This window comes from Amphiprion ocellaris, chromosome 14, assembly GCF_022539595.1.
Source record: "Amphiprion ocellaris isolate individual 3 ecotype Okinawa chromosome 14, ASM2253959v1, whole genome shotgun sequence".
In the NCBI taxonomy this organism is placed as follows: Eukaryota; Metazoa; Chordata; class Actinopteri; family Pomacentridae; genus Amphiprion; species Amphiprion ocellaris.
The window spans coordinates 18,639,510-18,757,273 of record NC_072779.1 but is presented as its reverse complement, the minus strand read 5'-3'; the positions used below and the strand labels follow the sequence as shown (position 1 = coordinate 18,757,273).

The window sequence follows — 117,764 nt, the reverse complement described above, 5'->3', positions numbered from 1 at the left end:
CTGGATAGCAGAGATGTTGTCAGGATCATGAAACACTGGGGGCTTGGCCTCAAACCTTTAGGTTTTCACTCGATAGTAAATATAAGGCGTGAGCCACCTTACGCAGGTACATGAGCTGGATTTCACAGCATGAAATCAATAACACGATGAACATATTATTTGCAGTTGGTATTATTCTTTTTCAGCAGAAATAGCAAGAACAAATAAGAACTGTGACCTTGCATGGATGTATGCTTTTTACATAGGCTTCAGAGGAAATGAAGACTTATCGACTGGATTCTACAAAGGCAGATGAAGGTCATCCTACTTTCTCTTTGTGCTTAACCTGTGTCCCACATTAATATCACAGATAGAAAGCAGGCAAGCTGGACGAGTGGTTCTCAAACAGTGTGCTGCCACACACTGGTCCGCCAAGTGAGGTGGCCAGGTGTGCATTGGAATGAGTTTTATTTATGATGATTTACATCTAGATGAGCTACAGTGCACTCGTCTTCACCAACCTGAGCTTGTAGATGAAGCAGCGGCACTCTCACATCCTGACTCATCTGCTGCTGCAGCAACAGGAGATAACTCTTCCTCCACCTCAGTTAGCCTTTTTGTGACATCCAGGGCTATTCATAAAACATTTGGGGCAGTGGCCTCAGATGTCCAGGTCTAAAGATGCTGCTGCTGCTGCTGCTGGGTTGTCCAGTTTCAAGCCATATATTTGAAGGGACACTGACAACGCTTCTATGAAAAAAAAATCACATCAGTCTTGACGATGGTATATAGTATTGACAAAATATATGACTGAACTGTATAAAATAGCTTGTATGTAATAGATACAGATGAAGGGTTTTTTTTTATGGTATATTTGGAGAGAGAGAGCACAGGATTGACAGGATGTTGTTCAGCTTCACACGTGGACAAAATTGTTGGTATCCCTCGGTTAACGAAAGAAAAACCCACAATGGTCACAGAAATAATTTGAATCTGACAAAAGTAATAATAAATAAAAATTCTATGAAAATTAACCAATGAAAATCAGACATTGCTTTTGAACTGTGGTTTAACAGAATTATTTTAAAAAACAAACTCATGAAACAGGCCTGGACAAAAATGATGTTACCCCTAGAAAAGACTGAAAATAATCTGACCATAAGGACATGTTCAATCAAGGTGTGTCCTCTAATTAGCATCACAGGTGTCTACAAACTTGTAATCAATCAGTCAGCCTATTTATAGGGTTACAGTAGTCACTGTGCTGTTTGGTGACATGGTGTGTACCACACTAAACATGGACCAGAGGAAGCAAAGGAGAGAGTTGTCTCAGGAGATTAGAAAGAAAATTATAGACAAGCATGTTAAAGGTAAAGGCTATAAGACCATCTCCAAGCAGCTTGATGTTCCTGTGACTACAGTTGCACATATTATTCAGAAATTTAAGATCCATGGGACTGTAGCCAACCTCCCTGGACGTGGCCACAGGAGGAAAACTGATGACAAATGGAAGAGATGGATAATACGAATGGTAACAGAAGAGTCCAGAACAACCTCTAAAGACATTAAAGGTGAACTCCAAGGTCAAGGTACATCAGTGTCAGATCGCACCATCCATCGTTGTTTGAGCCAAAGTGGACTTCATGGGAGACAACCAAGGAGGACACCATTGTTGAAAACAAATCATAAAAAGCCAGACTGGAATTTGCCAAACTGCATGTTGACAAGCCACAAAGCTTCTATGAGAATGTCCTATGGACAGACGAGACAAAACTGGAACTTTTTGGCAAGGCACATCAGCTCTATGTTCACAGACGCAGAAATGAAGCATATCAAGAAAAGAACACTGTCCCTACTGTGAAACATGGAGGAGGCTCTGTTATGTTCTGGGGCTGCTTTGCTGCATCTGGTACAGGGTGTCTGGAATCTGTGCAGGTTACAATGAAATCTCATGACTATCAAGGTATTCTAGAGAGAAATGTGCTGCCCAGTATCAGAAAGCTTGGTCTCAGTCGCAGGTCATGGGTCTTGCAACAGGATAATGAGTCAAAACATACAACTAAAAACAGCCAAGAATGGCTAAGAGGAACACATTGGACTATTCTGAAGTGGCCTTCTATGAGCCCTAATCTAAATCCTATTGAACATCTGTGGAAGGAGCTGAAACATGCCGTCTGGAGAAGGAACCCTCAAAAATGGACAAACGGATTTGGATGAAATTTTCAGGGAAGGTCAGAAATGGCACAAAGACCAAGATTAGATTTTGGCAGTGATGCGGCTTATAGTCTGGATCCATGGATTTGTTAAAAATTTCTGTACCATTGCGAGATAGCAGGGCTTCACTGTAACTATGACAACAAGTGAACACTACGTCAGCTGCCTGCTGATGATCACATGATTCTTGATGACTACTGCACTCTCTGACTGCTTTTCTTGTTGTATATTTTGTACAGATTATATCACTGGTAAGAAGTGCAGGCTACACTGTAATCCAACTCAGACACGGATACACTGTTCTCTCTCTAGACAATTAAAGGTTATTTCACTTGTCTGTATGCCAAGTGGTTGAGAGTCACTGTCAAGCCATGCAGAACTTTATTGTTGCAGGGGACCTATAAGAGACTAAATTATTGAAAATGCTGATATACAAACAAGAGTGGAACAATTAGTGAAAAAAATCATCGGAATGGTTATGAGAGAGCTGACCTCAGTCGATGGCTGGAGTGAATAAAGTTGACACTGAAGATAAACTGCTCCCAAGGCTTCACTTTAGCAAGGCAGCACACTCACTCATGAGCATTAAAGATAATAATACAGCCTTCCATGTGGCTGTCAGAGACATCAGTGTGAACAAAGGTCAAGCTTTTAGAAGCTGAAAGACGGTGGAGATGACTGACTCATTAAATGTCAGCCTACATTGATGTGAAGCTTGTGGTATCTTATTCACAGCCTCACAAGCATTTCTAAAGCACCTCAAAACCACCTAGACAGCTTCTTTCTCATGGAGATATTTGTACTGTCATAGGTTAGTCGTGTTAAAAAACTATTTTATATATATTTATGTAGAGTACATTTGCTGCAGTGACAGATTTTGGTCAGGGGTAGCTCATGCCATGGTAAGAAACATGTTATGGATTTTTATTACATTTGCCTGGAGATAAAATTGTGTTATTGAGTCTGATTCTTAGACTCTCGAACATTTTCCTTCATTGGACTACTATGGCTTATGGCAGACAATTGTTAAATAATAAATATTTTGAGAGAAATTCAACCACTGTGTGGACTAATGTGCTTCTGGTCATATTTGAAATTGACAAATGCAATTACGTGCTGTACAATGGGACAGTTAAATCAGTCATATTAGACTGTGGTAAATACCTTAAAAAGCAAAATATTTGGAGAAGATTTGTATATGATTTGCTGCAAAGACACTAGTTTGCCAGTTTTGCCAACTAGTGGCAAACTTCCAGGAACATTCTAACGATAAAGAATAGTTTAACACTACTGCAAACATGGCCATCATAGTTTGTCAGTAGTGCTAACCTTCTTCATGAGCAAATTAGATCTGTGGCAAATATCCAGAAGACTTCTAGGTCACTTTGTGGAGAAGTTATAGCAGGTTTGCTGTAAACTGACAATCGTTGTAGTTTTAATAATCTTTCCCAACGCCCAAAGACATTACATTAAATATTGGTGCGACTGTGAGCATGAGTGGTTGTCTGTTGCCCACGTTGTATCCTGCTTCTCACCCATTGTCAGGTGGGATAGAGTCCAGTCCTCCCTGTGACCCTCTAAAAGATACAGGGGGCATAACTAATGGAAACATTTCCCACAAAGTTAGCTTCAACTCCACCATGACCTTGTAACAAATCAAATTTGCATATGAAAATATGACATTTCCTCAAATTTGTAGCAACATCGGCAACAGTTAACTACAAACTTAAATCTTTGTAAGGGTAGTTGGAAATGGAATTAAAGATGAGCTTTTGTCTAACTTAACCAGTGCTGGAATAAATATTCACAGAAGCAATTCAAATTCCTGCAAAATCAATCAAAAATTTTACTAAAATATATTTCAGTAAGGCTTATCAGCTGTTTTCACAAGATAATTCATCTGTAATCATAAAAAATTAAAGCATTTGATGGAGATAAAAGATAACTAAATAATGTTAAGTTAATGGGATTAAGAATGAGTGTAAGCACGACCACTGTGGCTTCCGTAACTGTCAAATAAATGAATTAGAGAAAAAGAGGAAGCTATTTCTATCTGAAACGCTAAAATGATACAGCACTTGAGTAACAATGGGAGTACATTTGCAGGAAAAAGCACAGGGATGAATATGGATGTTAATAATATCTATATTCCATTAGCTGTGCCTTACTGGTGTGTTGCTGTGGTAACATTGTCGAAACCACCCAAATGTTTAAATCAGAAATAAGAGAGCTGCCACAGTAGATGTCCATGACGCTTGAGAGTCTCGCAATTCGCATAGACTCCACATAGAATTTATCAATAGATAAATTCCATCTATCCATTGTCTATACACCACTGACTTGGAGCGAAGGCAGGGGACACCCTGGACAGGCCACCAGTCTATTTCAGGACTACATATAGAGACAAACAATCACACTCATATTCACACCTTCAGACAATTTAGAGTCACCAATTAACCTCAGCATGTCTTTGGACTGTGGGAGGAAGCCGGAGAACCTGGAGAAAATCCACACAAGCACAGGGAGAACATGCACTCTCCATGTAGAAAGATCCCAGGCCCGGAGGCAAACTGGAGATCTTCTAGTTGCAAGGCGACACTGCTAACCACCAAGCCACTGTACAACCATTCACAAAAACAAACAAAAAAAATTTACAATATTCATATAACACACTGTGTTGGGATGAGTGTGAACAGCTAGTGTTACCAGACATATTTTAGGCTGACATTAGCTTGCTTAAAGATCACACTACTGTTGTTCATTTTAATGCTTTAAATTTTTATTTTTTAACTGTCTTGTTAAACTTGTATAGTAGACAAGAGCAATCACACCCTGGTGTTCACTGATATATTCAGAGGGAAGGGAAGGAAAGGAAGGGATGCTCTTCAGATTCATTTTCTACACACAATTTGTTGTGGTTTCAGTAATCCCATGGTAATTTGGTGCCTAAGTAATCTTAATGATTTGCAGATAAATGCAATCTTAATGACTTCCAGATAGAACAGAAGAGGACCGACAGCTGTCACTGGATCAATGGACCGGTGGCAGTAGGATGATGAATGTGTTGTCTCAGGAAATTCTGTGCAAATAAGTGGAGTTAAATTCATTTCGGTGTTGTCAATTGCTATGCACCTCTGCTCTTATTACTAAGAAAACATGTTCTCCATTTGTTGTGCTGCATGAGGCCTTCATGGTCACTCTGAGAAAGTAGTATAATCTATTATTTTGCCACTGACAGAGAGGAGAAATAATGTTGGCTGAAGTCTGCAAAATAAATCTTACAGCGGCTAAAGAGGACAACAACAATAAAAACGTGTGGTAATCCTATTTGAACAATTCATCTTGCTATTTTCATAAACACAAACCACATCATGTGGAAGGTTAATTTTTAGTTTATTAAAAATAAGGATTAAGGAAACGTCCTAAGTCTCCATTGAACTCCCCTGTGGTTCTCATTTAGGCCTCCATTAACACCTGTGCTGCCAACATGTCAAATCAATTATTCAATTCAATTCAATTTTATTTATATAGCGCCAATTACAGTCAAATTGTCTCGAGACGCTTTACAGAACCCATATGCCTGACCCCCAGAGCAAGCCAAAAGGCGACAGTGGCAAGGAAAACACCCTTTTAACAGGGAAAAAAACCTCGAGCAGAACCCGGCTCTAATGTGGGGGGACCCATCTGCCTGCTGGCCGGGCGGGTTGAGAGGGACAGAAGAGGTAGAAAGGTAGAGATAGAGGGGTAGAGATAGAGGGATAGAGGTAGAGGGGTAGAGATAGAGAGGTGGGGGGGTGGGACACAAGGACCATAAAGCAGATAAATTATCTGCTGTGTAGAGGACCGACAGACGGCGTGTACTGGTAACTCTAACAAACGTACCCCTCAAGAGAAGGCGGTCTGTTTAAATGTATAATACCGGCCCACTTTTTTCTCCCCCGTCGGCCTTTATCACTGTTCTAGCGCCAATTAGCTACTGAGCTTGTGACACCTGCTGTTAATTAGCAAGCTTACCTGTAACCGACCTTAGCTCCAGGATGGTTGGTGGAAGACGCACTGCGTTTGGCTGCTCCAAGCTGAATTCAGACGGCTCATCCTGCTTCTTCTGTCACCCGCAAACCTCCAACACAAAGATGAAGCTGAAAGTTTCAACCTGGACGACGAAGACCGACTACTGCTGCTGACACACCAAGCACAACCACTCAACTCCTACAACCTAGGTAAGCTGTTTGCTACCTGTAGCATGTGTGTGTGTATATAGGTGCAGATTTAGTGAGGTGGTGATGGGGAGGATATAAACTGAATTTCCTGGCTTCTGGTGAGTTTTTATTTTTTTTTGTGAACCACTTTGTTCCTATGTGCCTAATTGTTTTATTTTTATTTTTTTTTGTGGAAATGTCTTCATTTATGTGAAGGAAAACACCAAATTCATTCACCAGGTCACAAAATATAAAGCAATATAATGCAGTAAAGGTCTTTCCTCTTTCATTACTATCCCTGGTGAATCAACACACAGGATTTAATCTTTTGTCCACTTTTCGATCTTTTCTTTGTATCATGAAACCTCTGTTAATGTTAATTTTCATGATAAATTGATTCATTTTAGTAAATTTATAAACCTCTGGCCCTTGATAGCTCAGGTGTTGAAAACTTTCTGAACATTCAGAACATGATTAACTGAAGGAAAAAGACCAGTTCCTGTGAGATGTAGTGTTGTCTATATGCCTTCATTCAGATGAATGCGACTTTTCTGTTAATGTTCCCCATGGCTTTATTCAGTCATACTGATGGACAGAGACACGGTACACGGTCATGCACGTGAGATTGGACGGTACATTTGGTGATGTTAATCACAATGCACTAATATACAAAAGACTGAATCTAAACAGCAAGCTTATCAAACTGTCCAAATTACTTAATTGTCTAATCTATTTAGGATTTCCTACTCAGTGAATATTCTGTCCATCTGTGATGATAATCTATCTTCTGCTTTACCAACTGCAAAATAAAAATACCCCTACAGCTGTGATAGTGCTCAGTCAAGACCCATATGATACAGCTTTTCTGTTATTGTCTCATTTTGCTATTTGTGGTTTTTGACTTATCTTGCCTCTTGTGTTTCCTCATAGCATTTATTTATTTATTTATTTATTTATTTATTATAGCGTTTCCTCACTTCTTCAGTCCCAGTTTTCATTGAGACCTTCATTTTATTGAGTCCTTGAGTGGGAGGTGGCAGTTTGGGGAATATTGTTTTTTATTGTTTTCTTGTGTCTTTTTGTCCTGTAAAGCGCTTTGTGTTACATTCTATTTGTATGAAAAGTGCTGTACAAATAATGTGATTTATATAGAGGTCCCCATTTTGACAGAAATATTAGAGTAATATAGGAGCTGAATTGGTTTTGTGGCTATTTTCTTCCCTGCTTATTGTTGCTGTTTGGAGAGTAGTATTTGTCTTCTGACTGTATGGATGTAAATGTGATGGTCGTTCTGCAGAGTTCACTTGCATGATTGTTTCCCTGAATGACTTCATGGGAAACTGAAGGCTTTTGTGACACAAAACTAGGCCTGAACAATATATTGTTCCAGCATTGACATTGCAATGTGCTCATGTGCAGTAGTCACACCAAAAGAAGTGACATTTTTTGCTGCTTGACACACGAAGAAAACGTTTCTCATTTTACATGAGTTATCTAAAAGAGAAGCCTGTCTGATGGGACACCATTTACTCTGATTAGAGAGGTCTTGGCTACACTGACTTTTTAGTTTGTTTGCTTTGTTTACAAAACATTGAGTTTGTTTGCTAAAGGCTCAACAAGTGCACAGCAAAATCAGTGAGGAAAAGGAGAGAAACTCTGAAACAGAAGGTATGGTTGCTAAAAGGAACTTAATGTCAATTGTTTGTCCGTGTAAATAAACATCACAGAGTTCTGTGTGACGGGTGCAAAGGTGGACCTGAATACCGTCCAAAGAGAAAACACTGTTTTTGCTTTAAAAATTAAAAAATGCACACTACCAGTCACAAGTATGGACACACCTTCTCATTTGATGTATTTTGTTTAATTATTTTCCTCATTGTAGATTAATACTGCAGACATAAAAACTATAAAAGAATACATATGAAATTATGTTGTAAACAAAAAAGTGTTAATCTGCAGTATTAATCTACCAAGTAGAAAATAATACAAATAAATTAAAACCATTGAATGAGAAGGTGTGTCCAAACTTTTGACTGGTAGTATATGCCGATACAGTCTTACAATATTCAAGGCATTTTATGAAAGTCTCTGTATTTTTTCAGTTCAAGTGATGGTTTAATGTCACTCCTTCACTCATTGTAATTACACCTAAAGCACTGAGTGTTCAACAGTTTATGCTGCTGTCACACTTAACTGCACTTGTTCTCATCTTTCACTCACTTGTACTTTTACTTCCAATCATCTGCCGCTCAACAACATGCCGTAACATCAGTGGAGATATTGCCTGGCTAAAATAATTTAGCTAATAATTATCTGTTGCATACAGTAACTGATGTGTTTGCCAGTTGCTGCGTATCAACTGGATTGCTGCGGTTGGGGATGAGATGGTTTATTATTCCCTGCTGTTTGGAGGTGCTTTGTTCGATAGTGGTCACATGGCAGCTGGTGTCATCCCTGTCTTTGAGGATTTTACATAATCTGGTCCTTGGTTGTCTAATGTGATTTTAGTAGAGTTCATTGTTGTCACTCTATCTTGCTGTGCTGAGCTTGGTGCATGTTTGCTGGCAGGCGATGACGGGGCCGGGGCTTACACAGGGCATATCAACCTTGTGCATTCTGCATTCATATAAATCTGTTTCATGTGAGTTGGCTGGCTGAAGTCTTAAGATGTGTTTCTGCACCTTTGAACTACATCACATGTCACCCCCAGCTCGCTGCATTGTAATGGTATCATCCCCTGTGCAGAGCTGTATGTCCGTGAGATTGAAGATTCCTCTGAATGCCTGTCGGTGGACCAGACTATTACTGGCAGCCTCAGTGGCCTATTCTTTGTAATGTTTTTCATTAACTGAAAGCAGACCTATATTTTACCAAACACTCAGGCACACTAACAGACGCATGAAAGCACTTTAACTTTATTCACTGTAAAGACCAGCAATTCCTGGACATAAGAATGGAGACAGTTTGTCGGCAGCCCCAGAAATACACCTCAGTAATAGAAAGATGGACACTTTTAAAATGGCGGTTAACAAACGTTAAAACAAAGGGGAAACATCTTTTTTGCCTGACAGGATGGCTCCACATGTCCCTCATAAGTTAGCGGAGATCAGATATCGGCTTCCTCTTTTAGCACAGTCTCCAGTTTTAACATCAGTGAGAGGGTCAGTGTAAACGTGCATGAATGACTTGTGTAACTCTTAACTTGGCATTTTCTTAAAATAAAAGCTTTCATCCTGTGATATCAGGTTACTGCTTTTATGAAAACAATGTTTATTCATGGGCATTATTTGTTGGGCGTTTTGTGACTGATTGACTGGTTTCTTTCAGCTCATCCAGGTAGAAACCGATCGGCATAACATTATGACCCCCTGCTTAATATTGTGTTGTTCCCCCTTTTGCTGCCAAAACAGCCCTGACCTGTTGAGGCATGGAATCAACCCACTAAACCCCTGAAGGTGTGCTGTGGTGAGTGGCACCAAGATGTTAGCATCAGATCCTTAAAGTCCTTAAAGTTGCGAGGTGGGACCTCCATGGATCAGACTTATTTGTCCAGCACATCCCACAGATGCTTGATTGGATTGAGATCTGGGGAATTTAGAGGTCGAGTCAACACCTCAGACTCATTGTTGTGCTCCTCAAACCATTCCTGAACCATTTTTGCTTTCTGGCACAGTGCATTAACCTGCTGAAAGAGGCCACAGACATCAGGGAATACCGTTTCCATGAAAGGGTGTACATGGTCTGCAGCAATGCTTAGGTAGGTGGTACGTGTTAAAATAACATCCACATGAATGGCAGCATGCAAAGTTTCCCAGCAGAACATTGGCCAAAGTATCACACTGCCTCTGCTGGCTTGACTTCTTCCCATAGTGCATCCTTTTGCCACGTGTTCCCCAGGTATGCAATGCACATGCACCCAGCCATGCATGTGATGTAAAAGAAAATGTGATTCATCAGACCTTCTTCCATAGCTCTGTGGTCCAGCGCTGATGCTCATGCCCCCATTGTTGGTTCTTTTGGCAGTGCAAAGGGGTCAGCATGGGCACCCTGAAGGGTGTGTGGCTATGCAGCCCCATATGCAACAAACTGCAATGCACTCTGTATTCTAATACCTTTCTATTAGAACCAGCATGAACTTCTTCACTAATCTGAGCACCAGTAGCTCATCTGTTGGATCAGACCACACAGGCCAGACTTCACTCCCCATGTGCATCAGTGAGCCTTGGCTGCCCATGACCCTGTCGCCGGTTCACTACTGTTCCTTCCTTGGACCACTTTTGTTGGATACCGACTACTGTACACTGGGAACAGGAGCTGCAGTTTAGGAGATGCTTTGGCCCTGTCGTCTATCCATCACAATTTGGCCCTTGTCAAACTCTTTGAAATCCTTAAGATTGCTCTTTTTTCCTGCTTCTAACACATCAACTTTGAGGACAAAATGTTCACTTACTGCCTAATATATCCATCCTACTTACAGGTGCCATGATGAAAAGATAATCAGTGTTATTCACTTCATCTGTCAGAGGTCATGATGTTATGCCTGATTGGTATATATTGATATTCCTTTCATTATTTGTGTGACACTCTGTCAGGTACTGTACAAGGAAATACTTTTTTGTGTGATGTGGTAGATCTTAATCACTATTTTTAATCATTTAAGCAAGACCATAGTGTTGTTATTTATCATCCCAGTAGAAGACGGCCTTCACCCTGACAGTATACAGGCCTTAATGTGATCAAATTTCCTGAAGTGTCTTCTATTGCTGTGTTTGAGATCAGGGACATGGCCATAACAGTGTTGTAGTTCACAAAAAACGAAGCACTATATGCTATGAACAAGGGCCACTAAGTGCATAATAGGTAATTTCATTTGTCATGGCAAGCACAAGCAACAAAACAACCTTATATGTCTACGTGGGGGGCTTTAAAGCTCATTTTCCCCAGCGTGCTGAGAAAAATGAGGTGCTTTAGTTTTCAACATAATAGTGTTCCTGTGCAGTTGAAAGCACCTACAGGGCAGTGAGGACTGGACGGCAGCCAGAGAGCAACAGTAACCTTCAAAATCTGTAGAATACAGTCCTGTCGTGTTCGTGCAAATTGAAACCCTTCTGCTTTGTTTATTGACCTGTACAGATTTTAGTACAATTCATTTAATAATGCTTTTATTAATATATTTTTGTCGGTTCCATTGATCTTTGGGAATCAGGGTTAGATGCTATGTTGATACTAGTGAAGCCCAAAAAACACAAACCTTTGTTGGGATTTTTTTTTGGCAATTTCCTCCAAGAGAAAGGCCTTGCAGAATTCCTTTTTTAAATGTTGAATCATTCTTGAAGTCAAATTGAATAGTTGCTGCATTTTCTGCATAAACTTCACCAGTGCAGCTTCAACTCTGCAAAAGCATAATGCAACACTCCCAGCTTTGTACTGTGCATCCACTAGGGCTGCCGTGATCATAATCAAAGATGTAAATGCAGGAAATGTGTCTACATAAACCTTTTAAATTGACATTAAATAGATTTTTAAAAAATATTTGTTTAGAAAAATCTTTTAAAATAAAATGCTACTGTGTAATTGTTGTTTCATGTCAGTAGTTTTCTGCTCTAATTATTGGTCAGGTGTATTCAGTGCTTCGGTTTTAGAAACTAGAGGCTGCACCAGAGTCTGACCACCAAAGGCTTCAAAAGTTTGAAGGTACTTCAAATGATCACAGCACAGAAATGTATTTTGTAAACTGCAAAGCAAAATTGTATCCTTGTAGCGGCTAGAGACACTGGTACAACTGAAAACTCAAAAATAAGATGAACTTGAATGAAACTGTTAATTAGGCTTGTCTTTTGGGAGGAAAGTTAATCGTTTAATCAGCTAATCAGTAAAATACTAGATAAATCAATTGAAAATTGTCTTTAGTGGCAGCTAGTGTATCCCTGCAGACTTCCTTGTTAGATGTAATTTTTAGAATTTTTGACCATAAATATGCTTTGATTTAAATAATAATGTAGCTTTCCATTCAGAATCCTATTTGGACAATAAATACCAACAGGCAAGAATGAGGCACAACATTAAATATCCAGTAAAAATAGTGAAATGTACAGTGTAGACCTTAAGCTATAGGTTCTGCCTTGGATATTTTACCTGTTTTGTATATAATGTACAGTAGTCATAGGTATTGTGAGTTGTTTATCTGCAGAAGTCACAGAAATATCAGAGCGATTTTAGATGGCTGTACTTCGATTTGAATGTGTGCAGTGTGTTTGCTCCCTGCAGGATGTCCTCATATTGTACTGCTTGATTTTTTCCCCCTAATAAATCACAGTGTAAACAGCACAAACAAAAGGACTTGCATGCACAGCACCGACAAAGACACAAAGAGTCCGACAGAAATACGTGTCAAATGAGCATCGTAGGGAACATCAAACGAGTCCACTGTGTTCAATGTGTGCACCTTTTTCAGGCTTGAATGTGACTAAGAAGGGCCTTATAACTCCGAGACAAAATACGTTGTCCTTTTAATCCCCATTTCCATTTGCTACATGTCATACAGTAAGCACATGAACAAGAGAGGGCAACATACAGAGTCCAGTCACTGAGCATATAGAGAGCACTTCCCAACAAAAACACAAAGTCCACAAAGTTCCTGGAGCTGTCTTTGTGGAGGAAGTCTTTGATCTCTCAATGCGTAGGGACATGCAGTGAAATTGCTGGAGAGAGAACACAGTGTGTACAACTCTGCTTGCAGACAGCTGCTAATTCACAGTTAGGTTTGAAAAGTGCACACAAGGTACTGATCCTGTAAATAGCTTGATGAATATAATCTCTACTGTACGTCTTTATAATACCATAACACGTAGTGTTACAGAGCTTGATGTAAGACAGCGGTACTTATTAAATGTAAAAATAAATGACGTGACATATCAATATTCACAAAAACTATTGAAATTGATTTCACAATATCTACAAATTCACAAGTTAGTTACACTAATCTGAGCAATTAGAATTGTTGCCATTTAGTTTAATAATTTGTTTAGTTTATCTATTTGCCTACGGCTTTCTACGCATTAGGGGATTTGCATCAATGCTGTAGAGGTTATGTTGTAAAAAACATAGAATATTTAATGCTGTACTGAATAGCATAAATATATTAATATAGTCTTAATATACTGTATTTTATAGGATGACATGTTTCTGCTGAAGTTAACTCTGGCCCTGTGAGGAAAAAACTCACCACATGAATAGCACAGTCATAACCAAACCTAAATGGCAACACAGTAGAGTCCTGTTTATCAAAACCCCTCAGGAATGTTAAAAAATATCTGAATTCCCAGAAACCTTTGTCCTAATATGGCAGGTGTCCATGCATACTCTTCAAAAAACTGTTTTACTACAATTCCATCAATCAGTCATCTATTATTTTTGCACCAGTGCATGTTTTGCTTGACATGGCCATTTAGTTATTAGTCTGAGCTGTTTGAATGACAGTGATTTTACTGTACTTCAGCTGCAGGGGTTGTGGCTTTGCAGCTCTGGAAGTGTTTTCTCTTATTGGCTAACCACAGACTTTCAAGAAGTGTGAACAAAAATGACAATCTGCATATAGTACAGCTATTTTTAACAATTTCTTCCAGTTGGTACATGTGTCGTCCAATGCACAGACATGAATATTACCATACAGAATAAGGGAAGAAATTCATGAAATATTCCAGTGTCACATCCACAGTAGAATACTCCAACATCTAAATATAACTTCTGATGACTTACTTCAGATGGAAAGATGCTGACAAAATTCACTGCCTCAAAGAAGATGCTTCTATAAATATTTTGTTTATATTCATGGCTTCTCTGAGGAACATTTGTTATCCTAATATGGCTAATTGGACAATTTAAGATGCAGAATTTAACAAACATTCACAAATGTATAGATTTTTTTCTTTTTTTTTGACAGACTCACAAAACAACTTTTACATTGTTAATGAGGTTTAATTGCATCTGTTTTTACTACAGAATACCCATGAGGCTACCACATGAATTTATCTTTGGTTACCACATTATACGAGATACTGACATGACAGGAGCCTGTGGGCATTTTGGTAATATTTAGAACCAAGAGAGTTGTGTCACTTAGAGAATAACCGTCTTAAATGCAAGTTATTTTACAAATGCGTTTGAAATATTCAGTGACTGCTGCTCAGATCTATTTACCTACACTCTCTCTATCGCATTACTCAGAGGAATCATACATAAACATTAGTGCTGTGTGTCATCAGATCCCGAATTAGCTGCAGCCAGCAGCCTTAATACACCCTCAGCAGATGTGTATGATAAATCGGTTTGTTTGAGACAAAATGACAAAAATTGAGTCTGAAAAAGGGACAGGGTGCTTCACAGGAACAGTGCATCACTTCATGAAATATATTTGATTCAAAAATCCATACTGTCTGCAGCAGGATGTTGGGCATTTGCCTGCGGTGTTCAGAACTATGTGGAGGTAATAAATATTGCTAATAAACTGGATTTGTAATTATAAATGTCATTTGTCTGTAAAAATTTGATTGGATAATTTAAGTTCCTCGCAATTATATCAGGGAGTTTATAATGTCATGCTTTATTATGTCAGTCCATTCGTTGTTGGTGTTCAACAGAAAATGGTTTTCCAGGAGATGCTCATTCTGCTCCATTTGTGTTGAAAATGGAAGCAGTTTGTCTGCTAAGTCCACGTGCACGAGATGAAGAGTAAACTAAACCTGATTACTAGTTTTACGGCCTGAATGTCGTCTCCATGGTCAGAATTAAAAGAATATTTAGAGTTGTTGTGGTCATGTATCTCCATAGATATATCAACACTGCCTCCCCTTTGCTTCATTTTGTAGTTTTATGTTAACTGAAATGGATGTTGTGCTAGCTAAGTGCACATGAATACTGCGTGAAATGTGGAGTCTGTGTTATACCAAATGAGGGAACACTTTCAGAACTCTGTGCCAGCTGTAAAATACAAGCATCACATCAATATGCACAAATAATTTGAGTTTATGTGTGTTTATACAGATGTTGCTGAGATTATGACTGGGATGAACTATAGAAACACTGATACTAAGCCCTATGTCAGAGTGTCAAACACCATTGGGGGTTCCAGACATAGAAATGTACAGATTGTCATGCATAAACTTATGACTATTACATTGTACATGGTTTGTGCAAGTAACAAACCTTTTACAGAGGCCACAAGTTCACTCCTTCTCCTAGGCGTACCGCTGAAGATGCAGTTTGAGGAGATTGACTGCATTGTGGCTTCTCAAGTACAGTGGTCATCAGAGAGTCTATATTTAAGATAATGAAAAGAAATATCCAGTATGTCTGGCAATGAAGCAGCGGAGAATGATTTGGAATTACATAACATCTGTATAAACACAGACCGAATTCAGCACAAAAATACAGAAAGTCACACAAAAATACAGATGTCACTTAACAGATGGAAACAAAAGTTGGAGACACTTAGTGCAACTGGAGACAAACCTGATGTGCAACTCAGATCATCACTTAGTTTGCGTTGACCAATATTTTCTCATAGCAATTAAGCTAATTAATTTATTGTTGGAGAAATCAGGCAATCCTTTTTTATTATCGGTTTGACCGAATTTTGCAGTATGTTCTTCTCCATTAACTATAGTGCCTCTGAAATTTGTTTAGAAATACTGTGTGATTGTGACGTATTGGCCTTTGTTGTCTACAACAAAACACTAAAACAGTACAGCATATGTAGACAATCAAATCAACAACAACATACTTTACACAACAAAATATTAAAGGGGAAGGTGTACAGCATGGCACAAGATCTTGCTTACGACGAGGCAGAAATGCAGAAAAATTGTAATGAAACCAAATGACTACAGTGACCGATGCAGAGAAAACAAGGAAGTAAAGGCTCCAGGAGCCTCCCACAGTATGCCTTATAAACATAAAGACTGTCTGCTATGATTTAATATGTAATTCATCTAGTGCTGCATTTCCAAAGAAAACATACAAAAAGCTGCAATCCAGAATTTGACTTCAGTCTGAGGTAATGGTGGTACTTTGTCATGACTGCTCAGCTCACGGAGATACCGCACCAGGAGTCAAAACGTAAATGCACATAATTGTTATGGACTACATTGGATCCTTTAATCTCTTTGCTTCATCTTCTCACAGGCAAAGGTCTGCTAACCTTCCACACTAATGGGCAATTTTACACTTGGTGACCATGCCCATGGGCTGATGGTCGGTGGGGCACAGCTGTATACTGCAGTGCGCGGAGCCTGTGGACACCAGTAAATGTTGGCATGTAACATACACATAAACCTTTGTGCATACGTGTGTTGTAAATGCAAGTGTAAGCATGTAAAAGCCTTTTTGTTTATGATGTGTGTATTTACCAAGGCACATAGCTTCTGTCATTGAACATACTCAGCCAGTTAAAACAATAAGAGCTACTGGACTAGAAAATGTACAGGCAGTCCCGTTAGACACGAAAGCAATTCCAGATGATACTGCATCGGGACTGTTGCGATTCAGCGCGAGCTGAATGCTAGACACTGACGATTATTAATGATGTTCCTATGGAACTATACAGGCCTCCCCCAGCTATCAGAGCACAGTAAAGCGACCAGCCAATGGCTCTGCTGGCGTTTTCTGATGCATCGCTGTGTGTCTGTGTGTGCATGCATGTTGTCAAATCGATGGACGTGTCAAAGTCTTATCATTGGTAATGTGCTACAATGAAAACTTCGAATGCATGCTTGCTCTAACTTATTATAAGCAAAGCGCAAACATGTCAAAACATGGTGGAAACACAATTTGACTACTCTACGAAACAGCAAGCAATCAAGATACAGCAAAGAAACGGTTACTCACAACAAGGAACAGGGCCAGAGCTAAGTGTGGAGGGGAGAAAAGAAATGCTACACAAACACAGACTGATGTGAGAATGTGCTTCCTCCGAGGTCCAATACTATATGTGAATCTACTGTATGTTTAAATTTGCCTTCCATCTATACAGACGTGCAAAATATCAAACGCTTAAGAAAAAACAGACACACAAAACATGCGCGCGCACACATACATACAATAAGATGTGACGGACTTGGCCTCCTGCAAAGCTGTCTACCTTCCAAACAAAACCAGATCAAGCCTAGCATTTGGTCAAATTCAGTTTAGGTTGTTTGCCTTCATGATAGCGGGCTTTCTGTTGACATATGTGGCCCAATAGCCTAAGTTGAAGATGAAGAACAGAACTGGAAAAATGATGCGCGATATCTTGTCCACTTTGCTGACACGGTTGTAGGATTTCTTGGCCTCTGTGTAGGGATCATCCATTTTATGCAGATAGGAGTGTTTGGCTGATGCTCCAGTGGCGCTCTTGGAAATGGTTGTTAAACCTTGGTCTTTAGCTACGTTGATGGAATACGTAGTTCCAACAATGTTGAAGGTGTTGTTTGCCTTTTTGGACAAAGTCGCAGATTCTCTTCTCTGAAAAGGAAAAAGGCAGTAAAGTAAAGGTTGTCAGGAGAGAAGCAACAGACTCAACAATACTTCCATTTGAACTCATAAAGAGGAAATAGAAGCAACACCACGAGACACGACACACACAAGAACAAAACAAAAGCCTAACCATATCTTTAATCCTGGCCATGTTAGCCTGAAACGGTTCCTGAAAAGAAAAGTAGAAAAGAAAAAAAGTTTACCAATTATATTAAAATTACCCAACTTACAAACTCTATTCATCAGTATCTAGCTGGAAGTACTTTTTTTTTTTTTTTTTTTTTTTTTAAACATTTTACACTATTAATATTGTCAAATAAAATCTGCATCATACAAATCTGGATTGCAGAAAGAAAAGGTCATGATAAAAAAAAAAAATCATGACAAAACGATCAGGCTGGTAAAATTAAGAGTGTAGAAAATAGGAACAGTTGGATTTTGCACCATTGCAGAACCAGGCTGGACTGGCATCTGATACTGCTAACAGTAGCAGCAGCAGCACAGAGCAGGATTACAAACAAAGCAAAATAAAAGTGCCTGAAAACATGTCTGACAACTTGTATCAATGAGAGCAGCCAGGCCTCTTCAGGCAAACAGCTTGCGATAAAACAAACACGACAAAGGCTGCGTGTAACAAAGCCGGCTGGCGAAACTGCCGTCTTCTTAGTACTAGACAGAAATCATTAGACTGTCTTTCATATTGAAATCGCACTGGGAGACAGAGTTTTATTTGCTAAATTGGTTCTCTCAGATAGCTAAACTTGCATCACTGGAGGATCCTGTCAGCCTAACGGAGTACAGTGCAGTGCACACGGTAGATGTGGGAGAACAAGTAGGGCACTAAGATTGATTACCAGGCAGAGTTTTAGTTTCCTGTGTGGCATGCAGTGTGTGTGTGTCTGTGTTTTGGTAATTTCCTTCACACCATCCATCCCTACTGTGGCCACTTTAAGGTCTGCAGCGAAACTAAAGCAGTGCGTGTCAAGTAACAGTTTCACTTTTAGTGCTCCCTGTTTTCACTTTTGCTTTGAGCCCAGCTTTAATTTTTGCTCCACTTTTTCAGCTTCATTTAATTTTCCTTCCTTTTCCCTCCACTCCATCTTTTTAATTAGCATAACTAATGTCCCCTTCTCCTCTCTTCCAAAATGCTTCACGGTGGATCTCTTTCAGCACACAGCTCATCACTGAATGTTTTGTTGGCCCTTTATCCTCAATATTCACAAAGACACAGAAATGGAGGCAGAAAAATGGTTTTTAATGCGACGTCATGAATTGTGTTTGTGCAGTGTCACTGGTATGCATAAAACTCACCATGAGACCACTTTTTTATGCCGAATGTGACAAGCAGTGGAGTAATGTTGGCAGTAGGTATCGCAAAGATGTTATTAACTTTCTCTTAAGTTTCAGACTATTGGTCCAAGGTGATGGAAGAAATATGTTTATCGTGATAAGTGTGTTTTCTCCTGAAGTGAGCAGGACAACGGGATTAGTACCATCATTCAAGCTCCTCTGCAACGGCAGCAAGGCATGCGTAGAATGAACAAAGCTCGCAGACAGTTGATTGCTTTAAACTGAAGAATGGCGAACCACAGCCTCCAGGGTCTACTATCCTAAGTCAATTTGAGCAGAGAGAGACAAAGAGTCGCACTGATGCCCCCTGATAACCAGATGGTCCTCCGTGATATTGATTCTTCCACATCTAACACTACTACGAGCCTCCTCCATCACAGCGATGGCTTACGTCAGCAGGAAAAGGGGAATGACTACTTGAACATGTCATATGACCTTAATCATAGCCCCCTAAGCTCTGCAGTCTTTGGCATTATGGATGTTCTTTGCACGGCAACCTGACAAATGAGCTATACAAAGTAATTTTCTGTTGCTATTTAGCTGGGCTGTAATGGGCAGTAATTTATATGGTCTAATTATCGGGGAAACAGTATGTGGCATCAGGCTGTACGCATGTTTTTATGAACCCAATATGACACAGCACATAATTTACTTTTGGCCAAAGATTCTTGTGCACCATTCAAAGTCATTTGGCTAGCTGCAGGCACAAATACCCCCAGAATACAATGCATCTATTGACCTTGTCTTTGCTACTTCTGCAAATTGTTGCATCAGAATTTCTTTATGAGTGTGATTAAGTGTCCTGGGGGTAATTGTGCCTCGCTGTGTCCTGCTGTTTGGAGCTCAGTGTGTGCATGTGTGCGTATAACTGAACCTTGTGACAGTCTGTCCCTCTCTAAGATTGGAGATGAGGTGTTGGCATATTTAATAGCCTCAAGTATGTGAGCATGTGGGTGTATGAGTGTACAGACTGTGTATAGGGGGCCACAATGTCCCAGCTCGTGTCCTCGTGTTTGTCTCTGTGTGTGTTTATTCGAGTGGCACTTGCGCTACCAATTTTTTGCAAATCTGGTAGTTGTAGAGGTGGCCTCAGCTTGATCTCATCACAGCAGGTTGTGTTACAGATTACCTTTCAGACAGTGTTAATTAAACATGCTTTGCAATCCCAAATCGGAGAAAATGCTGGTTTTGCCAAACACTTGTGCTTCCCTTTCATGTGTTCCTGTGTTTTTTGTCTTCTTTCTCCTTTGCCCCCCTATTGGTTCCTTGTTCCTTTACTTCAGACTAAATTCTTAACAAAGCACAACGCTTAAAAACAAGTCTCTGCTTTTCTGGGGGTAATTGTGGTGATTTTCACCACTTGTAGAAAACTACACTGTTATACTGCAGCTTATAGAACTCTGCATCCAGTCATGATGAAACCAACATGCAGTCATATCATGGTTAAGGATGGTTAGTCAGATATTTAGAGAGCATTCACAGATCCTGTGCCGTACTCCCGAACTGCTTGCAGACTCATCAGGGCTGCTTTGATTAATATCAAACATGTTTGATATTTACAAGTTAAAATCTGGTTTGTTATAATTATCATTTCTACTGCCAGAAGCAGCAGCAGCAGCTGTGTGCCAATCAGTGCTAAACAATCTAGCCCTTGAGACTAACGTTAGCCACCCACAGATATTAAAAATGATAGTTAAAATCTCACCCCCAGTTCTCACTTAAGAAGAAATAACCCATGTTGACCACATCTTCCATCTGTTTTCTCATCCAGACTTGTTTAACTTTCTGCTTTACTTTTCACTGTAAAGTATTATTAGTGTTACAGCAAGTTGTTGCACCACATGAGATCACGTGCGGTGGAATATTGCTCCCTGTGGCATGATAATCTTAATATCCTGTAGTGTGTGATGTGCCATTATTTTCAAATCATGTAGCGTGTGCATGTCGGAGATTAGAGAGAAGAATATCTGTGAAGTTCCTCTTCGTGTGTGATGCAACCTGATTTTGAAATCTGTGAGGATTTTAAAACCCCTGTAGTGTGAGCCCGGCATTAGAGGAAGCTTCCCAAGCATAACCACTTCAAACAAAACAGGTGTGAAAATATTCTCATCAAGAAAGGTAACAACAAGATGCCTCCAGAAATGGCAGCTCAGCTTTGTTTTTTTTCTACTTCAGTACATCAGACTTCCAGAATAAAGTTTTGCTTCGCTATCACGCAGCATTGGAAACTTCCCTGTTGTTCAGTAGCTTTGTAATACTGACAAAACATGGAGAGGACTGATGATAGCAGGCTGTGCTTTCTCAGAAATTATTGTCTTAAAATGTCTGTAGATCATTTGGGCTGCAGGTGCAGATACATGTGAAACTATGATCACTCTTTGGCTCCAGCAGAGAAACTCGTACACGATCAGCCAGTACGGCTGCCTCTGCAGATGAAAACAGCACATAATATCTAACACAGTAGTGTCCAATCATGTGTCACGGAGTGCCATGAATACACACGCTTTCATTCCAACCAAACTCCCCACCGGCTAATTTCTGTAATAAGCGCACCTTCAGCCGGCGAGGGGAGAGCTAATTAGATAGATCGCTTGTCAAACACAATGTTAGGCGACAGAAAAGGAAGAAAATGGCAAAGAAGCTCCATAACCAGCAAAGTAAATTAGTGTGCATAGACTTGTCTACAGCTCACCATTTCAGACCAAAAAAAGAAGCAGCCTGGGGGTGATGAAGTCATCGTTTGGTTCCGGTAGAAGGGGTGGCTGAGACCCTACCTCTGATGACAGGAGACTGTATTTTCAAAAAGAAAAGCCTATCTCCCGAACACTCATCTTTAAATTTTTCTCCCCATATGCTTGCTTTTTCCTTAACAAAAGGATAAAGTATATGCAGTATGATGGTCTTGCTTTCCAGTAGCTCATTCTAGCAGGGAGTGTGATGGGAGTGCCATGTCTCCCTCTGTGACCCCATTCTTTTTTATCTATCATGACAACTGCATGCTCAGCACAGCCCCTGAGAATGCAGTCCAGGCTGTTGCCATTAAGACGAGCCATCAAAAGGGGGGAAAAAAGAAAAAGCAAAAACTCTCCACTCTGCAGCAATGTAACTCTGCAAATTATCCCCACCGACTGAAAAGTTCTGTGGCAGCAGTATGCATTTCTGCCAATCACTCCGAGGAGCAAATGTCAAGGTACAAAAAAATTGGGAAGGCTGTTCTGATTGTGTCAAACAGTTTGTACATTAGTAACAGAAAATATATGTTTGTGGCACCGTCTGTCACAGAAGAAATAACTTTTGTCTTATTTCTAATTCTGTGGCTGGTAGAAGTGTTGCTGGCAACAGCATGGCAACAGTGTTTACCTCGACACTATTTACCACTATGATGGCTTCATGTTTCATATGTGATTTTCATGATTTAGAGACATCCCAGACGGCCATCCTTCCACTGCGGTCACTGTTAATGTTGTCAACAATTTGGAATATAAAATGCTGGAATATTTTTTTCTTGCTTTAGTCATTTATTGTTTCTGTCACTGTTTCTGTTGTTGATCATTTGCTTTTAAATATTGTCTTGTGCAGTTCCTAAAGAGTCTGCATTTAGTTTTTTGGATTTTTTCCTTTCCTTTAGTGGTATATAGTATGTAAAACATCTTCAAACTTAAAAAGCCCTTAGTCCATAAAGGGAGTTACTTTCTCCCACTCTCTCTCCCAGAAAACACTGCTCCTTACCTACCTGAAAGCTCTGTTTTGAAGTCCGGGCTTTTCTCTATTACTTATCTACATTACCATGTAACACGTTTCCATAATGTTTGCCTCGCAGCAAGTTTGGCATGCTCTCAAACAAAGAATGAGCAGCTTCTGCCATTATTTCCTCACTACAACCACTACTGCTTGGAGTACATCCCCATACTCGGAGATCTGACATTATGGTACATAGCCAACATTGCCTCGCTTTGGTGACCAGTTGACCAGTCAGGGCAGACTGGGAGTCTCAGAAAGGAGGCCTTAAAGAGACAGAAGCTAAAATGGAGCGTTTCAGACAGTGAGAAAGGGGTGCTGCAGCAATGTACAATATGAGAGCAATGTGTTTTTTGAACATTAAAGCATGTAAACATATTTTAACAGACCTCAAAATTACAAATAGTAACCTGTAAATGTGCATAATGTGGATTCTTTAAAGAGGGCATATCGTGCATCAGGCTTGTACCTTTAATTTGGGGTTCATAGAGACATATCTTTCCATGATTTACAGCCCATAAAAGTTATCCTTACTGAAGTTATTCTAGGTCTTTATGCAGCTTAGCCTGTCTGTTTTAGCTCCTACCCCACTTCCAATGTGTCCCTGTTCTGACTCGCTGGCTTGGAAGTTGCCCCTCGGCAGACTTCCGCAGTCTCCGTCAACAAACAGTTGTGTGATTCCACTTCTTTTCCTTATTGTGTGCTCAAAATGTCCACTTCTTAAACACATCTGAACAAGCTCAAGCCCAAATCCAGTCTGAAATATTTAACTGCACAACACCAACAACCCACTGACCTTAGCAACAACCTTAGCAACAAAGGACAGCTGTTTGTAGACATGCGTGAAAGATTTGGAGTAAATTTAAGACAAATAGAGGAAACGTTCCGAGCAAGGCATTCAGAGCAGGATGAAGCCTGAGCTTCTGAACTGCAGCAGGCTTTCCTCAAAGTTGGAGCTTAAAGTTGGAGTTTTGACCAACATAAGCATGTATGTATAGCATAAGCATCTGACATAACAGTATATAAGTTTTAAAAATAAAATCCAAAACGCACAATTTACACAATATTTAAGCTCAATCGGGCTTATGTGGAAATGAAAGAAGAATATAAAGCAAAGTAATAAAGATATAAATAATTTTTCTGCACAATTTCAGGTTGTCCTTTAATGTACCTCGTTGCTTCTCTGTGCTTGCTCTGATGCTACCCCATGCTGTTAATCTTTATTTATTTGGTGTGAGTTATAAAACGGCACAGAAATTATAGTAAATCTAAACACTAGGGGTTATCATGAGAATCCCAACAGACGTTATTTATGTGAACACATCGGTTACAGAGAAGAGCAACTTGTTTGGACTATTGCAACCATATTTGACTTGTCCTTTCAAATGGGGTGAAGCACAGAAAAATCCTTTGTGCTGAAATGCCGAATACCCATTTGTATTTCTGCTTTCCTACCTTAGTGTATATTTACTCCCCGTTCTGTGCCCTCATAAAAACATACCAACAGCCAACACAAATGACAAATTAAGAGTCTTTAAGTTGTGATTTATCAGCTTCCATGCTCAAAAAACAGAAAAACCCCTCTGTGATTCATTTTAACTAAATAAACAGTATCCCTAAAACGTGTAAATCCAGCCATAAGGATGCAATTTTTTAGTGGGACAATGAGCCACACTGACTTTAGGATGGCAGCTGAACATATGCTGCCATCGTAAATCAGGGCCAATGTCTCTGTTTCTTCTCACTGTTCCACCCCACTGTCTCTGTTCCATTTGGCTGGTAATGAATAAATAAAAGGTCTCTTTATAGTCTTTATGGAGTACTCCGGGCTGCGTTAAAGAGGGAACTTTCTATCAGTGTTTCCAACGTGCAATTTCCCCTCATCACTTTTCCAGTGTAAAATGACGAGTTTCTGAGCCGCTTGAAGCATTTTTGATCAAAAAATGATAATAATCAGCAAGAAAAAGTGTCAAGAGACTTTGTTCAGAAAAAATGCTTTGCATTTATTTTTTTGCGATGACGGTATTTGTGATTGTTAACGCTGATGCGCTGTGATGAATCGCAAGTGCAGGCGAGACGTTTCCATTAATTCTTTTTTAAAATATGAGTCAGTTTTAAACAAGTGTCACTCACCCTTATTTCCATGCCCTCTTTTTTCCCATCCCATGCCCAGCTGCGCTTGGTGAAGTAGTTGACTGTGGCAAACTCAATCAAGGCAGAGAAGACAAAGGCATAGCACACAGCCATGAACCAGTCCATGGCAGTGGCATAGGCCACCTTAGGGAGGGAGTTTCTAGCACTGATGCTCAGGGTGGTCATGGTTAGGACAGTGGTGACCCCTAAGGACAGAATGGAAAGATCAGTAAAGTTCTTCTTCTTTTTAAAGACACACTTATAGGAAAGTTTTTACAACTTGAGTCAGATTTGGCCTTGGGTTTTGCCATCAAAGATTTCAGTAATCATTACTTTTAATGTATCAGTTTCTCTCTAGAGATTTAGGAGAAAAATAAGTTGTGTGAAACTTAAAGAATGTACTATGATTAAAACACTAAAAAACAAACAAACAATAAATCTAATTTAAACTATGTTTTGGGCTTGAGGTTACATTTAGGTAGCAGCTATGAAACTAAAAATTATGATGTGGTCCACTGCATTGCAGAGCTTTACATAATCTACTGTAGGAAATCAGAAAGTTGAGCCTGATACTGCTGACACAATTCAGTGGTGCATAAACATTGCAAGTATAGTGGGTCAGTCTTGTAGGTTAAAACTACGAGGAGCTAGCCTTGTCAGTGCAGTGAACCATTATAAGGAATGTTTCAGGCTGCATTTTTGTCCAAACCATTTAATACATGTGTTTCCGGCATCAATACAGTCCCTTGTAAAACCAAACCAGTCAAATGGAGCTGAAAGGTGCAAACTACCTACAATGAAAAACAATGGATGTAAGTCATTTGAAAACCACTTTGATAAGATCCAAGTTGTAAAACAAATCTTTCCTTTAGCTTATACAGAAACAGACAAACACATACTGTGACCCTGCAAACATTTAGTGCAAGCAGACTGCAGGATTGTGTGCAAAGGTTATCTTTGGTAAAAATGGCAAATTACCCACCATGTTAAAAGTGAACAGCAGACGTCCGTCTGCTAAAATTAATTAATTTGGAAATGAATCCCCTGGCGTATAAATTTCACAGCTCATTTCACATTCCAGCCTTAACAGTCAGTGTTGCTTGGAATGAAATGTGACTCGGACAATGGTTGCCCATCGAACCAGATAAAAACAATCACTTCTCTAGCCTATCTCATCTGATATAGGATGGATACACAGGAGGCTTTAAAAAGGAATATTGTGCTGGAGAGCAGGGAAGTCACAGGTGAGGAATTAGAAATTGTGACATAAAGATTGATCTCAAGGCTAGAAATTGCTAGATTTTTCAGGTGATACATTTTGACTTGATCATGTTCCACCATTTAAACTGTGTGCCATGTTTCACTTTCACTGGCATATTAGTCTGTACAGAAAGTACTCTTTATTAGCTCAGTGATTAATTGCTGTCAGGTAAGATGAGGACGAGGGGGTGCTCAAAGTAACAAGATGTCAAAAATTTAATCCAATTGTGAATCAAGAAGTATTTAGTCATGCCTACAAAATACAGCTTGAAAGCCTACAATGGATCAGAACTGATGAACCAGTACAGTTGCTAATGACTGTTGTAATGCTGAGAACTCAACAGAAAGACTGATTAGTGTGATGGTGAGAACATAAAGTACAACCCTGCTTGGAGCTGTGTCCTCAACAGTTATGTTTCAATCATCCCCTTCAGAAAACAACACTGATTGCAACTACTCTCTGATGTGAAGGAAATTGTGCTCTAAAAATTGAAGTTGAAATTGAGTTTCTTATGTAACTGAAATGATTTTCAGACGACTGTTCCAGGGAACATATTTGGATGTGTGCTTACTCAGAATTCATAGGTACAGTGAGCTGGAACATTTTAATATTCCAAACAGCTCTTTGCTTTGCATGCTCTTCAATACCTATTGTACAATGTATGCTGCTTCATGTACACGTGTGCTTCATTTTCAAATCAAAATGCTAATTATTTAAGAAGCACAGGTTAAAGGGCACTCTTACAGATTATACAACACAATAGCCACAAATAAGGGGAATGGAAAATTAGATTTCATGTTCGAGTGTTGGGTGATCTAAGCAGACACAATGTTCTTCACATGAATTGTCTTGGCCAAATAGAGTCTATTATAATTCATAGCACAACTGGAGAAAACATGATCAAGTGTTACATCAGCGATGAGAATAGTTGCACATTAAATTAGTGTTGACTATAAATAATATCCAGTAACATTGTGAACAATATAAGACTTTCTAACCAAAGACATTTGTTTAAATGTGTTGGTGCCCTCTTGAATAACAGTACCACTGTCACTAAGACTAAATAATGAGGATTTAATCTAATGTTTTCCTTAGAACTTAACTGATCTGTTGTTGCACTGCTGTCAATGTGAGAATCCATGGTAACATAAGTGGGATAATCTTAGTTGTTAAAAATGGATGTTAGATTTTGTCCAGATCACCTAGTACTCTCTCAGTAGAAACACAACCAGTTGGACATCCTCATCAAGAGATGCAGCACCTCGTCTATAAACCGCCACCCTTTTCCTGTGTCATATTTTCCAACTTTGTTTCTACTAATCCTTAATTAATTAGTGTTTGCAGTTACAGAGGTAGGATCAAGTCAATACTGTGATAAAAGCCTTGGGAAAAGTATATTGCTTTCCATGCTCATGTACACCCGAATGCACCAAGCTCTGTTTCATACATTATGTTTAGAATTAGAACTTTTCGTGCAGAACCATTTTTCCCCCCTTAAAAACCCTTCAGTTGTTTTGCAGTTTACTGAATCATCTGATGGTGTGAACAAATGCAGCTCTCCACATTTATTTTGTTCTTACCTTGTACTTCAAAATCCCCCCTCCACAAATTATCTGAATCATTTATTGAATTTATTCGGTTGGATTCAAAACGTAAGATGGCACTCACCAAACACAGTGCGCGCAGGAACCGATTCTCTGTTTAGCCAGAAGGAGACCTGAGACAGTATGACAGTCATGATGCACGGAAGGTAGGTTTGAATCACAAAATAGCCAATTTTCCTTTTCAAATGGAAATATGTTGTCATCACTACATATTCTCCTGAGGGAAAGGAAAGAAACAGAGAGAGAAGGGAAGAGAACACAGGGTCATAATTAGTAGTACAGCTATGCCCATCTGGGAGCAACACAAGTTCAAATATTCCAAGATGGATTTGTTAAGTAAGATCATTAAATGTACACTTGGATCATCAAAGTAGCTCATGAGAATTGTCTCCAGTCCCTTAGATGAGCAATTAAACTGTATGAAAACACAGAAAATGTTGGCTAAACGACACCATGTGCTTAGAAATATTCCACAGAGATTGTGATGTGAATTTTGCATAAAAATGTTACATGACTGACCTCTATTTAAGTCAGTTTACACTAGGACATGTTCATAAAAGTAGAAGTGCCGTTTGAAAGAATGGACATGAATGAAGTGGAAGGTGACATCGCAAACTTCAATGATTTTGATACAAATCAGATGATGCTGAAGTTCTATTGACGGACTGAGAGTTCATGGCAAAGAGGTTCCTGTGCAGAAACCTGGGTACAACTACATCAGTGAACTACGCCATTTTTCTCTATTTTATGGTGAGATGTTTATAAAAAGCTTGATTTAGCTTTTATTTATCACTAGTACAATCAGTTCAAACATTTCTGGTAGGAGACCCCTTTGGATCGGTTTGCTCTTCAGAGTTGCTTGGCTTTGATATGGATATTTTGGTAAATCCAATATTTGTAAATCTGCCATGTCTTTTTTTGACACATCTATGCTGACTAGGCTTGGGAGATGAAACGATAGCTGTCAACAATAGACACTTCATCAAGAGCACTAATTGTTCGACAGAATGTTCAACATTTTCACTATAATGCTTTTGATGCAAAACCAACTTGACAGTACATAGCGAAAAATTTCAGTTGCGTAACCAAATGCCCAATGTGCTCCTCTCTGGTTAATAACAGCCTCATATCCCATGGTACTGAAGTCCCTTCGCCGACCGCTGCTCTCCTGTTGGCTCTATGGTGATGTGCTAGCTGCAGCTGCATCACCCCTGTGGTGGAGGCTGCAGCTGGAGATGACCAGTGGCTACCATCAGAGACGTGCTGGTCTAGGCCTGGGATCTTTCTGCATGGAGCTTGCATGTTCTCCCTGTGCATGTATGGGTTTTCTCCAGGTAATACGGCTTCCTCCCACAGTCCAAAAAACATGCTCAAATTAATTGGTGATTCTAAATTGCCCGTAGGTGTAAGAGTGATTGTTTGTCTCTATGTGTAGCCCTGTGATAGACTGGTGACCTATCCAGGTTGCCTTCACCCTATGTCAGCTGGGACAGACTCCAGCCCCTCCATGACCCTAATGAGGATTAAGCAGTGTTTAGGTAATGGATGGTTGGATGTTTTCAGAGGAGCCTGTGTCGTGTTATGAGGAGTCTGGCTCCCTTATAGTTGGTACTGTGAAACTAAATGTTGGAAGAAGCCCTGACTTGAGGTATAAATAAATCTCTCTGAACATCATTAAGGACAGAAAGATAAAACAATCAATTTTAAAGTAAAAGAGGTTTGTAGTATATATTCGTCTAGGATGAGCAAAAGGAACATTCTACCAAACATCTTTCTTCATATGCAAATAATCATCTCCTGTATCTTGTAAGTTCACTTTCAAAAGTTTGTTGCTTTCTTCTTTGTGGAGGCCTGACTGCAACTGTCCCAGAGGCTCTTCTTTAGAGTCGACTTTCAAGCTAATGCCAAGCCATTGATTTTTAAAATACAGATTTTCTGTGGCATATTCCTTTAAATACACATTTACTTTTTCCTATAGATCTCTTTATAGATGTGAAGAACCTGTACCTGCGTCATTCTAACCCCTTGATATTTGCCACTGACGGCAGCAAATGGACAAATTCACTATTCCCCTAAGCACCAGCTCACATTGCCATGTCTGCAATCTGTGTTGCAAAGATATGAGAAAAACAGCCTTCTGTTCCCCGAGGTGCCTTTTCTGAGCAGATTCTGACCAGAGCTGTACTGGCTCAAATCCTCCCATTCCCTCAACTCACTGTAGTCCATTAGGTTTAAATTTTGAAGCAATACAATTTTCTGAAGTCCATAAACTGAAACTGTTTATGAAAAGAATCACATTGACTCCACCTTGAATTTTGATTCTTGCCAGAGCTTTAAAATACCGCTGCTATTCTCTTGACTTAAGTTCAACCCACCAAACAGCACAACAATAAAGACGGGCTCATCGAGAGCATCCTCTGTAGAGTTCAACAAGAGCTATTGTTGCAACAACACACTACTTGCTTCCTAGGAAAACAGACGACTGAGCGTGCCATCCAACAAAGTGCTTTCTAGTGTTTTAGTCTCCAAACACAACTGAAGTCTGACAGATGTCTGTGACTCTTCAGCTCACCTCCTGAGAGCTGCACGAGCAAACAGCTTCTCAACACAGAGGTTAAATCTCTCTAAATGGGGAACCAGTATGGCTCAGTTGTAAGCAATGCGATCTTTCAATGATTACCAGCTGCCCTACAGAAAGAACCTTTTATCTTAGCGTTTGCATTTATGAGTTCTTCAGCAGTTTATCCAGTCTTTTTGCACTGCTGCCTAAAGCTGATTGATGTTAGAAGTGCTATATTAATGCAGTGTGCCTGAAAGATGATCATATTTCAAAACTCTCCGTAACTCATTTTTAAAAACAATTTCTTGTACATGACAGTTAGTAATAAATCTAATAAAAATACAGCACATTCTCTGAGGTAGTTGAACTCTGTTGTATATCACCATATAGTTGCTGTAAATAGTCTCATTGTTGCTATATGTGAGTATCCAGCTCCTACCTGGTTATTTCAGTGCTACCATAAGCTTTAAGTCCTCCAGTGGAGAAATAACAAAAAGTGATTCGTGTGTGACAGATAAAAGGATTCCGCAACCGTTTTGAAGACGAAATTTTAAGATGAAATGAATACATAATCAAAAGCATGAGCTGGAAGATATTCCCTTTAATTTTGCAGTTATTAAAGTTGACTCTGGCCTATAGCCCAAAACAGACTGTTAATAAGACTTTCACCTCTGGCACACCTCTTCATAATATCTTTGTAAATATGCTGAATGGTTGCCCTGAAAACTGGTAACAGTCATCATTTTCTCAATGAACCAAAACAATTGAAGCTGAAATCAAAATGACACTGAAGAAAAGTGCAGACTGCTGCTGTATGAAAACACACAAGGGCCAAATGTCAACATAACACAGAGAAGCCAATTTAATGTACTACAAAATATATGCAGAAAAACTAATCAGAGTTTATATTTCAAACGTAGGAGTTCCATCCCACGACACACTAATTTTCTTTCACTGCTTGGAGTGTCCTCTAACAAAATAGAATTTCGTGCGTCAAACTACTATGAAATTTTTCTTGGATGACCAGTGTGTGCACGCTGCAGGCGGGCAAGCTCAGTGCGGTGTCATGTTTGCCTTAGGCCCTAACCTTTTGCCTGTTCCAGCACACCAAATCTGATTTAATTTGAAGTATATTTTATGCTTCTGTCTGGGCTGAGAATGGCGTATAGTGTACCTGTGCTGGAACTGATGGTTTCTTTGCCAATAACGTGTCCCAGTAAGTCATACTGGTTCAGTCTGGAGCCGTCCTCCGCCACAGAGACGGACCTCTCGTCCTCCTGGGTCCACAGGTAGATCACCTCGTTATTGGTATATGCATCTGGGCAACAGGGAGAGGGGAAAAAACAGCAGAAAACACAGATCAAAAATAGATATATGACTATATTTTATGTTTTTCTCATATCTGTTGACACTGTATAATAGATGAGCAACATTTGCTTTGGCAAAAAGGCTCAGAAGCAAAGTTTACTATTGATTTCAAGAAAAAAAAATTGAGTCATTTTAATACTGTAGTGAGAGAGTGATTCTTAGTTATACACAGTATTGATTAGAGTGATGGATTGTCTGAGGCTGATTCTGACATCACATTTCTCATATTCATTGAAAATTCCCTTTGATATTCACTTTGTGGCCATGTTAGCATGCCTCTAAGGATGGCAGTATTGCCTAGTTGTGATAGGTCAGCTGTTGAGACCGACACATACCAACAACTGTGTGATGGATTGGAAAATCTGTAGATATTCATGATCCTCAGAATCCAACTGCTCTGGTAATGCCCCGACTTTTGCTCTAGTGCCACCAGCAGGTTAGAGTTCTTAGTTATTGAGTGAAATATTTTAAACAAGATAGATCAGTAAATATGATAACAGGTTGGCAAATGTCTAGTTGAGACATTTATGGTTCCCACGCGATGCATCATTAATACATTTCTTTCATTTATCAGCAAATCCTTGCAAAACTGATGGCATTCCCATCAGCATCCCTTTGTGTGTCGTAATATTAGCATACTAACACAGTCTCCCATTGCTCTCATAGATTCTTAGGGTGGGCTCCAACACTATGCCTCACATACCAGGATGTCCCCTGTAAACTGTGAGATTGACTGATTGTGATTGAACGGTTTGTCTCCTGCAGTTCTGTCTGCTGTTCTTGTCCGTTTTCTTAATCTTTCTCTGTTCTGTCACATTTATTGCCCACTAAGGCCCAGATTTTAAAGCATTATTTCTTATTGTTTTCCAGTAGTTCCAGTTAGTAGACTATTTTTGCTATGGTGACTGTTATCCCCTCGGATCATATTTCCAGTGTGGAGTGCAATCCTCTGAAGTTTTCCAGGTCAGGGGAGGTGCCGAACACCTGCAGAGAACAATCACCACTGTTTCTGCAGTGTGATTTTATATTAAACTCAGTTTTTTTTTTTTTTTTTTTTTTTTTTGTGACCATCTGGACCAACTTACAACTTCCAAACTTGAGAGGACAGGCGTGCGCGTCCATTGGGAAGTCCTCCAGGTGCATGGGGCACTCGGCATGAATGGTCAACCTGAAAGGGCAGAGGGAGAGAAAATAAATGCTCAACCAGTCAGGCTGCGGTAGAGTTGAGGCAACCACTGCAAACACATCTTGATATATCTCCAGAAACATCATACAGTGTGCATTTTCAAAAACTAAAATTCATAGTCAGACATATATCATCACACACCAAGAAATTGGCATTCAGACAAATCCAAATGTAGAAACTGTAAATGCTTTAATATCAGAGTGCATATGAATATGTTTGAATAAAAACTGAAGGGAGAACAGACTTTGCTCTCTCTCTCTATCGCTCTCTATCTTCTCCCTCCCATTCTGTCAGTGTTAATGACAACTCGGCTGACGGGCAAAGAAAAATCCTCCAGAGAGCACCACAGTTTATTTCATTTGGTCAGATGGCCGAGCCACAAAATGCACTCTGCATGTAAACAGTGAAATGGTGCATATTATTTCACTCATACATGTTTAATCAACATGGGGATTACATTTGCCGAGTTCAAACAAAACAGCAACCCATAAAACCATTCTTCAGTGGACTGAGTTCCTCATAAATGGACCACAAACTGGGTTATTGTAACTCAGTTACAACATTTATAGTCCATGCATCAATTCAAAACGGAGTTATTAAAAAAAAAACAGGATTGGAACGGAATAACTGAGCTAGCAAATACAGTTAGTTTATGTGAACTAAATGTTGCTTGTTACACAGCTGCAGTTTTTTGCTTTCATTAGATAATGATATTTTGTGTCTTGGTAGCATGTACAGATTTTTACTAGGAACACTGATATGCTATGATTAATCAAGTATTGTAATGAGTAGATTCCCCGTGTGATTCTTCTTGCAGCCTCAGCATTAAAACTTGTAAGATCACAGCTTGCATCTACAGACAAACTTATTGTTTCTTGTTATTGTGTTGCATTTACAACAACCCTGTGCACACTGTTTTTTTTTCTTTTCTTTTCCCCACCCTTGTGGTTTCCTTCTGGTGCTGCCTCATTACTGATAAGTGGCTCAGTAACTACGCAAATTAATGCAATACAACATAAATCAAATGTGAGCATCGCGCCACTGCATATCATACAGCACTTAAACCAGCATCTAATTGATGCCATTCATCTCATTCCTAAGCTGTGCTGATATTCTGACAAAAACAAAGGCAAAAAAATGATTGAAGATAACAGAATCAGAATTACTCTGATCAGCCAGCTGTCTTTGTGCAATGACAAAACTTCATATCAGGTACATTACAATCATGATGACGTCTCCGTGAGGCAGTACTTGGGTGCAGCAATCCCTTGAGAAAGATGTGTCAGCATTCTAAGGCCCTCACAATGACAATGCTAACATGCTGATTTTTTTACAGGCATGATGTTTATCATATTCACAATATAGTTCTACATTTCCGAATAAAACATTTATTTAAAATCCAGCAATGGAACAATACAAGAAAACTAGAATGAAATCAGTGTTTTAGGGCAGCATTAACTTGTGTTGTATTACTTGTACAGTTGCACAGCATTGATTGTTAAGTCGTGCATCACTGGTCCAGTGAACCCGGTTCACGTTCATCACTGTGGATATCCCTCGATATGGCTGTACAGTTGTTTGTTTTGGGTGGTTTGTGAGCTGTTAAGCCCAGATTGGGAATTTTAAGAATAAGTAAATTCTTGCAAAAGGTTTGAACCACAAACATACACCACTGCCTTCGAGGAGGACATTTTAAACTATTCATAAATTAATTTCCTCTATCAGGGAAACAGAATTGCTGCAGACACCATGAGGAGTTTGAGTTAAATTGAGGTGAACTGAGAGTGAGTGATAAATGCTCTCACAGAAATAAGACTGCAGCAGCACTGGCAGACAATACCAGCTCCCTCAATTCAAAATAATGATGCAATCCTGCAGAGCGGAGGCCTTCACAGCATTTGTCAGTTCAGATGCTGTAGACGTGCTGATTAAATGGATTTAAGCAGTTGTTTAGTGAGGAGTGCCAATCAACACCGGGAACTATGGTGACACACTCTGCATTAAACTTGCTGTAAGATGGATTTACATTCTAAAGCCTAATACCTGTGCAGTGTGCAAAAAATCAGCCTGTCCTTTGGAGTTATGCAGGGGCTCTAACAATAAAACTAAATTTCATGTTCAGACTTGCCTCAGCTAATCAGTCAAAGCTCTGTATGAGTGTATAGGAGCACATGAATTGAGCAATAATCTTGCAAGTTAAAAAAAAAGTATACATTTGTCTGATTATCATATGGTGTTATGATTGGTAAAATACGCAACTGAAGAATAATTTATAGCTTTTAATATCCTAAAGAAACCACGGTGCAAATGCAATGCAAAATATACAATCCCATTAACTGAGTTTTGTTTGGATGCTTAAAAGTAAATAAAAATGCAGCCCCAAACTCGATATAAGATCACCACTAAGTCGGTGTCTAAAAGGCTTTTTGCTTTTGTATGACAGAATTTTATCATACTTTGCCTCACCATGCAAATTATTCATCATCGTAACCCACATTTACTTGGTTTTGTAAACATGTCAGTCCTTGTGATACTGCACTACAGCTCAGGTGTCTTAGTTGGCCTTGGCAGCGCTGCCACCACATAAAATCTACTCAAGTGTTACCACAAAATGAAATTCTTTCACTATTTCATTTTCACCCTTAAAAATCAATACTGACCTTGTGGAAGAGCATCATAAAAATATTTCTTTTCAAGCCTTTTCATAGCCCTGATGCCAAGCTGCAAGGTAGGCTGATTGACAGATTCAGAGTTTAGATCAGATGAAACCAATGAATTATTTTTGCTCCAGTCCTGTATATAACAGTATCCAGTTGGGTGATGCTATTTAAAGCGTACTTTAGGCATGACATACACACGATGGCAGTCCTTTGATCAAATGAGTAGTATGCGCTTGGCTGTCTCTGTGAGAAACATATGTGGCCCAGATTGGCTGCAAATCAGTTATCTTACTCTTACACATAAAATGAGCAGAAATGATCCAGGTGTATCAGCTCTCCACAAATGTATTCTTAATCCATTAATTTTTCATCTAGCACCATGATGTTCACATTTAGGGTAATAAATACAATGTTTCAACAATTATTGCAATAACTGAAATGAAATTGGACAGTGATATACAGAGCATTGGACCCCCTACCGATATCTTTACTGAAAACCTGTCACCCCTGTGAAGAAGTAATTGCCACCCTAAACCTATTAACTGGTTGGTCCCTTGGTGGCAACAACTTCAGTTAAACATTGACATGTATCAGTATTTTACATCACCATGGGTGAATTTAAGCCTAGTCTTTGCTGAAGAATAGTTTTATTTTAGCCACATTCAATGGTTTTTGAGCTTAACCTGCCCATTTAAGGTCTTGCCACAGCGTTTCAATTAGATTTAAGTCCAGACTTTGACTTGGCTACTCCTAAACCTTAATTTAATTCTTTCTGAGCCATTAAGAGGTGGACTTGCTCGTGTGCTTTGGGTCATTGTCATGCTGCAACCCATTTACTCTTGAGCTCCAAGTCAATGTACAAATCATGCACACTGACCTTAACTGAGGCAAGTGGAGTTCTATTTAAGTGAAGTTTAGTTTCAAATGCCTGGCAGTAATCATATGTGTGTGTGGCTGGTGAAACTGAACCCAATTGCCAAATGAATTTGGTCATCTGGTAGATTGGTAGCTAAGGGGGCAATTACTTTCTCACATAGGGTAACGTGGGCTAGACGGCATTTTTCTTTCAATAAATTAAGTCATCATTTAAAAATTGCATTTTGGGTTTTCTTGGGTATCTTTGCCTTATTACTCCGTCAAGGAACAGTGGAGTTATGTGATGATCGGTGTACGTTTGTGTGTCCGTCTGTTCGCAACATTACTCACAAACAGACTAACAGATTTGGATGAAATTTTCAGAGATCAGAAATGACACAAGGACCAAGTGATTAGATTTTGCCAGTGATGTGACTTATAGTCTGGATCCATGGATTTGTTAAAGATTTCTGTATCATTGCAAGATAGTGGCACGCCGTCACTGTAACCATGACAACAAGTGAACACTGTTAGCTGCCTGCTGATGATGACATGATTGACTGACTTCCATCAGAAATGATACAAGGAACAATTGATTAAATTGTGGGGATGTTTCTGAGTCCCATCAATTCCTGACGCCCGCTACATATTTAGGTCACGTCATTCGGTATCCGTACATAACGTACACATGCATAACACACGCCTGTGTTCAGTGCAAGGTAATTTTGTTTGTGGGCACTTCTATATTAAATGGCCACATCCTATGGTGCCGTGATTTCTGTCACAATTTTTTTCAAGATTTCAGCCGGTGGAAATGATACAACGGAGCAGCACAGGACTGTGCTCTCTGACTGCTGTTCTTGTATTAAAATTAGTTTGATCTGTAACATTTAAGTGTGACAAATATGCAAAAATAGAAGATATCGGTAGGACAATACTTTTTCAAAGCACTGTACCTCAAAGCAACACTATACTGTACAGGCTCACAGAGCTGCCAGAACTGTGGACTCTTAGGATGGGCTCACACTACAGGCGTTCAAACATCCGAACAGATTTTGAAATCGGTTTGCATCACACACATAAGGAGAAACTTCAGAAATATTCTGCTCTCAAATCTCAGACGTGCTCACGCTACGAGATGTGAAAATAATGGCACATAACACACAAGATTATCGTTCCAGAGGAAGCAGTGCACCACCTCATGCCATCTCATAGGGTAGCGGATGTAAACCAAATGGAAACTGAGGTGCAACAGCTTACTATAATAGTAATAATATGTTGTTGTGAGAAAAAAAAACATGTAATGCAAAGGGCTAAATGAGTCGGGATGAGAAAATGGTTGGGCAGATGCAGTCAACAACGGGCTTTAAGTTTTAAAATCTGTGGCTCAACTGGCGCCCGGATAGCTCAACGGGTTAAGCGGGTGACCCATGTACAAGGGCTGGTCCCTGATGCAGCTGCCTGGGTTCGATTCCTCCTCACGGCCCTTTACTACATGTCTTCCCCCCACTCTTCTCCCTCCTTTCCTGTCTGGCTCCACTGCACCTATCTAATAAAGGCAAAACAGGCCAAAAAAAAAACTAAAAAAAAACAAACAAAAAAAATCTGTGGCCGCTTGGAACAGTGTTTGCTGCTCCAGGCGGTAGTGTGATAACTGTAACAATCCAGAGTTTAACTTGAAAATAACTAACATGTCTAACTTGAGTCTGCAAGCAGTTTGGTAGCATTAAGATTAGATCTGCGCCCTGCTTTAGTTCAGTGGCAGTGTTGACTGGGGATCACTTACAAAAGTATCTTACCTCATTGTGTAGAGAAGCGTGCCGTTGTCGACTAGCCGTAGCAGTTTATTTGGAGTCGTCATGTTGTGGGCCACAGATTTCTTTCCGTTGTGGAAAAAGGTGTCAGGAGTCCAGATCTTACTAGCCAGGAGGTTGTTAAGGGGTAAAACTTGCATGGGGCCATCAAACTTCAACCTTTCGTCCCTCCAACTCTGACGGAAGAAGACATCGATGGTGTACTCCTGCAGGGGTGAGAGTGTGAAGAATTAGTTGGCAAGATAACAGTTTACAAAGCTAGGACATGGCGCTGTTTACTGCCGACATTTTGACCTGTCAAAGCAGCGAAAGCAAAGGTGTAATTTATAAGATTAATGATGGCTGCATTCCATTTAGGTGAGCCAGTTCTGCAGAGCTGGTATTGCGTGTGTGTCTGTCCAGTCAATGACTAATTGGAACACTTAATGGAATGGAGCCACTAAACGTTATTATTTATACCTGTGCTTTTCTGCTTGACAAGAAAAATGTCTTCTATTGTTTTGCCTACTGGACTCTAACCTTATGTAGAACCGATAATAGGACAACTGTCCCATATGCCATTAAGATCTGTCAGCAAAGTGCTTTAAATGTCCCATATGGTGAAAACACATTTTTGTTCTGTTTAGTGGCTGTTAAGAACTTGGAGATGTAAAATAAAATCAGTTTAGATATGAAGGCGTTTACTTCTGCCTTTCCTTCCCCACACAACTAGTTTCAAAACAAAACAGCTAATTTAGAACAGTTCTAAAACCAAGGGTTATACAGTCATGGTGACATCTGCAGCATTGTAATCTAATAATGTGAAAGAAATGCTGTGATGACAAGTGAGACTTTAATTAATTTGTTGGGAGGGGCACGATATGGGACCTTAAACAGAAAAACAACTTAATAATACGCATGTATCTTCTGCTCACCAGGGTAAATATGCACGCACACAGCTATACATGGCAGCCATTCTATTGTATTGTAGAATTTATTGGTTATTTATTTTTGAATCATGTAATTACAACTGTGTTAACAAAGCAGTGTTTATCTTTCACACTTGAAAACCCAACAATGGTCTGAGACGCAAATGAGCTTCTGCGCGAAACCTTGTAATACATCAGTTTCATATTTTATTAATATACAACTTATTCTTTCTGTGTTGTCACCAACACATGAAAAACTAAATAAAATAAAGCGGATGCAGGAAGTAGCCAGTCAAACTAAATTTATTTCACATTATTCATTCAATTGGACTTGGTGTCCTAGCAACAGCTTCTCTTCACCAGCTGCGTATGGCGGCTGTGCAAAACGAGAGCTGCCGCTTTTAACAGAGTGAGATGGAAAGAAGCTGTCTGGATCTCACACAACAGTGCACATTATTGGTGATCAATAAAAGCACGACGCATGTCCTCTCTGATTCGCACTTTGTGCTTTTTGCTGGTGCGTTGAAATGCTAGTGTCGTGCTCACCATTGAACTATAACTGGCTGCTGCCTGACTTGAAACCTGATAAAATCATTTCTCAGTGGCTTTAACAACGGGACGTCATCATGCTCAGCAGGAGAAGGGTACAGCAACACATCAACAGGGCTCCTCTAAACAGCGCACGATGGACGTCTGTTAATTGATGTGATTGACCTCCTGATTGCCTGCAAACCTACTATAACACAATTACACTACAGCTGTCCTCACAGCAGTGCTCTTAATAAAGCCCACAGAGAGCTTTACGGACAGATAAAAGCAATAATTTGACAAACACGTTTCCTTCAGCCACATTATTTCTTGTTTTTCGCACCTATCGAGTGTTCTCCTTTGATTGCACTCTTGGCTCAGTAATGTTTAAAGTGTCTCTCCATCTCTTCTTTTATATATATATATATATATATATATATATATATATATATATATATATATATATATATATATATATATATATATATATATATATATATATATATAAAGAAATGATTAAAAAGCTTCATCTGTTTTAAATTAATGATATTAGATTCATTTAAATCATGAAGTAGATGCCCAGTAGAGATAACAAAGGACTCTGCAGGTCACAAGAAAGACTGATGACCACACACTCGTAGCACTAGGACACACTCCACTGTGATTTATTGCTCTGTGTCCCGTGTTTCTTTGACCAAAACTTTACAGCAGTGCTCTAACAAAGTTTGTGACATCTTGGCACAGAAGACCCCTTAAACCTCCATCACCACAGTTTCGCTCCTGTTATGCACTTCATTCTTTTCTTTATGAGATGCCAAATCTAGTTGTAATCAGTGTAAAACATCCAGTGATGAATAAACACACAATAATGTGCTTGGCCCAGCTGGGGTGAAGCCATCATTTGTTTGTTTCTGTTGGACAGAAATCTCCTGTAAACACGGGGAATTAATTTGAAGATTGAAAGACAGGAATGAGGGAAAGTATAGTCAGTCTCCACACAAGGCCAAATGGCACAATTGGTTCAGATGCCAGCTGGTGTTCCTCCAGGGACTGAGTGATTGATTTCTCCTTGACACAGGAGACAGAGCAGAGCTTCCACCCAACAGCAGTTTTTAAATGTCTTTTTTTCATAGCGACAAGAATCATGAATGGAGCTACTGTAGCAAACAACTGTAATTTAAACAACATTTTTGAAACATGTCACCAGTGTTGCAATTAGATTCATGAATACAGAATAACTCTTCACAGATAATATACAGATTCTTTGTACATGCATACATGATTTCTGTCATCTTGTCTTTATTAGGAAGTAGAGTATAGAGACGCAGAATAAATGTGGAGAGCAGAAGAGCGGAAGGACGTGTCACAGCGATCTTTGAATGGATTAGAAACAGGCATTACAGATATGCTGCATATGTCCTACAGAATGAGGTCACTTTGGCACCCAACAAGTACATATAAATTCAACAATCTACAACTGTTATTAAATGTATGTGCTCAGACTATATTAGCTGTTGTTTGTTGCTGTGATTTGAGTACCTAAATAGATTGAAATCCTAAACCTAGCAGCTAGATGGAAACTATATTATTCTCTATACAATGTAATTATTTAGTGCTACAACTATGTTGATTATAAATTAAATTATTGGTTAACTTTTTAAATATTTTGAAAAAGCAATAGTCCACAGGTAATTATAGGCAATTTACAAGGGAATAATAACTAGATTGATGACTGAAACATGCTATAATTGATTTTCTTAGATTAAAATAAATGAGTATGTGAAAGGTGTCACTGTCACAAACTCAAAAAACAACAAAAACAACTGACTGTGCAGTCCTGCTCAGTTGTTTGTGGATGCTGCAGGCAGCAGTTTTCAGCTACAAAGCCCTGATGAACTCTGTATGCTTCCTGCTCAGTGAAGATAGCAACTAGCTGGTGGAGGGAGATGGATAGATAGATGAATAGATATAAGACCACAAAGTGGCTAAGAGGAGAGATTTCTGAGCTTCAGTTCATCTGATAAACACAAACATGACTTGAATGCTAATGCTGCTCTGGGCCTCCTTGATGTGTGCATACAGTTTGCAGTGGCTCAGATCTAATTTTTATCATTTCATTTTCTGTCATTGGACCATCAACTGATTAAAGGGCCCCTCTGGTGGAAATCATGTCGTTGCTTTTTACCTTGTTAACATGTCCTCATGGTGTTTCATATGCTGGAAGACGCAATATGAGCAGGGAAAAAACAAAAAAAAATCATGGTTGAGCATTTTCACCTTGAAACTGCAGTGTACTGATGTCTCAAAGACAGATTCAATGGTTTCACATGTAGCAAACCTGTTAATATACAGGATGGGGCTTTCTGTATTATTATCCTCCTTCAGAATTGGTTTCCTGTGCAACGTGTGTGGCTCAATTATTAGAATATTACAACTTGCCATTGTGCAGAGTAGAGTCGTGTCTGAACAGTGTTGTAGGTGAGCTGGTGTGCTTGAGCTGCAGTGAGTGGGAGGAGGGAAATGAGATTTCACAGGCAGTCTATTTAAGCAAAGAAGACGTTTTCACTGAAAAAAACAACTTCTTAATACATAACTCTAAGACATAGAGACGAGTCTCTGGAACTAAAGAACTTATCAGCTCCAGAAAAAATAAATGTCCTCCATAATTTGGCTTAATTTCAGATTTGCTTTCTTCTAAGCAGTTTGACTGTGGCCCTCTACGACAATGATATTCTTTGGTACACTGAGCTTCAAAACACACAGTTGGGCTTTTGTCTATTTCTATACTAACCTTACCACTGAACTGGAAGTCAGATCAGGTTACATTTATTAGTCACCTTCGATGTTGCATATAAACAGCAAAACAGTAACAAATACTACAGCAGTTCTTTACAATGTTCCTATATATTCACATAAACACAGGCATAGTGCAGAGCCTAATAAATTGAAATCAATTAGGAAAGACAATCTGTTTATTTCCATGCTTCGTAATGATGTAGAAATCACTGTCACTGTCTTAAATGCCATAACTAAATGGGTCTCTAATGTCTTCAAGTCGAGGTTAATTACTGAACACTATGAGTAAATACTGTAGGCCTGTCGCTGCAGCACACAGATGAAAATAGGCATTATACAGCAAAGGCAAAGAACAAGCACGTCACACACTAAGAAACGTCTGCTTTGGTCATATGTGAATATGTGTCACGGTGGAAGCTGAGCAGTGGTACTAACCAGCCATTGGCAGGGGGAAAATGATGGGAATGAAAGGAAATGAGGAAAATGATAGGAACGGCTGATAAGGTGGCAGTTAAGGTAGGATATACACTAGACTGGGCTAAATGAGTCTAGACGTTAAAAAACGACACGGGGTCTGGCTCCCTGATAATGGCAGGAAGGTTGTGTCTAATATCTGATATAATATTAATGCAGCCTTTTATCTTGAATTAATGAGTTCATTAAATTCTAAACATTTAGTTATTACGTCCTATTTGAATAATGTCATCATGTTTTAGTTTTAATTTGGTTTTTCTCAACAGATCCGGACATTTACATCATGTGGTTTCAAATGTATTTTTCTTTGCATGTCAATGAGTTACCACATCAAATTACTTACTTTATATGCCACTACATTTTATTTATCTGTTAAAATATATATTTTTGAAGGCACAGAGACCCAAACATGGTATTCAGTCAAGGATATTCCCACTCACTATCTTACTGTGAGGCGTTCTTGACTACAACTTGATGTACACATTTTGTTGATCTAGATTAGCTGACTGGTTTGACAGGTTTGAGTCAGTGTGTTGGCGAAGACATCACATTGTGCAAGGGAGCTGTTTTCCCAATTTATTGTGCAGAAATGTTATGTGATATACGTTATGATGTCTTGCCTTTGACGGTACACAGTAGCCCAGAGATAATATTCTAGTTTGCTGGTGTGGTAATGATACAAATCGCTTCCAAGAGGTAGCATATATCTATTGGACCTGGCTCTTCTGGATTTCACACTCTGGGCATTGTAATGATCAGTCAGAGACTTGATTAATGTCTTAATTACAAGTCCTTCTTACTCTCCCGTTGTCAATTATCCTTTCTCGCTTTACTTCTTGTGTGCCGTTCACCTTTCCCTGCTGGGAGCGTAACCTGTGTGAGATTTGCAATGAGCTGTGAATCCCATACCAACTCCAATTATCTTCAGAGTTCACGGGCTTCTGCTGCTCTGAGGCATAAACATGTTTTAGCACTTCACCGTGCAGTGCTTCAGACAAGAACATTTTGTTCCACAGATGTATAATCGGACATGTAGCAGTCAACATATAAAAATATAATGGACATGTCATAATTAAATTATGGCTCCTATGAGCTGCACACTGGTAAGTAAATGTAACTCAAAGAAATGAAGGAGAGAACAATATCCATTAAGTGCGACCTTATCTTGCTAAAATCATGTCTTTATTTTGAGGGATGTGAGGATTGTTTTCACTGACTGTGTTTTCCCCCAAGCACTACGTTCTGGCTAGTAGACTTACAAAAAGTAAGGCTTGTTTGGTACCAGAGACTAGGGAGACGATGCTTTCTTGTGTCCTTCATATGGTTGGGCTTAGACTGCAACGGCGCAGTTAGGAAGGGTCATGATTTTTATTGAATATAAAAAAGTAAACTTCTTATGTCAGCTTTGTAACTCTATAAGCCCAAGGCTATTTTTGGAGTAATTTTTACAACCTTTACTTCTAAGCTCTTATTGTGGTCATTATTTGGGGGATAATCATACAAGTATCATTTTTTTAAATGCGTTTGTTTTTTTTTCAGGACAGTCTAGGCTGTCCTAATCTTCCATTGTTTGATATGATAAATACTTCCCGAATTTTTTGTTTAATTTTTTGCCTTTTATCAAGAAAAAATATGGCTAATGAAATTATGTTTTTACATGTATCTCATCATTAAATGCTGCAGGAAAGATCTGTCCGTAGTTGTGTAGGAGAATATAGAAACTTCAGAACCATGATGGTTGGATACTGTCAGACTTACAAATTGGGCAAAACATGTCCTCAGTGCCTAACGGAAGTAACTGTCATTATTTTATTCACGAAGTTGTTCACATACAGTAGCCTACTTGCAGACATGCCAAAACAGAACAAATTTTGCACTCCACCCACAAACAAGGGCTCCCCAGTGTCTACTTTGCCTTAGGCTTTCCAGAATCAAGATTGCCACTTCCTGCTTTCACACAGGTGATCTGCGCACAATGTTTAAATAATTGTAATAAAAAAGCAAATCAATCATTTTGTGTTTAGTTTTGGGATGTAATGTCAGCCCTATGTTAGAAATGACACAGAAATATTTCAAACCTGGATTACTCTTTGGTGCACAGAGAAACATCTGAAAGGTTAAGTTCTGCTGTTTATTACTCCAAGGAACGCGGCAGAGTTATGTGACGATCAGTGTACATTTTTACGTCTGTCCATCTGTCTGTCTTTCTGTGCGCAACGTTACTCAAAAATGGAATAACAGATTTGGATGAAATTTTCAGGGAAGATCAGAAATGACACAAGAACCAAGTGATTAGATTTTGGCAGTGATGCGGCTTGTAGTCTGATCCACGGATTTTTAAAAAGACTTCTGTCTCATTGGGAGATAGCAGCACGGCGTCACTGTAACTATGACTACAAGCCAACACTAAGTCAGCTGCCTGCCATCGGAAATCACACAATGAATGAGCAGACTTGGCGGAGTACTATGCTCTCTGAGTGCTTTTCTTGTTTTTATATGTGGTGGGCCTACATTATAAAACACCGAGGACTTTGTGACTGACAACTGAGAAGCACGGCTGTGAAAACGTGAAGATATCACTCTGCAGAAATTTTATTTACTTTCAAAACATTACTTCAGTATGTACAAATATGTGACAAGCATAATTCCAAAACTGTGATTCCACTCTTTCATGTGACGTACTATTAAAATGCAATGCAATGATCACATTGCATAGATATTAACAGATCTAGATGCGAAAGCATCTGTGAGATGATGAGTTCATGAGTCATTCAAACCCCAGTAATAGGTGTGGTGATGGCCACGCATCTGTATGAAGGTTGTAACAATGATTAAATCTGATGTAAATTCTAAATTATTTTTCTCTCCCTGACACTTCATCATTCAGATAAGCAACTAGGATTGTCGGAAAGGTCAAGTCGTGCGGTTTCATTTGATTTGCGTTGCACCTACCAGCAATAAATTCTTCAAAGCAATTCAACCGAGATGAATGGATGTGAATTTAGATGCAAAGTGCATCCGTCAGGCTCTAAGGGTTAACGTCTCACCAAAACAAGGTATGAAGCTGTGACAGTGAAGAATGCCTAATTCTACAGTTTGCTCAAATGGATTTGACGCTGTCATGATTGCAGCTGGGTAATCTTCTCTGGGGTCAAAAGATAAACATGTTGAAACTTGGACCAATACAATAGTTTGCTCCTAATCAGAAAAAGTCGAGCACCCCCTGCCCTTTGATTGATAAATGATTGTAGGGGACTAAAGTCATGAAGTCCTATTACCTGTGGCTGCCATTTTCACTAGATCTATAGGACAAAAAGACTGGGCCTGTTCTGCTTTTACATTGTTCCTGCCCTGTATCTTGTGACACTGGGGAACACAATGACCTGCATGTTGTGCAGGAAAAAAAAATAAAATTGTGGCCTATTTTAAGAGTATAGTTCTCTCTGAAAGGTGCTGTGAAAATAAATTTAAATTCTGTCTGCTCGTTGAAAATGGGTTTAATTGGGCTTGCAAGTCTTTGAACAAGGACAACATGATTGATATAGAATCCAGGAGAGTTCACCTTCAAATTTTAATAGCACAAACATCCATCTGTTCTGTCAAGACTTTGAACTGATCAGGCATTTTGGAGTTTGAGTTTCCTGAATTTTAAGCATACGGATATTTGCTGAAAATGTCAGATATCCCAGAAATGTTTACCTCCAGAAATTGTGCCACCCTGGTGAGCTCAGGCCATCACTGATGCCTTTGTCAAAGCAGGCTTCAGCACAGTTCTTATGACAACCTAAATCGCTTCTCATTTCATCAGCACAGACTGTCAAATCCCACCATGAAAAAGGTACGTGCCGTGACGCTGTATACATGTGAATGAAATGTGACTCCTTAGACTTACAGAGCGTACAGAGAGGGAAAGAGGGAGACGGAAACGAAAGACACGAGGAAACGAGAAGGGGGAAGCCAGAGGTAGAGAAACACGCCCACCCACTTAACGGAGATCAGCATCAAGACCGTAACCCACATTCTGGGTCTTTGTGTGACAAACTGCAGAGATTCTTCTTGGTCAAGCACAACTCTGAACAACTTGCCTTGTTATTGGCCTAATATTTGAGTTTCATGCCAATTACGCAGTTGGCTTCCCTCCTGTTGCGATATGGGACACTCAAGGCAGATGTGGTGTATTGGGGTCCGAGTGAAGAGTGAACAAGTGGCCCTTAGGGTAAGCGAAGAGCAGACATTTCTGGGACACTTGATGTTACAGAGATGGGTAATTGGACTGGATGTACACAACATAAAGTATGAGATGCCTAGGGTATAGTGTGCTCTGTCTAGGAACATATCAGTTTTATCAGTTTCTCAAAGCAGTTAAGCTCTATATTTTTCGGCACGCTAGCAGCATGACTCTAGGGATGGCAATGTCGGTCAGCGGACCACTTTGATCCACAGTGAAATATCTCAAGAACTACTGGATGAATTGCCATGAAATTTGGTGCAGGTACTCTGATGCCTCTCATAAAATCTGAGTGTGTATGTACTTCCTTAAGGATTCTCATTCAGACAATATGCTGATATCTTAAGCAAAACCATCCTCTAACCCTTATATGTCTCATTCAATACAAAACACGGGCCTTAAATGGATGTCTTAGTCATTTACAGCTACATGGTAACAGCTTCTGAAAGTCATGTTTAACCTGTCTTTGACTTCTCCGCTTTTATTTCTTCACTTACATAAAAGTCGATGTTTCAAGCTGTGACTGAGATGTCACAGATATTCAGCTACAGAGGTTGACTGAGGGGGTTCAGCTTCCTGCTTTGCATCGAAATCAGCTTTATAGAGGGGTACATTATATAATTTTGAGATGGAACATGAGTAAACAAGGTTTATGAAATTACTTTATTAAATGAAACTAACTTCAACAAAAGACCAGTACATGATAACAAGATATAGACTAAGTTGAAAGAGATTTTTGTATACCCTCAGTAGTATACAGGGGGTTCTCCTCTTTGCTTTAATGGCTAGATAACTGCCTCGAGTTAATGAGTTAAACTCTGGTGAATTGTCTTCAAAACAGAACATTCCTTTGGTGAGCACATCAAGGAAATATCTTTAAAAGCTTCTTTCCACCTCTGAAATACCTCCAGGATTAGCCATTTCTTCCCTTTAACTGACCTAGAAAACTGGTCCACACTTTTGTTCTCAGAACTATTTACTGCACTGTTCTACACTCAGAGGCTGTCCTGCTCCACACTCATTCAACTTGGTAGCCTGGAAACTCATGATCCAGAAAACATGATCACACGACCTTGACCCACTGAGTGCCGAAACTTAGTGTCTTCAAAAGTGTACAGCCATGAAAATGACTTGCCCTTCAGCAGGTCACATTTTTACATTATCTATAGGCCTGCACCAACTCTCTGCTCACTAGAAGAAACAACCCACTTTATTCTCTAAACTCAAAGTAGAAACCACCTTCCCACCCACTCACCCTCAGAAGTGGCTCTCCGTTTTGGCAACAGGCACCAATTTCAGCAATTCAGACCACTCATTATTAAAGTCCAGTCAGGACCTTGTTATTTATTGCAGCCCACGACCCACATTTGCTTATTGTACTACATAATCGACGGTCTTGTCTTCTCATTCCTTCCTCTGCTTAAAGGACCCCAGAGCTCCAAGGGCTGATCGGTCACCAACTTTTTATTCAACCAATTGCATTCAACAGCTCTGCAACAAACCTTTTGTGAAGGTAGTATTTAGCAGATACAGTATGAGGAAGTTATTGGAGCACAAAGAAGAATGAGCACTGAATCTACATAAAGTGTTCTGAATTAAACAAATGTTTAATACAGTTTCGTAAAAAATTTAACCAAAGTGCATATCGGAAGTAACCGTTGCAAGGTATGCACAACAATGTACACTGAATTTTTTAAAGTGGCAACTAGATTCTGCTTTCTGCTTTGCTGTTGTAAGAATAATACAGGATTATCCTGTGTTATACTGTACACTGCATAGTAAAGCAGAAATGCATGGGAACAAGTAATGTACACATGGTACAATGCCTATATGTAGAGACTTTAGATGTCTGCTCCATAACGTAATACATTATGACAACAGCTACAGCCTGATCATCTTTTGAGATTATACTGTGGAAAATCTTAGGGAATAACTTGAAGCTGTCATGCAATCTTTATGTGAGTATGCAGTAAGAAAATGCACTTTAGCCCAGGGACAAAATGAGCTTTGCCTGGGTAATGAACGCAAACTGTTGATGTTGTCTCCACATCTGAGAGCAGTCAAAACCTTGGCTGCTACTTGACATTCATTGATTGCAGGACGAAGGTGTGAGTGTGTACGGACAGCAGGTGTTTTGCCTTTGACAGCCGACAGAATGCACCTGCTCTGACCTCAGTAACTGTGGCTCTGACAAAAACATTACCACATGCGGTTTTCTGTGTCCCATGCCGTTTGCCGTTGATTCATGTTGCTGCCAAGTGGAGCATATGAGCAGAATAAAAGAGTGGATCTGGATTTGAGCTCTGAGAGACCCCAAAGGTGATATGTGCTGGAAAAGATAAAGCACTGCCTATTGTAATAAAGTAAGAGAGCCAACACTGTCTCACAAAGCAAGCTTAACATACTGCACTTCACATATTGTATCTTTACACTGGAAGGGATGTTCTTATGAAGAGCAGGATTTTTGTTACCGTGGAAAGGTTGTGTTTGCAACATACCACCATCTATGTACAGCACTCACAGACAAAGCTACATTTCTCTGTTCAGATAAAATACATCAAACTGACAATAACTGAATTTTTTGGTCACTTGGAGGCAGCAACATCGACATATAGTCTCTTTTTTTTTAATGAATGTCGAAAACTTGTTAGCAAACATGTACTTACTTACACATCCAGCCATTTTAACAGCAGCATTGTGATTCATTTGGAGGTGTATTTGTGTCATTGTGGTGCATTTAAGTTGAACATTCACTCTCTTTTAGCTCTGGTTTTGGTCTTCTCCAACTCCTGAGGGAAATAACTGGTTCTTGAGTTGCTACATGCTTCACTATGTTCACCAGCTCATCGCTGACTTTGTCTGTCATTTTTCTGTGGAGTAGGTGGTGTACTATGGGACTTCAGAGCTTTTTCATTAAAATAGATGTGTGTTGTGCCTGAAAATTATGCTGTGAGAGCAGTGATTGTAAATCAAAACAGAAAACTTGCTGTAAAGGTCTGCTAAGATCTGGAAAGCTGCAGATTTGATCTGAATATTTGCATCTCAAAATAAATATTTGGAAACCACCGTCAAGACCGAATATTCAGATATTCGGATATTCGGGTCCAGCCCTAGCTATGTGTGCAGCAGTTTCTTTATGTACAATTTTATGTTGCAATGTCTAATTACAAACTACATACAAAACTTAATTGGTATTTCAAATTTGACATTAAGAATTATGGAATTTCAATGATACAGACACAACCAAATTTCTAATACGGTGTCATCCTACTTTGGTGCATTGTGAACAATGAAAATAAGCATTTTTGCCACATTAATGTCTGACTGTGCTTTAGTAAGTGTTCCCCTCAGTGCCCTGTTTATCATTATCCACAGCTCCTCTTGTACAGATGGTAGCTCTTCAGTAAGTCAACAGAAAGTATGAGCATCCCTCACATGATGTTTTGAAAATATTTTTTATTCAGAATGGGCCACATTTCAGCCAGAGCTGCACTGATGGAAAAATCTTTGCGGGCTTAAGAATTACAGTACTAACTTATGTGAGATACTTACTACATTAGTTTGCAAATGAATGGGAAACAAGTACACTGGTGATAAGAATATAACAATAGGTTTATATGAGAAAAATACACTATATTTTATAGTTTTGTTACTTGACGAAGTATTTCTGCTATATACTGTACCTTCACTGGAATAAAAAAAACTTTTGCCTATACTTTCCACTGTAACTGTCTTCACATAAGTCTCTGAGAACCTCAGGAGATCATCATTGGCTCATGTGAAGTTCGAGTCTGACAGCCTGAACATGAGCTGCTGCAGAGAAGCAAAGGGTAGAGCCATCTTACAGTTTGAAGCAGCCCTCTAGTGAGACCAGAACACTCCAAGTTCTCTAAAACGCACTAATCTTGCTACGTCACGCGGCTGTCAAGTCAGCTCAGTGCGGAGCCAGAGAAACCACCTAGACCTCAAGGCAGTCAATTAGAGCTGCATGATCAAATATGTCAAATGCTGCATAAGGTCCCAGGACAAAGGATGAAGCATCTCCAGCATCTGCTCTTTGAAAGAGGTCATCCAGGGTTCATGGTGGAATGAGGCTGTTTAAAATGAAACCACTCTGATGAGGAACAACTCTTGTAAAAATGATGTTGGAGATTTGGTTGTTTTAATATAGTGTCATGATGTAAATGTCATCTTTTCCTGCTGTTAAAGACACTAGATTGTACTGCAGTTGCTTTTTCTCCCCAAAAGTTACTTGAATGTTTAGGCTGCATAGAAACGGTGGCTAGCCTGCATGGCCATCAGCTGCAAATTACACAGTGATGTTTTTTTTAATCAGGTCATGTTAGTAACACTAATTGTTCAGAGTATTAAATATTTTTTTTTCTTATTTTTAACTTTGACAGCATTGTCATATTACATTTTTTTTTCATTTTGTCCAGCTTAGTTTATCACAAACGTCAAACTGGGTTTTGTCTAGTAGTAGTAGCAACAATTTTCATAATGACAAATAAATTACTAGGACCAGCAATGGTAAAATCGACTGTAAGAAACTTGTAGAAGCAACATTGACGAGACAGCCTCATGCATAAAATGACTTTCTTTTAGCACAACAGGAATATTGTTTTTTTTTTAATAGCAGCAGTTTGTCAGACTGGTGCCACAGAGAGTGAAAACATGAAAAGAAAAGCAAGCTAGAGTTAACTTTTGCTTGGCTGCTTATCAAATCGTTTGTTTTCATAATCTGCTCGACCTAATTATCTATCCCTTGTATGTAAAAGATATTAAAGTCTTGAGGGGACACATCACTACATCATTAAATGGTGAAGATTTAAAAGTAAAATATGTACAATTCTATAAAGATGCTTGCATAATCCAAATGTTACTTTAAGTACTTCTATCAAGCAATTATACAACAATTACAAGGGAAGTGATTTGATGATTCACGGTTCTGATCAGAGCACAGAGGAGGAAGAAGAGAATGTTACTCACCATGTCTGTGTCTGACACTGGCCCAAAACTTGTCACATAGATGTTTGTCCTCACTTCTGTCACACTCTCTGAGGAGGGAGACAACAAGAACCAGAACACATTATGGTGCAGTCTGTGTACAAAAACTTTCACAGCTCTGTCTTTGTTAAGCTGATCGTTTGTGTGCATGACGGTGAAGTCTGCCTGTTGGCTTTTGGCTAAGCTGCTTCACAGAAAAACCCCCAGTAATCAACGGTTACAGAAACGCTTCAAACTGAGGGAAAATGGAGATTTATGCACGCTCCGTGAAGAATTTGTGCCGTCCTGAACAGCTTAATACCTGGATTCTAACTGTCTTTGTGCATCATTTTGTCAAATCCATGCCCTTGTTGTTGTGCCACAGACTGCATGTTTAAGGCCATAATGTCGGACTGATGGTAATGGACATTTCCTAAAACGCAGACTCAAGCAGTGCTAGAAAGCAGAGGATGTAACACACCCAAGGATTGGGCCCAGGAGGGTTTTTCTCAGCCTCCGTTCAGAGGCAAAATGTTGCTGTGAGCAACTTCACAGATGCTTTTGAAAGTCTTTCTTCCAGTAAAACTAGCATTTTGTTTGGCTCAAGCTAGTTTTGTCCACTACAGCATAAAATCTGCTTTGGGCCAGACCCAAGTCTGTATCTTTGCAGAGAAGACATCCCTTTTGACCCAAAATAATTTTAGTTAGCCTGCCCCAAAAACATTTAACAGTCCCTAAGGGACTACTGGCACAGAATAGAATGCTACAGCTCAGCATTAAGCATACGGGTCTGTGTGGATGTTTTTTATTCAAATAATGCACACATGTTGTTGCCATTACGCAATTCTATACACACATTATAATCACATTAGACACGATGGAGTCTATTGTAGTACGAGTCTGGCATGACTCTTACAAGGCTTTTCTGCTCTGTGTAATCCCAGCGCTGGTGCAGTTCTTTAATTATAATTACGTGTATCATTGCACATTACATTACAATACAAGCTCCATAATTGCTTTTGTTCTTTCATAAGGATCGATAGATGATTCTTGATACAGCAACAGCAATCAAATAGATCATTATAGGGAGGGAAAGAGTGTTTCCAAACACTTCACATACGATTTTAATATAGCATTAAGTAGGGCATGATATGAAAGTCGTGACGGATCAAAAGTTGCCCTCTTCAGTGTGGGCTGAATCAGCTTCTCTGGGGCAAATGTGTAAAGCAGGCTCTTGGGCCACTGGCGAGACAAATGGCTTCTCCCAGTGGTGCAACAACTAGAGAGTGATGAGGGTTTTCTCCAAAAGTGAATAGATCCTCGGCTCTAACTGTGTCCCAGATCTAAACGACCACCCACAGGTGAAGTCTCTAATCTTTTGGCAAAGGGCCCCCCTGAGAGAGGAGATCCACTTTCACATTAATCATTGCTGCGACACAAATAGCTCTCACAAATACGCGATTATCACAACACCAAGTCAGCAGTTCGTATGGCAGACGTAGGCCGGGGAACAGAATGAGTTGCCCTGTTTCTGTTTACAACAATGCACCAGAGCATAGGGCAGAGCTAATAGATGCTGTAGAAAATAAAATGAAATGGCATTTTCCAGTTTCTATCCAGTCTGCATGTCTGAGATGGTCCCACATGACTGTTTCTCAGAAGGACCAGTGAGGCATGGAGGTGGCCAACAGGAGGAAGATTGGTAGTCTTATTACCCAGACAAAAGGCGTGGACTGAGGGTGCTAATTGTACCAAGGATAGTTTCTTGTTTCTTTGCTAGCAGATGCTAATATAAGGCATTAGCAAGAGCCTTGGCATGCTTTTGTGAATGATCAAATCAGCATATTTATTGCAAACCTCTTGTAATTTTGCAATACATTTTGACAACTCGCTTAAAATAAATTCATATTATTTAGCAGCTTAAAATGACAATAATGCACTGCTATTTTAGGGCTGTTGAGACAAAAAAACCTGATGCTGCATAAATTAGATTTACACTAGGGTTTTTGTAATCTTTTGGCTGTTGCTTGCATTATAGAAATAGCAGTCCTTCAATTTTTTAATACACAGCTTTTCAGACAGCCTGCATTAAGAAAGATGACTGTTCTGTTTCTTAGGAATGCAAGGCAACGCCGGTATTCAAAATGTAACATTTTTTTTTGATGAGTAAAGAAATTTATAAAAAAGTAATGAAGTATAATAAATGTGGCCACCTTTCTGCCTGATGAAAAACAAATGGCATTTAAAATGTGGAATATTCAAACTGGTCTGCAGTTTAAACTGTAAAAAGCAATGACATCTACCACGTTGTGCGTGTTACTATGCAAATTTAGGCACATAATGACACTACAAAGGGCGTGACACCATATGTTGAGCCTCTGAAGCTGCGACACTCTACTGACCTATGAATAAAGTGTAATAACCCTATCCCTTCAAACAATTTGTGTTTCAGCCAATTAACCAATTAGGTTTTTGCTCAGGGATATTTATAAAAAATTAAAATAAAAAAGAAGGGAAAATCAGGGTGCAACAGTAGGAAACGCCTGCTTGGTTTCACTGCTTCATACAGGATGTTAGAGTCAGTGACTTCTCTGTAGAAGCCATCGCGACTGCAGGCTCTGACTAGTGTGGACCTCATCATCTCGTCGCCCTTGGAGATGGGAAACTCTGTGTAGAGGCGACACGTGACATTAACAACCTGGTTCCTCATCCTGGTAGCTGCCACAGAGTCCGGGTCATCCAGCCTGGTGGAGGGTCTGCTGCCCGGTAGGCACGCTAGTGGCCTCGGCAGCAGGCAGCAGAGCAGAAATGGACATTACAGCTGGCTGGCTGGCTGAGAAATGGCAAAGCCTGTTTGAGCATTTGGACTTGCTGTTATGCAGTTTGTTGTCCTTAGGGGATGAATATTTGGATGAAATGGCATCAATTAGTCGGATTTCCACTGACATATGTGGTTATTTGCCATTTGGGCATGATTGAACAAAGACTTCCACCCAAGGGAAGGCACATTTCCATAATAATGCTGCACAATGTGACCTGACTTCATTGTGATCCGGGTGTCGGTCTGTCCTCTGCAAGTGGTCATGCCTCCTACTGTCCACTAACAGCAGATAATTACTTTTTTCGATCCATTAGGCCATAAAACACAATATTTCAAGATTTAGCAACAGTATGGTGTCTGATAACAACAACAGTAACAAGAAAATATCATTAGAGTGTTAATCCTAGAGCAGCATCGAATGCTGGACTGTGAAATATATTTATAGAGCATCATGAAAATGTTTGGGTTAATGGATTTTGTCACTGCTTTTTTGTAGGTAATACATTTTAGAACTACACATCCCAATTTAGGTGCATATAACATAAGTGAGTACACATGTTCAGTAATGTCTACTGGGGCACTGTTTTTTAGCCTATATTTATTTACATTATGGCCAAATGGGACTAATGAAAAGAGGTATGTGCGTGTACACTGCAAAGAAGATCAGAAGGAGTGTGCTAAAGGCTTTAAAAAGTGCTTTCATAACCTTCGTAAGCTGTGTCAGGCACCTCTGCTGCAACTGCTGACTATGTTGATAAGCGGGCCAAATCATCGTGCCAACCTAAATGAACTCACTTCACAACACCAGCACGCACCTGTCCCTCATCAAAAGAGTCAGACATATCAGGTGTGCCCCTTTTACTAAAATTGCTTTTTAGTTTAAAAATGTAATGAAGCCAAATTAGAAGTGCATTCTGTGCATTAGATTATCTAAGGTGAGGTGATGCAATCAGCTGGGCCCTTAAAGAACAATAGATTTTTCCTGCTTGGATCTGTATAGAACATTTACTTAAAATTTTTTTATCTCTTTGTGCTTTTTTACAGCAGCATTCTAAAGTAAATAAAAGATCAACAATGCTTTCTGACATAATCTTCATGATAACATTCCTGATTCAGATTCCTGATTCCCATCATCTGCATTCTTGTTTTCAAGTAAACAGAATCACAGTAAATAGTGTGATGCGGTGCAGATGCTCGCTGAAATGTTTTTCTGTGTAGGTGTCTGTGATTTATCTAGCATTGCTTACCTCCCAGCCCAGGACGTAGCCTGTTGTCATATCCATCCAACAGCCTGTCTAAGATTCGGGTGAAAATGGTGATATTGTCTTTACTATCATCAGGCAGCGGCTCTCTGTGTCCAACTACTGCCCTGCAGGGAGAAACAGAGGGGAGAAGGTGGAGTTAAAAAATAGAAAATGATATAAAATGTAACAATCACTGATATGTTGTTGCATAAGTGAAGCATTGAGACCGACATATCTTCAGGGTATGGTAGTGTAAACGCCTGCTGATAGTTTGTCATCCACTGCAAAGTAAATCTATATTCTCACAGTAAATATACAGGTTTGTGTTTGAACACTTGAACACTCAAATCAATATATTAATGGTTTATTCATTTCCAGCTTTCTATAAATGAATTATTCGACAATGTTGATTTCAGGGGAACTGACTAGATGTGAATATAATTTTGATATGGTGTACCTGTTCAGCAGATTTGATCAGTTTTTGTCATTATGTCTAATTTAATGTGCATATTCGATGTTTCTCTCACAGAGAAAATCTCACTTAGGTGATCAGCCTCGGGCTTCAATCAATATTTGAATAATATCGTCTTGTTGAGTTTGTTTTGTTGTACTGTCTTTATGGGCTGGAATCTCCATATTTACAAAAAAAAATAGTGAACTTGTGGTAATGATGTGCTCCTCTAAAAGAAAATACTCTGCAGCATTTTGTTAGACTTCTTCATATGCTACCAGCCAGAAGTTATTAATTTACATGCTCCACAATCCCCTGCAGAACAATATTGTGGTGAGATGAAAAGGCCACTATACTGTAGGTGGAACGCTGATGAGTTAATGAGCACAGTCTTTAATTAAACTAAAATCCCCAGAGGAGCTGACCTATAATATCCAAATAATCCCTGTCAACCACCACTCTGCTTCCTGATGCTCTTTCGCTCAGTGAGGAAAGAGCTTGAAAAAATTCGGAGGCTAGAAGAGAATATTTCCAGAATGTTGCTCAAAGGGAACCCCACTCTCAGCAACAAATCTGTCTGCTCTTAGCTTAATGTGTCCTATAAAAACAGCTCTTCCAGAGTCAACCTCAGCTACAAGCGTCTCCATTAAAACACTTAGCAGGTGAAGGTCACTACTTCTAGCGTATGCAGTTCTAATAATTATCAGCTCACAGTGTTTGGGAGCTCAAAATAACACAACCGCATGCTCTTAACAGAAAACGCATCATAATTTTCAGGCATCTGGGCAAATGACTTCAGCCTGGCTAAGTGGCTGTTACGAGGGCATATGTGGGCAATAAATGAATATCAGTTAAGCATCAGGACTCCCTCATGTTCCAGCGAACGCTTCCTCGATCTTGTAATGATTCCTGTAATGTACAATAAACCACGATATAAAGATTTATGTAGCCCAAAAAAAGCACGATGCGGGCGCGTTTTTATTTCAGGGTGAATGAAAGGAGTAAAGTTTGCTAGTTTATGAAGCAGCATTAATACCACTCCAGTCACTATTAGGCCAATGTGCTGCCTAATTATTACAGAAAACATTTTGTTGTTTATGTATGTATGATGCTCAAATGTGATGGCAAGGACTGCTGAAGGATTAGCTATTCAGTTCTGAATTATTGATATATAGTTCTTTCACATTTTTGCTTTCTCCTTCATATATTGGTGGCATTTTCATACTGAGCAACTTTTAAAGCCAGAATCTTTTAAAGTCCAGTTTGATACTTTCATTGTCAGTGTTTTTCTGCAGTAGCCATTTGGTGAGTTTACACTGAACGCTGCTCTGTTCAGTCATATTCCCTGTCAGTGGCAGAGTCCACCATTCACACGCAGGAGGAATTTGCAGGAAATGAGGCATGCATGGCATCCAGTGTTACAGTGTGTAATGTTGTCTCACTGATTGACTCATTGACTGTGTTAAATTACCGCTAATGCAAACGGAACATCCTGCTGATGCTGCTTCATGTTGGGAGCATTCAGCCAGGGTGGCTTTTATTGTAAAGAAGCAAGAGAAAATCTCTGATTTTCATTGCTGAAAATGCATCCACGAAACAGCAGTCATTTTTTGTTTCTTTGTTTCTGAGAGCGGATCACTTTTAAACATCGAAGTGAGTAGTGGAGCTTTAAAGGACTGAGCTGTTAGAGGAAGAGCTGCAGGCGACTGACTGCACACCTGTACTGTGTGCAGATTGCGCTCACAATTATTTTTGATTGACTTTTTGAAACATTGTTTGTTTGGCAGCACTGTGAATAGGCACACCAGCTGCTCTTTTGCTGGATTTTTTGACAGAGGAGCAAAAAGAATGTTTGCTGTTGTATTAAACTTCGCAAGGTGACTGTGGATGTTGCTATATCAGCCAGGGCTAAAATATTAAGGACCACAACTTTGAGAAGAAAGTAACTGTGATTAGCCAGATGATGTCAGATACTTAAACTCCACAGTGCACTCCACTGAGACGCAGCCTTTTAACACTAAGCTCACGACTTGCACCTCCTTGAGTGGGGCATAGTTTGATATATTCTGGTTGTCAAATGGGTACCTAACTGTATAATTAAGCTCTGGCAAAAATATGTTAAAATATGACGGTGTAACAATGTACTCATAAATATTTGAAAGAAATATACTGGGTGTTTCTGGATTTTCATTCACCCACCTTATCAAAAATTGACAGGCATGAGTGTTTGAAGCAGCTCAGACACACTGAAAACACCAAATACAAAAAGCTTTAGAAATGCCTGGGATGAGTTTAACTGCAATAGGTAATATCTCACTTAACATAAACCATATATCAAACAAAAAAGCCTCTGTGGCCCCTCCGACAACACCAGTGGAAACTCAAAAATTAATGAGAAACCTTTAGTCTTGGAGAAACCATTCTAGCAACGTCTGCTCTGCGTTCAAATATCCACTTCAGAAAAACAAAGCACTTGTGTGGTGTGTAGCATCTGCATGTTTTGCTGAAGAGCACACTCACCCTTGTGACACAAACACACACACACACACACACATCCCCACCTCTTCCAGTAGGAGCCAGCTGGTTTCCTTAACTCACGAGGACAAAAAAATAGGACATTCCCTCTCAATTTGATACCATTTTTGTTAAAACACACAGGTTTTATAATCATGCCAGCTGCTAAATTTACTCCCTTAGTCCCCTTCATTATTCACACTGTCTCAACACCAGCACATAAATGCATAATAGGAAAAGAAGGGAGGACCGAACAGTCATTATTTTCCTGAATTATCCACACATAAAGAAAAAAGTATTTGAAGAGCGCACATCTTGTGCCGACTGTAGACATTTTTGAATGTCAGATTTTTGCCGAAAGGAGAAGTTGCGTAAGGAGCACAAAAGATAACTGTACTGTAGGTTGCATCACTGAAGATATAAAGACAGATACTGAAGTTTCACAAAGACTAGCACTGAGTGTAATTTCAATGTGAAGCTAAATTTGACAAATCCTGCCTTTTATGAAACATTTATATTGGTCATGGGCTTAGCATATAAATAATGTTCATTATTAATAACTGCCAGGCCGTCTGATTTCATTATTCTGCATAGCCGCTCTGAAGTTTGATGGTTTAAAGTGAATTGTGAGTATTTGATCAAGAGCTGAGTGATATTTACCAAAGCTGTGTGAGGCAATACTGGAAAACTGAAGGTAAAAGGGCCCCAATTTACATCAGATGAAAAAGGCACAATTTACAGTTTAGATTTGTGGGATCCGACAGCTTACTCAAGAGGCATTTCGGCAAAGGTGCAGTCTTGGTGAAGTGCAAGGTGTCTCATGATGACTTTATTGAGACAGTTAATCTAAATTCAACTGATTCATTTGTTATAAAGAGGTCTGTTTGTACATGGAGTCTGGTTTTAGTCAATGTCAGTGAGAGCAGAGGATTAATTAGAATAACTGAAATCAGATGTGTTGGAGTGGGGGACCTTTAAGTTTACAATAGGCCCTTCTTTACAGTACATACTGTGACTTGTCACACAAGGAAAAGCACAGATGTTACAAAAAACATTAACAATGGCCCTGTTTTGTTGTGCTCCAGATAACACTGATACGTGTCACGGTAACAGGAGTCTGAAACTATGGGATTCAGTTTAATTCATTGTTTCTTTTCCCTTATGTATGTACAGTCACGCTGCACTTTCCTCCAAAGCATAAGACCTCACACTTACACCGTATCCTCATGAACATTGATATTGTATTTTGCAACACAAACAAGATTTTCAAATCTCTGTCTTATGTACGTTCAATTGGACATGTGAAATGACGAGTTTAGGAAACAATGATGTCACCTTAATTCATGTATGCTTACAGTTGCTTTGTGTAATGAACGTGTGCCTGAAACAATAACAATGGGGGATATAAACCAGTTTCTTAATGTTTGGTTAGTACTAGCGGTTACGAGTTAACAGCTTAACATTGGTACTGCTGCAACACTTCACTGGCGTACAAGAGTTTCTGCTGAGGCGAATATTACTTGTTCCACAGCATCCGTGGTTTAAACTCTGCAGAAATGATACAGCAACAGAATGTAGCTCTGTGGTATTTGATGCATTGTTGATGAAGACGGGCATGGCATGCTCGTTCAGGCATTTGTAACTGTTTCTTCACATGTGCAGAGATATATGCCAAAAGCATATGAACAATAATTTTTCTTTTTCCTTTTTTTTTTTTTTTTACATTTGCTTGATTGCTCAATATTAAAAGGTAGACAGTCATTTGTTATGCTATGCTGCTATCTATTTAATTAGTGAAATTAACATGCACTCTAGAAGGAAACTTCATTATCTAAGATGTGCTACAGTTGTTTGCTAAAGATGTATCTTTTCTTTGCTATTAGAGTTATCCCTGGCATTATAAGACTAAGACGCATCTCCTCAACAGTTTCATTTAATGCTAAAGCCAAATGAACAGAAGCTAAAATAATATGTTCATACTTCTCCTCCACTAGAGATCCTACTGTCATGTTCAGTGCCTTTAAAAAGCGTTCATCCTCATTGGAAGTTTTACGATTTTTATTGTTTTCAACATTGAATCATGGTCAATTTATTTTGGCTTTTTTTTTTTTTTTTTTAAAACAAAAATTCACAAAAAAAGACTGTCATGTCAAAGTGAAAACTGATTATCACATCCTCACAAATACATTGTGGCAACTGTGAAGCATGGTGGTGGCAACATCATGATGCCAGGATGCTTCTTGACAGCAGGCCCTGGGATGCTTGTAAAGGAAGAAAGTAAAATTAAAGGCAGCGAGGTATAGGAAAATCCTGAAAGACAACCTGATGCATTCTGCAAGAGAACTGTGACTTTCGAGCTGATTTGTTTTCCAGCAAGACAGTGAACTAAAGCTACAGAGAAATGGTTTACAGACAACAATGTGAATGTTCTAGAGTTGTCAAGTCAAAGCTTAGACCTTAATCCAATTAGGAATTTGTGGCTGGACTTGAAAGTGGCGGTTTATTCATGATTCCCATGTAACCTGACAGAGCTTGAGCAGTTTTGCAAGTTAAATCACCGTGTCCATATGTGCAAGACTGATAAAGACTAAAGGGGGTGAATTTCACATTTTTAAATAGCTCTTTGTTTTGTTGAAGGCTATTTTCGCTTTGACACAAAAGAGTCTTCTCAAAAAAGTCAATTTAAACTGACCATAATTTAATGTTGCAAAGCAAGTAAACAGGAAAATTCCAAAGGCGGTAAATAGTTTTGATAGGGGCTATATTAAGGGACTAGACAATTACTGTACATGTTCAGACATTGTTTTAGGATAGAGGGTTTCCAAGTCTAATTTGTTGCCTTTAAGGTACTAAGATAGCAGAGTGCTTTGGGCCCGTTTATAGTGAGTCTTTCAGAGTTCATCAGTGCTAAAAGTGTTTGGTTAGCCTAGTTTAACCTGCAAGAGAGTGTGAATGTTTCTGTAACATTTTTATGCTGCCACAGAGGAAATAAAGTCATGAAGAGCAGGGAGAAAATTGGCTGTCACAGATGATGAGCTCAAAAAGGCAGTCTGAAAATGCTAATGCATCCCCTCCACACGCTGCGCCTAAGCCCTCCAGGAACCTAGGGAAAACCCTGACTACTCAACAGAACCACACCTTCTGCCAATGTGACTGATGATGGGCTATTTGGCACAGGATCGCAGGTCGCCTTGGGCAGGATACCAACTCGCACAGACTTTTCCACACCTTTTTGTTCATTTGCAGCAAGAGCACAGTGTTGCACAAACTGACTAAAGCGTGATATTTCATTGCTCCAAAACTGACAGCTCATTTCTCTGATTGTGTAAAGAAAATGTAAGTTAATGGTATTACAATAGTTTTTGATTTAGTTTATATTTTTATATTCAAACCCTATAGTTTGCCTGAATATTTTAAGCCTTAATTATTACATAAAAAGATCACATTTTGATTCAAATGTAAATGCATTCTATTATGGCTTTCACTTTTGTAGCGTTACAAGGCAGAAGCACATTCAATCCAACAGCTTCATAGTCTGATTTCCTGATGGCATCATTAGATGGGATAAACACAAGCACCAAGTCACGGATATTGCATGTCCTGGAGCATATGGACAGTTGTGTGCGATCAAACTTTTTGAGAAGTCGATTCCCTCTGAAGTGAATTGAAATGTTATCCTGTGAAAATAAAGTTTCTTAATTAGCCATGTTCTGTAAAAGTCATCTCTTTAATTAATTATGGCTTAGTCCCATTTCTGAAAGGCACCAGAATTGCAGTGATCTAAAATAAAGAGAGCTCTTTCTCTTTTCTCTTTCAAGGATGAGAGAAAATATTTTGAAGACTTGATGTTGGCATCAAAAGTCTTTGACACTTACCTCTGCTGTCCGTGCTTTCGTACCACTGGTGTATTCATTAACGTTCATGGATGTTGCGGGCCGTGAAGCAGTCTGTTTCTGCTGTTGTAGTGTCCTATATGGGTGACTGGCAATTTGAGAAGGAGAAGACTTGGTAGACTGGTGGGAACAAATGTGTGTGGGCCTAGCAGGTTGAGGTAGTGGAACGGGCATGTACTGAGTGAGTGGACTGGTGCTGAGCCAAGGTTAGTGCACTGAACCAGTCTGACAGGTGAAGGATTACAGGCTTGGCCAGGGAAGAGATGTAGTGGTGGTCTCTCAGGGCACACGGGTGCTTGCTGCCAGCTAGGAGGTGTGGAGTGAGCAGGGAGGCTGGAGGGAAGTGAGCGGTAATGAAAGCTGTTTGGGTGGCAGTAGGAGATGAAGGTGCCTCATGAGTTGACACTGATGGCAAATAGACTTGAGTGAGGAGGAGTAATTGTGCAAGCTAAAGTCCAAGTCTGCTGTTGGGTGCAAATGTATGTTTCATTCGCTGACTGATCTGTCTTGTTTCGTGAGGCCTGTTATTTTATTCTGCAGCCCCTGGATGTTGAATTTTTGAAGCGTTTGAAACCATTTGATTAAATCCTCTCTGTACATGACGCAGCCCACATTTCATTATCAGCTAAAGAGCTCTGAGGCAGTATTCAGAGAGGCCAGAAGAAAAGGTGATCAATTAAGATCTTAGTGAAAAATTGCCATTAAGCCGGTGATTGTGCTGCTCCTCTGTCACGCACAGTATAGCTACAACCAACTTAAAGGTCCCATGAAATGGTATTACCTCCTTAATGTGATGTATTTCCATTTAAAGCAGGATGTCTGGCAAACACATTAGACAGTGAGGGATGAATCTCAGGTGAATCTCAAGTTAATGGGCTTAGGCTGTTTTATTCAAACGGTCAGAAAGGTGAGCTTGTTGGAAAGTTTGTGAAGATTTTATAGGTTGGAGTTTTTAGTGGCAACCACTAGCGCAGCATAAGGTCAGCCTTGAAGATGTTTTCTGGGGGGTAGAAGGAGTGATTAGGTATGAACCTGTATGAACATAGCTAAACAAACTATGCTCATGTTCAACCTTAAATGAAAAAATGCAGTCCTGGTCTTCATTTGAATGAGACTGGCCTGGCAATCCTGTCTCCCAAAAATTACATTCCTCTAACAATTACTCACCTTTATGTTTTTTGGGGGGAGAAACACATTTTCTCCCTGAATGATGGGACTCTAGTTCCAGTATGAAAAAGCCATAATGTCTGCACAAAGAGATAGGATGGTAGACTGACATTCCAAGTGAGCAATAGGACTTTCACCTTTTTAGACTCCTTCACTTATTTTTTACTTTTGGTTCTTACTTGTTGTTTGGTTAGACTTAGGCACCAAAATTTCCTGATTTCCTGAATCTGATTATATCATAATTTTGTTTAAAATAGGACACTTTCACTATATTTTTAAGGCTTGCCTTTCATTTTCTGGGATACTAGGTTGACAAACCCTGCCTCATCTAATACATGATTTGTTGGCTGTGAAATTGCAACAGTAAAGCAGTAAAACAAATGGAAAAGATGTGTTGATATAAATGTACTTGTCATATGTCATAAACAAACGTAATCTAGCAGAGAGTATGCTCAACTCAATTGAGAATGCAGTTAATTTGTATAGTAACGTGATTTTTGGCAGATGGGGCTTGGCTTGGCAACACAGCAGGGTGCTACCATTCATCATCCATCAAAAAGCTGTGTATCTGTCAGCCTGCATTTCTGGTAGATTACTTTGTAATGAATCTAATTCTTAAAAGGGATTTCCTGAATTGTATTTCGTATTTCAGTGGTATAAGAGGAGACATTGCAGCCCTTTTGTTGTGGTGTGCACGCCGCAGACTTTACCTTTTTTTTTTTTTCTTTTTTCAGGCTTTTGCCTTTATTAGCAAGAGACAGTTCAATCGAAACAGGAAAGGACTGGAATTGAATCCAGGCCCCTGTAGTCAGGGCTCAGTCTTAGTATATGATTGTATGCTCAGCCCCATCTCCCCAAAATGACATTGCTATACAGCTAAACTGCATTGTCAATTTTAAGGAAAACATACTTTTTTTGCCTGCTTATGTTTGTCATGTAGGACTTTCTAACCAACATGTCTTTGCCACTCATTTTATTGCTTTTAATGTTGCTCCTTTACAGCCAACCACTCATTACTCTGCCAAGGAGGCGGAGCCTCTTCAGAGCTACGTGACAGTCGGCGTCTGTCCGTCTGTCTGTCTGTCCGATGGTAGGAACATTACTCAAAAACAGACTAACGGATTTGGATGAAATTTTCAGAGAAGGTCAGAAATGACACAAGGACCAAATGATTAGATTTTGGCAGTGATGTGGCTTATAGTCTGGATCCACAGATTTGTTAAAGATTTCTGTATCATTGCCAGATAGCGGCACGATGTCACTGTAACTATGACAACAAGTGAACACTACGTCAACTGATTGCAATCCTACTAAAAATCCTGCTGCAGACTTATCGGGACTCATTGGAAATGATACAAGGAGCAATTGCTTAAATTGTGGGGGTGTTTCCAAGTCAAATAAATTCACTCCACCTGCTACATATTTAGGTCATGCGATTTGGTATCTGTATATAACGTACATATGCATACCACACGCCTGTGCTCAGCACAAGGTCATTTTGTTTGTGGGTACATTATTATTAATGGCCACATTCTATTGTGCCGTGATTTCTGCCACGAATTTTTTTTCAAGATATCAGACGTCGGAAATGATACGACTGAGCAGCCTTGGCGGAGTACTGTGCTCTCTGAATGCTTTTTTTTTGTATTGTAGATGGGGTTGGACTGTTGATGCTGAAAGCCCAAAAAATGGAGGAGATGCTTTAAACATGTAAAATTGTTGTATTTTAACCCCAACTGTGCCATTTTCCTAAACTTTATCTTGGTAAATCCTCGATGAAAGTCCTGTCACTGACTTAAGCTCCATTTGGTGATGTAACTAGGTGCTACAGCTAATCTATTATACATTTTCTGACATGTATGTCCTGCCTTATCAGTTAATCTATTTTTAATCTATCTGTTAAATTATTAACTGCAATAATTAACATCACTAGCCAGGACACTGCATTTTTTGTCCCCTTGTTAAAAGGGAATTTTGAACATTTCATAAAAAAAATGTAACAAGTGCAATGCTAAATTGTCGGACCACTCTTTTTTAAACTTAATAATAGGTAGGCCGTTGAATACTGATAAAAGAATACAAGAAAGGCAAGGAACAAACAGTCTCTCTGATTAACTCCCATCCCAACAAACTTTTAATCTCCTAAACATTAGGCTGCTGCTGCTCATGCATCATGAATTCAAAGTGGGCACCTCAGGAAATGCCTCGGTATCCTCGCCCAACTACCTCATGTCTATCTTAAGTGTGCCTCGTCCCATCTGGGGTGACGTGAGAAGTGCCGGATGACTGATAGGAATCCTGATATCTATCCACTACTAAAGTGCACTTAGTCTTGCTGCTGAGAGCTAGGAGTGACCGAAATCCAATGGAGGGGATTAGTGAGGCTGCTCGGAGCTTTGTGGAAAAGATATATTGGAAGTTGATGATTTTTCTTGGCTGTGGTTTCGGGGGCAGTGGTTTATTTATTTTTTAAGATATATTTAAATGTATGGCAACAAATGCTTAATTCCATATTCCTGTCATCTAAATCCCACAAAGAAGAGAGAAGGCATGGGGGAGGGAATGTCTAATTAGCACATTGTTGATTAATAAACTGTAAATTTGAAGCTTGAATTTATGCATGAGGTAACCTTTACAGCATAGCTAATCTTCCTCAGCAGATCCTCCCACTCACATTCTTTTCGAGTCTACCAACAATATATTGATAATGTTCTGCAGCACTGCGTTATGCAGCATATTGTCTCTTACCAATGGAGGCCTTGTATCATTCACAGCCTTTACAATGTGACTGATTTTTCTTTGTTTGCTTCTTTATTCTGTCTTCCACTTGCCTGTTTTGAGCAGATAATGTGCACCGGAGAGAAGCTGAAGTGGGTCTGTGGGGGTGATGGGGGTGGGGTAATAGCTGTTAACATACAGTAGCTCTGGCTGACTCCAGGGGCAACTGCCTCATCCACACTCCTCTAGGACAAAATTTCTCATGTTAGGTCTTTCATCCACTTTGGTTTAAGTATTTGAGAGGAGCTGCTCTGAATATTTATTTCAGAATTTGTGGAAACTGGAGCTGTAATAACACGTAAAAGCACTGAGTGGCTTTAACATATTGAAACTACAAAAGGCTTTTTTATGTAGGCTAGAGCTAGCAGTGTGGCTCTCTGGATAGCAGCATTAGTCTGTGCAGTGCTTTGGTCCGGACTGAAATCAAATATTCGATAGATTGTCATGGAATTCTGTGCACACAATCATTGTGCCGAGAAGATGAATCATAACAATATTTGTGATCCCATGGCTTTTTCTCCATATGTGAGTGCCTTTTTTGGTTTCAGTTGTCATGTACAACCTCCACTCAGATGGATTTCCAGGAATATATCCTGAAGGATAAGGAGGATATGAAATTTTCTACTATTGCCACCATCACTCAAAAATGCTGAAGATCATGAACAAATTAGGTATTGACGGGTATTACTTTTACAAAATAAAAGCTGATATTGATTAGTCAAGGAGACTGAAAAATCTAGTCTAAAATCTAATCTATTTTGATATCGATACATGTTTGCTGTAGAAATGAAAATGTTGGAGTCGAAATTTAGAATGACAAAAACTTGCACCTGGCACTCTTAGGGTATGCATCTGGGGGACATGTTTTAAATATGTTTAATTAAAAGACTACATTCAACATTTATCCTGCAGTTCAGGTTATTACACATGCAACCAGTCAGACAATGCTGTGGGCAAGACAATGTTGGAGATCATGAAGTGTTAACTGTAGCTAAAGAGATGTAGCTGCATCAGAGCTAAAGAAGGACATTTTTAAAACTTATTTTATTTGAAATCGGTTATCAAAAAAATGCAGTGAATGTTGGATCCAATAATGAGTTGATCCCCAGAACCAATTTCTGCAAAATTGATATCATACTTTGTGTTTATTGCTAACTAGCATGTCAGCATGCTGTCAGAGGGCGAACATTATAAACTTTAGAAGTGGACTGATTATTGGCCTACCTGATTTTTGATTTGATATTTACAATTTTTCCAGTTCTTTGGCGTTGTTGCTTTAATTCAAACCACATCCCAATTGAAAAAAAAAATGCACCGAAAAATTGGCTGTGATGTAGGTGTCTATCAGTCACCACTTTGTGATTTCGAGCAATGCTGTTCCCTCAGCACCATCAGATTGTTTACACATCATTAGTAATAGCCTATCAACACTAAAGAATGAATGATAAACAGTTCTCTTTAAATTAAACATATGTAAAATGGATAAAGGCACTACACAAACTTTTGTGTTTGGGTTTGTGTTATTCTTAACTTTCAGACCAATATTTAAAATTTTACTTGCAGCATTTATTGGTTTTAAATATCGGTTATTGATCCCCTTCATTATATAAAATATATTGGCTGACCCCAATAAAAATGATTTACTTAGCATCAACCTTTGGTTTTGTCATTGTGACCATCTTAGTATCCTGACATTTACATTTTCAACCTTACAGAGACACTAAAATGCCTTTAAACTCTTGAACTGTTTACAGTAAATTTCTGAGCGTTTTACACAATGCAGACCTGTGGAGCTACACCCACAGTGTCCACTCACCTGTCCATTCATCCAGCCATCCATTTATTGTTCCCTAGTAACTTCCTCCAGTGTTTTTTCTGTAGGATCCCCAGGTACTCTCTGCTGGCTGGGCTGGAATCCTGCCAGTATGTTCCAGGTTGGCCTCTGGGCTTTTTCCCAGTTTGCTATACCTGGCACTCTTTCTAAGGTAGGCACCTGGGGGACATTTTTAGCAAACGCCTAAGCTGCCTCCACTAGACACACTTTGCACTGTGTGTTTGCAGTGGATGCCAAGTTAGGTTATGTGTCCACTGGGAACATTTCCTCAGAGCTGTACACCATTGTATTGACTTGAGACAACAGACCGTTACAGATTTCAGACCGTGCCAAGAGATTTGTGTTGGATTTCTTGCTTAGAGCAGAGGACTACTGAAACTATTTCAACTTGGGAAAAGGTGTTCAATAGTTGTTCAGCAGTAATGACAGCCATGGCCAGCAGTTCATCCCCAGCATCTGTTTAACACTTCCAGATAAAATGAGAGGTGGAGGCCAATTTGGAGCCGCTTGGCCCATTGATCGCCATTAAAGTTAAAAGTTGGAGACTGTGGCACAATCTGTTTACACACTGGAACAAGAAGAGTAAAATAATCAATTGGAAAATGTTAATTTCCAGCTGCTACTACCAAAGGATAGCCGAACACTACAGTTCTGGCCCCTGTACTTGATGGTGTCGTGAGAGAAATATGTGAGACTGCTGGCGGAAGTGGACTAAATAATTGCTTGTAGCTCTTTGCAGTCCCAGCGCTGCATAGATGTTTTGCTCAGTAAAGTTACAAAAACGTGTGACATTGTGACATTTCTGTCGGCCACAGAGAAATTACACAAGTCTTACACTGTGATAGAAGATGAATCTACTAAAATGTCAAGTTGTTTTTAAATGTACGGCATCAGTTGGTGTGTATTTCAAACAGTACTGGTCTTTCCTTTCTAGCACTATGCTCTTCTTTCCATTCAACACACACACTGTGTGCTCATCCCACACACAGTCTCAATTCCCCAGTCCATCGCTGTAGAAGCCTCTGCTTTCCTTTATCTTCAATTTAACAGTTTTTGCCTCTCTTGTTGTCCTTGATCTTTAACTAGCTGTAATTCACTGCCATGACAACCAAGGTCAGAGGAAGGTCAGAAAAACGTCTTTCTGGTGTCTGTTCCGCCTGCTAACGGAACGCAGTCCCGTCATCTGAATGTCTTAAGCCTGATACCAGAAGAAGAAATGGGGAAATAATATTTGAGAAAGTAATGAGAGCTGGGTCGGTTTAGTTCAGTGTTACTGTCATAACAGTTACTTCTGTGCAATCAGATGTGAAAATGAAGACAAGGCTCCATGTGGAGATCCACAGCAAGGTGTTGCTGCAATTAGTTCATTTCATATTCAGAGTAACAACTGTATTTCGAAAAATCATGTAATGGCGATATTTCAAGAGGAAGCAGATATTTTATTTAGTGACACATCACCGCAAAAGAAATATGCTAGATAGGACAACTCCCTCCCTCCCTCCTGACAGCAGCAGGAAATTATCTAATGCAGAGATACGATCTGAAACGTGTGATATGAACACTTGTGACACCAACCTAGTTTCTAGGGCTTATTTAGAAGAAAGCCTCGGCCCATGGTGTCACATGCAGTACTGATATCTACAGGGATTACAAAAGCACCATCAGCAGCAATGAAGATATCATTTATAACTGTAAGTATGCTCCATAGTGTTCCATGAGTGCTGTGAAACCTGACTCTGTTTAAAAAAAAAAAAAAAAAAAAAAAGGTTATTTTTCATGGAGGACAGGACCATTAGACGATTTCATATGGCAAACAATTTCCTACAAAGCCCCAGGAAAGCTAGATTAAAAACAACGCAAGTGCTGAAGATCTTGAAGTCCCCCCCTCTTTTTTTTATTCAAAATCTCATTACAATTTTTTTCCAGGAATACAGGGTTATTACGGCTGGAAGAGCGGGGCACACAGGATCCAATGCATCAAATAGGACTATGCTGAGTTCGTTGTAACAAGTCTTACACTCTATGTAATTTCTGACCATAGAATGAGTGTATATTTCTTTTTATACAGCCTGAATTGCCTTGATTCGGTCATCTTTAGGGTACATACAACAGCATTTTACGACCAACATATGTATCCCCATCTGGCTGGACAGTGCACATTACAGTGTTTGGTCCTCTGTGAAGCAAGAGCCTGAAAATATCGGAGCTCCTCCCTCTTCCAGCCTTGACAGCAGTGTTATCCTTTCATCGTTTTTCCTCTCAGTAACACATGTTCTCTCTCCTCTTGCTCCTATCAACTTGATTTCTCTCTCTCTTTTTGGCTGACTCCAGCAGAAATTACTCTATTTCTAAGAGATGCAAATGTTATTCACTGTAGTGTATATTACTCACAGGTAGGGTGCCATATATTAGAATAAACAAGTGCATAAATAGGATGGTAAATGTGTGTAGTAAACATTAAGTAGTTTACATTAAATTTTTTGTAAGTGTTGTCAGACTAGCCTCTGCAGTAAAAGCCGGTTTGTGACGACCTGTGTGTCAGTCACAGCAGCCAACCACACTGCGACATTAAGGACATTCAGATGACCTTCCATACACGCAGCCACACATCTGCAGTACCCCGATCAATTTAAGTAATAGACTGAACGTAATGGAATCTTAGTTCAAAGGTCAAACCTGTGATGAAGTTTGTGGTAAAATAACATTTCTCATATTTGCTGTAAACAAGATGGTAAGACGTTGATGCTGCAGCGCTCACTTTGGACATTTTCATCCCATTAAACAGCTGTTATCACTACAGATCATTCCTATACATATGGGAACATCCTCAACCTTCTAAGAGGCTCAGTAGGCTTGTTATCATCCAGTCTGTTCTTTGACAAACAGAAAGCAACCTTGATAACGTAGGCAACCTTACGTGGTTGTGTGACTAAATGAATGTAACACTTTTGCTGGAGTTGTCACCCTGGAAATGTAAAAGAGAGAGCTTTGCAGCATGTGGTACACGTAGCGTCAGGATGAATTTTAACCCAAACCCTGCATGATCTTTTTCTGAATGTAGCCAAGTAGTTTCGGTCATCAACTGACAATGCAACTAAACACAGAGTGGAAAAACGGAGAGATAAAAAGAAAAAGACTTGTGAAAAAATACCACTACAATTATGGACTTGAACCCAAGACTCCTGGATGAAGCTCTTCTAACTTACACATCCCCTGACCCATCCAAATATTATTAAATTGGGGATGAGAAAGCCCTACTGGGCCCTTTAGAAGGTGGATGAGGCCCCGAGTGGTCCGTATGTATGGGAGTGATCCACAGTGCTAATGGTCACTTTATGGCGTGAAAACATCAGAAAAGGGTGGCTGGAGGGACGTGGTCATATAATGTACAGTATAGAAACTTTGGCACCACTTCTAAATATTTTCATCAGGATTAACTTGCTCTTTGTTGTCTTAATTGTGTTGATTAATAAATCTAATCACAAAGCTCAAAAGAACATTTTTTAATTCCTAAATTGACATTTATGCTTGCTTTTTCTAGCATATAGGCCAAAACAATAAGATCTTTACTAAAATAAAGAAAATACAATAAAGCTGCTGATTCTGACAATTGATGAAGCTAAAACTTTAGCAGATTTGCTTGAAAAATGGCTTAAATGATAATCAAAATAGTCGATGTCTTGCAAAGAAATCATTGTAGTTTAAATTTAACGTATTTGCTAATGGAGCTCATGTAGGCAATACGGAGAGAAGTTGTAGCTATTTGAGTAGTAGTATTCAGAGATAATGTTTACATGTAACTGACTTCAGGCCTGCTAGATTTCTATGGAGGGCCTACCCACTCTTCCACTACTTGCTGCAGCTCACCTATGACTGTGCTCAAACACAGCGAAACTACTTTATTTATGATACAATAGTAAGATATAATGTTGGAGCAACTCTTCCCTACACGTTCAAACCGGAAACCAGTCCTGAAGAAGAATGACACAGAAAGCCCTACCCTGCAAATCGACAGGATAATTTCCTGAGATTTGTTCGGTATGAAACCGAAAAAGACTGAAGGTGTGAATACTTAGCCATGTTGGTGACTGCTTATTTCACTCATGGTGTGTCTTTCAACAAATGAAAACAATATATGGACATGTTGAGGCTAAAAGAAATGACCAGGAGGTCTTTAAATGAATTATAAAAATCAGCAAAGAAAAATTCAAATAAGTCATTCGGATTTATGTTTCTATTTAGTTGGATGCGTCTACACATACTGTTGTTGACTTTAGTCCTCATCACCAGATACCATTAAATGATCACAGACAACAAATGTAATATGTTATCTGCTGCTATTGTTCCTCGAGTCTGTTTCCATTTGCAATGAGTTTTCCAAGCCTAAAGCCTTTTTTGCAATGTCTAGATTCTTCATTTCCACTCAGTCTTTTTTTTTGTGTGTTTGAATAAAAGAATGTGGATGAAAACACATTTGATAAGCAACAGGTAGAAAAGCTGGATTAATGAGGCAAGAAAATCCAGGAAGAGGCCAAGTGGACTGTAAACCAGCTAAACTGGCACATTCCACACCTGGGATGCTGTCAAATGCATCCAGGCAGTGCTGTAATCAGTGCCTTGTCACTTCCAGAAAGACCCCTATATAACGACCCGGTATCACATCACCACCTGCGACACCTCTCATGTGGAACAATAGAAACGGTGAAGGAAGTACAATCTAACAGCTGCACTGCTGGTTCTCAGGGTATTGTGCTGTCTTCATTATTATTCAGAAACAATTGCAAGAGTTAAATTCCTTTCCCTGTAAAGACACTGATTCTTTCATATATTAGATCCAGAACCGTTAATCTTGCCAGCGTGTAAAGCATTTTAAAAGTAAGTCGCTTAGTACTGGACTGTACCCAGCATTTGAACAAAAAGGACACAGGCTCCTATATTTTCGGTCTGTTGCATCAGTTTTTCCATGGTTGTTGAGTTTAACTGCCAAGTTTAACTGTCCTGTAAATGTTTTCCTGCTAGACTTCTGCAACTGTGTTAATATGACATGAATGAATGTAACTGCCTCTGATTGAGCAGGCAAGACAGTAAAATAATTTAGAGCATATGCTATTTCCAATGAAAATTGTTTTTAATTTGCCTTGTTAACACATCAATACCATGGCTGAGCATTTACACCTTGAAACTGCAGTGTACTGATGACAGTCTCAAAAGCACAGATTCAGACAGATTTCATACCATATAAACTTTAGTAACCAGTCCTTTCATCTTGGATTTTCTGTATTATTTTTCTTCTTCCGAATCAGTCTCTGATTCAAGCAAGTACAACTGAATAACTCCAGTACTGCAACTTGCCATTGTGTAGTGTAGAGTAGTTTTAACAGTGTTTGAGCAGAGTTGTAGATGAGCTGGTGTTCTTCAGCTGCAGTGAGTGGGTAGGTGAGGTGGGTGAATAAATCTGTAATTTGTACAGGAAGCAATTTCTAAATACGCAATTTTGATACACAAATTCGTTTTTAGGGACTTTATTGCAATGAAAGTCTGACAATAAGCACATTTTTCTTACTAACAGTAACAGTATTTACTGGAAGTAAAGCAAAAACATCATTAATGCTCCAAGTTATTTTCAATATACAATTAAGCAAGCTCAATTACTCCTTTTGCTAATAGATCTATTCAACAGAAGGTGGACAGTAATTGCCTTTTCTCTTCCTATATTGCAAGGGAGCATTCATCCCATTAAATAATATTGTATTTAAAAACTAAAAGTCCTTGTCCAATAAGCACAACCATCTGCCAAGACCACATTTGTCAAAACCAGCCCAAGACAAAATGGATAGTGTAATGACAATCTCAGTTGCCTTTGAACTTAGAAATATTTCCATTTTACTCGAGTCCACTTGGTCTGAAGCAAACATCCAATTGTCATGAGGTTCCTCCATAAGGCCTGCTTTGATTCTTTTTCCAGGCTGTTACCACTGTTAGAACAAGCTACAAGTGGGCTGTAGTCGTACTTCAGATCACAAGCAACAAACCAAACATTGTGAGACGAAAGGTTAATCTGTTATTACAACGCCAAGATTTAACAGAGGGGTCGTTTATTACCAGTTTAACATCATTGATATTAGAAGCGTTTGATCCACAGCTACAATCTGTTAAACAATCACAACATTAAAAAGGATGAGCGAGCTGATAAATATTTGCACATAGAATGATTATCAGCTTATCTAGTGGTAATTGCATTTTAAATGGACAGATATTGTGTTCATCTCGATTCTGTGATATAATAAATCGGCTCTGCCAAACATTTCTTGAAGCACAGGCTGGAGAATCATAATCATCCACCCTATAGGAATTATTATTTAATTGTCTGCTTCCCAAAAAGCTATTTGATGAACTGCCAAGGAAGTCAGATGCTTCTCTTGTGGTTGTTAAATCACAGTATGTAGTACAGCTGGAAAGATATTCTTTATTGCTGCACAGATTCTCTCTTTACGTTTTATGATTAAATATTAGGCAACAGGGAGGAATCTTGAAGCAGGTTACATTTTTTTGGTCAGAAAACAGAAAAAGAGGAAAGGAGTGCAGGTATACAACTAGCTATGATTTCAACAAAACTAACCACAACAAGTGTTTTTTTTTGCCAACTGCAACTTAAAAGTTTTATGCATAGAACTTGATGAAATAAACGTTCAGTTGTAATTTCTTCCTAAATTCAATGAAAATCCAGTACAAAGCTTTTGTTTCAAGCACTTGGAGTTAGACTGCATGATATTTTCAAAGGCAGTGTGCGGTTTAAGGATTTTAATCTGTATTGAACGGCCTGTTTATTCACGGCTTTCCCGATTCAGACTCAGATTCAACATCAGAAGGAGTCGGGGGCGGATGTTGCTGTTGGCGAAGAGTATGAGATGTACTGCAACGAGTATGTTGCATATACAGTGCTCCATGGAAAGTGAGTCAGAGCCTTTTCTCCCCCAAAAATGAAATAAACCACACAAGGATACTGCTTGAGTTATGTTAGAACAACAAAAACACAATTTAATCTAACAATTTCATGGGCTGGTAATATCTTCAGGGGCTTTTTCTGAGAGGAATCAGACATTAGTTCAGCATTTCCAGGACTGATGGGTCTGTGTTGAGTGTGCACACGGCTTCTGGGAAATCCATTCCTGCTCCAGTTTGATTCATGCCTGCTGGCGATGTCCACTAATTACTTTGATCATCATTGACCACATCCTCACTATATCAACAGAAAATTGACTGAAACTCTGAAGTAATAGAGCGCAGGTCGATGAAATTTTAAAGAATTTGGGCTGCTGCAGGCCACTGGTTACACATGAGACTATTGCTGCTACAAGCATGATTTCTGTAGCTGTTTACAGCTGGTGTGCACTTCAGGAACTCAAGCTTTTCAGAGCCAGTTACGTAAAATAGCAGCTACTTTTTAAATAGATTATTGACAAGAGCTCCAGGTAATTAGAAAACAGATCAATACAACTTCAAAAGAATTAAGAACAGTTGAATACGAAAGAGGAACTAAACTAAATGAAAAAGAGCTGTACTTTTTAAAATAAATGCAGGTTTTATTTTTAAGGTTCTGACCATCATTCCTATTAGTTGTAATAATTTTATTTAAAAGCTTAATCACTGAGATGGGCTGCAGACAGTCCACATGAGTAATCAGGTTAAACAAATTCACGATCAATCTTTTATCTAAACAACTTATTTCTAAGTGAGGGTTGAACTGATTTCCCTGGCAATCTGTTAGGTGTCCATCAGATGTTACAGAACTAGTTTCTGGTTCCACTTTGGCATTAATGGCATGTAAATGCAGCTGTCTATCTTGCACTGTTTATAAATACAAGACACTTTAATTGTCTTGCTGCTCTATGTCTGTGGAGTCAACTGTCACCTTCACCAGGTAAACTGGGGAGTAAAATCATACAAGACCTGCTATAAAAAAAATCTAAAAGATTTTTCATCAAAAGTGAATGTATAGCTGCATGTAAAATGGGCAAATCTTGATGGATAAATTCTGACGACATTAATTACACCCTCTGAACCTTTGACTTTCTTTTTCTTCAGCTGAAACTATTTTTCTTGTCTTTCAATCAGCAAAGTGGCTCAGGGATGAATGCATTATTCTTGTCCGGACCTGTGACACATTAACCTTGACAACACTACCGAAACAGAATGTTATCTGTTGACCAGGTCACATCTCGAAGTGATGCCCCTCTCTGCCATGCAGTGAATAATTCATGTGAGACCGATTCAGAAAGCGAATTGAGGCTGGGCAACTTCAGAGCAAAGGCGCTGGCAAGTGTACGTATAGCAATCTCATGCTTATAGCTATTGATTATGTGCCACGTTAGCCAGAAGCTTGGCAATAGATTATAAACAAAATAGACACCAAGACGGCCCGACTGTCCACGCTTGTTAAGTGTTGATTGTGTGAGGGGGAGGCGAAAGGGAAGAATTGATGGACCTTCGCTGTAGCGTAGCATTCTCATTCATATGTAATACATGGATTGCTGGGAATAATAGCTTAATCATGTCCCGACTCTCTGTGTGAAGGAAATGAGGAAATTTGGTGATGTGCAGAATGACAGACCCTTATATAGCGGATTTGTCTGTTACACCTTAATCCATTAGAAAAGTCCCCTGCCTCAACTGTCGTAAAGCCGATTTGGAGCCTGCCGATAGCATCAGTGGGCATCAGGGAGGTGGCAGTTCTCAGAGAGAAACAGCTTTGCTGATACGCAGATATTCGTGGAGCATGTGCATGCTGAGGATTATTCTGAAACTTTGATGGACAGTTAACATATACTTTTACTTTCAGATGCACATTGCAAGCGAAATGCCAGTTTTAGTTCAGGTTCGGATTTCTCCAGAGGCAGCACATGGACATGAATTAATGTGAAGCCTTATTTAGCGCAAGTTAAACTGAACATAATGTGTTAAGACTGCTGTGCAGGGACTTTACATATGTGTGCTGCATCCTGTTGCAAATAAGTTGAGAATGATTACTTGTGAAAATGGTTTTGACGTACTGCCTCAGGTTCATGCATAAAGAATTTTCATTTACTGCTTGAGCAATGCTGGAAAGGGGGCGTGATGACAATTTTCTGTCCGTCAATATGTCAACTCTTAACACTTTTCTGTTATTAACCTACTGCTCTCATCGTATCTAATGATTTTCTCTATATATTAATTACTCAAATCCTGAATATTAATGCCAACATTTCTGTCCTTAACGTTTTGCTCTGGCCTCATGCTGACGGGTCAAACCAAGGTCAGGCTCCAATTAGCAATTTTCAAACTCTGAATATATTAACAAACTAATTTGTGTTTCAGTGAATAAGGTGACACTTGCAGGGATCAATTTTAAACTCCTGTGGTTAATTATTTACTGTATTTTCTCCCCTACAGACAGAATTGAGACAGCTATATTTATTCACATGTTGGCAAAGTGACACCATTAAGAATTTTCAAATAGAATCAGGTACTAGTTGTTCTGTTCTAGTGGATCTAGTGGACACATGGGGATGTTTCTGAGTCCCATCAATTCCCGCCGCCCGCTACATATTTAGGTCACGTGATTCGGTATCCCTACATAACGTGTGTAACACACAGCTGTGCCCAGCGCAAGGTCATTTTGTTTGTGGGTGCATCTATAATAAATGGCCACATTCTCTGTTGCCGTGATTTCTGCCATGGAGTTTTTCAACATTTCAGCAGAAAATGATACAATGACTGAGCAGCCTTGGCGGAGTACTGTGCTCTCTGAGTGCTTTTCTTGTTCTTAGGAATGTTTCTCAATTATAAGAGCTGCTGGTCAAATTCTTTAAACGCTGAAGAAAAGTTCTTAAATGATTCCTTTCTTATTTCCTTGAGGATAAGATATACTGGACCATCATTCATTAAAACGACAGGAGATAATGCTGTCTTACAACTCCGTGTGGCAGCAATATTCAAGCAGCATGCCATCCACAGCAGACCTACATCAGCAACATCCACTGCTACATGATTACTGAAAGTGCGGATCCACTGCAGTTGTCTTTTCTTATGTCCTTATGAATTCTTCTTCATATCAACGAAAAGTGTTTAGGTGAAGACATAGAATGTAATTAATTCTGACTATCTGACAGCGACCGAGGTTTTGAGGAGGCAGAAGAATGCGTTGAATGAAAGACAGCGGATATCGCTAGTTCTGCTGTATCTGCTTTGATCTTTGGTAATCTGTCAGGTACAACAATGTGACTGTGAAGGTGTTGTAGAAGTGTAAAGCAGAGCTGAAGCGATAAGTGAGTCAGTTGGTTGACCGACAGGCATTAATATTTAACCAATCTGATGGATTCATCCTTTGAGTATTGTTTTCATGCAAAAACTGCCAAAGTCTATTGTTTTCAGCTCCTCAAGTGAATATTTCAAAGTTTTCTTCATCTTCAGTGAGCTGAATTTCTTTGAATTTTGGGCCATTGTTTACACAACACAAACAACCCAATGCCAATTTGTGTTCTGTCAGTGTTCTTTCTGACTCAGTGACTATGCACCACAGTAGGCGTGATCAGTCTATATACTGTCAAGGCAATGAGTCAACGTTACTTTATTTGATAGAAATCCATGTATTTTCCTGTTATTTCTAAACAGTAAGTAAATGAAATCGAATGAAGAAAACTGGTAATAATAGTGATTATTTTTAAATTAAATTCTTCTAACTTGGATGCTGGCTAAAATGTCTTTGTGGGCACCAACAACTTATCTATGCACAAAAACATGTCATGTTGTGAATCTGCAAACACTATGTCCTCCTACAGTACTACTACAGTAAGGCAAGGACGTGTGTTCTTGTAAAAGATGTTTTGCCAGGTTTGGCCAGCACCTTCTCCTGGCCACACATTTCTTTTTAATGTATGTAATTACAAGCACAGTGTGCTCCTAATGAGCAAGGAGAGCCAAGTGGCACAATGACAAAGCGAACTGGGCTAATCCCTGTCACTGTGTTCTGATTTCCTTCCGAGGCCTGCTTTCTTCCAGGTTCGATGAGCCTTTCCTAGTGTGCATAATCTTAAAGTGATTTACATTGTCGCATCTCCCTGCCATAACATCCTACCGCATAAACAATGCTAAAATGGCAACCTGTGCAATCTCTTGGTTTGAAATTACAAGGAGTGTGATTAAAATGACTCCTCGACAGGCCAGAGTTTTCTTTTTTTTTTTCGCTGACTTGAACACAGACTGAAAAATGTGCACAGGGTGCAGTAGTGAAAATGCTGTGAATGGACATTCATAGCTATGGTGTACAGCACAATGCAAATTAATTCAGCAGTCAGTGAAATATAGACCGATGCAGAGGAGAACACAAGCTTGGCTTCGATGGGAGGATCGGTTCACTTTTCATTTGCTCTTTTTGAGCTTAATTGAGGACAAGGTGCCATATGTTCTATTTTAAACCTCATCCCAAAATGTGAAAGTCACATTTTTGGTCCAGGAAGTCCTTGAGTGCAGAAACTCCGGAGAGAGCGAGGGGAAAAAAAAATAATTGAGGGTATTCCTTCTATGATCATTTATTGCTAAAGGTTTTCCTCTGAACCGTTATTGAGTTTTCTGCTTATTTCATTTGACAAACTGACACTCACGGCTGAGACAATCATAAAAAACATTCCTTGCTTTTCCTCTGCTTCCTATATAGATGTTCTTTTTCGTCTAATAGCATTGGTTAGATTATAATGTCTACTGCAGCACTGAGCCTGATTAATACAGTTACTACACAAAACACATCAATAGCACGGACTGAGTCAGGGGAATGAACTGGGTTCAGAGAGAGAAGGAGAGTAAATTGCAAACAGAGCCTTGGAGGTATGATACAGTGTGTTGCTGTACCTGGCTTGAGGAAGGAGGTTGAGGAGAAGGAAGAAGATCCACAAGCCCAAGTCCAGTGATTTAGGCGTCCAAAGTGCAGCAGCCATATCAGTTTAAACAACAGAGTCCTGCAGAGACGACAGAGAGAGATGGTGACATGATGGAAACTGGCAAACAGCTTGACACAATCTAAATATATTTATAGCTTAACAAATAAAAACAGAAGGATGGACATCAAGTGAACTACTTCCCCCCTTTGTTTCTAATCATCCATTTAAGCCTCAATTACCATACATCACCCCGCTCAACCTGCCTGCTCTTTATGTTTTTGAGGCTTATGATTGATGGTGTTTGTTTGGTCTTAAACGGATACTCTGACATTTTTATATCACAACTGCAAGGTACATCATATTGTGACTCTGTTTATTAGGTGGCACAAATCAAAACCAGGTTTATGTCCACACAATGTGTAAAGAATCGGTGCTGGGGGAAAAATGGGAAGTTTATGTGCTCCGAAGAAAATGCTAAGTTTTCTGTTTGCTTAAGGGGGATGGTCTGACTTATTTTGGTGAATAATCCTGTGCTTTTGTTATCCTCATCACAATGGAACATGCAGCACAGTCAGACCAATTGGTCACGCTGATCTAATTAGTGATTAAACATTATCTGAGTGCTTTGGTTTTTCACAAGCCTGCATCACAACAGAAAGCAGGATGGAAATGTTTCAAAGTTTCCCTAATGATGTACAGAGTTAGAAGTTAAAGGCAAAACCACAATCCTTGTCCCCTACAGTGAGTGGTTCTGGCAGCTCTTTTATGCTGTGGGGGACATTTTGTTTGCATGGTTTTGGGTCCATTTGTCCATTGAGAAGTAAAAATCGGTGCAAATCAATACAAAATTGTTCTGAGTGATTGCCTTTATCCTGTGATGAAACATTTCTGGAGGATGACCATGTCCCCATCCTTAGGATGCAAAGGGTCACTGAATGACTAATGACAACAATAACGTGAATCATATATTATGACCTTCAGTCACCAGATTTGAGCCCAGCTGAACACCTATGGGAGATTTTAGACTGATATGTTCGCCACCATCAAAAGAGCAAATGAGTGAATATCTTTTGGAAGAATGGTATTCATCCCTCCAGTAGAGTTCAGAGACTTGGAGAATCAATGCCAAGGTGCACTGAAGCTGTTCTGATAGCACATGGTGGCTCAACACCCTACGGAGATGCTTTATGTTGGTTTTTCCTTTGATTTCTCACCCTTCTGCCGATACAAAAATAATGTATTGCACATCTCCTACATCAAATCGAATCACTTAAACTTGCATAAAATGAGAGTTTACTGGTGGCATGGGGTAGAAGCCCACACAGCTGTTTCTATCCCCCACTCATCAGTGAGGAGTGGACTTAAACCATTTTTGGACACTAATTATGTTGGGTTATTACGATATTTGCTCTGTTTGGGACATCTGCACGGAGGAAACGGAGCCCTCTGAGTCTCCAGCTGCTGATCCAAAACGGGCCTTTTAAAACATGCCATCAACAGTGAAAACGGGCACGCCTTCAGGTTAAATATGTATCGATATGGAATTGACATGATAATAATTAGTTATTTATGTACCATTTACTAACAAGATTATTTTTTTAATACTTGTACTAGTTAGAAAGCCCTCAATATCCCCAGAGTTAAGCATACATTTATTTGTTGTCAACTTCATGGTCATTTTCTTTCAATATAGCTATGGTCTAGCGAATGACCACACCATGTCTCCTTATTGACAAGCATGCACAGGCTACAAAAATCATTAGAATAGCTTCATGTACTGTGCACTGATGGATGGTTATGTGAAGCCCATGACTTATTAAACTGCTCCGCGGCATCATTCATCCTCCCCTCTGTCCTCCTCCTGCTGCTGCTGACGTAAGGTACTTACAGGTATTGCAGGTAGACAGTCTATCAGAGTTCAACCAAGTTTGAGAAACACAGCTCATTAGATTTAATGTAACATGTAGTTGACTGCAGCAGAAGCATTTTGGCAAGTTTATTCCACTTGTTCAGCATGTGCTTGTGAAATTTACTGTCTCTTTTACTGGTGGATTTTGTTGCACTTCAGGGTAATTGTTGTCTTCGACTTGTCTGCTTTGTGTATGTGTGCTGAACTCAGTTCTTTCCTCAAACTGTCAGCAGCACAGAAAGCAGAGCAGAAAGAGGCAGATGTCACCAAACACATAGAAGTTTTAAGTAGAGTCACTTGCTTGCTGATGTGCTCCACGTTAACAGACATTATTTTTGGCTGAAATTCCATTATTGGAGCAATAACAATAATTTAATTTTCTCAGTGATCGACCAGTATTATCAACCACCAATATCTTGTGCATCCCAACTCCAGACCTAATTTGTGTTCTTATTTGAGCCCTGGGTGGGGCGTTGGTATTATGGGGCTTGAGCCCATCTGCAGACACTGTGCCTCGTTCACTCAAATAGGAAGCATCATTTTATTATGTTTTCCGATTGTTAATTTCATACCTAGAGTGCATTTCTGTGGCAGACATTGTAGAACTTAATGGCTCGTTACGATGCTAAATGTTTAAACAGAGGTACATCAGCATTTTTGAAGCTTTTCTTCTTTTGGATGTTTTGTTAAATGAGCTGTACCATTTTATTTTGCTGTATTATTTTTGAGATATTGGATGCTAGAGTCAAAAACAACTTTATCTTAATGTGCATGTACATGTTTGTGACAAATTAGAGGAGAAAGCTGAACCGTTGATCCCCACAGTGAGGTGATCTGGTGACTCTGTTCTTGGGCGGCATTTTGTTGACATATTTAGGTCCATTTGTTCCTTTAGAGGGAAGGAACACTGTACATCAATACAAAGCTGTTCTGAGGGATCACCTTCGTGCTATGATGAAACTTTTCTGTCCTGAAGTTAGTGTTCTCCTCCTGGGTAATGATGTCTCCATCAGTATTGCAGTAAATGACATGGCAATGATGTGAATCATATGCTTTGACCCTCAGTCACCACAATTCAACTGAATTTAACACCAATGGGAGATTTTGGAACGACGTGACAGACAGATAGGGCTTCACACCACTATCATCAAAACAGCAAAAAAGGGAATATGAATGGTATTTATCCCTCCAGTAGAGTTTCAGAAACTTGGAAAATCACTGCTCAAGCACACTGAAGCTGTTCCAGCAGAGTGTGACCTCACTGAGGCACTTTATGTTGAGTTTTCCTTTAATTTGTTACCCATCTGTATATTAACAACTACCACAGACGTGGGCCTGCATAATTAAGCCTAACTCAAACGGAATTCATTAGGACTGAAATTACCCAAGTAAATATCCCTACTGCACATTACATATTCATACGTTCATTGTGTGTGTTGTTGTCGGGACCTTCCGCAGCCACATGAAAATACATACTTAAGTTTGCAAACTCCTTGATTTTGAGGAGCCCACTAAACGCATATGGTCCAAGATTAATACATCACATGAAACTGAGACATCATTACAGTTTCCTTGGTGCACTCCCTTGATGTTGCGTAGCGACTGCTTTCCTAACACTGTAATTATGAATAATTATTGTGAGGAGGTTGCAGTCTGGCAATTTCCAGAAAGATTAAATGACCTCTCATTAAAAATAAATATGTAGCAGTAACGGGTGTACCTGCTATTGAATGCTGCCTCCAAACATGAGGAAGATGAGGAGAAGAAAGCCAAACGACTGAGGTGCAGCAGTTACATGGCCACTCGAGTACACACACAATCACACACGTGTAGCAGCTGTGTCATACTCAAAAGGCTTTCATTGTGCTTTTGTGAGATTCAGCCCTCCCTTTATTGCCACTGTACAGAGAGAAGATCAAACACTTTCCTCAGGGGAATCAGTGATCTTTGTGGCACCATCAAGCCCTGATCATTACAGGAGGAGTAAACAAATGAATGGATATAAAAATACACTTCAGGTTAGTCTTCAAATAGGAGGCTACATTAATAATGCTCCAACCCATGACCATCCTTCTACATTTGTGATGGAGCTGAGGTGAAAACATTTTAAAGGAGCTGTCGTAACAATGATTGTAGTAGTAGCTGAGCATCAAGTTCAGCCAAGATCCGAATCTCCAGACTCTTTGTACCAGCAGTGAGTGCATGTGAGACTCTGATTCACCAATTATTTCAACATTTTTTTATATTCTGCAGATTTTTTGGCAGTTTGTAACCTAAATTTCTCCAAATCCCAAACTTTAGGAAATAAAGTGACCTTGCAAGGCTGCCGCTTGCGGGATTTAGCTTGGCACCAGCTTTGTGTGTCAGATTAAAGAGCTGTGACTGCTTCATTCTCAATAAAACAGCAATGAACAAAGGTATGATAAGGAGGAAGAAATCAAGCTTTGAAAGCCTCAAGGCCAAAGTATACAGGCTGCTTTGACAATAACCTTTTATCGAGAATAGAAAATCTGTTTCTTTTGTACCTAATGAAGAGATGGTCGCTGCATGCTATATGCGTCACATGCATGTTCAGAAACATGCTAATGCTTAAACTCTCCTGATGAGCTTCAGTTACTAATGACAAATGAACCTGAAGCCAGAAAGCTGTACTCTGTTTTAAAAGTATATATGCAGACACAGCACCTGAAGGCATCCTACACTCTGAAAAGGAATTCAAAGGGCCTATTCCCACCACTTAATTAAATGCATGGTTGCTCAGTAGCAAAATGTATTTAGTAATTTAGATAAACACTTCAAGTTGCAAACATTACTTTTGATGAGTTTGTTGACAGAATAATGTTGATGATTGCATTAATATTGTGTGCAATTTAATCTCAAATTTCTGCATTACTTGGTAAAAACTGCACTCAACTTCAGGTAACTTAAGGAAATTGGATGGATAACTGAGTTTTTCTTCACCTTGAGTTCAGTATTTCAAGTCCCCTCCCTTATCTTAACATGCCTGAAAAATTCCAGACACTTAAAACTGGTAATTAAAAGTACCTTTGATTGTAGAAGGAAATATAATTCCTCTAACTCACTGTAGTTTGTTGGTTGAACATAAAGTCAGAAATTATCACAACTTATTCAAGACTGTTCCAAACTGTTGTGTTAATTTTTTTTTTTTCATTTTTGAGTCCAAACTGTATTTTTTCGAACTATATTGGGATGAGATAGAAGTTTCAGAACGCTAAAGTGCCAAAAACTGCAGTTCCTCAACTGGCCACTAGAGTCTGAGTCCACAAGCGAGTTAATCCCCTTACACCCCCATGTTAAAATGTCCAACTTTACAGCAGAAATAAACACGTTTACATCCCGGGACAGAAAACAGTTTTGGTCTATATAGTCAAACTTTTCATTCATGACAACTGGATGGGTTGAATTTTTTGGTGATCTGTGGGTTTAAATTGCATTAAGGCTTCATGTTACGCATATGTTTGGGCGTGACAGGTGGATGTCATCACTGAAGAGACATTTGCATGAGTTGCCTCAGCTCTAAACATACTCTACTTCTTTGGTCAATTTTGGATTATCTACAAGTTAGCAGAAGTCAGGCGCTTTCAAGATGGTGACACCTGGAGTCACCACACTGAGCTTCAGAACCGCTGTTCAGGAAATTTGGGTGTGATACCAGCAAGGGTTTGTCTGTCTTTACGTACAGTCACAACAACTAGAAAGTCCAAATCACCGGAACACATTGTGGATCTAGTATAAAATGGTTAATGTAAAGTAGACTACTTTCTGGAACAAAGACATACTCTGATGTTTTCAAACCTGGCTTTCTGCAGTTGCTTACATGTGGCGAAAATACAATTTGAGATGTTTGCAAAAGAAAGTATATGTCAGTTTTTCCTTCATATCACAGCGACAAAGAGACCCACTTGAATACCTCAACATCTTCTGTTCTCATTTGTCTGTATGCTTTTAAATACAATGCAGTTGTACAAAATGGATGATAATAGAAACCTATGAAGGAAAGCGCTCTTCTTTCTCCTGCCTTTGTTCTTCTGTGTGAAAGGTGGGATGATGGATTATGTTAGTGTTAGCTGACAGCTACATTGTTTCTCTTCCCCGCTGTGTGTTATAAAAATGTTATAAGTAAAATATGGAAAAAAGAATGTTTGCATAACTTAGTGTGACTGGCCAAGTAGAAACTGTAATAAAAATAAATTCCTAGCTTTTTAAAAGAATATTGAATATGTTGGCAATTTCAATCAATGCTTATACTGAAATCCAGGAGCCATATGGAGTTATTGATATAGAGGTATTACAGTCATCGTTGTCAACCTGTGACTAATCGTCATTGTTGCCATAAATAAAGCAGTAATCCATCAATTTTTATTTGCAATTAAACCTTGGCAGAGAGGTACCACACCATAGAGCAGGCATCATGATGGTCCCAGGAAATAAATAAAATATGTGATCTGCATATGTTTCCCTTCCTAGGCAAACATTTTCCAGCTATCATATTATCTGAACAGAGTATCTCAACCAGAATTCAAGAGTACCCACATTATCTCACATGAATTCACCGAAAACTGGGTTACTGAGTGGCGACATTAAGAGCAAAATTGTAAATGTAGCCAATTAAATTGAGTACAGTTCATGCAAATTAGCTGAAATGTTCCTTTTTATAATTTCAGTCCTCATCTCCCTTTCAACAGATGTCACGCTCCAGGGCAAGCCAAGTCCCAGACTGTGTCAAATTACACCAATCTTGTGTTGCTTAACAAATGCTGGTAAACAGAAAGCTGCAGACTGCCGTTCCAAGATTCTTTTTTCTTTTTTTTTTTTTTTGCACATATCACATTAGATTTCCAACCTCTTTCTTTCTTTTGTAAAATTGTGTTTTTGTTCAAACTAATCCTGGATCGTTATCCATTAAAGATTTTATGTTCCCCATAAAAACTACACGATACCCTCTGGTGTCAAAGGTATCATTTCCTTATCTTGTAATGTCTGCCTGAAAATTGCATTGCTAATTTCCTGACATATATTGCCACCCATTCAAGTCACTTCCACTCGTACTCATTATTGCGTATGTTTCATCTTTAAAGCTCTAAATGTCCACGGTGAATAAATCTTTAGAAAATACTTAATTTCTCTGTGCCTGGAGGTCATAGTTGCAACAGAGTAGTTTCACAACAGATAGTCTTGTGGTTGTGAAAAGGGACTCTAATAAGGTTCTCGGTAAACAAAACTGGAGTTTCAAAGGACTAAATAAGAGAGAGATTTATTTGTTTTCATTAGTCAGTCCATAAACTCCATAATATGTCACATTTCCTATAGGATCTCTGTTCTGTTTTCTTGATTGAATTCATGTTTCCTCAGCAAGCTCCAATTAGAGCTGCAGTGAAAAATCATCTAGACAGCATTCTCACTAAGTGTCGACAAATCCGTTCCCATAACAAAATACAAAAAGGCATTAAAAGACTGGCTGCCGGCCGCCGTATACAATTCTGCGCCCGATTTACCAATACCTGTCATGCAAATGAGGGGCTCAGCAGTCCCTGGGGCTCAGATTGTGCTTGAAACAGAGAATACGACGGAAGAGTGAGGGAAAAAAAAAGACATGGCGCTTTTGTTGGCAAATTAAAAATAGCTTGCCTAAGGTGACAGTAGACCTAAAGCGCTCTCCATTTCCCGTTCTTCTAACATTTGTTTTTCTATTCTGTCAGTTTTTTTTTTTTCTTGTAGAAAAAAATCCTCTGTAAAAGTAATGTAATCACTTTTGACAGAATTAAAAGCTGTAAACGCCTTTGATGTGAATTAGGTGAACAATCTGACTGGACGAGTATGCTGAGTGATTTATTGAACTATACAAATAATAAGAGGTAAAATAAGAAGTGTCAGGCCCTGGTTTCCAACTACAAAGATGTCAAATGGAGACTTTTGTGTGTTTTTTTTAATAGTTACACTGTCACTGGCGACCTAAATGAAACTGAAAGCCTCTCTGTAATATATAGTTCATGATATGCAAATAAATCCCACTGGTGCAGTTACTGCACAGTCCAAGATGTCAAGGAACAGCGAACATCCAAAACAACAGGGGATCTCAGCAGCCAATAAACACTGTCGGCTGCAGTAATTGTTGAATTTAGGACACAGCTCTATAGCCATGTAATCCAAGTGGCTGTTAACTAAAAATAGCCCCAAATCCCGTCACATTTGATTTGATGTGACGGTAATGCACTGAGCATCTAACAGTGATCTTTGCAGACCATTATTTAACCACACACATTAAAAAGTTGGTTATTTTGGAGCATTTGTGGGAAACACTATTTTACAGCAGGATAGCAGTGGGTTAGTCATTTCTGCGACCCAGTTTAAGTAGAAGTTGGAAAGGTTCAAACAGCTAATTGTGACAAAAGCACAGAATTTCCAGTAATAAATATAGCTTCTACTTCTCTGTTGTGAAAGTGAAATAGATCAGTCACCAAATAAAGCATGAGCAAAGGGAGGTATAAATGGATGAAATAGTTAAAGTAGTAGTGTTGTTATGAATGTTTAGAGTAATGAATAACAGCAACAGAGTTTAGCCAAATGTAATGAATTGGCTGGTTGGTTGGTTGTAATAGTTTGCTCAAGGAAAAGGATAAATGGTTGTATCTGTTAGACTAACACACTAAATAACAATTTGAATAAGTAGCAAACAGCAGTGGATTAACAATTTAAATTGTAAGAGGAAAGAAATGAAGGAATAGTTAAAATGTTAACCAAAAGGAACAGATAAAAAGTTCAGCTAAACCTAATAAAGGTTGAAAGTTTTTTATTTTTTATTTTTTTAATAGTCTAAAATAATAATGAACAGCTAAAATAGACAAAAGTGATTGAAATATGTAGATAGAATAGTTCGAGATGGTGGAATATAAAATACAAATTAGATAACAGAAAACAATAAATTGTCATTGAAATACAAATTTAATGGGACAAAAGTGATGGATGAAAAGATGACCCAGAGATTTCACAAACTTGGCAGTTAAATTGTATGAAAGTCACAATGATACCTGAAAACACTAAATAATGAAATGATTGATTACCATCCAGCTCAGTTCATATGAACACAATTAGAGCAGGGGTGTGTCATTGTGTTCATCTGACAAACTAAGGTCAGGAACCTCCGTTGTAGAGGATTCCCTGCAGAAGGCATGATGTCTAATGAGTGAGGAGGACAGTTTTCCTCTCTGTTTTGGGACCGTGTAGATTGTGCAATATTACGATCATCAGGCTGCAACTCTTCCAAATGATCAATGTATTGGGCTGCCAGGCAAAACAGCTTCTGCTGGGTCCCATCACGATTATGACGCGCCAGTGATAATTTGTCAAAATTTGAGTTTGTTGCTCACAGACATGTAATGAGAGGAACGTGGATCCATTATGAACACAGCACCACATGACAATAAGCCTCAGTTACTGTTTTTAGGGCAGAGGGGAGATAAATTTCATTCTGTCACTTCCATCTTGCTGTGCCAAGGCTTGGCTGACGAATCTTCTGAGTAAGTTGTTCACAGGTGCTGAAAGCAACGAAAAAACTGTAGAATTAAAAAAAGCCCAAGTGGCCCTGATGGTCCAGTTTAATCAAAGCGAAACATATTTAATCTCCTCTGAAACTAAGGTGAAGTGACTTCACAAATGTTAGTGCTAATTTTGGCAGGAATCTAAGTAATGGGTTTGGCCAAGATGTGCTCCAAATAGCTTATTCTCCTGACTGCATAGTACTATCCGAACAGGCAGAGAAAACTGTATGACATCCTAAAATATGCTGGAGTCGTTTATTAGCATGGAGAAGTTTAAAAAAATTTAAATACCAGATGGAGTTATTTTTACAGAGACAGATTTGGACTTTTCATGCTGTGTGCGTAAATTTACATGACAGTTGAGAGGGAATAACAGAAATCAGGTTTCCAAAATGAGGCCAGTGGTTAAAAGCAAAGCACTGTCACAGCCCTTAAACATCTGTAAATTGATGTTCAGACGGAGCGCAAACCGTTCTTAAAAATAAAATATAAACTGTAAGCAGTGGACTGCGGTCTGGGTGTGGTGACAATGTGTGCATGTGACAGTAAATATGACTTGATACTTGACAAGGCAAAGCTTTCAGGGGTTTTAGCTTTACTTGAAGAAACAAGTGATAAAACAATAACAGAAACAGTAGAGAAGTGCAAATTCCTGTTAAACCCCAGGAACATGTCGCCTCCTGTAAGAAGGCTCCCCGGCCTGTATGATCCATTTCAACCCATTTCTGGTTCCCCTTTCACGTGTAAAACGAGGGAGTGGAATAAACTTGCTGTCAGGTGGATCTCGCAGTCGCCTCTGTGTCAGAACAAAGCCGATTGGGCTAACACCTTGATCCAATATTTCTGTAAGCCATCAACACTTCTCACCTGTCAAGTTGCAAATGGGTAAGATCTATAATGCTTACCCAGTTGAGCACGTTTGCACACATCGAGCACAGCTGGGTAATTCTCTATAGATACTGCTGAATATGTAATATTTGATATACATTTATCAAATCTGCAAAGTATACAATACTGAAAAAGCCAGAGTGTGATTCTAACTGCGCTCAATGAACCGTGCTGACACAATAACCCAGATCATTAAAGAAAGCCCGTATTTCATAGAGAGCATAACATTAATCACAAAATATTTTACATTCACAATCGGCAGGTCGCAATCAGTTATTGCTAAAGTAGTTCCAAGTAGAAGTGAGAGATATGTACTTTACATGCTGAAATCTCACATGATTATGAAGAGACTGTAATAAGGCAATTGTGCGCACAATAACAGTCATTACGCTGCTGGGAGGAAGAGATTTGATCAGATAAATGGAATAATCATGTAAATCAGTGTGACTTTTATACTTACACACTGCAGATCTGTATGCGAGTCACTGCAGCCATAATTTAAAAAAAAAGGAAAGCAGCTGTTAAGCCGGGGACAGGGCGCCTGCCTTGTAGGTGAAATCTGTCAGAGTTCATCAAGGATTCCTGGGGAAGAGCAATACCTTTTCTAGCACTCACCACCTGTACACATGTATTACCTCGGGCCTCGTTACACTGCTTGCAGCTCGATGCCTGAGCACGGCAGATTGCAGACCTTTCCTCTTCATATTTTACATTTCTGGACTCCCTGTAAAGGCTAAATTTACAGAACTTTACATTTGCATTTGAGAAAGTAGATGGCACCACGATGGCACATTAAACAGGCCACATGTGACCAATACATATGTCTTTTATGTTGTTGTTTAGGATACTAATGTGTGAAAGGGAGGAAAAACTGCATCAAGCATTTCTCTGCTTGTGCAGTGTTAACTTAATCACTGAATAAAGTGAAAATAAGAACAATAACATCATTAGTGCTGGTTCTAAGGCTAAGATACATTGTACGCTTTAGGGCTGAGTGGAAAGAAAACTAAGTCATTGTTTGCCTGAGGCAGAGAGGATGAGAAAGAAAATAATAAAAAATTTAATGTTGCGATTGTCTGACGCCTTAACAGTTTAATTCAGCTCTACTACACACAAAAACACTGCCCCTTTATTCAGTGTCCTTGGTAAAAGATATGAATTGCTAAAGGTTTTCACTTATTATCCTCTACTGTTGACCTGCATGTTAATTTATGAACATGGACAAAGGACCATTTAGTCTGGGCATCATGTCATTTATTCTCTTGAGCGAAATATGTTCAGAATCATTTTATGTTCAGTGCAGTTAGGACAAGAAGCAACTAAAATGTCATTAATTCACATCAATTGTAACTCAGTAATTTCACATGCGAACAGACAAAAGAACACATACCAAATGTAATGCTGTTATCTATAAAAGAAACGTCCTTCTCACATCATTAGTGCAAGTGCATTTAAAGCAATAAAATAGATGTCAACGGGACATTTGTGTAAGGCTTAAGTCGACAAGATTCCTTCAAAGCCGATAACATTACATGGCCAGCAGAGCAGGGCCCCACATGGAGGGGAAATTAATATCTCAGTTCAGGCTGTGACAAGTTTTGCATTTCCTCTGTGGATTATGATTACAGCTGGAACAAAGTCTTTGCCCAGTAGGAGGGGTAACCGAACTGACTGACAATCAGAAGAAGAGCATGGGAACCAGAAGGAAGGGATTGAAAAGTGAAATGGACAGTTTACAGTACAGTCTGATTTGGTTTATTGGCTCAGCACGAATGGTGGATTTCTATTTGGCAGTAGGGACTTTGGTCAGAGCCTGCAATGTTGTACATGGTACAAGCCATGTTTTCATGGAACAGTAACACAGAGAGAAGCACTGCCTTCTGTTGATAAGAATTTTAAGTTTGCACTAACTGCACTGAACACAACCTTGTCCAAAAAATAAGATTCTTATACAACAAAACTAGATTCTCAATTACATTTGGAAAAAAATCAAGTTTTTCCACTTTAAGAGGTTGAGATGGTGGTGAGGGCAAGTCCAACACAGCTTAGCAGACTAGGCTTCACCATGATACGTAGATTTCATTTTATTTTCCTCTCTGGTTCAGTTTAGGCACCAAACTACTTGGTTGGGCTCAAAAAGTATCATGATTTTGATGAAAATACAGCTATGATCAATGTTAACCAAGTGTTTGAAATATAGCCAGTATATACAAGATGAATCCAGCCACCATGGTGACACCCATTGGTTTTTGGTCTACCATTCTGAAGCATCAAGTTTGGCATTTGATTGTCTGCAATCTGTCAACCATAAAGTAGTTCCACGCTAAAGAATACGCTGGTTTTATTGCGTATTTTACTCTAAACGAAACCCTGAATTACTCAATGAACATTGTGCTGATTAAAAGAACACTCAGAGCTAGCAAGTCATTCTATAAACTCATTAGGAAAATGTTTACTGAGGGAGTAATTCAAGGGAGGAGTAGGCTCATTATCTCATAGGATTCAATACTATCTAACTTATTTTTGCAAGCAGAGTCATCGCCCCCTGCTGGCTCTTAAAAGATTTAAAACACTCCCACGTAAGCTTCACTCCTCAGACCCACAGGCTTTGTCTATATTTGTTATACAGTCTAGGGTTTAAAGCTTCTTCATTTCCTGAGTTTCCACGGTGATGAGTCCCGTCCAGTCTGATATGATTGCTTGTCTGCAGAGGAGTGACGGTAGAAATGCAATAAAATAAATGGCAAAGATACTGTTTGTTGATTAGAAACACATTTGTCATGCACCCCTGACAAACAAATGAAAAATGTTATTAAGAATGCAGTTTAGTGGTATGAGAATGTGTTTTTTAGGAGATAGACTCATGCGTTTGTTACCTGCAACTCTGTAATAATAAGTTCAATTTGTGTTTTTTTTTTTCTTCATCTCAGTTATTGAAAACTGATCCACTCACAAATATGCATACACCAGTTCCATCATATTGCCAGTTTGGAATATGCTGCTAACATCTGTGACGGTGTATATTTCTGCTGCTACTTGGATAAAAACATCACTGCAGAACAGAAGGCAGCACTGAGTTTTGCATTAACAGTTCATTATCAGACAGTGCAGCAGGGGAGAGTTAATCACAAAAAAAATGTCCTTTTTTTAAAAAAAAAAAAAAAGATGAATGTAAGAGCAGAGATGAAGTAGTTAGATTAAATGTCATATTACAGAGGCTCCTAATCTGTATGGATGCTACAGCACAGAAGTAAAGCTGAACATAGTGAGACATATTTAGCCAATCAGTTCACAGTGACGTTGACACAGCTCAGTTGTTGTGCGGGTCACCAGAGTAACCTACTGCTGTGATGATGCTATGGGAATACAAATGAGTGTGGACAAGCAAAGCATGCAATGCCTTCCCAATGGAGAAAGAACATATGAACTGAGATACAGTGAAATAGGGCAGATGAGGTATTCTGCGAACGATATTACATTTTTCTCAAGGAGCAGGGAAAAGCCAATAAAAATGAACGATGAAGTTCAAAGTCAGTGAAACACTGCAATATCCCTTCAGGTTTTGTCAAAATCACGCCAGAGGTGCTGAAATTATCACCTGAGAAATCACATTTGGGGTGATGTTGCACCCCGCTAACTGGCCCTGCGGGTGCCTGCATTATTAATGTAACAGCATGCTCCACTGTTTTGCATGGCAGTAATTGTTTTAGGATTCACCTGCCGATCGTTCACTCCATTCATTTTCTTAAGCGTCTCATTTTGGAACGCTTCTGTTTTTGAGATGCTTGGTGGTCTTTTGACAAGGAAACCAGGAGAAAATTGAATTGAATTAACTAAAAACCAATAACAATTAGCTTCAGTAGGTTTTGAGAACTCTCATTGACCTGTCTAATTACAGTTTAAAGTGTTGGATTTCACAGCAGTCACAACGCTCTCCACAACACCTGCAGTGATGCTTTCTGAAATGGAGGTGCTTAATGTTGGGTAGACTTTTACTGAAAGAAAACAAAGAAACATTTTCAACTGACATCGTTCTTTTCAGAAAAGCTTTACCACTTTAGAGAGGATATTTTTTTCTATTTATTATTCTATGGACTCCCCATGGGCTGTGTCCTTAATAAACCTTGATTTTATTTTATAACCCAAATAAAAAAAGAAGATGCTAACAGCTATCCTCAAATCTATCATGAATCATTTTAAACTCACAATGACGTTATGTACTCAGACCAAGAAACTGTAAAGTCGTTCACCGGGAGAATATCCATCACTCAACTGCGAACAAACTGTTGTCCACTGTTAGACGCTGAGTCACTGCTCCATCAAATTTGTCTCCCAGGGGAACAATGGCTTCAAGCCAGAAAGCAATAAATTATGAAGGAGGAATCACTTTGTACAGATAGCTTACATTCTTGTTCATTTTTATGTTTCATATCCAATAAAGTATATTACTAACAAGACAGTTTAAGATGAACCCAGAAGCAGCAGCAGTTCAGCTTTTTAAACTTTCACACTATCTAACTTTGTTAATGAGCTGAACCATCCATGTCACATTGGGGTTTTCAGGCACTATTCAAGATACTTTTTCCAGCTGCTCTTCCAAACTACTCTGAAACCTACATCTTACAAATGAATCATTAATTCAATGCCCCGTATAGAAGGTGTCATCATGTGAGGGGTCTCGGTGGGTTTACTTTGGCACAGCCAGTAGGTGTGCTTTACTAATCGGCGATGGACTGAATGCCACCCACTGCCTGGCGAATCCTAAAAGTTAAAAAGCAATAATACCAACAGAAATCACAGGCTCACTGCCACTGAGACCAACATGAGATATATTATGCCACATAAGAGAGCTTAGATACAGATCCAGCACCATTTAACTGTTGGTCTATTAACCTCATCCACTCTGAGTAAAATCACAGCTTTCTAGGCCATAAAGTGAGTCTGAAAAATGTAACAGCATTAATATTTCAGAATAAGTCCATTCACAAGACTGGCAGATAGTCCTCCTAAGTCATCAGTGAAACTGCTTAAGAAATAAAAAGAAGGGCACAGGCCAAATATCTGTCTAACTTCATTTTGTCCTTTGAGTCTTGCGGTTTCACAAAGACTTAGGACACACTATTGTGGGGACATGAAATGGGCTGTTTAGTCTCCAATGGGATTTCCATGTCATTGCCATCAATCAAATGCTCCTTATGTCACTTTACATCACTGTTGTAGCAAAGAGGGTCTGTGCATGAACATGTCAGGCGTTCTCCATTCATTAATGTGAGATGCAAGGTCTTAGGCAATGTCAGTCTGTCAGATGATTTGCCGCTTCGGCCCAGACTAGAACCTCTCACCAACCGTTGGATGAATTGACAGGAAGAATTATACAGACATTTTTGGTCCTAGGAGGATGAAGCCTAATAACTTCGGACATCCTTTGACATTTCCTCTAGAGCCCCAACATGTCAAAAAAGCAAATTTTGTGCAGGCATCCACATCCCCCAGATGATGAATCTCAATGTCTTTGGAGATCCCTGCACATTTCGTATAGCATCACTGTGAGGATAAAATATGTTGTTTCGAGGGAAATGTCTGAACAGCTATTGAATGTTTTGCCAGGAATTACGGTATGTATTCCTGTCCCCCTCAGAATAAATTGTCACTTTGGTGATGCCTACACTTTATATTCTTGGAGCTTCAACTTCATGTGAGAATTTTATGTTGCCATCCAACGCAGTTTATGATTATTTAGCTACAGCCCATCTCCAGTCATTGATTTAACTCCTAAAACTCATCTCTTTGTATCAAAGTTAGATATTATTTTTTCCTTTAGATTGTCCCTTTCTATTTCTAAATGTAACTACACAGTTGAATCTACGTAGTCCCTGCCTCCCTCCACTCACCCTTTCACACTTGCAGCAGCTCGAGCACACCAGCTTAACTACAACTCTGCTTAAACACTGTAAGACAACCATGCGTTATGCAATAACAAGCTGTAAGATTGAAGTAATTCAGTCATGCATGTAATGTCATAAAGAATAATGATACAGAAAGTCCCATCCTGGATTGGTTCCTTTGGTTTGTTACATATAAAACCCTGAAAGTCTGAATCTATGTTTCTTAGACAGTCATCTGTATACTGTAGTTTCAAGGTGTAACCACTCAGCAATGGTGTTTTCCCCATTGATATGTCTTATAGCATGTAATAAACACCATATGATCACATCAACAAGGTAAATAAAAACTTGGAAAGTGCTTCATTGTAAGGGTATTATAAAGTTATGTTACAGTATGTAACATAACTTTACATGTAGAAACTTAAAGGTAAAACTCATTAAAACTGACATCATGAATCAAGCACTGCCATTGATCCAAATGATCTACTGAAGTAGCTTTGTAGCTGCGACTCCATTCCTGTAGAAAAGCCACTGTACTGTACATTAGGGTTGACCATGCCCTATTTTTTATTTTTTTATTGAGTCATCAAAGTTGAACATGATGGATATTCCTTGAGGGTCGTGGGTCGATCGCATATTGACATATACCTCAAGGTAAATGGTGACTTTTGCGATCACATGAAAAAACAATTTTGCACATGCAAAGCACAATTAATTTACATGTTACATCCTGCTTATTTTTTTGTAGAGTCAAGTGGGTGCTACAACTTAAGAGTGCCTTTCTGAAGTGGCCTGATCAGCAGCCATCGATCATACTAACAGGCACGGCAGTCATGGGCAGACCTGGAATTCAGTGTAAGTAGAAGCTATAGTCATTACTAACATGAATGACAGCTATATGGCCTAACTGTAATTGGAATGCAAGGTTTCACTCTCTGGTAATAGCCATACAAAGAGCAGTAGAGTTCAGCACACGCACTAGACTGGCCCAAAAGAATAATTTAAACCATAAATCAAACATCCATGCAGTGGTTCACCTTGAACCTCTACAGGCTTGTCTTGGCCACTTAGCTGAATATTGTGTTAAATATGTGTTCTTGTTTTCACATCCTATCTAAACAAGGATATACTGCATGGATTCAAGGGTGGAGTATATGCTAATGAAAGATATGAGGTGCACCTTTGTGATAGAGGAGGGCAGTTTCGAAGGCCACATGCTTGTTCATTTCTGGAAATAAATATAACCTGATCTGTGGCTAAAGTTAAGTTTTATTTGAAAGAAGTGTTGCTGACAGAGACATTCTGTAATGCATTATGCAGGATTTTTCAGTATTTCACTTTATCAGTTTTATGAAAAATCTCCCCTCCCGAATGTGTGACAGGTGCTGAAATTATGCATGAAGTAAAAGTGAAATAAACAAGATTTTCAGTATGTCATTTTGTAAGATTACCTTTTCATAAGTATTTGTAGAAATATGTGATCTTAAAAAATTATTTGCACTGAAACCTGGAGATTCAGCATAACCTGGTACTATGTAACCGTTTGAGTAGATGGTATATGTTGTGATAAATGTGTGTGTATTGAGCAATCTTCTGACTGATTTTTAAATAGGCTTTTCATATTTCAGCTCATCATCATTCAGCCAGATACAGTATGTAGGCTCTGGCGCTGCCATAGGCAAGAGTTGGCCACCCATTTTCCTACATGACACGGAGAGATATTACTGATGGTGTTCTTCCCTGGAGTACATTAGGCTTGCAAGAAATATTTAATCTTATCTCAAGAGCAGATGCGCTGCTTCAAAAAAGACCTTACGCTGCAAATGTGGTTCCCACAAATCTAGAGACACACATCAAGTTTCATTACCTTCTTATTGCACCACACAGATGTACAGAAGACATATTTATATTTGATGCGCATATGTTACTACAGTGCACAAACACATATACATAAGTAAATTCATAGCTTTTCCAGTACCGTCTATCATGGTAAGTCTCCTTTTCCTAGTCTGGCTAATAATCAGCCTTCACTCCAGTCGGGAGAGGTACGTGTGACTCTAAGCAGGGCTGAGATTTTCTTTGGGTCCTATGAGATGTTTACTGGGGCTTTTTGTGTGGCCAGTAGGATCCCACTTAGTGTGAATGATGGCAGCTGTGAGGGTGCCTCTGGCAAGTGTGACTCCAACTATGGCTGCTTGGTCTCATGTAGCATATAGTGCCAGCTGCTCAGGCTGTGTAGCACTCCAGTGAGCATGACTGATTGTGGCTGAGGTAAGCACGTCTCTGGTGAGAATGATGCTGAACGCAGCAAAGGTGAGTACAGGTCTGGCTAAATGTATGGAAGATCACGAATAAACAGCAGCTCAGTGCATCTGGCTACTTGGAGTGTCGCTGCATTAGTCGAACTGTGGCAAGTCTGACTGAGTATCTGTGACCGGCACAGTTTTGGATGCTCTGTGTGGGCTGCCGCTGCACAGTCTGAGAGACTGGTGAGGGTGACTCTGGTGATCAAAGCAGCTTTGACTGCTGGTGCAGCAAGTTATCACTCTGGTGGAGCTTGCTGGTTGGGCAGAGGCTGTGATGAACACAACTACAAGTGTGACTGACTGCAGCTGCGGTGAGCGAGACTCTGTTAGGCATTGTTCACGCTACTCTGTTTCAAGCACGAATGGAGTGTGAGGCTGATGAGCTCCAGCACTCCTGCAATCTGGACACACACTGGTGAGCGTGTTTCTGGATGCAAATGTACCCAGCATTACATACTTGAAGGTTGTTTTTTTTTTTTTTTTTTTTTTTTTTGGGTGGTGGTGCAATCAGAGAGAAATGTGACTAAAGCAATCTAGATTTGAATAAAAGATGGTCATTTTGATTTCAGTGCATCCATTATTATTATTAAGAATGTGCGTATGCAGCATGCTAATAAACTGGGGTCTTGCCATATGTGGAAACCTAGCAGGAACAGAGCATGTAGGAAATTAAAATTGGTAAGTGAATTAGGTCTATGAATTGGACATCTGCAGAGAGCTCAATCGCTGTCCTACATCATGTTACTTCACTGACTTCTAATGTGACTTTAATCTTAACAATAGATTTGCACAAGTAACTGACTAGTTTGAAAAGGCTAATCGAACAGTGTATTGACTGCTGTAACTTTGAGACAACTTGCTTATTGACTTCAACTCACAGTTAACAAGAAGCTTAAAGGAAAGCTGTGTTGCTGCCCTGAAGAAGGTTGAAAGAACCACATCATGTTCGACAAGGATACACATCCTTAAAAGTTATACATCTGGACTACTTTGTATTTTGTTGTACGATTGCCTGAAAGTATGTGTGAGGACAATTTGACTTATATGGGAAAGCCTATAAGAGCCACTAGGTAAATTAAATCAGGGCACCACACTCCTGCCGTCTAACTTTTATTACTTTCTTTTTCATATACTAGAAAGAAACCCTGGCCAATTGAACAATAGCAGCATGCACTAGTGATTGACACTTCATCAATAGCAATAAGAAAACTATTAAACACAGTGTTTGATAGTTTTACTGCCACAAAATGCATAATGAAAATGCAAAGCTTGGCTCCATGAACAAACCCCATGTGTGCTCCCTTCATGGACCACAAACAGCCTATCAAATCCCCTGATACTGGAGTCCCCTTACCCTCCGTCTTTATCCCTGTTGGCCTCCATGCAAGTCTCCTGAGGTACACTAGCACACAGCCTCTTGTCTCCAACATCTGCACCCACAGACCTCCCCTGGTGGACGCTACGAGTCAAAAATCAGCCACAACCCCGTGTCCCCCACCACCTCCATCCTCTCTCGGCAGGGTGCTCTGAGGGCTGATACAGGAGGTGTGGGAGAAATGTGCTACACGTGAGGGAAGATGCTCTTCCCAATATGTTGGGGTGTTGTGACAGACCACACTAATACTCGATTCCGACAGTCATGCCGAGGGTTTAATCTGGCACTGGGCTCACAAAGAGTGTTCCATGGGTGTTTGGGTTGTGATCGTACAAACTCAGTTGGTTTGCAGGTTTTTCTGGTTGCGACTTGGCTGCAAACAGCGTGCAAAGGGCTCCGCGGGCATAAAGATTGTCTGGTCGGATAAGCCTAAGCTGATTTCAAACATACTTTATTTCTCTTGTTGTCTTCTTTTCCAAGATTCAAGATTTGTATTTGCCATTTGTACATATAAACAGACAGTTTAGGCACATAGGAATTCTTGCGCGGGGCTTTCTTGGAAATTGAGTTAAAAAATAGACAACTGAAAATCGAATTAAACTAGACACTCTACAAGAGTGATATAAAGGACGGATACAAAAAAAATAAGAGAAGTAGATGCTGCAGCTGAGGCACGAAAATGCTTCAATTGTCAGTTGTCCATAAATATGGACATATATATTTACATACATACACATACATACCCATACAGCATGTAAGGAGTACTGCACATGTGGAGGATATTGCACATACATTACATGCTGCACATAGGTGGAGTGACGTAGTGAGGAATTATTGAACAGAAAATATTGCTTACATTTTTGTTTTTGCCATCAGTCTCATTGTAGCAGGAGAAAAAAAAACTGTTGTGGAAACATGTTTTGTGTGTGATGATACTGTCCGCTCTTTTTCTTGTTACATCGATGTATTCAACTCCCACTTCTATTTACCTATTACCTGTTTACCCTATAATGACTGTTAGAAATAGTTTTCAGGCAGCTGCACTTCATTGAGCATATAAAGCCTGTAAATATCTTTCAAAATTCATCTCCTTCATTGTGGCAAGTTTTCTCTTTCAACGCAATGTTCTCAACTGTTTTTTTTTGCCTCTTATCGGTTTCAATCCCTGCACTTGCACTCTTGCTTTATTGTAGACGAACACAATGACTAAGAATCATTAATCAGGAAAACAGCAAGTCAGTATTGGTATTGAGATGTGAAATTAAAGATTTCCAAGTGAAATACGTACTAGAGTGATTAAAAGTGACTGATTAGACTACTTATACTGCATATATAATCAGATCTCTTAAAGTCTGTGTCGTGGTGAAGTCCTGACCTGTACAGAAACCATCACTCAGTGTCGCTAGTATTTTTCCTCTTGTTTTCTGTCTCTCAAAGGCAAAGCAGCTTTCATTTCTGTTTGGTACCAGCGATATGAAGTAAACCAGTAAGATCACAGTCTGGTCTCAAAATAAACAGCAGCAGATGCTCTTAGCAAAGTGGCGAGTGTTTTCAATTCCCGAGGCACTGCTCACAGCGAATATAATGTTCTTATCATTCTCGTCTCAGTTCAAAGACGTGAATGTTTCAGAGTTCTGCAGTTCAGGAGAAATGATTGTCATGGAGTGCTGCTGAGACAGAGAGCTAAAACATCAGAATCTGAAGTACAATGGAATATGATAGTACAAGGAACAACTTTCTGACAACTTTCACTGACTGAAATAAAACAGAACATAATGTAAACAATACACACTGGAGTGTTTAATTCTTAATACCAGTGAGTAGATCTATGCTACAACAGTGAAGCTGCTGTGAGGGAAAGGTGTGTGGGTTCTTTTGTATATTTCTAGAAGGTTCTGCAGTTTATTTTTTAGTGTTTCATGTGCAAGCAGCCTGCATTATTTGGCTACTTACTGCAGTGGTTTAACGGTAGGCCACAGTGCTTTCATCCTTTAAACAAAGAAATACAGAAATAGAGCTTGTACAAAAACAAACCACATACTAAATGCATACTAAAAATTAGTAATCATCAATCAATAGGAAACTGATTCTGGTCAGACTAGTGCAGAAACAGTGAAATAATCAATTATACAACTGACAGAAAATCATTTTAATCATTGTATTTGACATTTTGTTAATTATAGGCCATTATCACTACAGACACTTCATTTGAATTGATGAATTTATGTGTAGCTTCGGCACAAACAGTTTATTTTCGTGCACTTTCTTTGATAAGACTTCAAGACTAATAAAACTCCCAACAATACCTTCCATCGAGTTTGTATTCACTAAAGCAGTCCGGCTTTTTTCTCTCCTACCCTCATCCATAATTGAAAACCGGCAAACTTACTTTTCAAAAATTCTGACCGTAACTCGACACACAACACTAAGCACAGAGCTCAGGGTTGTTTCAGTTTAATGTGTGTGTGCCTTGTTGGTAAAACTAAAGTCAGCTGCATTAAAAATAGGAGCAAGCACATGAAGACAGGAGCAGGAAATATTAAGACAGAAACAGACCTCACATTTGAATTTGCTGTTTTTTTTATGATAATTAGGCTGGGTCCTGAATTTTTATGAGGACATTACATGATTCCTGGAAATGTAAAAATCCGGACTGGGATGTGAGATAACAAAACACCCATGTCATCAAAATACAGATTTTATACCTTGAAATACATATAATAAAAACAGAAGTTATAGTTCATTAACAATTACTATGATGTGACGAAAAATGCCTGACATTTAAAGGCCAGCTGAAAATATCTGACTCCTCTGCATTAAAACCTGTAATATACAACTAGCTATGGGTAGCGAGGGACACTGTTCACTGTTTGAAAAGGCATTAATGATAGACAACAACAACAGCCAGTAAACTAGAATGGAACTAACCAAGAAGAGCTGCCGGTAGTTGAGCTGTAGAGTAGAAATGGTCAAATTATGATGGGTCAGAAGTGGAAAGCCAGAGAAGTTCATGTATGAGAGAAAAGTATGATAGAAATACCAGAAAAAATATAAGTATTACCAACCATGCCTGCAAAATGTGGATTTTTTTCTGTATCAGCATATACTGATGAGTCACATTATTACCACTCACAGAAATGTGAATAACGTCGATTATCTCATAACATTGGAGAATGGCAAGGTCTTGAACGTATGAGGCAGTAGGTGAAAAGTCAACTCTCACAGTCAGTGTGTTGGAAGTTGGGCAAATGGACATGTCTGAAGACCTGACTGACTTTGACAAGAAGGAAATCATTACAGCCAGACCTCTGGGTCATCTCTTAAATGACCAAGGTTGTATCTTGCAGATGTGGTCAAAAGATGTTATGAAGCTCTTTTGGAGTAGAATCGTGATCCTTGATCTGAATCAGAATTGATGCCACAAATTTATTGTGAGCACATGTTTAAGTTATGCTTATGCCTGGATCTTTCACTTCAGCGTTAGGGATAAAGGCACAATTCACAAATGTCAAACACCTCTTGTTTTTGCTTGGGGTGTGATGGAACAAGCTTGATCCACAATGGCTTCAACATGCAATTTGTAGATCTTAAAGGATCAGCCGCTAACATTTTGGTGCCAGATACCACACGCCACCTACAGAGGTCTTTAGAGTCTAGGTCTTGGTGGGTTGAAGCAGTTTGGGCTGCAAATGAAAGAACTACAGCATCTTAGGCAGGGATGTTTTGTTTTTTTGTTTTTTTTTTTTTTGGCTCATCATGATGTATTGCCTTATGTGCAGGATTCGTTCATTGAGCTATATGGTAATGTTGCGTGCATTCTAAACAAAACAACAGTCGCCTACACAATATCAGTTAAGACAACTGAATTCATGCAGCAGTAAGATTCCTCTGACAGAAAATGTAGCTTACTGTTACACTGCTGCCCAGCTCTTCCTATTATATGCATGTGGCAGAGCTGTAAAAGGCCAGAGGTAACCAGTGACAGGTTTTACTCAGGGACTGAATCACCACTGCAAGTCATCCTGTCCTCTGAGAGAACTGTGTTCGTATTCTTGGCATGAAGTCAGGCTTGTTCAAGGTGGGCATCTGAGTCCAACAAAGTTGTCACCTTGCCTGTTCATGATGTTCATGGACATGTATCGAGGCAAAGCCAAGGTTTGACTGTCCAGCTCAGTGAAATCAGGATATCATCCCAGCTGATTGCAGAAATATGTCTATACCTTTGCTATTGTGGCAGAGTTTGCGTTTCATATTTGTGCACTTTATAATATTAGACACATAGTAACATACTGATTAACAAAATGCTTTCTCTACTTCCATTACTCTTGAACAAATAGGGCAAATTTACACAGTGCTGACAGCAGTTTTTGTATAGCTTCAGTTATAGGATTAAGTGAGGAATGATTCAGTATTCATAGGTTTGCCCCTTGGCTGTTGTAAATGTCTTATATAGGTGTTTTTAGTGTATTCAAGGCTGCACTTCATGCCTGTAGTATATATTTTTATGCAGGATGCAGTATCATCATCGATAAAAGTTCTTCTGGCAGGCTGCTACCAAATGGGTAAAATCATAGATGTGGATTAAGGTTTTTTTTTTTTTTAAAATTATATTGTGTCTACAATACACTTACATTGTGAAACACCGAGTGTAATAAAGTAGCACTGTCTTGATAAAAGCACTTGTGAGGTTGTGGGCATTTGAGAAACCCATGGCTGCTTTTTGTTGCCTCTCAGTTAGTTGTTAATATTTTATAGTGCAGATTAAAACCTACTGTAAAATTATCTTTAAAGTATACCTTAATGGCATTTTAAGTGCTTATGATGGCTACTTTAATACTGCAATGCCTGCTTTATCCAAGCTGCTGCCATGCTTTTAACTAAAGCAGAGAGACGGGGCCACATCTTCTCACTGGATGCCTGTTTTAGCATTGATTTTTAGAGCTGCTAATGTCTTTTAGTCTTTGAATGACCTAGTCCTAACTCGTCTCTGAACTTAAGATTCCTTATGGGCCTGTGTGTTTCCTCAGACAGGAGCCTCCTGACAGTTACTGTGTCAAGGTTAAAGACTAAAGGTGACCATGCTGTTGCTGTCAGAGCTGCGAAGCTTATGAACCAGCTTCCAGCACAGCGACATCACAAATAAGGCTCCTCATATCATCTTGGATATTTATTCTCTTTCGAATCCCTGCTGCCTCAACTGATCTGAGGATTTTGCTTTCCGTATCCCTGCAACTCCTTATGTTTATTGAGGCATTAAGGTTCGTCAGTCATTATAACCTTGACTAACAAATTTCCTGTAGCAAATACCATGAAATCTCATAGTTATTGTTGTTGACAGGGACAATTTATGAGAGAATTTAAACTGTAAAATCCCCTTGTGCATTTAAAAGATATATTTCAATTGCTATAATGACACCTACACTACGTTTGAGCATGGCAATGCAATAGTGATGTAAAATAATCTATGTGAAAGAGATTCCTCTGTGCGGTACCTGGTGTAATCAGGTGTGGGCTGTATGAAGGTGGCCAAAAGCTACACACATTAAAATACCTAGAATAATCTGGCAGCTTGTGATAAAAGCAAATACTGTGGTTTCAGTGGAGAGCTCACTTATGAAGAAGGGAGCTATTGTGTGTATGCAGAAATTTACTTTAAAAACATTACAGTTCTTTGCAGAGGCTATAACATAAAACAGTGTAGCATCAACTTTCTGTCGGAAAATGTGATGAAGACTTTTAAACATGGCTCAAATTATGAACCTTCTACTGTAAATTACTGTCCACTCAGTCTTTCAAAGCAACGCAAGGCATAAAAACAGCATGTATAGAATCACCAGTCACATGCAAAGAAAAGCCTTTAAAACAAGAAAAGCATTCAGAGAGCTCAGTACTCCGCCTAGGCTGCTCAGTTGTATCATTTCCGAAATGTTGAAATGTTGAAAAAATTTGTGGCAGAAATCACGGCACTATAAAATGTGGCCATTAAATATAGATGTACCCACAAACAAAATAACCTTGCGCTGAGCACAGGCGTGTGTTATGCATGTGGACGTTATGTACACATACCAAATCACATGACCTAAATATGTAGCGGGCGTCGGGAATTGATGGGACTCAGGAACACCCCCACAATTTAATCAACTGTTCCTTGTATCATTTTGGACGGATAAGTCCACAACAGTCGATTTGTAGTAGGATCGCAATTATATGATTGTCAGCAGGCAGCTGACATAGTGTTCACTTGTCATAGTTACAGTGATGCTGTGCTGCTATTTCGCAATGATACAGAAATCTTTAACAAATTCATGGATCTAGACTATGAGCTGCATCACTGCCAAAATCTAATCACTTGGTCCTTGTGTCATTTCTGACCTTCCCTGAAAATTTCATCCAAATCCGTTAGTCCGTTTTTGAGTAATGTTGCGCACAAACAGACAGACAGACAAACCAACCCCCATCGTCACATAACTCCACCGAGGCTTTACCTCCTTGGTGGAGTAATTATGGGGACTCTGCCTCCAAATAAGTTTTTTACCACACAAGTTATACCTCTATAGTGTCATGCATCAATGCAACAACACCACTGGCTGAATGTTTCCTGACACAACTGTTCTTTTCTCACAGATTTCTAAAGGCATTTTCTCCCTTATAATGTCTATGCTACTAGTACCAATTCTAAAAATTATGTTTTTTATTCATTTTGTAATCTATAAAATGTCAAAGAATACTGAAACATGCTTGTCATAATTTCTTATACCCAAGACATCATCTTCAGATTGCTTTTATTGTTCAACCAGCAGCCCAAAACCAGAACATGTTTCATTTATCATCTAACATGAGCAAACATAATAATTTAGATGCTATAAGAAATACTAAAACAATAACTATTTAAGCTTGACTGTTTAGTCCTGCTGCCTCCTACAGTATTTAGCATAACAAGTGAGGCTTAAATATTATCCTGAACCCTGTACCAACCCTTGAGGCAAAGAAAGGTTAGATAAATTGCCTCTGGGTCATTTGCATGGACATTTTCTGATAGATAATCCAAAGCTGTCCAAATCACTTCAAAGCACAACCTTAAGAGGCACTATCTGGATGCCCTTGTTCCTGCAAGCCTGATTATTTGGCTTTTATTATTTTTCCACTGTGGTCTGAGCAGATGTCCGCTCAGTCAGGAATATGTCTACAATGATTTGCCCCACACTTTGCCAAAGCACAATCACACACAGCAGAATCCATGCTGCCGCAGAATAACAAAAACCTCGGTTGCCCCACACATCACGGTCGGTTACATCTTGACATTCCATTCAAATTTCCCACGTGGTGCAGTAAAAATGCACAGCGCTAAAGATGTGACACCCTCTGGACCCAGTGACCTGCACAATTTACTGAGGTTAATTTAAAAGAAAAACAAGGACAATTAAAGCAGAACCCCCACAGGACCTTTGGCTCCCAATAAATCCCCACTGTCTTTAGCCAAAAACACCAAGTTACCAGGGCAACGGCCATGTGGAGGATGCTTTTTCCTGTTGTGTCTGACAAAAGCAGCACCTGAAGCATCTTCTACAGTTGCATTCAAGATAGATCTGTGCCTGAGATGGTCAGATGGTTGGACGTGCATAATGTCTGTGTGAGTGTGTTGCCTAAAAGACCTGACACTAGGTTGTGCAGCCATGTAAAGCTTTATTTGTCTATTTTTGTACGCCTGCAGCTTAAAAAATACCACAGGTACGCCACCACTCCCTCTGCACACATCACACTTGACTACAATTTGTGCCATGTACCTTGATTCAGTAAAAGTGTACCCACTGTCTTTGCCAACAACCTTCAAGAAATGTTTTGCAGCTTATCTGAATCAGGAATAAAATCTGACCACTCAATGACTTTGCCTTGAAAAGACCCTTTAGTGCTCTGCCAGCTTCAATCAAAAGCCGAATGTTTAATGCTTTAATTCCTTCTCACTGCCAGGTGATCAAATTAATGCATGACTCATGACAATTCTGCAGTGGACAAACAACTTTTGAAAAGGTTTATACACATTTAAACACATCTTTTATCCTTCTTTAACACCATTTCACGTCTTCAGCGTGCATAATAATCTGTGACATTTTTACATTCTGCCTTCCCAGTGCAGCCGGTCCCAATATGAACCTTTAGGCTCTTGGAAGATTCTGACATTTGAGAGATTTTGACTGTCAATCTTAAAGGTCAGAGACAGTGTGAAAGACACATATATTTCAGGAGAGTAAGTGAAAATAAGCCAGAGCAAAGTGGCATTATATTTTCTATAACCTCCAGCCATATATGGACTCAGGTACTTTAAAAGGTACCGTTAAGCAACAATATAGACAGTTTAATTACATGAACAAACCTGCAGGATTCAAAGTGGCTCCAAAGCTTAAAATCTTTCAATGTAACAATTGATTTGTTGCTGTTTTTCTTTTAGATTATGATTTTGTTTTTTTACTCTCTTCCTTCCAAGGAACTACAAACGAAGCATGTGAAACAAAGGGTGGTGACAATGGCTCCTTAGTACGGGCATTGTTCGAAGATAAATGTTCTTGAATTTACTTAGAGAAGTGTGATAAATCTTGCAAAAACGTGGCGCAAATTAAAATTTCTTTCACAGTTTTTCTGAAGGAGCCTATTCTACCCCAACAAAAATCTGTGTTTGTCAAGTAGTCAACTGGTAAATACAAAAAAAATAAAATATTTTCCAATAACAAATCTGATCTCTGCTGATCAGACAGGAACGATGTGAACGGGGGAGCTGTTCAACTACAGCACAAGCTCCAGCAGTCCTTTATCAAACAATGGACGATGATTTGCTCTGCTCATAATGCACTTGTTGAAAATGTTTTATGCAGTTTTGGCAAGCAGTTTTACTTCCTAAATTACCGGGTTGTGCGTTCACATGAGATTTTTGTCAGGATTAGCTGTCTCTGCCAAACTACAGTAGCGCAAGTCATTTGTTTGTGGAGGTTTTACAGAACAAATTACTGCTGTGGCAGAAAATTTGTGCAGGATTAAGATCAGTCACAATCACAGAAATTATCATAAATCAGTGGGCGTCTGAAGGTAAAGTTATACCTTTGTGAATGGAGCGTCTGTGATTAATCTCACTCCTCTACTGCACGTAAATGGGGGAATGATGGGCGCGCACCGCCACTGAAAATGAATGAGGAAAGGAAAATTCTTAAAAGCAATAGATGGGTTGAAAAGTTCTCAGTAATGCAAAAGCACTCAGCAGCCTTAAAATTTTCAATTTGTTCACTTCGTCCAGCAAATTATGTGTGGTTATGCTGGATAAGGGATGTGGGAGTGCCTGCATTTCTCTGTCGATATTATCCCAGCATGGCCTTCTCATTGTCTTGCTTTGTTTTACTTCTCTTCTCTGTGGAGCCAAGCTGTAAATCTCTCCTCACAGCTTACTGGTCATGACTGACATGATCATGGTTGAGGCCTCAGTGCATGTCAGAGGGCTCTTGTGATTGCCTCTTGTCAGCTGTTATCATTACCATCATCATGCTTTAGTCTGCTTGACCCGTGTGGTGGATCTCGCTACACATCCACATCTCCAAAACAAGCCTCTTTGAAGAGCACAGCGTGCATTGGCTGGTGGTTTTTTTTCTGCTTGTTTGTTTTAACAGCAAACATGAAACAGTGGTGGAGTGTTGGGTAACCTTATTATTTAGCTTACTGACTCATTTCCATAACAGAAAAGCAAAGATAGTACTTCCCCTTAACACAATGGGAGACATTATCCTCATTTATTTTGTAATCACTCGAGATACTTTGCATTTTACTGCATCATGCCTTGCTGTGCCTCGAGGAAAAATAATGCAAATCCCTGCAACAATCTGCCTGCTTTCTTTGGCTACACGTTTTATTTGACTGCATCTGCATGCCGAATCCGAAGAATAGCAATTACAAACAGATCCTCTGATCACGTCACTTCAGATGTAGCAGGTTTACCAAGTCACGGAAGCACAGCGTATCCATCTGTAGCTCTCGGATAAGATAACACCTTCTCCTTCAACAAAATCTGCTCTCCCTGACACATTCCCTGCTGGACAATAAATCTGAGTTTGCTTCCTTTCCACCACACAGCTATTTACTGTGAAAAGCAGAGGAGGAGGCGGGGGGGCTTTGTGCTCTGTGTGTCTCAACAGATGAATGAACTGACTGAGAAAAGTCATTTACTTGTGGTCACACTCATGAGTCCAGGGAGTCATCGCATTATGAGCCCTGTGGCATGCATGCTGAGAGCTGCTTGTGAGGGGCTCCAGATGACTGTGCATTACATCAAATGAGAGGTGCGGGGAAAACATTAACACGGGATGTGCAGAGGAGGTGCTCCCTTAAACATGAGGCGGCTCAGGCAGAGAAAGGACAGAGTGGAATTATGTTGGGTGCGAATGACGTCTTCTAACCTCAACCTGGATGATGTCCAGTAATTAACACCGGAGCGTGGCCTCTGACGCTGGCTGGATGGAAAGCATGAAAAGATGAAGCAAAAAAATGTATGCAATACTGTAGTTCTGACTGAAGAGTCTGTATGTGAGGCAGATGTAATAGGGGTGGATCAGTGTGGGGGTTTCTATAGAATAATATCTGATGTTTGGAAATGATTAGATGATGACAGGTATGGTAGCAGATACCAACTATACCAACATTTGGAAGCAATTTGCACTGAAATATTGATATAAAATGAAAATGGTGGTGTCAGAAATTTAGAATAATACAAACTCCAACACAAATCTTTATCTTTTAAATATATATATTGAAAAGGGAACTTTTTAACATTTATGATTCCGTGTTGACAGGTTTTTGCTCATGATGTGTACCTAGTCAGATAGTGGAGTGGGTGGAGCTTTGCTGGAGAACACAGAGTGACTTTAGAAGAGGCTCTGCTGCATCAAAGCCAAAATAGTACATTTTTACATCATTTTATCTCGAATCAGTTAAAAAAAATCCGATAACAATAATCTGAAAAATGCTGAATACTAGATCTGATAATCAGCTTATCCCTAAGATGTATATTTGCCTTGAAAAGCGACAATTGCTGCATTTTTTTTACACAGTTGCATGTCAAATAATTCTGCATCTAGTGATTACTCCTGTTGTTGATTATTTTCTCCAATAATCAATTAGTCGTTTGGTCTTAAAATGTCAAAAAATAGTTCTCAACGGCCAAGATCCTGTACGCAATTATCTCATTTTGTTCGAAACGCAAAGACATTCAGTTTCCTGTCAGACTAATAAAGACACCAAAAAACTATTCAAATTCAAGCAGCTGGAATCAGAGCATGTGACTTTTTTTCATGAAAAACTGACTCCAACCAATTAAGCCGTTATCAAAAATGGTTTACAATCAATTTAATAGTTGATGACTAGTTGATTAAGTGTTGTTGCTGTAATGAGCTGCGGCAGTTTAGACCATTGGTGCCCAGCTTCCATCCAGCTCTCCTCTCCAATAGGGACCTTTTGTTGCCCATATGTGTCACCCTCTTCTGGGGCAGAAGACAAACAGACAGCAATATGAATTCAAGTGTGTCTTTGTTGTTTGTGTAGTCTGTGTTGACCCAATTTCACATATTTTTTTTTTGTAGGGGGGTGCATGTATTTCTACTTGGGGGGTGGGGGTGGGGGGATTTGAATAATTGAAGCTGTTGGGTCTGATGTTATAGAAACATCTTTGCAGGTGAGACTTTGTGTCCACTGAGTGTGTGTGTCATGTAGATAGAGGAGGGGGTGAGGAGGGAGAATTCTGGAGGGAGTTAGGTGTCCCCCCCCCACACACACTTCTTTTAATGAGCCAGACTTACGTCTCCACAGCAAAACACGCAACTGTAATGAGTTTAAATTATTAAGAGAAACAAATGCAGAAAAAACGCGCAGCCACATGGATGAAAGTGTGATCTTTTTCTACACCGTCGTCATGCGTAAAATCCGCTTTTTGGCGTCAGTTAAACTCATCAGCTCGGGCAAGATGTAACAGAAACGGCAATTTTCCTGGCAGATCTGTTGAAGGGGCTCAACGCAGACAGCTGCCAGAGCCTCCGCGGAGGGGAGAGTGGGGGGCTTTTAATTCCAAGGTTAAGTTCGCCTCTGCTCAACAGTCTTGTCACAGGTTGCGGTGTTTCTGACAGCATGTCCAGTCCGTGAGGGGTCACGAATAAATTAAGAAAATTAAAAAAAAACACGAGGCAGGAGCTCCTGTGCGGCTTGTTTTATCCACAGGAACGCACCGTCCTTTAATTGCCCATTAACGCAAAGTAACAATTACCGCTCGGTGCTCGTTGGACTGTCGCATTGTGTTGCCATTCGACCGAAAACAAAACCATTTAACACCGCCATTGTCACAACTGCATCCTCACAAAACAAACATCCCAACCTCTCAAAGAAGAAGGGGAAAAAAAAGCCACATTTGTTGCTCAAACACTACTTAATTCCCAGGCGGAATCGGAGCCGCGGAATCGGAGCCGCGGCGCGGTAACGCATGCAGCCGCCGCATCCTCACATCAGCATCACTCCGGCATGCGAAGGGGAGAGACCTGTTAAACCGTCAATTAGACTGCGGTACATGCACAAACAGCAGTTGTTGCATGTGAATGAAACATTGCCATTGAGCGCGTTTGCAACCTTCTCCGGCTGCGATCCGGCCAGCACACATGTGCGAAACCCCCCCTAACAAAACGATGAGACACACCACAGGTAGCCTAATGACGAGCATTAAAAGAAAAGGAAAAAACACATGAGCTCACCAGCAGCAGTATGGCTTGGTGTTCCTGCTGTTTCTTCTCGCTCCCGGCTGGGTTTCCTTGGAGTTAATGAGGTTCTGACGTTTGGTCCGACTGATTTCTCCCTCAGCTGTTATTGTCCACTGGATCTTTTTTTTTCTTCTTCTTTTTCTTTTTTTTTCTCTTTTGCGTTCTCCAGCGGTGAAATAATAGGGGAAATCGGCGTCCTCTTCGCAAAAGCTCTGCCCTCTTCAAACTAACCTTCCCGCCCCCTTCTTCTACCCATCTCAGATTGGTGCTGGGGCAGGAGGGGCAAACCCTGAACTCGAGGGGGGGCTGCTTCAGAGGCGGTGATCTGTCACGCCGATCAGTGGCCACATGGACGTGCAGTGGACGTTTTTTGCGGGAGGGCTCACTGTTCACCGACCAGCTTGTCAGTGATGCTCCCGACAGCTGGAAGGGGCTCTTTCTTTCTTTCTTTCTTTTTTTTTTTTTTTACCCCCCCTCCTTCCTTGTGCGTTATTGCACAACAACCTCCCTGGCAGAGACAGCAGTGAGCGGGCCCACTTATTCAGCGGGGCTCCGGCGGTTTGAGCACTGACGCAGGTGCCCAAGGTCCAGCCACGACTGACAGAGATGCCCAGCCTGAGAGAGCCGCTGCTGACAGTGATATAGCAATCTCATCTGAGTCATTGCAGCAGTAGGAAATGGGAGCAGATCATTCCCCCACTCTGTGACCTTGGGGTGGTGTGGTCTAATCAGAGGAGAGGAGCCAAGGAGGGAGAAAATCTGGGCACAGGACGAGAAAAATGAGACGTCTCACCTGTGTCCTGGAAATGTGCTCAAGGTGCCCTTGTGCAAGGCACGTAATGTCACCTCTAACCCCTGCTCATGCAGCAGCAAATAGTACAAGACTGCGCTTTGCACACTGGCAACTCCCAGGCGTGTAGGCGCGTGCAGCAAACAGTCCTGACCTGATTTTGTTCTCTGCTGTTCACAAGATTGTATATATGAAAAGTCAAGAAGCGACAAAAGTGATGAGTGATGTGACCTGTCAGTCAGATTTCAGCTCGCATTTGAATGACGTTATGACAGCTACATGGAAACTGGTGCAATCATTCTACAACATGAATATCTTTCAAGCCCACTTCTTTTCTGGTAAACACCCCCAGTTTTACCAGAATTCTCCCAAATGTCTTCACTTTCAGTTTAGATAATACTCATGTTGCCTACATGTATTTGTTTTTGGTTCACAGAGAAGCATGCAAATCCAAAGACAGGTTGCTTCTGTCAGCACATCAAACTGATTGCAGGCGAAGTGACACAGACGTGCAGAGCGTACATAGCATTTGCTTGAATTATGTCTTGTTCTCTGAAAACGTTTATCTTTGATGAATGTACATTTCAGGCAGCTTTGAGCTGGTCCTTACACAGCGGTGTTTAAAAATTACAACACATATTTTGCTTTGTAAAGTATTCTCTAAGACAGTGGCAGTCCTGGTAAAGTTTGTGCTCTGGATGCTCACGCAGTGAGACTATAGCAAGTGGCAGACCAATAAAACCTCAACATTTATGAGTAGTATATAGACATCTTTTGCTGCCAGACCCTCAGAGATTTCAGTTATCGTTTCAGCTAGACACGCTACGAACCTTCAAGCGCTTTAATAAAACTACAGCTATTAGTCTTGAATGAATTTAGAAAGACAGGCAATGCAATAATTAGATTTTTACTGCCTTTCAAGCTAGACCTTATATTAATATAGTGCACCATCATTTACTATACTCCATATAAGCATCTAATAATCTTCTTATACCTTAGAGCCCAGCGAAAATCACATTTTTATTACCTTGTCAACATGTCCATATGGAAGACACATATTGAGTGAAATAAACAGCCAACACCATGACTGAGTATAATTTCCTTGAAGCTGCAGCGTACCAGTGAAAGTCTTAAAAACATGGATTCAGACTTTCAGGGTTTCATATGTAACTAACCTAAAGAACCAATCCTGTCAGCTTACAGGGTGCCATTTCCTGTATCATTATTCCTCAGAATAGTTTTTTTTTTTTTTTTTTTTTAATCAAACGTGTTACTCCAATCAATGCCTGGTGAGGACTTTACCATTCATGACTGATATATGGGTAACTTTTGCTGACAAACCCTCTGAGATTTAAGTTGTCATTTCAGCTCAGACATATTACAAACTTGCAGGTAATTTAATACAACTGCAGCTGTATGTCTTGAATGAATTTACAAAGATGGGCAATGCAGCAATTGGAATATCACTGTTTTTCAAGCCAGACCTTATATTTAAGTAGTCCATTTGGTGTTTTTTGTATGTTGGGAGACATATCATAGGCAAAATAAGCAGCCAGCACCGTAGATGAGCATTACCACTTTAAAACTGCAATGCACTGATGACAGTCTCAAAACATGGATTCAGATTTTCAGGGTTTCATATGTAACTAACCTAAGGGCTGAATGATTTTAATGGGGGAAAAAACACATCAATTTGTAACTTTGTAACTTTGATAAATAGAGATGAGTTTTTTAGAGATTTAATCAATGACTGGAAAGGGACTTTAACATTTATGAGTAATATACGGGTAACTTTTGCAGCCAAACCCACTGAGATTTCAGTTATCATTTCAGCTCAGACACAGTTCAAACATTCAGGCAATTTCATAAAACAGCTATTAGGCTTGATAGTAATTTGTAAGATAGACAATGTAACAATTAGAATTTCATTGTTTTTCAAGGCAGATCTCATCATATTGGCACTGTGTCCCATCATTTATAATGTTTCACTGAACATCACCTCACAGTTCAGTGCAGTACATTCCTATAATGTCGCAAATTGTGCTCTCTGTTAATCTCTGTTCGGTATTTGTTTTGACTATATCTTTGTGTAACACCTAGTCAGTATCATTTTTGTTTACCTCAATACAGTAGCTTTCATACATTCACCACAGCTTTTCAGAAAGGGGGATTCCTCTCTGTGAGGTCCACCCCAATTGTTTCTTGAATCTTGTGCCTAATTAAGTTTCCTTAAAAGGGTTTGCCCTCATTCTCACTGGAGGGTCTAAGGTTGTGTGGGGTGGAGAGGGACCATTCGCCATTTTCATTTATCATTCTCATTTATTGTTCTATTGTGAAGCCCAATGAGACTGTAATTGTAATTAGAGGCTATAATAAACTTGATTTGCTGTGAGCTCCTGTGGGTGAGGAAGGAGAGAGAGGAGCTGGCCGGTTCTGCCAAGTAGCTTGTGAGCCAGGAATGGAGACAGAGTTTGGGTGTTTGATTAAGTCCTGGGTGCTTATTTTCCTGGTGAAATTCATCCACGCACCCCAAAGCTAAAGGTTTCCTGGCTCGCTGTCTCTGTCATCACTGTGCCACTTGCTATGTAAGCTTCTTTATTCTTTTTTAAATTTGTTTTATGTGAATGTAAGAATCCACTCTTTGCAAATATGACCAGTTGAAAGCATGACATTTTACATTGGTCTCACTTTTCTCAGGAGTGGTAAAACGACTGAGAACAATGTGCCATTTCCACGCTTTCTGCAGTTACCAAGTGCCTCACAGTTAGCTTCCTTTCAATAATTCCTTGAGCTGGTATAATCATGTCCTCCGGCTAATAATTATAAACTCTGGAAAAACCGACACTGAGGTATGAGGTAGTCTCAGCTGCTTTTCTTAATTAGTCCCAGCTTGTTGGACAAAGATGTGTTGGCTTTGGGAAAAAAAGGACTGTATGCAGAGAAAGTGATTTGACATTTTTTGTGTAATGTAAAGAAGACAGTTTAGTCTTATCATATATAGAATTACGGTATGAGTAGACTCCAGATCCACACCGTATATTATCCCCGCTGCCACAATCTTGGAGAATCATACTCGACCCTCAAGCATTCCAGTCCTGTTCAGTTTGGATGAGAATGAGAAATTCTTATCGCCTGGTAACAACTACTTCTGGTGGTCACTCTGAGGGAGACACTTGTGCCTCGAGTGGTGCTGCTGGTCAAAAGGTTGCACTCGATGTCTCTGAGGTGTGAACACACATATCTGAATGTCACATTGTTAAGCAATCTCATTGCTACAACCAGCCTTTTACTTTTTTTCTCCTCCTTTCTTTTC

The 117,764-nt window shown here is 39.5% G+C and overlaps 1 protein-coding gene across 2 annotated transcripts; it reads right to left on the bottom strand.

Annotated features, from left to right (window-relative positions):
* Window positions 1-12,877: 12,877 nt before the first annotated feature.
* Window positions 12,878-114,296, bottom strand: gabra3 (gamma-aminobutyric acid type A receptor subunit alpha3). 2 transcript variants are annotated; one of them, XM_023275411.3, is made up of 11 exons: window positions 113,656-114,296; window positions 80,938-81,044; window positions 56,421-56,542; window positions 52,356-52,423; window positions 38,418-38,638; window positions 33,003-33,085; window positions 31,724-31,867; window positions 28,054-28,206; window positions 25,125-25,330; window positions 18,034-18,072; window positions 12,878-17,891 (listed from the first exon to the last, which is right to left on the bottom strand). In XM_023275411.3, exons 2-11 carry the CDS (start codon window positions 81,021-81,023, stop codon window positions 17,571-17,573), a joined length of 1,443 nt encoding a protein of 480 aa, XP_023131179.1. In that variant the 5' UTR covers window positions 81,024-81,044; window positions 113,656-114,296; the 3' UTR covers window positions 12,878-17,570. The 2 variants fall into 2 exon arrangements, with proteins under 2 accessions (XP_023131179.1, XP_035806484.1); XM_035950591.2 differs by lacking the exon at window positions 18,034-18,072 and having other exon boundaries at window positions 113,656-114,295.
* Between the last annotated feature and the right edge of the window lie 3,468 nt (window positions 114,297-117,764).

Excerpts from the sequence above, each read along its gene's own strand:
- gabra3 (XM_023275411.3), bottom strand. The coding sequence starts at position 81,023 with ATGGCTGCTGCACTTTGGACGCCTAAATCACTGGACTTGGGCTTGTGG. Across the intron at positions 52,424-56,420 it reads GCTACGTCCTGGGCTGGGAG|AGAGTGTGACAGAAGTGAGG; the intron begins GTAAGCAATGCT and ends CTCCCTCCTCAG. Across the intron at positions 25,331-28,053 it reads TCCTGCGCGCACTGTGTTTG|GGGTCACCACTGTCCTAACC; the intron begins GTGAGTGCCATC and ends TTCTGTCCTTAG.